The sequence below is a fragment of the Heteronotia binoei genome, chromosome 15, assembly GCF_032191835.1.
Source record: "Heteronotia binoei isolate CCM8104 ecotype False Entrance Well chromosome 15, APGP_CSIRO_Hbin_v1, whole genome shotgun sequence".
In the NCBI taxonomy this organism is placed as follows: domain Eukaryota; kingdom Metazoa; phylum Chordata; class Lepidosauria; order Squamata; family Gekkonidae; genus Heteronotia; species Heteronotia binoei.
This window is the reverse complement of record NC_083237.1, coordinates 1,431,344-1,570,619: the sequence shown is the minus strand read 5'-3', so window position 1 is coordinate 1,570,619 and position 139,276 is coordinate 1,431,344. Positions and strand designations below refer to the sequence as shown.

At 52.4% G+C, this 139,276-nt stretch overlaps 6 protein-coding genes across 7 annotated transcripts in view; 3 read left to right on the top strand and 3 right to left on the bottom strand.

Moving 5' to 3' along the window:
* FXR2 (FMR1 autosomal homolog 2) overlaps positions 1-3,522 on the bottom strand; it is a 29,709-nt gene extending 26,187 nt beyond the window's left edge. For both annotated transcript variants that reach the window (XM_060255680.1, XM_060255681.1), the window contains exon 1: positions 3,183-3,522. In XM_060255680.1, coding sequence (XP_060111663.1) covers positions 3,183-3,233 — 51 coding nt within the window. In that variant the 5' untranslated portion in view covers positions 3,234-3,522. The remainder of the gene's footprint in view (positions 1-3,182) is intronic.
* A 13,597-nt stretch (positions 3,523-17,119) lies between these two features.
* On the top strand, positions 17,120-18,120 carry LOC132584503 (C-type natriuretic peptide prohormone-like). The gene is made up of 2 exons (XM_060256395.1): positions 17,120-17,248; positions 17,839-18,120. Exons 1-2 carry the CDS (start codon positions 17,174-17,176, stop codon positions 18,118-18,120), a joined length of 357 nt encoding a protein of 118 aa, XP_060112378.1. The 5' UTR covers positions 17,120-17,173.
* A 16,250-nt stretch (positions 18,121-34,370) lies between these two features.
* Positions 34,371-88,740, bottom strand: EPHB4 (EPH receptor B4). Its single transcript, XM_060255412.1, has 16 exons — positions 88,652-88,740; positions 77,081-77,151; positions 71,323-72,004; positions 66,243-66,398; positions 65,819-66,148; positions 63,138-63,262; positions 58,940-59,096; positions 51,234-51,336; positions 50,773-50,843; positions 50,461-50,574; positions 45,068-45,315; positions 41,829-42,044; positions 40,808-40,957; positions 38,785-38,978; positions 36,215-36,370; positions 34,371-36,115 (listed from the first exon to the last, which is right to left on the bottom strand). The coding sequence occupies exons 1-16, from the start codon at positions 88,701-88,703 to the stop codon at positions 35,992-35,994; spliced, it is 2,949 nt and encodes a 982-aa protein (XP_060111395.1). The 5' UTR covers positions 88,704-88,740; the 3' UTR covers positions 34,371-35,991.
* Positions 88,741-103,209: 14,469 nt separating this feature from the next.
* Positions 103,210-108,147, top strand: PPP1R35 (protein phosphatase 1 regulatory subunit 35). The gene is made up of 5 exons (XM_060255769.1): positions 103,210-103,392; positions 103,755-103,949; positions 104,876-105,185; positions 107,454-107,584; positions 107,802-108,147. Exons 2-5 carry the CDS (start codon positions 103,761-103,763, stop codon positions 107,973-107,975), a joined length of 804 nt encoding a protein of 267 aa, XP_060111752.1. The 5' UTR covers positions 103,210-103,392; positions 103,755-103,760; the 3' UTR covers positions 107,976-108,147.
* A 771-nt stretch (positions 108,148-108,918) lies between these two features.
* On the bottom strand, positions 108,919-115,800 carry MEPCE (methylphosphate capping enzyme). The gene is made up of 4 exons (XM_060256027.1): positions 114,268-115,800; positions 111,076-111,294; positions 110,654-110,780; positions 108,919-109,787 (listed from the first exon to the last, which is right to left on the bottom strand). Exons 1-4 carry the CDS (start codon positions 115,765-115,767, stop codon positions 109,735-109,737), a joined length of 1,899 nt encoding a protein of 632 aa, XP_060112010.1. The 5' UTR covers positions 115,768-115,800; the 3' UTR covers positions 108,919-109,734.
* A 6,525-nt stretch (positions 115,801-122,325) lies between these two features.
* ZCWPW1 (zinc finger CW-type and PWWP domain containing 1) overlaps positions 122,326-139,276 on the top strand; it is a 21,086-nt gene continuing 4,135 nt past the window's right edge. Inside the window, exons 1-10 of the mRNA XM_060256404.1 lie at positions 122,326-122,359; positions 123,933-124,216; positions 125,346-125,424; positions 126,510-126,558; positions 130,964-131,118; positions 131,451-131,600; positions 133,947-134,063; positions 135,102-135,222; positions 138,395-138,470; positions 138,673-138,777. Coding sequence (XP_060112387.1) covers positions 122,335-122,359; positions 123,933-124,216; positions 125,346-125,424; positions 126,510-126,558; positions 130,964-131,118; positions 131,451-131,600; positions 133,947-134,063; positions 135,102-135,222; positions 138,395-138,470; positions 138,673-138,777 — 1,161 coding nt within the window. The 5' untranslated portion in view covers positions 122,326-122,334. The remainder of the gene's footprint in view (positions 122,360-123,932; positions 124,217-125,345; positions 125,425-126,509; positions 126,559-130,963; positions 131,119-131,450; positions 131,601-133,946; positions 134,064-135,101; positions 135,223-138,394; positions 138,471-138,672; positions 138,778-139,276) is intronic.

Here is a 139,276-nt window from a genome sequence, read left to right as displayed (position 1 = left end):
CCTCCCCAAACTTTTGTTTGGAAGGATGGGTTATAATGTCTAAGTGTCGTTTCACAGGGAAGCCATGCTGGTCTGCAGTAGATCAGCTAGATTTGAGTGCAGTGGCACCTAAGCAGACCAGCAAGGTTTTCACAGTAGAAGCTTTTGAGAGGCAAAGTGACATATCTGATGAAGGGAGCTTTGCCTCTCAAATGTTTATAGATGCTGAAAACCCACGGTGCTTCTAGACTCCAATCTAGACGTTTAAGCACAAATTATTTCATAAGAAGCCGGTGAAGAAGCCGCATGCAAAGAGGCCGAAAATACCTTGCTCTATGCAAAGAGCCAAGATTAGCCTTCAGAGGCTTCTGTCCCCTTGATTCATGGCCATCCTCATGGAAGGTACTGGCTGGTGTGACTCCATTCTGAGGTCGGAGGGCCAAAATTAGCCATCAAAAACAATACCCTGCATCCCTACCTCGAGGCTTAGGTCAGGTTACCAAATTCCCCCAAGCTTACCCAGGGAGCCGTCTGCTCTCCCTGACGCACACTTGTCTGCTACAGCAGCACAGAAGACGTTCATGAACGCAATCCCTCCGCGAACAACCCACCCAAGTTTTACGGAATTCAGAATCTTACACGCCCTTGGGATCCCTTCTGACATTTCCACTGACCCCCCCAGGTATCTGAGGCAGACGCTTTCCCACTGTTCTCTTAACTACCACCATGAACAAAGCACGTTTCATCCTGCTGTGCTGAGGGGCATTCCTAACAACGCAGAATGATCCTCCATTCCTGACCTCCTGCCAGAATGTCAAGAGTGAGGGGAGAATCCGCAGTGTCCAAAACTGTAAAATAGGAGCTGCCTAGTCAATCAGCTTTAGAGGTCCTTGTTGTCAGGAGCGCTGATGGAGACACCAAAAGTTCTCTAGGAAAACAAGGTCCTGCCACAACTAAGTGGTGGAGGAATGTGCAACCAAGTCACAGCTAACTTATGGCAATCCCTCAGGGGGGTTTCAAGGCAGGAAGTGGCTTTCCATTGCCTCCCTCTGCATAGCGACCCTGGATTTCCTGTGGTCTCCCGTCCAAATACTAACCAGGGCCAGCCTTCTTTAGCTTTCCAGATCAGGCTAGCCTGGACCACAATAAGCTCTCTGAAGGGGAAATCTGTTGTGTTCAACAGAGCAGGTAGGAAGTAACAAACTATGGAGTCGGGGTCAAGTCTCAGCTCAACTCAAGACACACTGGACAGGTCTGTGTAATCGGAGTGATTCTGGGCCAGTCATTCACCCTCCGCCTCACTTACCTCGCAGGGTCGTGATGCGAAAAGGATGGGATCACCACATCCACGTACAGTTAACTCAAACTCATCAAAGAAAGAGCGGAATATACATGTGACCATCTGTCACTTGAAAGACTCAAACACAACCTCTCAGTATTCGGCAGAAACTGCAAAATATCTGTCTTTGGGCTTCAGAAGGGCAACTCAGGCGGAAGTGTCCGGAAGACACAGGCCTCCCCAGCAGGAGTTAAAGCTGCACTAGAGAGCTAGAATGCAGAAGGAACATGTGTCTCCGCCAATCAAGGCACTAACAGATACGGTTACAAGGCTTAGCATCCTCCACTCACTTCCTTACACAATAAAGGAACACTAAACTCAATCGTGCTGAGATATATTTATCTCCACCTGCTGGGTGGGCACTGAGTAATGGAGCTCACCGCATTCTGAGGTACTTCGTTGAAGGGAGAATGCCTTACCAGGAACAGCAGGTTTCAGAATGCAAAGATGTGGGGGGAAGGGGAGATGAGGGAGGCTTCAGATTAAAAGCAACACCGTTATCTTTGGATCTGGGAAGAAGAACCTGAACTCAAACGATGAGCTTCCATCAGCACACTCAGCATCACTACCCTGCCAATTAAGCTCTAAGACGGGAATACAGGCCTAGTCCTTACAAAGGCATAGCATGACCAATGCCCCGCCCCACAGAAGCTCACTGACAGAGGGGAGGCCCAGAGCACTCTACTCCCCGCATGCAGGACATCTCAACCCACCACCAAGACCCAACCCCCATGGGAGAAGAGCTACTAAACCAGAGTGTACCCCTCCCCCCGCGCTCCCTCTTAGGGTTTAGTCATCCAGCTAACCCAGCTTCCTTCCTCTCCTGGGAACTTCACCACCTGTTTAGAGATCCAAAAGATATTATTTCGTTCACCAAGTCTTGGGATCAGCTGGAGCAGCCTCAGGAGTGAGGTCCCCACCCTCTCCACCCATGCCAGGCCTTGACAATCCCTTCCCTCTCCTCAGACCCCCCACAAGCTCCCTCCGGTCAGGCTTCCTTGAAACCCCCACCCCACCCCACCCCAATACAGCCCACAAACTACAACTGAGGCTCAGCACCACACCCAGGAACCTGCTACCCTCAACAGCACCAAAGTGCAACCCTCCCACCCGTTCGCCTGGGAACATGTCAAGTCATTCCCCGCCCAGGACCCAACACCCCTCTTCCCATGCAAAGCCACCCCCCCGAACTGTCTCCCAGTAGGGGATACCAGCCCCCTCCCCCCTCCAGCTGCTCTTCCTCCTCCCCGGGCGCCCCTGGCCAGGGCAGCCCCCTCCCCACCCAGCTTCAGCCTCCTCCTCCGGTGGGGCAGCAGCCTGACCCCCTCCCAGGCTCCTCGTCCCCCTTCCTCCTTCTCCTTGGGTGCCCCCGGCCAGGGCAGCCCCCTCCCCACCCAGCTCCAGCCTCCTCTTTCTCCTCCAGCGGGGCAGCCGCCCAACCCCCTCCCAGGGTCCTCACCCCCCCCTTCCTCCTCCTCCTTGGGTGACCCCGGCCAGGGCAGCCCCCTCCCCACCCAGCTCTCCTCCCCACCCAGCTCCAGCTTCCTTTCTCCTCCAGTGGGGCAGCCGCCCGACCCCCTCCCAGGCTCCTCGTCCCCCTTCCTCCTCCTCGGGCGCCCCCGGCCAGGGCAGCCCCCTCCCCACCCATCCCCAGCCTACTTTCTCCTCCAGCGGGGCAGCCGCCCGCCCCCTTCCCAGGCTCCTTGTGCCCCTTCCTCCTCCTTGGGTGACCCCAGCTAGGGCAGCCCCCTCCCCACCCATCTCCATCCTCCTTTCTCCTCCCGCGGGGCAGCCGCCCTCCCCCTCCCGGTCCCCCAGGCAACCCGCCGGCCCCGCCCCCGGTCGCCATGGCAACCCCGTTCACCTTGTAGAAGGCCCCGTTGGAGCCCCGCACTTCCACCGGCAGCCCCTCCATGGGCCCCGCCGCTGCCGCAGGCGACGGGGGGGCGGGGGCGACGGGGGGCGGCGGGGGCGACGGGGCGGCGGCCGCCACCGAGGGCGGGGAAGAGCCGCCGCCGCCACCGCTCCGCGCTGGGGTCTCCGCCGCCGCCGCCGGTGGGGGGATGGGGGCGGGGCGGGGCCCGGCCTCCTCCGGCTCCGCCACCGTGACCAGCCCAGCCGCGGCCTGGCGCGGCCCGGCCCACTCCGCTCGCCTGGCGCGCTGCTCCTGCCCGCCCGCCCGCCCGCCTTCCTTCCCCCACCCGCGGCCGGCGCCAGGAGACCTCCCCTCACACAGCGCGCACACCCCCCCTCACTGCCGTGCGTGCGTGCGTGCGCGCTGCGCCGGCGGAGGGGAGGGGAGGGGAGGGGCCTGCGTCTCGAGCGCGGGGCCACGCCCGCCGCCCCCTCCGCTCTCCTCCCGGCCAATAGGCGGGCGGGCTCGCGCCCAAGGCTCGGCGCGATTGGAGCTAAAGAAACAGCGCCCGCCTCCCCCGGCCCCTTCGCTTCTCGCGCTTTCTTTTCTCTCCTCCCTTCCTGACGACCAATGGGAAGAAAAATAGGGATTCCCCGTCTAGCCAATCGTAGCTCGTCTTTCTTCACCAATCCGAACCCCCCCTTTGCTTCTTCTTGTCCAATCATGACGGCGTTCTGGCTTCCTACGACCAATCCTGAGGCGACTTTGTCGACCCCCCCCCCGCGCGTAACACAGATCCTTCCCCCTAACTGCTTTGAAAGGGATATGGAACCGGAAGCCTTTTTCTTTCCCGTCTTGTGGAAAGTATTTCCGAGCTGAGCATCAAGCAAGGAAAAGTTTTATATTTATTACAGCTGCCGTGTCATAGCATTACAATATAGTTTACAGTATTGTACATATCGCAATATTGACATGCAGCCATTTGATTTGCTTTTTTCTATACGTAAGGATGTAGAAATGTAATTTGTAGAACGGCATGTTAAAATAACTATAATAACACAACTTTTTTAAAAAAATATTTCCGTAACGTCTTCGCAGCGTCTCAGGACCCTTCATCCGCTAAAGGTCGGGCGGGGACGCCTCGCTAACCTGCGCGACGGGGCCACGCCCAGCCCACCTTGATAGGGCTAGCCGAAACATTAAGCCCGCCCCCTCACTCTTGACTGGCTAAGCTTTCACGTCAATCGACAGGGCCGTTAAGGGGGTGGGAGCTTGGTCTGCTTTGAACCTCTCTTCCTTTGGCTCCGCCCACATTCCTCAGTGGGCGAGTAAGAAGCCCGCCTTCTTCGATTCGTTACTCTTCAATGTCTGTCACGAGAGCCCCGCGAGTCTGCCCCGCCCCTTTCCCTTCCCCCTTCGCCTCAATGAAGCTTCCTGGAGTCTGAGGGGAAAAGGACGTTATAACTTAATTCTGCCTGTTATTGTACCAAATAAATCAGTATATGTTCTCGACTGAAGCAGACACATTTCAGAGATGAACCTGAATTATTCTAAACCACAAACTGCGGCTATTATTATAATTAAACCAAACTAACCAGAATATTTTCCTCAGCGCTTTTGCTGGACTGAAGTAGACAGATTCCAGATTATGAGCCTAATTTTTGTCTGTACGAATTTACCTTCAGATGGCGTCTGTTACAAGAATCTAGTTTTTAAAAATCGCTGTGTGGTCAAAAGCACTGAGGTCGGAAGAACCCAAACGCTGCGTCCGCCAACATGGCAGCTGAACGGCCATTCCTGATCCATGGAATCGTAGAGCTGGAAGGGACCATAGAGGCCATCTAGTCAACCCGCTGCCCGATGAAGGAACAGCTTAGAGCATCGCTGACCAGTGTTTGCCCAGCTGCTGCTTAAAGATTGCCAATGAGGGAGCTCAACCTCTCCCTTCATAGCTGATTCCACAGTTGAACAAAACTTATTGCAAAAAGGTTTTTCCTAATATCCAGCCAGTACCTTCCTGCCCATAAGCCCATGATTGCAAGTCCTCTCCTCTGAAGAAGAAGATTTGCAGATTTATACCCCACCCTTCTCTCTGAATCAGAGACTCAGAGCGGCTTACAATCTCCTAGATCTTCTCCCCCCACAACAGACACCCTGTGAGGTGGGTGGGGCTGAGAGGGCTCTCACAGCAGCTGCCCTTTCAAGGACGACCTCTGCCAGAGCTACAGCTGACCCAAGGCCATTCCAGCAGCTGCAAGTGGAGGAGTGGGGAATCAAACCTGGTTCTCCCAGATAAGAAGAAGACTGTAGATTTATACCCCACCCTTCTCTCTGAACCAGAATCTCAGAGCAGCTTACAATCTCCTTTATCTTCTTCCCCCACAACAGACACCCTGTGAGGTGGGTGGGGCTGAGAGGGCTCTCACAGCAGCTGCCCTTTCAAGGACAACCTCTGCCAGAGCTATGGCTGACCCAAGGCCATTCCAGCAGCTGCAAGTGGAGGAGTGGGGAATCGAACCCAGTTCTCCCAGATAAGAGTCCGCACACACTTAACCACTACACCAAACTGTTCCTGCCAACAGGAACAGCTCCCTGCCCTCCTCTAAGGGACAGCCCTCCAAAGACTTCAAGAGAGCCATCATGTCCCCTCTTAACCTCCTCCAGACTCCAGGATGCTGTGTCTCTGTTGATACACCTAAAGATCTCAGGAAAGGACAAGCCAATTAAGTTGAATGGACACCCCTGCCCGCCATCTCACAGCCTTTCAGGCCTTGCATTCAGCCTGCTGCGCTATGAATCCCTGGTTTTGACAGACATTTCATCTTGTATATTGATGCTCCAGGTCCAGGGCTGGCAGATGTGGCCTTAGTGGCAGAGCCAGTAACAGCTCCAAAGGAGTGGCATTTCTCCTTTCAGTGGCCATGTCTATCAGCTGTTCGGGGGACCGGAAGGAAAGTCCAGAGAATGTTGTGGCCAAGGGCTTTCCTATGCCTTCTCTTGGGTTATCATGGGACTCAGCTGCCAGGCAATTCCTGGGCCTCTGTGACTTTAGAAGAAGGCCTTGGGTTGTGCCAGGAGGACATTGCCTGGGCAGAGCAGGGATGTCAGATGTAGAGCTCTGGACCTGCTGGAATGGCCTTGGGTCAGCCATAGCTCTGGCAGAGGTTGTCCTTGAAAGGGCAGCTGCTGTGAGAGTCCTCTCAGCCCCACCCACCTCACAGGGTGTCTGTTGTGGGGGGAGAAGATCTAGGAGATTGTAAGCCACTCTGAGTCTCTGATTCAGAGAGAAGGGTGGGGTATAAACCTGCTCTCTTACAGCCTGTGGAGAGGCCTGGTCACAGACAGAAGAGAAAAAGAAGATGATGAAGAAGAAGAAAATGATGATATTGGATCACTCCAAATCTCAGAGTCTCAAAGTGACTCACAATCTCCTTTATCTTCCTCCCTCACAACAGACACCCTGTGAGGTGGGTGGGGCTGAGAGGGCTCTCACAGCAGCTGCCCTTTCAAGGACAGCCTCTGCCAGAGCTATGGCTGACCCAAGGCCATTCCAGCAGGTGCAAGTGGAGGAGTGGGGAATCAAACCCGGTTCTCCCAGATAAGAGTCCGCACACTTCACCACTACACCAGAAGAGGACTCAAGGTGACTGTCACCCCCCCTTCACCAAATCCTGAGGCTACTGGGACCTCCTGCAAAGGAGATGGAGGGCACCCAGGCCCAGAGCTCTACATCTGACATCCCTGCTCTGCCATGGAACCTGGTGGGTGGAACCCTCCCTTTCTAACATCACTTGATGGGCACTTGGAAAGGTATTGGCAGGCTTCATTGGCACCACGCTGGGGGGTCTCTGCATTAGATATGAGAGGAATGAACATCGGAAGTTCACATTGTGGCTTCAGTGAAGTGCCAAGCTTCAATGGAAAGTGGAGTGGAGTAGTACAGATTTGGGGGGAGGGGTTGAGAGTCAGGGTCCTCCCAGAGCAGAATGGTACGTGGAAGTGTTGATAGGAATTGAGCCTCTGGATTATCTGTCTTTGGTCTGCCCTAAGGGCAGGAACGGTGGCTCAGTGGCAGAGCATCTGCTTGATAAGCAGAAGATCCCAGGTTCAATCCCTGGCATCTCCAACTAAAAAGGGTCTAAGCAGAAGATCCCAGGTTCAATCCCTGGCATCTCCAACTAAAAAGGGTCCAGGCAAGTAGGCATGAAAAACCTCAGCTTGAGACCCGGGAGAGCCGCTGCCAGTCTGAATAGACAAGACTGACTAGGATGGACCGAGGGTCTGATTCAGTAGAAGGCAGTTTCATATGTTCATATATATTCATTTGAACCTAGTTTTAAGAGGGGGACAGTGGCTGAGTGGTAGAGCATGTGCTTGGTAAGCAGAAGGTCCCGGATTCAATCCCCGGCATCTCCAACTAAAAAAGGTCCAGGCAAGTAGATATGAAAAAACTCAGCTTGAGACCCTGGAGAGCTGCTGCCAGTCTGAGCAGACAAGACTGACTTTGAGGGACCCAGGGGGGGGTCTGATTCAGTAGAAGGCAGCTTCATACGTTCAAGTTCATGGGGTGCTCCAGTTGTCTGCGGCTCAAGGCAGCGTCTGGCTGTAAGACCTCCTCCCAAAGCTGGGTCTTGGAGGCTTGTTGGCAGAGAGAGTCACGCCAATGGGCACGTGAAGATGGGTGCCTCCCTCTGACCTTCTTGTTGGCCGACAACTTGCCCCTGCATTGTTCCTTCTTACTGTAAAAACTCTTTATGGCTTTCCCCTAAACACCAGCCATAAATCAGAGGGCGTTTTAGGTAATGGGGCACGGTGCCCACAGACAAGAATGCGGCGACTTCCACGCTGTCCTCCCCACCCGCACTCTGAGATTCCTGATTTTCGAGCAACCTTTACTGAAGGCCACTACACTCATTTAGCCCTCGTGGCAGATCAAGTGTGTATTTGGGAGCAGGTGGAGGTGGGGGAGAGATGGGGACCAAACGCGCATTCAAGATGAACCAGTGCCCAGCACAAGCTGCGGATGAATGTGCCCCTCTCTCTCCAGCTTCCACCTAGGGTTACCACCCCCAGGCTGGGAAATTCCTGGATATTTGGGGGTGGAGCCTAGGGAAGGGAAGGGGATGGAGCTCAGTGGGTACATGGTCATAAAGTCCACCTTCCAATGAGGCCATTTCTTCTTGGAGATCTGTTGCGATTCCAGAAGATCTCCAGGGCCCAGCTGGAGGTTGGCAAACCTTGACAGGTCCATGCATGCCCCAGACAACAGACACTGAGCACCTGGGCAAAGAAGTGAGCCATGAACTCACCAGGGATCGGTCAGCCACTGAATCTGGGGAATCCTCCTGATTAGGCGTTCGGTGCTGTTCCTTCCTGTTGATGGGCCGTTGGCCTGATCCAACATGGCTTCTCTTATGTTCTTATGTTCCACTAAACCCCAAGATCCCTTGCTGCTGGGGGACCATCCATTCGGGATCAGCTCCCCAGAGGTTGCTTTGGGCAACCCCAAAAGAATCTCCCAGAATCCTTTGCGACGTGAAAAAAGGATTCTCCTGGGAGAGCCTACGGCTGCTTTGCTGGCCAGCCAAAAAGATGGGTGCACCAAGTGGCCCCATGGGTTGTTTCTGCAGCTGGGATGGTCTGGTGATGGAGTGGGGGGGCATCAGACCAAGCCTCTGGCTTCTGGTCTTTAAAAAAGTGTGTCTGGGAGGCCAGACAGGCGATGGGAGCTTGGGAAGGTGCTGGAAGAGACAACTTTGCAGTGTCTCAGTGTGATTCTTGGATTAAGGGCTTTTTTGTAGCAGGAACTCTTTTGCATATTAGGCCACCCCCCCTCGATGTAGCCAATCCTCCAAGAGCTTACAGTAGGCCCTGTATGAAGAGCCCTGTAAGCTCTTGGAGGATTGGCTGCATGGGGGAGGGGGTGGCCTCATATGCAAAGGAGTTCCTGCTACCAAAAGAGCCCTGAGAACTCCTCACCATTTCACCATCACAGCCAACAGTTGGGAAGGCAGGGCAGCATCCATTCCCATGAAAGAAACTTAACATAGAAATAAGGCCTCAGCTACCTATGGGAAGTTCTGACCATAGAATTCCTGGAAAATCCTAAAGCTATCCAAAAGTGACAAGGATAGCTCTAGCAATTGCCAGAAACTCTACAGTAGGGTCAGATGACCATAGAGTTTCTAGTGATTGCTTTCTCCCCAGGGCCATGGTGCCCACCCTCTTTGGCCCCCGTTTCTGACCACCACTCAGCTGAGCATTGGTGGGCAAAAGTCTGTGATTGCCTGGAGGTTTCCCGCCAGGTCTGTACGTTTCCAAGGCAGGAAACAAGGAGACCTGTTGGACCTGGGTGGGGGGAGAAGACCCTGGATGGGGGGAGAAGACAAAAATCATAGAGTTGGAAGGGACCTCCATAATCTAGTCCAACCCCCTGCTCAATGCAGGAAATTCACAACCACCTCCTCCCACTAGGCTTGCCAATCCCCAGGTCCCAGCAGGGGTTCTTCCGCTTTCCCAGGCTCCTTCCCGCTCCCAGTCAGCCGGCCGGTGGGGGGGGGAGCCCTGCCCCCAGAGGACCATGAGCCTTTTCACCTCCGGAGGCTTCAGTCTCTGATTGAAAGGCTTCCTCTTGGGATGGGGTGTCTGTGTTACTTGGAAGAAGTTGGCAGCAACTCGTGAGTAGAAAGGCCAATCCCTCACTTCAGAGTTGCCAGAAACGGGGGGGGGGGGAGGGGAACGTCTGCTGAGCACTTCATTATTCCCTATGTGGAGATCGATTCTCATAGGGTATAATGGGGAATTGATCTGGAGGTTTCGGGGACTCTGGGGAGCTGTATTTTGAGGCAGAGGCACCATATTTTCAGTACCGTATCTAGTGCTTCTCCCCAAGTACCCCTCAAGTTTCAAAGCGATTGGACCAGGGGGTCCAATTCTATGAGCCCCGAAAGAAGGTGCCCCTATCCTTCATTATTTCCTATGGAAGGAAGACATTTAAAAAGGTGTGCTGTCCCTTTAAAAGGGATGGCCAGAACTCCCTTGGAGTTCAGTGATGCTTGTCACACCCTTGTTCCTGGCTCCACCCCCAAAGTCTCCTGGCTCCACCTCCAAAGTCCCCAGATATTTCTTGAATTGGACTTGGCAACCCTACCTCCCACACACCCCAAGTGACCCCCACTCCATGCCCAGAAGATGGCAAAAATCCACCACGATCCCTGCCCAAATTGGCCTGGAGAAAAATTGGTGCCTGACCCCAAAGTGGCAAGTCTCCCATATCTCACATTGGCATCCCTGACTGTTTTCAGCACCTAAACATTCGATGCAACTGAATCGGCATTTTCAAAAGCACGTTTTCAAATGAGTCAGAAGCCTGTAATAGAACTGTTCATTGATTGCTGACAGCTGAGACTCCCACCTCAGTTTCTCAGGCTATATCCCTTCTACATCTCTGGGTTTTGGGGTTATTGGGGCTTTTTTTTTTCCCCCATGGCTGGTTTCCCCATGTTTTGGCGGAGCTCACACCTCTGTTGCTGCTGCCTCTCTTACTCCCTCGATTTTGCTCCATAATCACAACAACAATATTGTACGGTGCTGGGCCCTGATGCTCTGTGAGATCACCGGGGAATCATTTCCAACATGCAAAGGAGCCTTCTGAAGCAATGGCACGAGCCAAGCCGAACGAAGAAAGCCTTTTCTGTGGATATTCTTTGCTGCTTTGGGGTCCCCATGAATCCTGATGTCTGAGGAATAGGAGAGGATGCTGCAGAGAGAAAAGGCCTCCCCACCCCACCCTCCCCCAAAAAATCCCATGCAGGCAGAAGCCTCCTGTGACATCATCCCAGGGAGATCTGAATGCCACAGTTGGCAGGGGAGATTCCCGGCCCATGCCAGGAATGTACCCCGCTGTTGTGCCTTCAGGGCCTGTTTTGCGAAGGTCCCCATTCACTGCTGGCCACCGCTGTTACCCCATGCCAAGAGGAGAGGTAGCGGACACCCCGGGTCAAAATATTTATTTTTAGCCATCAAGGGGGAGGCAGAGGGCTGGGGGGGATTTGTACCCCCCGAGACACCCTTTTGTGGAGCCCACGTCATCCCCAGCCCTTCTTTGTCTGGCCGGCTGGCTTGGGAAGAGGGTGGAATTCTAACGAACTCAGGAGTCCTCCTTCCTGTCCAGCCCCCCCCCCCCACCTGCCTCCATAGGTCTCCCACAGCTCCAGGCCCCTGGCTGGGAAGGACCAGGACAGGAGGGAGACAGGGGGCTCTCCTACATCTGAGAGGGGAAAAGGAAAGAGTCCTCCCCACTGCCAGCCTGGGATTCCTGCCCTCTCTGGCCTAAGGGTGCCAGCCTCTCGGGTGGCCTTTTACAACTGGTCTCCAGCTGGCAGAGATCAGCTCCCCTGAAGAAAATGGCAAAATTCAAAACTGCACCGGTTGAATTATTACTCTCACACGTAAAGTGCGTAAATAAGCATTTTGTGCAATATAAAACAATACATGCAGCAAAAAGTTAGAACGCACCCCCTCTCATCGCTCCCCCAGTCCGTTTTCCTTGTCAAGGTCTTAGAGGCGTGGCCTTCTGCTGCTTTTTGCAGTCCGGACCCCGGGTGGAGTCGGGGGCGTCGTTCTGTGCAACTTCTCTTAGAGAGAACAAAGACCGTATTTCCTGGATTATTTACGGTTTCGTAGGAGTAACCCTTCGTCAGTCTTCTCTCAATGCTGCTTTTACTGGAGCCACAGTGCACTGAATTCATTTATGGATCAACGCATGTAGCAGAGATGTGTGAACGCATGCATTTGATCCATGAATGAATTCAGCGTGAGCAGAGCTTAGGACTGCAGTACTGCAGCTTTAACATTCTGCGCCACGGGGCTGTTCTGGAAATGAAGGAAAGGTCCCCTGTGCAAGCACCAGTCGTTTCTGACTCCAGGGTGACGCTGCTTTCACAACGTTTTCACGGCAGACTTTTTACGGGGTGGTTTGCCATTGCCTTCCCCAGTCTTTTACACTTTCCCCACAGCAAGCTGGGTACTCATTTGACTGACCTCGGAAGGATGGAAGGCGGAGTCAACCTCGAGCCGGCTACCTGAAAACCCAGCTTCCGCCAGGATCGAACTCAGGTCATGAGCAGAGAGTTCATACCGCAGTAGTACAGTACTGCGGCTTTACCACTCTGCGCCACAGGGCAGATCAGTTATATCTATAACCTGGAGATCAGTTGTAAATACAGGAAATACCCAGGTGCCACCTGGAGGTTGGCAACCCTAGCTGCCTGTGGCTGGGGGTGGGCGGTAGGAGCAGCCATGAAAAAGTTGGTGACCTCAGCAGAAGGCGATCAAGGCTCCCCCTCAGCGTGAAAGCTCCTCCGGCTTGAAATTGGTCTCCAGGGCTTCCGGGCTACCAAGGGCAGGAATGCCTATTTGCTCAGTGAATCCCCCCAATAAAAGAAGCAACGCAGGGGCCGGGGAGGTGATGGACAAAGGCAAGGCCACCACCGGCAGGCCTGGTCCAGCCTTCCATGCACCTCGAGGGGTTTGGGGCACCTTCACTTCATGAGCTTCCCGGGGCTCTTCCACCCCAAGCAGATCTGGTGCCCTTAACTCAGCATCCTCTAGAGAGGCCTTTGGAGAGGCTTCAGTGTGGGGGCAGCCTTGGCTGGGCTGCTCCTGATGAGACCTCCAGGCCGGGGGCTTTGGGCTTCTTCTAGGTAGGCCTGAGAGACCCCTCCCCTCTCATCTGAGAAACCACGCCTCCGGTCTTTCATTGACACCCATTCATTTTAATGGGGCTTGTGAAAGAGAACTTCCCAGGAGGGAAACCTGTCTGCCGCCTTGATTTTCACACAGTTCTAGTCTTGCAGCCACATCAACGCCAACTATTTTTCACTCCGGGAAAAGTCTCTAAGACAAAAGTGTTAAACATGTGGCCCGAGGCTGGATCAGGCCCCTGGAGGGGTCCTATCAGGTCCCCGAGCAACTGGCTGTCATCTGCTTCCTTCTCCCTCTCTCTTGCTTCCTTCTGCATCACAGATTGCTTTGCCAGGCTTCCTCAATCGCACAGGAGCTATAGAGAAAAGCCTCTATTTTCTCCATCAGCTGAGGTTCCTGCCTTGGGGAGGAAAGGCGGGGGGAGGGAGAGTTTGCCTTGCCAGGCTCTCGCGATCGCACAGCAGAGCTACTGAGCCAAGCCTCTCTGCCTTCTATTGGCTGAGGCTCCTCAGACTAAGAGTTATCAGTTATCAGAGACTGTTAAATAAACTAAATATTGCAAGAATGCTAATGTTTTAAGCATGTTTTATTTTAAGATTTAAAAAAAGCCTTTGTGCTTGTCTGTGTCCTTTATAAAGTTTGCATCTCTACTACCTGGCATTACATTTTATGACTAGGGTTGCCAATCCCCAGGTGGGGGCAGGGGATCCCCCGGTTTGGAGGCCCTCCCCGCTTCAGGGTCATTAGAAAGTGGGGGGCAGGGGATTGCTGCTGGGCACTCCATTATTCCCTATGGAGACTGATTCCCATAGGGTATAATGGAGAATTGATCTGTGGGTATCTGGGGCTCTGGAAGGACTGCTGTTTTGAGGTAGAGGCACTAAATGTTCAGCAACGCATCCAACATCTCTCCTTAAAAGACTCTCCAAGTTTCAAAAAAGTTGGACCAGGGGGTCTAATTCTGAGCCCCCAAAGAAGGTGCCTCTATCCTTCATTAGCCCCACCCACCTCACTGGGTGTCTGTTGTGGGGAAAGAAGATCTAGGAGATTGTGAGCCGCTCTGAGACTCTTGAGTGGAGGGCGGGATATAAATCCAATGTCTTCTTCTTCTTCATTATTTCCAGTGGAGGTAAAGCCTTTAAAAGGTGTGCATTCCCTTTAAAGGTGGTGGCCAGAACTCCCTTTGGAGTTCAATGATGCTTGCCACACCCTTGCTCCTGGCTCCACCCCCAAAGTCACCAGATAGTTCTTGACTCGAACCTGGCAACCCTGTGGCCCGGCCCAGCAAGGTCTCTCAATAATGTCAGATCTGGCCTTCCCCAATTTGACACCCCTGCTCTAAGAGGCCTCTGCACAAGACGGCTGGCTTCGGGTTGCCACCTTCTGCTTTAGAAACGCAGGGAGATTTGGGGGCGGAAAGCGGGGTGGGGCTTGGGAGGGAGGCAGTTCAAGGGGGGTGGGGTCCCACACAGTCCACCATCCTCCAAGGGAAGTAGGGTTGGGAAGTACCCAGAAACTTTGGGGGTGGATCTGGAGAGGGTGGGGTTTGGGGAGGGGAGGGGCCTCAGCAGGGTACAATGGCACAGAGTCCCCCCTTCCAAATAGCCCTTTTCTCCAGGGGAGCTGATCTCTGCCAGTGGTAAACACTGCAGGTCCCCAGCCCCAGCTGAAGGCTGGCAACCCAAGTCCAATTCAAGAAATATCTGGGGACTTTGGGGGTGGAGCCAGGAGACATTGGGGGTGGAGCCAGGAGACATTGGGGGTGGAGCCAGGAACAAGGGTGTGACAAGCATAATTGAACTCCAAATACCTTCCTTCCATAGAAAATAATGGATAGGGGTACCTTCTTTTGGGGCTCATAGAATTGGGCCCCCTTGTCCAATCCTTTTGAAACTTGGAGGGTATTTTGGGGAGAGGCACTGGATGTTATACTGAAAATTTGGTGACTCTATCTCAAAAAAATAGCCCTCCCAGAGTCCCAGATACTTGCGGATCAATTCTTAATTATTTCCTATGGGAATAAGTCTCTATAGGGAATAATAGCGTTCCCAGCAGACATATCCCTCCCCTCCCCCCGCTTTCTGATGACCCTGAAGCGGGGGGAGGGCCTCCAAACCGGGGGATCCCCTGCCCCCACCTGGGGATTGGGAACGCTATGGCAACCCTAAGTGGTGAAGGGATCTTTGCAGCCTGGAGATCAATTGGAACTGCAGGGGAACTCCACCCCTGGCATGGGCAGTGCAGTCGCGCTGCATCCTGGGTTCCGCAGTTTCAGAAGGAATTCTCGCATTTTTTTTCCCTTTAACACAAAAGAATAAATATATTGCATGGATTTACTGTGCAAATGTGGCCATGACACAGGCACAAAGGCAAAATAGAGGGAAGTGATTGTTCCTTGTATCATAATCTCCGTAAAGATTTATTTTGTAAGCTTTCTTTTTCCCCGGATTTGTCTATTCCACCACCCCATTGTTATTTATTGAATGATACTGAGGGGGGGGGGAGGTTAGCGAGGCTGTGGCAAAATTTTTGGCTGGCATCCTTCAATTTAAATCTGACCGTGTCTGAATGCATCTGCAAGCCCGGTTTCGTTTTGATTTTATCTCCAATGTTTAAATTTTTATATTCTGTGTATTTTTTATTTGCGACTGTTACGCCATGAAAGGTTTGGTATGGTAGAGGGAAGTGTCGAAAAAGACACAACGGCCCCTGGTGCACGGCTGACTTGGAAGACGCTGGGGCCGCTTCGTGGCTGTTGGATGGGCCACCGATTTGGGGCATCCCAAGTGATGGATCTGCAGGGTGAGGCCTCCAAACTCTTGCCTTTTAGTTGCTGGGAAAAGTTTAGAGGCCTCTAAATCACATCCCAGATGATCATCCGCAGTCCCCTAAAAGTTCAGAGCCCCAGCTGAACGTTTCCCAAAAGCAATCTTGTTTGGTGAACCGAGATGGTGTCATTCAACACTACCCTTTCAGCATTTTGGGTCAAACTGGCACCTTTTTAAGCAAGAGAGCCCAGTGTTTGACCCCCCCCCTCATGTTCTGCCCCCCTTCCCCATGGAGCCCCGGGGGGGGGGGTAGCGCCCCCTATGGGGAAAGGCCCCCAGAGCCACACACCCCTCCCCCGCCCCGCCCCCCTTCCTGAATCAAATGGCGGAGAACAGAAAGGCTGCCATCCCGGGGTGACTTTTGACCGTCTCTGGGGAAACCTCCCTGGAGAACAGAAAGAATCGGCTGGTCTTTTTCTTCCCCTGGGATGTTTCGGTGGCACCTCCGGGTTTCCCCTTGTGATGGGGTTAGGAAAGGGGGCTCTCACTGGAGGAAGGGGGAGAGGGTCCGGGGGGGGGCTATAGGGGGAAAAGGTCATTGGGGTGTGTGGGGAAATCGGGTGCTCTTAGATTAGAAGGAAAAGCCCCGTGGCGCAGAGTGGTAAAGCTGCAGTACTGCAGTCGGAGCCCTCTGCTCACGACCTGAGTTCAATTCCAGCGGAAGCTGGATTCAGGTAGCCGGCTCCAGGTTGACTCGGCCTTCCGAGGTGGGTCAAAGGAGTCCCCAGCTTGGGGGGGGGGAGTGGAGATGACTGGGGAAGGCAAGGGCGAACCACCCCGCAAAAAGTCTGCCGTGAAAACGTTGTGAAAGCAACGTCACCCCAGAGCCGGAAACGACTGGTGCTTGCACAGGGGACTCTACCTTTCCCTTTTGGATTAGAAGGAGCACATTGGCACCCAGAACTGGGGTGCAAAGCGGTGGGGGGGGGGCAGGTGGCAAAGGGAGGAATGAACTGGAACTTGAGGCGGCCAGGCAAGCTGGAGGAGGGGAGTGTCAGACCCCCTCCTGGGTCCACTGGAACCAGGACAGCCCCTGTGGAAACCTCACAGCGGCAGGACGCTTCTCCAGGAGCTTCCCCGTCTCCTCTGCTTCTTCCTCTCCACCCCGCTGCCTTGCCTTCTCTCCTTCTCCTCCTCGCAGCCAGACAAGCTGCTCAGCCCCCCACCCCACCCAGCTTTCCTTTGTCCCCCCTTTCCCGGAACGCATCCCCCAGGCAACGCTTGCCTCCAGTCTGCCTTTCACTGCGGGACAAAAGCGCCCCCCCCCCCGCCATGGACACCCTGGCCCTGTGCTCTGCCAGCAGGGGTGGCTCCCGTTGCCTGGGGAGATGGTCTGACGGGGGAAGGGGAGTCCGGCACCCTTATAAAAGTCCCAGCTGGGGCCAAGGGACAGCCAGCCGCAACCTGCCCAGCCCCTCGGACGCCCACCCCCAACTGGAACCCCCAAAGAAGCATTCTTGGACAAGGATGAAAACCTTCCTTCCCCTCCTCTTCTGGGCCCTCCTACCCCTGGTCTCCCAGAGCCCAGTTCACTCCCCCCAGGTAGGTCAAGAACCCAGGCGTCAGGAGCTGCCTCCACATTCACTGGACAGGGCACCCCTCCGTCTGTCCTGGAGAATGCCCACTGCCTGGATCTGGGCAGCTGGGGCGGGCCAGCCTGATTCCACTGCAGAGGAGCCCACCAGACACGGTGACACGCCGGGCTGCCAACTTCCAGGCGGGGCCTGGAAATCTCCCAGACTAACAGCTGATCACCAGACCACAAAGATCAGCTCCCCTGGAGAAAACGGCTGCTTCGGAGGGCGGGCTGTGTGGCATCCTACCTTCCTGAGGCCCCTCTCCTTCTAGGGTTGCCAGCCTCCAGGTGGGACCTGGGGATCCTGAGAAAAGGGATGCTTTGGAGGGCGGACTCTAGAGCACTGTGCCTCACTGCTGAGGTCCCTCCCTGCCCCCCCCCCCAAACCTCCAGGAGTTTTCCACCCTGGATGTGTCAACCCTCATCCCCTGCTGGAGGCTGCGGGGGGGCATTTCTGGCAACTCTTTGTGGGGCAGATGCTGGTGTGTTGGGAGGGGGGGGGGCTTGGTTTACAGAAGCGAGTTCCAAGTGACCCCCCCTTCTTTCCCCTTTTCAGGCCTTGCTGCAGCTCCTGGGGGAGGATCTGGCTGCTTTGCTGTCGAGCAACGAGCGGGACCCCCCTTTGGTCCCCCAGAGCTCCCTCTCCCAGCTCCTGAGCAGGCAGCCTCTCCCCCGGGAGCCCCCCAGTCCCCCCTTGGAACACCCCTGGCTCCACCTCCTCAAAGATTTTGCAAACACCCCAAAGAAGTTCCGAGGACACAGCAAGAAAATGGCCCAGCAAGGGTGCTTTGGCATCAAGCTCGACCGGATCGGGACCTTCAGCGGCCTGGGGTGCTAATGGTGAGTGCGACCCTCGGACTGCTTCCTCTCCCCCGCCCCGTGAGGCCTCGAAGGAGCTGACAGCGGCAGCCCACGGCTTCCCCCACGTTCCTTTTCTCCTGGCAACACCTTGCAAGGCAGGTGAGGCTGAGAGGCCGGCTCAAAGGCAGCAGGAAGGTGTCATGGCGGAAGCAAGATCTGAACCCGGATCTTGTTCCAGCACACTGACCTCCTGACATCACAGCGGACTGAAGGCCGTTATCCTTTCAGCCAACCTGCAGGACAAACTTTCACAATGCGGGTGGGTGGGGGAGGGGAGGGGAGGAGATGCCAAACCTTACCTTGGTACTTGGGTTGCCAACTCCCAGTTGGGATATTCCTGGAGTTTTGGGAGTTAGAACCGGGGTGGGGGGGAGCTCAGCATTTAAATATATGCCTGTACAGTACAGCAGCTGTCTTCAATGAACACAGCAGGGCCTTTGGAGGCCAATGTGAGCCAGAGTGTCAGACTAGTGTCTGGGAGACCCAGGTTCGAATTCCCACTCTGCCATGGAAGTTTGCTGAGCGACCTTGGACCAGTCACAACCTCTCATGTATGAATATATGAAGAACATCTGAAGCTGCCTTCTACTGAATCAGACCTCCCTTGGTCCATCCAAGTCAGCCTTATCTACTCAGACTGGCAGTGGCTCTCCAGGGCATCAAGCTGAGGTTTTTCACACCTATTTGCCTTTTTAGTTGGAGATGCCGGGGATTGAACCTGGGACCTCCTGCTTACCAAGCAGATGCTCTATCGCTGAGCCACCGTCCCTCCCCTAAGACGTATGAACATATGAAGCTGCCTTCTACTGAATCAGACCCTCGGTCCATCAAAGTCAGTATTGTCTATTCAGACTGGCAGCAGCTCTCCAGGGTCTCAAGCTGAGGTTTTTCACACCTATTTGCCTTTTTAGTTGGAGATGCCGGGGATTGAACCTGGGACCGTCTGCTTACCAAGCAGATGCTCTACCAATGAGCCAACGGCCCTCCCCAAATATATGAACATATGAAGCTGCCTTCTACTGAATCAGACCCTCCTTGATCCAAAACTCAGTCTTGTCTACTCAGACAGGCAGCGGCTCTCCAGGATCTCAAGCTGAGGTTTTTCACTCCTCCTTGCCTGGACCCTTTTTTAATGAAGATGCTGGGGGTTGAACCTGTACCAAGCAGAGGCTCTGCCACTGAGCCACCAGCCTTCCCCTCTCACTTTGACCTACCTCACAGGGTTGTGGTAAAGATGACATGGAGGAGAACCGCTTTGGGTCCCTGTGGGGAGAAAGGTGGGGATACAAATGAAGTAAACTGAAATACATGGAGCAGCACAGAGCAGCTGAGGGGCAGGGAAGGGGAAGGGCAGTGCTTCATGGGAACTCCCCAACCAGGAGAGGCAGCCTCCAGGTAGGGTCTGGATGCTTCCTGGAACAGTGATTGGTTCCCTGGACAGTGGGCATTATTCCCACCGTCCAGAGAGCCAGTTTGGTGTAGTGCTTAAGTGCACGGACTCTTATCTGGGAGAACCGGGTTTGATTCCCCACTCCTCCACTTGCACCTGCTGGAATGGCCTTGGGTCAGCCATAGCTCTGGCAAAGGTTGTCCTTGAAAGGGCAGCTACTGTGAGAGCCCTCTCAGCCCCACCCACCTTACAGGGTATCTATTGTGGGGGAGGAAGGGAAAGGAGATTGTGAACCACTCTGAGTCTCTGATTCAGAGAGAAGGGCGGGGTATAAATCTGCAGTCTTCTTCTTCTTTCTTCCTCCTCCCTCCTCCTCCTCCTCCTCCAGTTTGGTGTAGTGGTTTGGTGTAGTGGTTAAATGTGCAGACTCTTATCTGGGAGAACCGGGTTTGATTCCCCACTGCTCCATTTGCACCTGCTGGAATGGCCTTGGGTCAGCCAGAGCTCTGGCAGAGGTTGTCCTTGAAAGGGCAGCTGCTGTGAGAGCCCTCTCAGCCTCACCCACCTCACAGGGTGTCTGTTGTGGGGGAGGAAGGGAAAGGAGATTGTAGGCTGCTCTGAGACTCTGTCCTTGAAAGGGCAGCTGCTGTGAGAGCCCTCTCCAGCCCCACCCACCTCACAGGGTGTCTATTGTGGGGGAGGAAGGGAAAGGAGATTGTGAGCCACTCTGAGAATCTTCGGAGTGGAGGGTGGGATATAAATCCAATATCTTCATCTACCTCACAGGGTGTTTGTTGTGGGGGAGGAAGGGAAAGGAGATTGTGAGCCGCTCTGAGACTCTTCAGAGTGGAGGGCGGGATATAAATCCAATATCTTCATCTACCTCACAGGGTGTCTGTTGTGGGGGAGGAAGGGAAAGGAGATTGTGAGCCACTCTGAGACTCTTCGGAGTGGAGGGCGGGATATAAATCCAATATCTTCTTCTTCTTGCATCTCTGGGGTCTTTCGTCCATGGAAACATGTTTGGGATTGTGACTGATGGCCCTGCTTCCTCTGTTCTTCTTTCTGCAGGTTCCATGCCCATGACGAAGCCCAAGCAGGGCTGATCTGCCCCCACCTGGACAAAAGCACCACTGTGCTTGCGCTTTGCCATTCTGCCTGCCTGCCTGTCTGTCTCGTGGGGGGGGGGGCATCTCTGGTCCCTGGCCTGGCCCGGCCCCACCCACCCCTCTCCAGGCAGAGCTCCACTGCAAGAAGCCCTCCACTTTTGCGGCTGTCCCTTGTAACCAATTGAAACAGGTTTTAATTTGTAAGGAAATAAAAGATTTCTTTCCCCCACTTTCTCAGCCTGCTGCACCTCACTGGCTGCAAAAGAGTTGTGGTTTGGGAACTGCTTGCGAAAGGGGAGGCATGGACACACATGTGGCTGCCTTCTGCTGAGTCAAACCATCGGCCCCTTGAGGTCAGTCTTGTCTACTCGGACAGGCAGCAGCTCTCCAGGGTTTCAGGTCAAGGTCTTTCTCATCACCTGATTCGACCATAGCCTTCTGTATGGAGATGCCAGTGATTGAGCCTGGCACTTTCTGTATGCCAGGCAGAGGGTCTTCTGGAGAGCCAGTTTGGTGTAGTGGTTAAGTGTGCAGACTCTTATCTGGGAGAACCGGGTTTGATTCCCCACTCCTCCACTTGCAGCTGCTGGAATGGCCTCGAGTCAGCCATAGCTCTGGCAGAGGTTGTCCTTGAAAGGGCAGCTGCTGTGAGAGCCCTCTCCAGCCCCACCCACCTCACAGGGTGTCTGTTGTGGGGGAGGAAGGGAAAGGAGATTGTGAGCCGCTTTGAGACTCTTCGGAGTGGAGGGCGGGATATAAATCCAATATCTTCATCTACCTCACAGGATGTCTGTTGTGGGGGAGGAAGGGAAAGGAGATTGTGAGCCACTCTGAGACTCTTCGGAGTGGAGGGCGGGATATAAATCCAATATCTTCATCTACCTCACAGGATGTCTGTTGTGGGGGAGGAAGGGAAAGGAGATTGTGAGCCGCTTTGAGACTCTTCGGAGTGGAGGGCGGGATATAAATCCAATATCTTCTTCTTCTACTTCTTCTTCTTCTTCTATTGAGCCAGGGTCCCTCCCTAAAGGCAGGCTTGAGTCAGACCTTTGGTGCATCAAAGTCGTCTACTCTGACTGGCAGCGGCTCTCCAGGGTCTCAGGCGGAGAAAGGTCTTTCCCATCATCTGCTGCCCGCTCCTTTGAACTGGAGATGCTGGGGATTGAACCTGGAACCTTCCGCATGCCAAGCAGAGCCTCTGCCACTGAGTCCTTGGGTCCCTTCCCCTATGGCCCCTTCCAACTTGTCAAGCAAGTCCAGGCCCAAATCTGCCGCCCATCTCCAGAACACACTTGCAGCAGTAGAGTGGAGTCCATTTAAAAGAACACTTCTGTGCATATAGAGAGTGTGTTTCCTTTCCTGGCCTGGATCACAGCAACAGAGACTCAGTCAGGACCTCTTGGGCAGGTTTGTACCCCAGCTGCACTTTTAACACACCAGTTGCTGCTTAGGAAAAGACACTCTGCAGCTCTCCAGGGTTTCAGGTCAAGGTCTTTCACATCAGCTGATTCGACCATAGCCTTCTATATGGAGATGCCAGCGATTGAGCCTGGCACTTTCTGCATGCCAGGCAGAGGCACTGCCATTGGCTCTCTTTGTCCAGAGCTCAGTTCTAGTACTTAAAACAGACAACAGGGTTGCTAGCTCAGGTTTGGGAAATTCCTGGAGCTTTGGGGGGTGGGGCCTGGAAAGGGAGGGGTCTGGGGAAAGCGGGGAGCTCACCAGGGTGCATAGTGCCATAGACGCCACCCTCCGAAGCAGCTGTTTTCTGCAGTGGATGTGATCTCTGTTGTCTGGAGCGGAGATTAGCTTCAAGTGGGTAGCCATGTTGACTTGAAGCAATTGAACAAAGTTGGGAGTTCAGTGGCACCTTTACGACCAACAAAGTTTTATTCTGAGTATTAAAAAAAAAGGTGGTCCCCTGTGCAAGAACCAGTCATTTTCGACTCTGGGTTGACGTTGCATCATTATGTTTTCACGGGTGGTTTGACAGGGTGGTTTGCCATTGCCTTCCCCAGTCATCTACACTTCCCGCCCCACCCAGCAAGCTCATTTTACCAGCCTCGGAAGGATGGAAGGCTGAGTCAACCTTGAGCCGGCTACCTGAACCCAGCTTCCACCAGGCTCAAACTCAGGTCATGAGCAGAGAACTCTTTGGAGACTGCAGTACTGCAGCTTGCACACAAAAGCGGATAGCCAGAATTAAACCTTGTTGGTCTTAAAGGAGCCTGACTGCACTTCTGGAGAGCAGCTGTAATTCAGAGAGATCTCCAGGCCTCACATGGAGGTTGGCAACCCTAAATGATGGAGCGAAAGCCTTTTTGAGCCCTGGCGTAAATTAAAGCCCGGTCATCAAGGAGCATGCGATTTTCTTGGTTTGGCCACAGGGTGGCACTGTATGCCTGGCGATTTGTGGAGGAAAGCGCCTGCCATCTTTTCTTCCAGCAGGCCCAGCTTTCTTGGCACACCACTTTCTACCTCTTGTTTGTGTGCAGGAAAGCCTCGTGTGCAGGCCTCACTTGGGCAAGAGCTCACAGGAGCTGAGCTCCAGAACCTCTACATTTTATTGTGCTCTTTCTTTCTTACCTCCCCCCCCTCCCAAAAAACCCCCCAACAACACACACACTTGCGTCTGGGCTCCATTGTTCAAACCCCCTGGGGGAATTCTGCTGAACTCTTAAGATTTGACAAACTTTCTAATATTTTTTTCCCCACCAAAAAATGGGAAAATAACCAACACCTATAAAGCAGACAGATGGAATCTTCCTCATGCCACTGTAGCTACAGAGGAGAAAGTAATTTGAAAAGTGTGATGGGAGTAAGGTTTTCTTACGACAATTCTAATTCAGGAAGCGTTTTAAGGTAGATGCTGAGCTGATATAATTTAGTACACCTTCTGGAGATGTCAGAGGGTGTGGCAGATGCAAATGAGTTGTGCAAATGAGCTCTGGGACCTCATTTTCTATTAAAAGACCCCTGCTCCCGTTTGAAACACCACCCTGCCCTTCCAAAGCAAAGACAGGTGGCGTATTTCACACTCAAGGCCTTGCCTCAATTGGTGGAGACGTCCATCTGGTTTTGCAAGAGACAGCATATAAAAATGCGGGAAAAAAATTGCAGCTGCCTCTTGGTTCAGATTTGGGGGAATGGGAGGATTCTGGGTTATTCACAAAAGATCTGCTCCCCACCGCCCCACCATGAAAAAGAAACGACCATGCAAGGATTGGAAAACTCCACAGATCTGCCTTAGATCAAAACCAGCGCCTCTTCTGCGAATTTGTGTAGTTGAAGAAATCAAAAGCAGAGGTGGAGGGAGAAACACCAGTGCCCAATGAAGGAAAGACAACCAGGCCTGGGGTGGGGGGGGGGGGAAGGGGGGATAAAGAAGAGAAGAAAAAGAGAAGATTGGATTTCTACCCTGCTCTTCACCGGGAGCCTCAGAGCAGCTGTCAACTGCCTTCCCTTCCTTTCCCCACAACAGGCACCCTGTGAGGCGGGTGGAGCTGAGAGAGCTAACTGTGACTGACCCAAGGTCAACCAGCTGGCTGCATGTGGAGGAAGAGTGGGGAATCGAACCTGGTTCTCCAGATTAGAGTCCTCTGCTCATAACCACTACACCAAACTGGGCCAAACCGGGGAACACCGCAGGAATGGAGGAGGGAAGGAAGGGAGAAATGTGGCCCCACTAAATGAAGCCAGTGCAAAGATTTTTGGCACCTTAGAAGGACTTTGCCACCCTTGCTCATGCCAGTCTCACTGGACCCAGGGCAGTGGCATGCTGTGGCGCCCTGGGAGGCAGGTTGGGAGGTAAAATGGGCCCTGGAAAAGGACTTTTCTCCCCCAGGACAGAGGTGGGAGGAAGGGAAAGGTGAGCCCAGGTGAGTTACAGCAACGGACTCCAAAGTCACAGGAGGGCAGGACAACAAGAGGGCTGCTTGGGGAGCCCCTCCACCCCGGCATCACTTCAGTGACCATCAAGAGCCTGCAGGTGCTCCTGGATTCCCCCTTAGCGATGAAGGCCCAGGGAGCAAATGGACTGGTGTCCGGCTCGAGCGCTTCAGCTTGTGCCTTGCCAGCTGCACTGGCCGCAGGCTGAGTACCAGATCTGCTTCAAGGTTCCGGTTCTGACTTTTAAGGCCCTTAACAGTCTGGGATAGGGTTGCAAATCCCCAGTTTGAAAGCCCTCCCCACACTTCAGGGGTGGGGGAAATGTCCACTGAGCACTCCGTAGGACATAATGGAGAACCGATCTGTGGGTATCGGAGGCTCTGTTTTTTGAGGAAGAGGAACCAAATTTTCAGCATAGCATGTGGTAAAAAGGTAAAGGTAGTCCCCTGTGCAAGCACCAGTCATTTCTGACCCTGGGGTGACATTGCATCATAATGTTTTCATGGCAGACTTTTGATCAGGTGGTTTGCCATTGCTTTCCCCGGTCATCTACACTTTCCCTCCAGCAAGCTGGGGACTCATTTGACCCACCTCGGAAGGATGGAAGGCTGAGTCGACCTTGAGCCGGCTACCTGAACCCAGCTTCCGCCAGGATCAAACTCAGGTCCTGAGCAGAGAGCTCGGACTGCAGCACTGCAACTTTAACACTCTGCGCCATGGGGCATGTGGTGCCTCTCCTCAAAAACCCCAAGTTTCACAAACACTGGACCAGGGGGTCCAATTCTAGGAGCCCCTCATCCTCTGCTACTTCTGGTGGAAGGAAGGCATTTCATTATAATCCACAATTAGATTCAGTTCATAATAAAAACAACAGAAAATCGTGCTTCACTCCCAACCCTCCCTCCCGTGGGCGGATCCGGGACCAGACGTGGGGGAGGCTGTCATGAGAGCCGCAGGGCAGGCTGGAGACCTGGCAGGACATCTGTTTTACAAGCCCTGCAGAGTTGAGCACGGGGCCAAGGGGCATGGATGCCACCAGGCAGAGAGTTTGCGGATTTAATTGCAGCCCCTCTTATTGTGATGGCCAGAACTCTCTTTGGAGTTCAATCGGGCTTGTCACACCCTTGCTCCTGGCTCCACCCCCAAAGTCCCCAGATATTTCCTGAGTTGGGGACCAGTGGACCTCTGGGACCGCCTCTTCTGGGAAATCCCCCTAAGAGCCTTGTGCTCGGAAGATCCCAACCTGCTGGTGGTCGCTGGCTCGGGGGGGGGGGGGGGGACTCTCTCCCTGCTCACATCCACGCCCCACAGGCCCTTGCTCCGTTCTGCAGGGCGCATAAAAGGTGTTCTGCCAAGCTTATGGCCTGCCTTGCGGCTCTCATCACAGCCTCTTCCACGACTCGTTCCTGATTCTCCCGAGAGAGGGAGCAAATGCAGTCTTCTGGTGCTTTTATTGTAAACTGAAATAATGATTCGGTGTATTTTAACAAAAGTCTGTATAGTCAAAGCGATGGTATTCTCAGTAGTAATGTATTGCTGTGAGAGCTGGACCATAAGGCAGGCCGAGCGCAGAAGAATAGATGCTTTTGAGCTGTGGTGCTGGAGAAGACTCTTGAGAGTCTCTTGGACTGCAAGAAGATCCAATCAGTCAGTCCTAAGGGAAATCAACCCTGACTGTTCCCTGGAAGGTCAGATGCTGAAGCTGAAGCTCAAATCCTTTGGCCACCCAATGAGAAGGGAGCACTCCCTGGAGAAGACTCTTGAGAGTCCCTTGGACTGCAAGAAGATCCAATCAGTCAGTCCTAAGGGAAATCAACCCAGACTGTTCCCTGGAAGGTCAGATGCTGAAGCTGAAGCTCAGATACTTTGGCCACCCAATGAGAAGGGAGCACTCCCTGGAGAAGACTCTTGAGAGTCCCTTGGACTGCAAGAAGATCCAATCAGTCAGTCCTAAGGGAAATCAACCCAGACTGTTCCCTGGAAGGTCAGATGCTGAAGCTCAAATACTTTGGCCACCAAATGAGAAGGGAGCCCTCCCTGGAGAAGACGCTTGAGAGTCCCTTGGACTGCAAGAAGATCCAATCAGTCAGTCCTAAGGGAAATCAACCCAGACTGTTCCCTGGAAGGTCAGATGCTGAAGCTGAAGCTCAGATACTTTGGCCACCCAATGAGAAGGGAGCACTCCCTGGAGAAGACTCTTGAGAGTCCCTTGGACTGCAAGAAGATCCAATCAGTCAGTCCTAAGGGAAATCAACCCAGACTGTTCCCTGGAAGGTCAGATGCTGAAGCTGAAGCTCAAATACTTTGGCCACCAAATGAGAAGGGAGCACTCCTTGGAGAAGACGCTTGAGAGTCCCTTGGACTGCAAGAAGATCCAATCAGTCAGTCCTAAGGGAAATCAACTCTGACCGTTCCCTGGAAGGTCAGATGCTGAAGCTGAAGCTCAAATACTTTGGCCACCCAATGAGAAGGGAGCACTCCCTGGAGAAGACCCTGATGCTGGGAAAGACGGAAGGCCAAAGAAGAAGGGGAGGGCAAAAGATGAGACGGCTGGACAGTGTTGCTGATGTAACAAACACAAATTTGAGCAGACTTCGGAGGATGGTGGAAGGCAGGCGGGCCTGGTGTTACTTGGTCCAGGGGGTCACAAAAAGTCAGACCCGACTGTGCGACTGAACAACAAATGTTAACTTGCTGTGCACCGCCCTGAGCCCTTGGGAGGAAGGGCAGTCTATAATAAATTCTAATAATGATAGAAGAAGATATTGGATTTATATCCCGCCCTCCACTCCGAAGAGTCTCAGGACGGCTCACAATCTCCTTTCCCTTCCTCCCCCACAACAGACACCCTGTGAGGTAGATGAAGATATTGGATTTATATCCCGCCCTCCACTCCGAAGAGTCTCAGAGTGGCTTACAATCTCCTTTATCTTCCTCCCCCACAACAGACACCCTGTGAGGTGGGTGTGGCTGAGAGGACTCTCACAGCAGCTGCCCTTTCGAGGACAACCTCTGCCAGAGCTATGGCTGACCCAAGGCCATTCCAGCAGCTGCAAGTGGAGGAGTGGGGAATCCAACCTGGTTCTCCCAGATCAGAGAGCTCTGGCTGACCCAAGGCCATTCCAGCAGCTGCAAGTGGAGGAGTGGGGAATCAAACCCGGTTCTCCCAGATAAGAGAGCTCTGGCTGACCCAAGGCCATTCCAGCAGGTGCAAGTGGAGGAGTGGGGAATCAAACCCGGTTCTCCCAGATCAGAGAGCTCTGGCTGACCCAAGGCCATTCCAGCAGCTGCAAGTGGAGGAGTGGGGAATCAAACCCGGTTCTCCCAGATCAGAGAGCTATGGCTGACCCAAGGCCATTCCAGCAGGTGCAAGTGGAGGAGTGGGGAATCAAACCCGGTTCTCCCAGATAAGAGAGCTCTGGCTGACCCAAGGCCATTCCAGCAGCTGCAAGTGGAGGAGTGGGGAATCGAACCTGGTTCTCCCAGATAAGAGTCTGCACACTTCACCAAACTGGCTCTCCCTAATGATGATGACGACATGTGCCTAAAGACCTCTAGAAAGTGCAGAGCTGGCCCCAATCCACCCCCCCCCACACACCAGCAGGACCGGAGTGACATGTTTTTTTGAAGGGGGGGGGCAAAATTAAAAAATGACGCCCCCTTTTGGGCCATTCTGTCTTATGGTCCCATAGACTACAACGGGCTCCATGTCCAATTTGTCGCCCCCCCCCCTGTTGGCGCACGGGGCAAGCACCCCCTCTGCCCCCCCCCGATCGGCCCTGCCTCCTGGCCCGCGTTAACATGGGGCACGCTTTGCTGTTGAAGTGTGGCAGCAGGCCTGCGGGTGTAGGGGAGCAACGGTGCCCCTGGCACGTGAGTGACTTCCTGGGTGGCACAATGAGGGGAGGTGCCAGGGCACCACAGGGGCTCCACGCGCTGCCAGGCACCTTCAGCACCACCGCTGCTGCCCCTTTTGGGCAGGTCCAAATCACCCCCCTGCAGCGCTGCCAGGGCCACGACGCTAGTGCCAGCCCTTCATAAGGGGAAAGAAGCCACCCTGAGCTGCCGTGGCCGAGATGGAGTTGTGGTCTCCACCTTTCAGCAGTGGAAGTCATGAAGAACACAGGCTGCCTTGGCTGGCAGAGGAGGGCGGGAGACAAATATAAAATAACCAAAAATTATATTTATAGTTCTTCTTCCACTGCTAGGCCTGAAATGCTTTAAACATTCCTGGGTGCAGCAAAAGTACTATCGATTGATTGCTTTCCATCGCAGCCTCCAAATGGACCGCTGTAGTTTTGTGGGGCTGTTGAGGTGATCCGCTACAAACTGGAGCGAGGGGAAAACCCGGGTGAGGCAGGAGGAAATGCTTTGGCAAATCATCTATGGCGGAATGGCCAACGGTAGCTCTCCAGATGTTTTTTCCCTACCATCAGCCCCAGGCAGCATGGCCAATGGCTGGGGCTGATGGGAGTTGTAGGCAAAAAGCATCTGGAGAGCCACTGTTGGCCATGCTGGCTGGGGATGATGGGAGTTGTGGGCAAAAAGCATCTGGAGAGCCACTGTTGGCCATGCTGGCTGGGGATGATGGGAGTTGTGGGCAAAAAGCATCTGGAGAGCCACTGTTGGCCATGCTGGCTGGGGCTGATGGGAGTTGTGGGCAAAAAGCATCTGGAGAGCCACTGTTGGCCATGCTGGCTGGGGCTGATGGGAGTTGTGGGCAAAAAGCATCTGGAGAGCCACTGCTGGCCATGCTGGCTGGGGCTGATGGGAGTTGGAGGCAAAAAGCATCTGGAGAGCCACTGTTGGCCATGCTGGCTGGGGCTGATGGGAGTTGGAGGCAAAAAGCATCTGGAGAGCCACTGTTGGCCATGCTGGCTGGGGCTGATGGGAGTTGGAGGCAAAAAGCATCTGGAGAGCCACTGTTGGCCATGCTGGCTGGGGCTGATGGGAGTTGGAGGCAAAAAGCATCTGGAGAGCCACTGTTGGCCATGCTGGCTGGGGCTGATGGGACTTGTAGGCAAAAAGCATCTGGAGAGCCACTGTTGGCCATGCTGGCTGGGGATGATGGGAGTTGTGGGCAAAAAGCATCTGGAGAGCCACTGTTGGCCATGCTGGCTGGGGCTGATGGGAGTGGTGGGCAAAAAGCATCTGGAGAGCCACTGCTGGCCATGCTGGCTGGGGCTGATGGGAGTTGGAGGCAAAAAGCATCTGGAGAGCCACTGTTGGCCATGCTGGCTGGGGCTGATGGGAGTTGGAGGCAAAAAGCATCTGGAGAGCCACTGTTGGCCATGCTGGCTGGGGCTGATGGGAGTTGGAGGCAAAAAGCATCTGGAGAGCCACTGTTGGCCATGCTGGCTGGGGCTGATGGGACTTGTAGGCAAAAAGCATCTGGAGAGCCACTGTTGGCCATGCTGGCTGGGGCTGATGGGAGTTGTGGGCAAAAAGCATCTGGAGAGCCACTGTTGGCCATGCTGGCTGGGGCTGATGGGAGTTGTGGGCAAAAAGCATCTGGAGAGCCACTGTTGGCCATGCTGGCTGGGGCTGATGGGAGTTGTGGGCAAAAAGCATCTGGAGAGCCACTGTTGGCCATGCTGGCTGGGGCTGATGGGAGTTGTGGGCAAAAAGCATCTGGAGAGCCACTGTTGGCCATGCTGGCTGGGGCTGATGGGAGCTGTGGGCAAAAAGCATCTGGAGAGCCACTGTTGGCCATGCTGGCTGGGGCTGATGGGAGCTGTGGGCAAAAAGCATCTGGAGAGCCACTGTTGTCCATGCTGGCTGGGGATGATGGGAGTTGGAGGCAAAAAGCATCTGGAGAGCCACTGTTGGCCATGCTGGCTGGGGCTGATGGGACTTGTAGGCAAAAAGCATCTGGAGAGCCACTGTTGGCCATGCTGGCTGGGGATGATGGGAGTTGGAGGCAAAAAGCATCTGGAGAGCCACTGTTGGCCATGCTGGCTGGGGCTGATGGGAGTTGGAGGCAAAAAGCATCTGGAGAGCCACTGTTGGCCATGCTGGCTGGGGCTGATGGGAGTGGTAGGCAAAAAGCATCTGGAGAGCCACTGTTGGCCATGCTGGCTGGGGCTGATGGGAGTTGTGGGCAAAAAGCATCTGGAGAGCCACTGTTGGCCATGCTGGCTGGGGCTGATGGGAGCTGTGGGCAAAAAGCATCTGGAGAGCCACTGTTGGCCATGCTGGCTGGGGCTGATGGGAGCTGTGGGCAAAAAGCATCTGGAGAGCCACTGTTGGCCATGCTGGCTGGGGATGATGGGAGTTGTGGGCAAAAAGCATCTGGAGAGCCACTGTTGGCCATGCTGGCTGGGGCTGATGGGAGTGGTAGGCAAAAAGCATCTGGAGAGCCACTGTTGGCCATGCTGGCTGGGGCTGATGGGAGTGGTAGGCAAAAAGCATCTGGAGAGCCACTGTTGGCCATGCTGGCTGGGGATGATGGGAGTTGTGGGCAAAAAGCATCTGGAGAGCCACTGTTGGCCATGCTGGCTGGGGCTGATGGGACTTGTGGGCAAAAAGCATCTGGAGAGCCACTGTTGGCCATGCTGGCTGGGGCTGATGGGACTTGTGGGCAAAAAGCATCTGGAGAGCCACTGCTGGCCATGCTGGCTGGGGCTGATGGGAGTGGTAGGCAAAAAGCATCTGGAGAGCTACCGTTGGCCACACCTGCTCTACGGCAGCCCAAACCGCCCAGTTCCTCTTTTGAGCAGCCATCAGGATACAAGACGGAATTCACAGGGGCAGGCTGTGCAGCGTATTCTTACCACAACATTCATTAAGGAAGGCTTGAGAATACTTTTTTTTAAAAGCAACCATCAACAATTTTTAAAAAAAATTAAATTCACAGCCTGGTATTTCGGATTCACATTTGTTTGGGACTCGAATCTGTGCCCAGGCCTGCAGAGCGGGAGGAGCTGGGAGCCGAAAAGCCGGACAGTTTTTCCACGCAGGAAGAAGCTGTTTACTACTTGCTGGCTGGAAAGCAGGAACAGACTGTGGAGGGAAAGGAGCCAGGCGGGTGGACCCATCAATCCGAGGAGGGGGCCATTAACCCCATCCTCTCCCCCCCATTGTGTCTGGAGGAGGACTCTGACCTCCAACTTCCCCTCCCTGCAAAGGGCTCCTATCCCAAATGAGCTTCAGCTCAGCCAGTTTCCCTTCCAGCTTCCTGCCTGGGGTGGGGACCGACACTCCCCTCCCTTCCTTCTCTATCCCGTGGCTGTGGAGCGAAGCCAGGAATCCAGACTCCATCAGCTGCTTCCCACAAAGGCACAACCAGGAGGAGGAGCTGTGCTGGATCTCACCTCATCCCAGCATTTCGTTGCCATCCAGGGAAGAAAGGTTTAGACCCTGCCCTTCTCTCTGAATCAGTGCCTCAGAGAGGCTTACAACCTCCTATGTCAGGGGTGGCCAATGGTAGCTCTCCAGATGTTTTTTGCCTACAACTCCCATCAGCCCCGGCCAGCATGGCTGATGGCCGGGGCTGCTTGGAGTTGTAGGCAAAAAACTTCTGGAGAGCTACCATTGGCCACCTGTCCTATATCCTGTGAGACACCCTGTGAGGTGGGTGGGACTGAGAGAGCTCTTGAGGCAGCTGCCCTTTCAAGGACAACTCTGCCAGAGCTCTGGCTGACTCAAGGCCATTCCAGCAGCTGCCAGTGGAGGAGTGGGAAATCAAACCCGGTTCTCCCAGATAAGAGTCCGCACACTTAACCACTACACCCAACTGGCTCTCTTGGAACAGGGGGTGCCCTTGGGGGAGCCAGTTTGGTGTAGTGGTTAAGTGTGCAGACTCTTATCTGGGAGAACCGGGTTTGATTCCCCACTCCTCCATTTGCACCTACTGGAATGGCCTTGGGTTAGAAATAGCTATCACAGGACTTGTCCTTGAAAAGGCAGCTGCTGTGAGAGCTCTCTCAGCCCCATCCACCTCACAGGGTGTCTATTGTGGGGGTAGAAGACATAGGAGATTGTAAGCCGCTCTGAGTCTCTGATTCAGGGAGAAGGGCGGGGTATAAATCTGCAATTCTTCTTCTTCGACTGCTTCACCTGGCACCCGCTGCACTACCTCTGACCACGGAGACTTCATTTAGCTACTGGTTAACGATGGATTTGTCTAGGCCCTTTTAAAAACCACCTAAACTGAGTAAACCTCTTGTGGTCATGGACGGGCCACCTCCCTATGAACACCGTCTCCCTATGGATGCCACCCTCCAAAAAAAGATCACGTCCTGTGCCTAGGTGGGGATTCGAAACTCTACACCCTTTCCCTAACGAAGCATCCCTAATTAATTCTGCGCAAGCCCAGCACGCCCACCCAGACTAAAAACCATGTCGTCCTCCCCCTGCTCCAATAAGAGTGCCTGCCACTCACAAGGAGTTCGGTAAAGCTGGCTAAACACTGTTTCTTGGGCTGCCCTGCAATCCCACAAGGGGTGGGAAGGAAGGCAGGGAAATGGTTCTGCTGTCATGTTAAATGCTGTTCTCACGCACCAACTGTGCCTCAGCCAAAGGTTCTAACTTGGGTGGAGAGACCCCCTTTGTCGCTGGTGGACTGAGAGCTCCTGAGGCAGAGCCCCCTTCCCTGCTTTTTATACCTCTGATCAGGCAGCCCCTTTTCTCTTGCTTAAGACCCCCGTGGCGCAGAGTGGTAAAGCTGCAGTACTGCAGTCGGAACTCTCTGCTCACGACCTGAGTTCGATCCCAGTGGAAGCTGGATTCAGGTAGCCGCCTCCAGGTTGACTCAGCCTTCTATCCTTCCGAGGTCGGTCAAATGAGTACCCAGCTTGCTTGGGGGGGGGGGAGTGGAGATGACTGGGGAAGGCCAGGGCAGACCATCCCGTAAAAAGTCGGCCATGAAAACATCGTGATGTGACGTCACCCCAGAGTCGGAAACGACTGGCGCTTGCGCAGGGGACGACCTTGACCTTTCCCCCCCCTCTTGGTTATTTAAAGATCATCCGGACCTATTTGCTTTTTTGGAGGGGTCCCATTTTTTGCTCCAACCACGGAACTGAGGCAAGGGTGAGAATGCCTAGAGGGGTGATCCTTCTGCTCTTAGCTGGCTGAAATGGCCCATGACTTCCCCACCCCACCCCGCAACTACAGGCTCCACTCAGCCCACGGCTGCTAGTCCACTCTGCTATGCTTCTCTTCCAAGAGTGACTTCCTGACACCCTTTCTCTGCCAGCGCAGCCTCTTTATGTCCAATGCAAATCTTGTGTGTCCGTTTTTTAAAAAGACCACCTTTTATTAAACAAACCAAAAGGATAATTACATTTTTAAATTAGCGTTTCGTAGAGGGGAGGTAGGCTAGGCCTTTCAGAGACTTCCCCCCCTCCCAATCTGCCACGTTCACCCGGTTCTCTGCCGCTACCATCCCATTCCGTGAGAGACAGGAGGTATCCAGGGAGCAGGTCAATTATTAGGGCGGGAGTCTGCAAAAATCTCAATAAAATCCCCCTCCTCCATTCTGCTTCGGATCTGGAGGGAAGATTCCCAAAGTCTCCAGAAGAGGAACGAGTTTCCCAGGGTCTGCATCCCCCAAAGGCACCTACTGGAGGAGAACTTCTTCAGTCCCACGTCAATCCCATTTGGATCAGACAACCACAGCGTTCATTGTAAGATGCAACGAAGATTCAGAGCCCCAGGGAGAAAGTGGACCCCCCCTCTGGGACCTGGGGAAGGAACCCAGATGCTTCTGCACCTGCTCAAATAAGCAAGGTGGCAGCAGTTTCAGCACCCAAATCTCCCCCCCCCCCGCCAATCACCCAGCAAATCTCGCCCCTTCCTCTTGCTCCCCCCCATCCCAAGCCTTTCCCTAGATTTTGGTTTACAAGATACAATTTTTTAATAAAAATTAACATCACCACCTTCAATATGAAGGTTTAAAGAACGGATACAAAAGAAGCATTGCTTGGTTATGACCTCACAGGCTGGCTCTTGTGACATCATCCACCAGCGCCCTAGCTTGGTCCAGAGGCACATTGTACTGATGTCATTAAGAGCGCAACCAGCAAGCCCTTCCCCGGCTTTAACTTTTCCACGGTAGCATCCCCGTGTACCACGATAAGCATAGAGGCTTGCATCTTCACCACACGGATAGCACAATCTAGTGCCCCGGCTCCTAGCATTCTTCAAGCTCCTCTTATCTCAGAGGACCAATGCGACATCCCCCAGAATTCAAAGCTTTGCTTTTGTTCTCCTGTGATGTCATCACAATGACATCGTCGGACAGTGCAGAGTTTTCTGATTGTCAAATGGTTACATCGCTATAAGGGTTCATTCCACCTCAGTGACGAGTTTTCCCGTGCAAATCTCTCGTTTCCACGTCACAGTGCAGAGGGTTATGAGGTCACTCCTGTTCTTGATGATGTCATCACTCAGCATTTCCCACTCTTGATGATGTCATCACTCAGCTCCGCAGAAACACCTCATCACCAGGAAGTCCCACTTTCATACCAGCAACTTTGCCAAGGGCCACTTCACGCCAATGCGAACCGTTCTTTGGCATTCAGACTGTGGAGGTGGGGGGTTGATGCACTCCCCGCCTCCCCATAATTCCTTTCTCAGGCTGACCAAGGAGCCAATTTGGTTTCAAGTACGACTCCCCCACTTTGGGAAGTCTGCAGATTGTGGGCAGTGGTCCTCCCATTACCCACAGAGGATGGAAGACGGGTTCTGAAGGCCTCTGGTGATTCCCCCCCCAAAAAAATCCTCCAGGCAGGGCAGGAGGAGGCCAAGGCAAGGAAGAGTTAAAAGTCGTTTAAAAAAACAGAGCCCCAAGTCAAGAGTCTCCATTTTGGAAATCTCACAGCTAGACAGGGCAGCCACCCTGAAAAAAATGGCCTGCCAAAAACAGCAAAAGAATTTCACCCCTCATGCACAGTTCTTCGCAGACGCCATTTCCTCCAGGCGGCCATCTTGGCAAGTCCACAGGTGGAGCCGCCGCCCCGAAGACAAGAGAAGCACACCCACTTTTCACACAAGTGCATTCTGGGAAATGATGGGGGCACCTTTGGAATTTCTATCTAACTATCCTGAAGAGCCAGAGCTCAGGAGAATTCTGTCAAGGCACTGAGGGCTGGGTGGTTCATGGGCCGTGAGGGAGACCCAGCCAGAGGCAGGAGAGACAGCGAGGCAGCTGCCCCCTCGGCCGATGCTTACGAAATGTGGAGTCGCGAGCAGCATCTGTGGGGACTGGGGAGGGAAAAGAAGTCTTCCATCTTCACTGCCCCAGAGGACAAGGTATCTTCAAAAAAGGGAAAAGGAGAATTCACTGAGGCGGCAGATGCGAACTCCCCAGTGACTATCCTGTTCCAAAGGTAAAAAGAAGACAAGAAACGGGAGCGGGGCCTTGGGCACCCCCAGTCACAGAGCCCTGTTTCACCACCAGAATCCTGTTTGCCGGAGGGGCCCAGAGAGGCGGATCAGACTCAGCACTTAACCAGGGTCAGTAATGTCCCGCTTTGGTCCCAACTGACGGACCAGGCTTGCTTTGGACACGCATGTTCTGAATGCTGGACAAAATCTTCTTCTGGTGGCCGGCCAGCGTCACCCCGACTCGGAGCAGATCTCTGGGGAGGAGAAACGGGGACAGTCAGTGGCCACAGCCTCAATCCCCACTCAGCCCTCACAGCCCCCCTTCCCCAATGAATCTGTGAGCGCTCACTCACTCGGTCGAGAGCTGGCTGACCAGTTCGAAGGAGGTGAAGCCGGCCGTCGCAAAGTTCTCTTCGTAGCGGCCCATTTTGATGGCCCGGAGCCATTCGCCCACCGAGCCAAAGGAGGAGTAGTGTGGCAGGCGCTGGTCCAACAGAGGGTGAGACGGCCTAAGAGGGAGAGAAAGCGGAGTCACAGACGGCATCTTCTAGCCCTGGCAGATTTTCAAACGCAACTGGAATAGAGAAGGAGCCTTGGAGAAAGGGACTGTGAGCAGGCAGGGGGTCTGGAATGGGCCCTGTCCTCTACTCACTGTTGGAGTGCTCAAGCGACAGAGAAAAGCAGTGGGGCAGAGAGCAGGGGGAAGAGACATGGCTGCATGGTGAGAGAAGCCCATTGTGTGGGGCACCCTGCCACATAGGGGGCAGAATCAACGCACTCTGGCCTTGCCACTCCGTAGTCAGCCTCCAGTGAAGAGAAAAAATATCCCAGCCTGCCTCTGCGTGAGACTTATGGCTTGAGCACTCCTCGTGCAGAGATGTAGAAAGACAATCTCTCAAAGGAGGATGCCTGTTGAGTGTCTGCAAGAGTCTCCGCTTTATCAGGCAGCATACCAAGACCAGTAACTCATGCAGATGCAGTGCTGGGGAACTCTACTTTGGGCAGGTAATTCTTCAACTTTCATAGTCTAAGGCCCAAACTAGCCATTACATAAGAACATAAGAGAAGCCATGTTGGATCAGGCCAATGGCCCATCCAGTCCAACACTCTGTGTCACATAAGAACATAAGAGAGCCGTGTTGGATCAGGCCAATGGCCCCTCCAGTCCAACACTCTGTGTCACATAAGAATGTAAGAGAAGCCATGTTGAATCAGGCCAATGGCCCATCCAGTCCAGCACTCTGTGTCACATAAGAACATAAGAGAGCCGTGTTGGATCAGCCCAATGGCCCCTCCAGTCCAACACTCTGTGTCACATAAGAATGTAAGAGAAGCCATGTTGAATCAAGGCCAATGGCCCATCCAGTCCAGCACTCTGTGTCACATAAGAACATAAGAGAGCCGTGTTGGATCAGGCCAATGGCCCCTCCAGTCCAACACTCTGTGTCACATAAGAATGTAAGAGAAGCCATGTTGAATCAGGCCAATGGCCCGTCCAATCCAACACTCTGGGTCACAGAAGAACAGAAGAGAAGCCATGTTGGATCAGGCCAATGGCCCATCCAGTCCAACACTCTGTGTCACATAAGAACATAAGAGAAGCCATGTTGTATCAGGCCAATGGCCCATCCAGTCCAACGCTCTGTGTCACATAAGAACATAAGAGAAGCCATGTTGGATCAGGCCAAAGGCACATCCAGTCCAACCCTCCGTGTCACATAAGAACATAAGAGAAGCCATGTTGGATCAGGCCAATGGCCCCTCCAGTCCAACACTCTGTGTCACATAAGAACATAAGAGAAGCCCTGTTGGATCAGGCCAATGGCCCATCCAGTCCAACCCTCCGTGTCACATAAGAACATAAGAGAAGCCATGTTGGATCAGGCCAATGGCCCATCCAGTCCAACCCTCCGTGTCACATAAGAACATAAGAGAAGCCATGTTGGATCAGGTGAAAGGCCCATCCAGTCCTACACTCCATGTCACATAAGAACATAAGAGAAGGCCTGTTGGATCAGGCCAAAAGTCCATCCAGTCCAACACTCTGTATCACACAGTGGCCAAGATACACACACACACACACACACACACACTGTGGCTAATAGCCACTGATGGACCTCTGCTCCATATTTTTATCCAATCTCCTCTTAAAGCTGGCTATGCTTGTAGCCGCCACCACCTCCTGTGGCAGTGAATTCTACATGTTAATCACCCTTTGGGTGAAGAAGGACTTCCTTTTATCCATTTTAACCCGACTGCTCAGCAATTTCATTGAATGCCCACGAGTTCTTGTATTGTGAGAAAGGGAGAAAAGGACTTCTTTCTCTGCTTTCTCCATCCCGTGCATAATCTTGACATGTAAAGCATGATCAGCAAAGAGCAGCTGCCACCTCCTCATCATGACACAGTTCTGAAGCTCCGCAAGGGCCCCGTTTGAATCTGGAGCGCAGCATGGGGCAAGAGGCTTCAGCTTTTCCCTCCAGGCTGTTTTTGCAACCCCAAACATTCTGGGGAGGGCCTTATTTGCCCCAGGAGGGGGCTGCACATGTGCTAAATGTGACTCCCCCACAGGAGGTTTTTGGTCAGAATAATAATGCAGGGGGGGAGCTGAAGCCATTTCGCCACTGGTGCCGCGGTCCCAACCCAAACCAGGCCCCCACGGTAACTGGGAGCTACTCTCCCCATGGTGATGACGCGTGACGCGTAATGTCTCTTTTTGGCCAAAGAGAAATCTTCGGCTCTAAAGGCACTGTGGCGTACTTCCCATTTTCCTTCCAAAAGCGCAACGTGGCGCAACTGTCAAAAGCCGAGGAAAGCTGGGGCAACACAGTGGGGGCGATTCTGCGGCTGAGGCTCGGCCAGTTCAACAGGCTGCTTTGGGAGGCCGGCTGGGCCTGGCCAGGGGTTCCGTGCCCTTCCTCACCCTCCGTTGCCCCGCGAGACGATCTTCAGGCTGGCCGGGTTCCGGATCAGCTTGTCCAAGGAGCTCACGATCTGGGCAAAGCGGGGTCGGGAATTCCGGTCCTTCTGCCAGCAGTCCAGCATCAGCTGGTGCAAGGAGGTGGGGCACTCCGTGGGGGGAGGCAGCCGGTAGTCTTGCTCGATGGCGTTGATCACCTGTGGGTGGGGGACAGCGTCAGTTACTTGTGGGGGAGGCAGAGGAGAACTTCCCTGCCCTCTCCTTGCCTGGGCTTGGCCAGCTCTGAATACAGAATCCTAGAGTTGCAAGGGACCTCCAGGATCATCTAGTCCAACCCCCTGCACAATGCAGGAAACTCACGAACACCTCCCCCTACATTCACAGGATCCTCATTGCTGTCAGATGACCATCTAGCCTCTGTTGAAAAACCTCCCAGGAAGGAGAGCCCACCACCTCCCGAGGAGGAAGCCTGTTCCACTGAGGAATCGCTCTGACGGTCAGGAAGTTAGAATCATAGAATCCTAAAGTTGGAAGGGACCTCCAGGGTCATCTAGTCCAACCCCCCGCACAATGCAGGAAACTCACAAACACCTCCCCCTAAATTCACAGGATCCTCATTGCTGTCAGATGGCCCTCTAGCCTCTGTTGAAAAACCTCCAAGGAAGGAGAGCACACCACCTCCCGAGGAGGAAGCCTGTTCCACTGAGAAATGACTCTAATGGTCAGGAAGTTAGAATCATAGAATCCTAGAGTTGGAAAGGACCTCTAGGGTCATCTAGTCCAACCCCCTGCACAATGCAGGAAACTCACAAACCCCTCCCCCTAAATTCACAGGATCCACATTGCTGTCAGATGGCCATCTAGCCTCTGTTTAAAAACCTCCAAGGAAGGAGAGCCCACCACCTCCCGAGGAGGAAGCCTGTTCCACTGAGGAATCGCTCTGACGGTCAGGAAGTTAGAATCATAGAATCCTAAAGTTGGAAGGGACCTCCAGGGTCATCTAGTCCAACCCCCCGCACAATGCAGGAAACTCACAAACACCTCCCCCTAAATTCACAGGATCCTCATTGCTGTCAGATGGCCCTCTAGCCTCTGTTGAAAAACCTCCAAGGAAGGAGAGCACACCACCTCCCGAGGAGGAAGCCTGTTCCACTGAGAAATGACTCTAATGGTCAGGAAGTTAGAATCATAGAATCCTAGAGTTGGAAAGGACCTCTAGGGTCATCTAGTCCAACCCCCTGCACAATGCAGGAAACTCACAAACCCCTCCCCCTAAATTCACAGGATCCACATTGCTGTCAGATGGCCATCTAGCCTCTGTTTAAAAACCTCCAAGGAAGGAGAGCCCACCACCTCCCGAGGAGGAAGCCTGTTCCACTGAGGAATCGCTCTGACGGTCAGGAAGTTAGAATCATAGAATCCTAAAGTTGGAAGGGACCTCCAGGGTCATCTAGTCCAACCCCCCGCACAATGCAGGAAACTCACAAACACCTCCCCCTAAATTCACAGGATCCTCATTGCTGTCAGATGGCCCTCTAGCCTCTGTTTAAAAACATCCAAGGAAGGAGAGCCCGCCACCTCCCGAGGAAGCCTGTTCCACTGAGGAACTGCTCTAACGGTCATCTAGTCCAACCTCCTGCAAAATGCAGGGAACTCACAAATACCGCTCCCTAAATTCACAAGATCTTAGTTGCTGTCGGATGACCATCTAGCTTCTGCTTAAAAACCTCCAAGGAAGGAGAGCCCACCACCTCCCGACGAAGCCTGTTCCACTGATGGGCAGGGGAAGGTGGGAACAAGACTTCAGAGAAGGGGATCGGGGTGGGGGAGGGGTATGTCCCCCAGGACTCTCTCAGGCAAGAAAGACAAGAGAAATCCCTGTGAGTAGCACAGCCCACAAAGGGCCAGGGGAACGAGTCTTGAGGGGGAGGAGGTGGGAAAAAATAGCCAGAGCTCTCATCAGACAGATGTGGGTGGACTGCCCCCAGCTCAGGACCCTGCTGAAGGACCTGCAGGCGTCACTCACATCCTGATTGGACATGTCCCAGTAAGGCCTCTCTCCAAACGACATCACTTCCCACATCACGATGCCGTAGCTCCAGACGTCGCTGGCTGAGGTGAATTTGCGGAAGGCAATGGCTTCAGGGGCTGTCCATCGGATTGGGATCTTCCCGCCCTGAGGGAGAGATTGGGGGAAATCAGTCAGTCAGAGAGACGGCAAAACCACAACGCCGAGCGCTCCTTGCCCTCCTGCCCCAAGACAGCAGGGAAGTTCTCGTTTCTGCCTCATTTCATTCACTTCATTTCTATCCCACCTTTCTCCCCAATGGAGACCCAAAACAGCATCACAACAACCCTGTGAGGTAGGCTAGGAGGAGCATGTGTGACCGGCCTAAGGGACTTTTCCCGGCAGAGAGGGGATTTGAACTTGATTCCTGTCCAGCACTTTAACTGCTGCACCACGCTGGGTTCATGCTAACTCACTCAAGGATACATCCATCCTCCTCTCTCCACAGAGCTGGGATTCCCCCCCCCACACACCTTTCAGCTCACTGCTGCTCCTCCCCCGCTAGGCCTGAATCCCCCTCTTCCCGTCCCAGACCCCAATTTAATCACAAAGCCCGTCCTCTGCCCAGAGAACATGGTGGTCCTCTCTTTGATCTCTCCACCCGTCTTCCATCACGTCTGCGGGCACCTTTGGCATTCTGACCCAGCATATGGGCATGGCCACAACATAGCTGCCTCAGCTGACCTTCAGGCACACAATGAAGACCTTTGTGCGGTGTGGGCAGCTGCTGCCAAAGCAATTCGCTGTTCCTTTTTTTTTAAAAAATAAAAATCTGCACAACCAACAAAATCTCCAAAGGCCAATCGGAAGCCGTGACAAGCCAAAGCCCCACCGGACTCCCCCAAGTTTCTAAAAACTGGACACCCCAGGCCTAAACTAACTGCTGAGCTGGGCGCTTCCAAAGCTGGCAGAGCCACCGGCATGCTGGGGGGGAGAGAAGAGGAGGCCGAGCCTTTCGGCCCAGGGGGAGCCAGCCTACCAGGGTGCTGGTATAGGTGGGGTCGGACGAGTTCTCCTCCAGGAAGCGGGAGAGGCCGAAGTCCGACACTTTGCAGACCAGGTTGCTGTTGACCAGGATGTTACGGGCTGCCAAATCCCGGTGGACGTAGCTCATGTCGGAGAGGTAGCGCATCCCCGAGGCGATTCCCCGCAGCATCCCCACCAGCTGGATGGGCGTGAACTGGCCGTCGTTGGACTGCAGGCGGGGGAGAGAGAAGCCACCTTGGTAAGGCCCAAAGAGACTAGGAAGCTGGCCCACCGGCCAGCCAGCGCCAGAGCGGCTCTGAAACTCTTTGCTCCTCATTCTAAAGCAGATAACATTATAGAATCATAGAGTTGGAAGGTGCCGTACAGACCATCTAGTCCAGGGCTGTCAAACATGCATTTTGGGGGCCGAATTAGGCCCCAGGAGGGCTCCTATCAGGCCCCCAAGCGACTGGCTCTCATCTGCTTCCTTCTCCCTCTCTCTTGCTTCCTTTGGCATAACAGCTTGCTTTCAAAGGCCTGCTCAATTGCACAGGAGCTACAGAGCAAAACCTCTATTTTCCCCATTTGCTGAGGCTCCTCCCTTGGGGAGGAGTGGGGGGAGAGAGAGCTTGCTTTGCAAGGTTTGCTCAATCGCACAGGAGCTACAGAGCAAGCCTCTATTTTCCCCATTTGCTGAGGCTCCTCCCTTGGGGAGGAGTGGGGGGGAGAGAGAATGCTTGCTTTGCCAGGCTCCCAAGTGCACAGCAGAGCTACTGAGCCAAGCCCCTCTTTCTTCTATTGGCTGAGGCTCCTCCTCCTCCTGGCCCCCTGGGGAAGGAAGAAAAGAGCCAGAGCTTCCTTTGCCCAATTCCCTGGATCCCATGGGAGAGATACCAAGAAAGCACCTTTAAGAGCAATGAGTGCTAAAGTTTTGAGCATGTTTTAATTTTTTAAATATATATATTTGTGTTTGTCTGTGTTCTTTAGGTACAAAATAGGAGTCGATTGCACCTTTAAGACCAACCTAGTTTTATTCAGAACGCAAGCTTTCTTGTGCTCTTAAGCACACACTTCATCAGATGAGGAATCCAGTGCAGTGAGCAAAGCCATGCATAGCTGAGCAGAGCCACACAGAGCTGGTAGGCAGTGGCCCAGAATGCAAGATGGTACAAATATAAGATCCAATGACAGAATAGTAAAATTAACAAATTGAGCAAACCTTTGATCCGAGTAGCATGAGCATGCGAAAGCAACAAAACAGTAGTATGTCAAAGTGTGAGAGTGTCTGTCAATGACTCTATTGCTATAAACCTGGGCCAAAAGGATTCTAAACCACTGCCCACCAGATAATTTTACTATTCTGTCATTGGTTCTTAAATCTGTACCATTTTGCATTCCGGGCCACTGCCTACCAGCTCTGTGTGGCTCTGCTCACTGTGCCGGATTCCTCGTCTGATGAAGTGTGCTTAAGAGCACACGAAAGCTGACGTTCTGAATAAAAATTGGTTGGTCTTAAAGGTGCAATCGACTCCTATTTTCCTTTACCACTTCCGACCAACACGGCTGCCTACTTGGCTCTATTTAAATAGGTATACACTCAGTTGGGTGTATCCCTCAGCCCAACTCAACATGGCCCGGCCCTACGAGGTCTCCTTTATGTCAGATCCGGCCCTCATAACAAACGAGTCCCACCCCTGGCTCCATGCAGGATCAGCCTAAAGCATCTCCAACAAATAATCACGTCCCTCTCTCCTTTCCAAACATGTGATTCTGCTCCATGCAGAAGAGAAAGCTCCACCCTGGTAGGGAAAGAGTTGCAAGGGGGGGGGGGGGGAGAAAGGATTTCTCTTCCAGGATGGGAGGGGTCTGGGTGTCTCAGGGGAAGAGCCTCCGCTTGGCATGGAGAAGGTCTCAGGTCAATCCTGGCAGCATCTCCCGCTAAAGGGGTCAGGCAGAAGGGGATGGGAAGGACCTTTCTCTGCCTGAGACCCTGGGGAACTGCTGCAGGCCCGAGTGGGCAATACTGACTTTGACAGACCGAGGGTCCGACTCGGTTCAGCATCTAAACGGGAGAGGGCGGCCACCTCGCCTGGATCTATCTCGCGTTAGCACCAACTGCCCAGGATCTGACCGCTCTCAAGAAAGGAAAATACGACATGATCCTGCCTGAATAGGTGAAGGAGCACCATTGGGATTTTATCTGATTGTTTTACTGTTTTGATATGGTTTATGCTATGTTGTTAGCCACCTTGAGTCTTCGTAGAATGGGCAGGATATAAATCTAATGTCATTTAGAAGAAGAAGAATTGCAGGTTTATACCCTGCCCTTCTCTCTGAATCAGAGAGGCTCACAATCTCCTATATCTTCTCCTCCGACAACAAACACCCAGTGAGGTGGGTGGGGCTGAGAGAACTCTCACAGCAGCTGCCCTTTCAAGGACAACTCCTGCAATAGCTCTGGCTAATCCAAGGCCATTCCAGCAGGTGCAAGTGGAGGAATGGGGAATCAAACCTGGTTCTCCCAGATAAGAAGAAGACTGTAGATTTATACCCCACCCTTCTCTCGGAACCAGAATCTCAGAGCAGCTTACAATCTCCTTTATCTTCTTCCCCCACAACAGACACCCTGTGAGGTGGGTGGGGCTGAGAGGGCTCTGACAGCAGCTGCCCTTTCAAGGACAACTCCTGCAATAGCTATGGCTGACCGAAGGCCATTCCAGCAGCTGCAAGTGGAGGAGTGGGGAATCAAAGCTGGTTCTCCCAGATAAGAGAGCTCTGGCTGACCGAAGGCCATTCCAGCAGCTGCAAGTGGAGGAGTGGGGAATCAAAGCTGGTTCTCCCAGATAAGAGAGCTCTGGCTGACCCAAGGCCATTCCAGCAGGTGCAAGTGGAGGAGTGGGGAATCAAACCCGATTCTCTCAGATAAGAGTCCGCACGCTTAACCACTACACCAAACTGGCTATATTATAAATAAATGTAGGGCAGTTTCAGGTGTATTCAGGGGTGATGCAATGACATACATGGGAATTCCCAGGGAGGGAGGGAGGAATGAAAGGGGAACCAAAGAGGGCACGAAAAGGAGAAGGGGAAGATGCTGTGGAAGGGGTTTTTTGCCCACGAGCTTTGTGCTAGACGCAGCTGTTGCTATCAGAGCTTCCCAGCCACCAACTGTGGCCAAAAGAGTTCAAGCAGGCAGCCGCTCAAATCCACCTCTGCACCCCCTGCCCGTTGCCAAGCTGGGAATGTCCCTACCCGGAGGAAGGAGTCCAGGGCCCCGTTCTCCATGAACTCCGTGATGATCATGACGGGGACGCTGTTGGTGATGACGCCGTCCAGGCGGATGATGTTGGGGTGGTCGAACTGGCCCATGATGCTGGCTTCGCTGAGGAACTCACGGCGCTGCTTCTCTGTGTAGCCCCCCTTGAGCGTCTTGATGGCCACGTAGATCTCTTTCTTCCCCGGCACTTTCAGCAGGCCACGGCAGACCTCCCCAAACTCACCTGCAAGAGACAGGAGAAATATTTGGAGGGGGGGGTGAGCTTGTGAGAGCTGATACCCCACAAGGTCATATCGCCCCAAAATCCTACTGCAGACAGCTGCCCCCTGAAACACGCAGCCAAGACATCTGAGACCACCTGACTCTATACGGCACATTTTATTAGACAGCCCGTTACTTTCCCAGCACCGACCAGATCAAACCTCTCCTCTTAACCCACAACTGGGCGACGAGAAAAAGGATAGAGTTTCTGTTAAGAACATAAGAGAAGCCATGTTGGATCAGGCCAATGGCCCATCCAGTCCAACACTCTGTGTCACATAAGAACATAAGAGAAGCCACGTTGGATCAGGCCAATGGCCCATCCAGTCAAACACTCCGTGTCACATAAGAACATAAGAGAAGCCACGTTGGATCAGGCCAATGGCCCATCCAGTCAAACACTCCGTGTCACATAAGAACATAAGAGAAACCCTGTTGGATCAGGCCAATAGCCTATCCAGTCCAACTCTCTGTGTCACATAAGAACATAAGAGAAGCCATGTTGGATCAGGCCAAAGGCCCATCCAGTCCAACACTCTGTGTCACATAAGAACATAAGAGAAGCCAGGTTGGATCAGGCCAAAGGCCCATCCAGTCCAACACTCTGTGTCATATAAGAACATAAGAGAAGCCATGTTGGATCAGACCAAAGGCCCATCCAGTCCAACACTCTGTGTCACATAAGAACATAAGAGAAGCCATGTTGGATCAGGCCAATGGCCCATCCAGTCCAACACTCTGTGTCACACAGGGGCCAATATATGTGTGTTGTGTGTACACACACACACACACATATATATGTACTGTGGCTAACAGCCACTGATGGACCTCTGCTCCATATTTTTATCCAATCCCCTCTTAAAGCTGGCTATGCTTGTAGCCGCTACCACCTCCTGTGGCAGTGAATTCCACGTGTTAATCACCCTTTGGGTGAAGAAGGACTCCCTTTTATCCTCTCTAACCTGACTTCTCAGCAATTTCATGGAATGCCCACGAGTTCTTGTATTGTGAGAAAGGGAGAAAAGTTCTCATTTGTCGGCTAACAAATGTCCCTCAATTACTCAGCAGGTTGCAGCATTTCTGAGCCTAGCAGTGAACGAGAAAGAAATCAAAAACGGAGTCAGGTAGGGGAATGCCTCTCTCCACTTTTCTTAGTTACGTTTTGCATGCAACCTTGTATTCCCATGCTGGTTGGGCTTGCAAATTCCTGTGGTTTGTATGTCCCATTCTGAAGATCCTTTGGATCTTGTTTTTCTATTCGGTTATGCCAGTAAAGATGATGTCTGTCTGAGACCAGCTCACATTCCCTTAACCCTGCAGCACTTGGGGTCCTAAGAACAGGTTTGGGGGACAGCCAAGTCCCAACGCAGGGTCACTGTATCTGAGAGAGGAGCCTCTGCTGAGAGCTTAATGACTTCCAACTGACAAAGCCACCCCCTTCCAAGGAGCCCTGGGAATCACAGCTCTGCGGCAAGACGACTTCCGAGAAACTCAGCCCGAGGAGGGAAAAGCTCCCGTGGATGATAAGTCAGGACGGCCAAACCAGTTTGGAGATTTGCTGATAAGCCTCTCGCTTGGGTTATGCCCCACGGGGATGGGACAGGCTCTTCCAAAGGGAAAGTTCTCCCCCATGCCAAACAAGGCACCCAGTTCTTCTCTCGTTTTAGAAAGGGAGCAGCCCGACAGCTTCCTTTCCCTCTCTGTGGCCGTGTCATATATTTCCCGTGTCATGTATGGAGAGCAATTCATAGCCGCTTGCAAGGAATTATGGGGACCCACAACAGAGGAGAGTTCAGCAACAGGGCCCACAGGACGGGATCCTCCAGAGAAAAAGGATGGGAAAAGCTATCAGGCAAACAGGCCAAGCTACACACACGCACACAGACACACACACACACACACACACACACTCACTCACTCCTGAATTCCGTATGTTGAACATTTATCCTCCACTCTGGCCACTGGATGTGGTTCTGAACGTGTTCTGCAAAGCCATTTGTACAAACAGAACCCTGATCCCACCAGGCGGCACTCCAGGCAGCAAGCAGAACTTCGCCTTGTCAAGGTCAGCTGTTGACATATACGATCATAGAGTTGGAAGGGACCTCCGGGGTCATCTAGTCCAACCCTCTGCACAATGCAGGAAACTCACAAACCCCTCCCCCTAAATTCACAGGATCTTCATTGCTGTCAGAGGGCGTTCTAGCCTCTGTTGAAAAACACCCAAGGAAGGAGAGCCCACCACCTCCCGAGGAGGAAGCCTGTTCATAGAATCCTAGAGTTGGAAGCGACCTCCGGGGTCATCTAGTCCAACCCCCTGCACAATGCAGGAAACTCACAAACCCCTCCCCCTCAATTCACAGGATCTTCATTGCTGTCAGGTGGCCCTCTAGCCTCTCCTTAAAAACCTCCAAGGTTTTTGATATGATGCAAGGAACGAGGCCTGGAGGCTTCTCCGCTGACCTGTTGAACTAGCTGCCTACCAAATGCACAGGTGATCCTGGGTTCAATTCAAGGTACTGATCTTCACAGATAAGGGTCTACACTGCCTAGGACCCTTGTATCTGTGAGACTGCCCCTCCTCAATGCTCCACTCATCTTGGCAGGTCCTTCTGCAAAGACAACAAAAACTAACAACCGCTTGTGCACATACCTTCTCTGTGGTGGCCCCGCCTTCCACCATGGAATGGCCCACCTGAGAAGGTCAGGAAGGCTCCCATGCATCTGTCACTCCACAAACCATGTGGAACACAATTGTGCATTTTAATAAAGGAACAAGGCTGAATTATAACCGAATGATCCAGGAAGACATTATATGAACATACGAAGCTGCCTTCTACTGAATCAGACCCTCGGTCCATCAAAGTCAGTACTGTCTACTCAGACTGGCAGCGGCTCTCCAGGGTCTCAAGCGGAGGTTTTTCACGCCTGCTTGCCTGGACCCTTTTTAGTTGGATATGACTGGGATTGAACCTGGGACCTTCTGCTTCCCAAGCAGATGCTCTACCTGAACCACTGTCCCTCCATTGCAGTATAGAGAACAGGACAGCCGACTGTAATACCAACATGCACCGTCTGTGTCTGTTTGTTTTGATCTTGGTCTCTCTGCCTTCTATTTCTCCTCACATAATACCATATCTGGCTCTGTTTAATGCGTCACATTCAATGCTTTTGCTTTGTTTCAAATTTCTGCAATCATCTTATTACACGATTTCCCCGTGGCGCGGAGTGTTAACGCTGCAGTACTGCAGTCCTAAGTTCTGCTCGTGACCTGAGTTCGATCCCAGCGGAAGCTGGTTTCAGGTAGCCGGCTCGAGGTTGACTCAGCCTTCCGTCCTTCCGAGGTCGGTCAAAGGAGTCCCCAGCTTGCTGGGGGGAAAGTGTAGAGGACTGGGGAAGGCGATGGCAAACCACCCTGTAAAAAGTCTGCCATGAAAACGTTGTGAAAGCAACGTCACCCCAGAGTCGGAAACAACTGGTGCTTGCACAGGGGACCTTTCCTTTCCATCCTATTAGTTCAGGGGTTCCCGGGCACGGCCTATCAGCAACCGGGCCACGCCACCTCACACAACCTCCCCCCTGCAGTGCCTTCCTCCTCCCTTCGTTTTCACAATTTTGAGGCCTGGGAAGGGCTGGTAAAACGCCTCCTGGCCTCTATAAAGGCCAACCCCTCCACCAATCAGCTGGTCAGTGGGGGAAACCACGGTAGTGAGCAACCCTCTGAAAAAGCAGCGTTGCCTTTGCCTCCTCCCCACTTCCTTCCTGGGAGTGGGAAGGAAGTGGGGAGGAGGCAAGGGCAGTGCCGCTTTTCAGAAGGTGGCTCGGCACTGCTTCCACAGATCAGCTGATCGGCGCGTGGGGGTGTGTCGGCCTTTAAAGAGTCCGGGAGGTGCTTCACTGCCCCTTCCAATTTGGTGTAGCGGTTAAGTGTGCGGACTCTTATCTGGAAGAACCGGGTTTGATTCCCCACTCCTCCACTTGCGGCTGCTGGAATGGCCTTAGGTCAGCCAGAGCTCTGGCAGAGGTTGTCCTTGAAAGGGCAGCTGCTGTGAGAGCCCTCCAGCCCCACCCACCTCACAGGGAGTCTGTTGCGGGGAAGAAAAATAAAGGAGATTGTGAGCCGCTCTGAGACTCTTCAGAATGGACGGCGGGATATAAATCCAATATCTTCATCTACCTCACAGGGTGTCTGTGAGAGGGGGGGAGGTAAAGGAGATTGTGAGCCCCTCTGAGACTCTTCAGAGTGGAGGGCGGGATATAAATCCAATATCTTCATCTACCTCACAGGGTGTCTGTTGTGGGGGAGGAAGGGAAAGGAGATTGTGAGCCGCTCTGAGACTCTTCGGAGTGGAGGGCGGGATATAAAGCCAATATCTTCATCTACCTCACAGGGTGTCTGTTGTGGGGGAGGAAGGGAAAGGAGATTGTGAGCTGCTCTGAGACTCTTCGGAGTGGAGGGCGGGATATAAAGCCAATATCTTCATCTACCTCACAGGGTGTCTGTTGCGGGGGAGGAAGGGAAAGGAGATTGTGAGCCACTCTGAGACTCTTCGGAGTGGAGGGCGGGATATAAAGCCAATATCTTCATCTACCTCACAGGGTGTCTGTTGTGGGGGAGGAAGGGAAAGGAGATTGTGAGCCGCTCTGAGACTCTTCAAAGTGGAGGGCGGGATATAAATCCAATATCTTAATCTACCTCACAGGGTGTCTGTTGTGGGGGAGGAAGGGAAAGGAGATTGTGAGCCAATTTGAGACTTCAGAATGGAGGGCGGGATACAAATCCAATATCATCTTCTTCCTGGGCCTTAGAATTGTGAAAACAGAGAGAGGAAGAGGTGCCGGAGGGGGGGGGGGGGAGAAGGCCAAATTAAGTGCCCCCACCCTGTCCACGGTGGGCAGGCCGGCCATGGGGCCGGTCCCTGGTGCCAAAAAGGCTGGGGGGCACTGTATTAGTTGTAGGGACTTATAATATGTGACTGCCGTGAGCCTCGGTGAAATGGCAAAGCATAAATAACACCAATAAATCAACGGCTCAACACCCCTGCCCAATTTCTCGTAAGTAGCAACAGCACTGGGGACAGACAGCCTGGGAAGGATCCGCTCTTACCTGCGCCGATGACCTCCTCAATTTTGACATACGAAACATCAATTTCTTTGGCGAACTCGCGCACGGCTTCGTTGGGGTCCTCGTAGGTGAAAGGGTCAATGTAGACTTTGGTGCCTGCAGAGGGGAAGAGTGTAAAAGCCACTAAAGGCAGGAGAAGAAGACGGACAATTTGAGCCTGCTAGCCCCGAGGGACCCTCCAGCCACGTCAACGAATACTCTGCCTTCGCTGCCTCCACACATTTCCTTTGCTAGCCCCCCCTACATTCTCCAAAGTTGCTTACATCAGAGCCTCATCCAACTCCACACACTCACCGTGCCCAATCAGGTATTGCCCAGGCTTATCGGAGTATTCAGGCTCCCGTGATCCAGAGGAACCCTGGCGCCTGCAGAAAGGAAGAAAGAGGAGGACATCTAAGCCAACGGGTCTCTTTCTAGCTCCTCCCACTGCCCCCTTAGCCGCCACGCCCATGCTCTTCAGGCACACCCCACGTAGATTCCTGACTTCATCCTGACCTCCTTAGTCCCTCCCACATTCCGCAGAGCCCCTTCCCTGATCCTGCCGCCACCATTTTATCCTTCCTGCCCTCCTCCTTGCACATTTTTATCCTTTCCTCTGCTCCTCTCTTGCTTCGGATGTTCCTGGCCAACACCCAGGGCTCCACCTCTGCCATCTCAGCGCCTCCCCATTCCTTTCCCCTCCTGTGGCCCTGAGCTCAGCTACCCCTGCAGGCTAAACTTCTCCCAGACCCTCCGCTCGCGGGGCAGCATCTCACCGGAGGCAGACGACGGCCACGACGACCACTGCAAGCACCAGGAGGACCCCCAGGGCCACGGTGCCTACAATGAGGGCCAGCTGCTCCGTGGGGCTCTCCGACTCTGCAGGGGGGAGAGAAACATGCAGAGTGATGAGCAAGGATGGGGCTGCCCTCCCCCCCCACCGTGAGGACTGATGTCGAGGGCCAGAATGGGGAGGAGGCAGAAAAAGGGGCTGAGGAAGGCAACGGTTCCCTGCCTTGTTCTTCCTAAGGGATCATACGCTGAACATGAGCCAACAGTGTGATGCGGTGGCTAAAAAGGCAAATGCAATTTTGGGCTGTATCAACAGAAGTATAGTGTCCAGATCACGTGATGTGAGCGGTTCCTCAGTGAAACAGGTTTAGGGGGAGGTGTTTGTGAGTTCCCTGCATTGTGCAGGGGGTTGGACTAGATGACCGTTAGAGCGGTTCCTCCGTGGAACAGGCTTCCTCAGAAGGTGGGTGGGCTCTCCTTCCTTGGAGGCCTTTAAGCAGAGGCTAGATGGCCATCTGACAGCAATGAAGATGCTGCGAATTTAGGGGGAGGTGTTTGTGAGTTTCCTGCATTGTGCAGGAGGTTGGACTAGATGACCCTAGAAGTCCCTTCCAACTCTGTGATTCTAACTTCCTGACTGTTAGAGCAGTTCCTCAGTGGAACAGGCTTCCTCCTTGGGAGGTGGTGGGCTCTCCTTCCTTGGAGGTTTTTAAGCAGAGGCTAGATGGCCATCTGACAGCAATGAAGATCCTGTGAATTTAGGGGGAGGTGTTTGTGAGTTTCCTGCATTATGTAGGAGGTTGGACTAGATGACCCTAGAGGTCCCTTCCAACTCTGTGATTCTAACTTCCTGACTGTTAGAGCAGTTCCTCAGTGGAACAGGCTTCCTCCTTGGGAGGTGGTGGGCTCTCCTTCCTTGGAGGTTTTTAAGCAGAGGCTAGATGGCCATCTGACAGCAATGAAGATCCTGTGAATTTAGGGGGAGGGGTTTGTGAGTTTCCTGCATTGTGTAGGAGGTTGGACTAGATGACCCTAGAGGTCCCTTCCAACTCTGTGATTCTAACTTCCTGACTGTTAGAGCAGTTCCTCAGTGGAACAGGCTTCCTCGGGAGGTGGTGGGCTCTCCTTCCTTGGAGGCTTTTAAGCAGAGGCTAGATGGCCATCTGACAGCAATGAAGATCCTGTGAATTTAGGGGGATGGGGTTGTGAGTTCCCTGCCTTGTGCAGGGGGTTGGACTAGATGCCCCTGGAGGTCCCTCCCAACTCTTTGATTCTATGAAATGAAGAGAGTTTTAAAAAGCAGCCACGTTGACCTGCAGGAGGGCAGCAGATTCAAGCCCAGGAGCACCTCTGAGACCAACCAGTTGCTCAGGGCTTGAGCGGCCAAGAGTCAAAGTTCCCTTCTTCCAGGGCCTTTTTTGTAGCAGGAACTCCTTTGCATATTAGGCCACCCGCCCCTGATGTAGCTGATCCTCTAAGAGCTCGCTGGGCTCTTAGTCCAGTGCCTACTGTGAGCTCCAGGAAGATTGGCTACATCAGGGGGTGTGGCCTAATATGCAAAGGAGTTCCTGCTGCAAAGAAAAGCCCGGCCTTCGTCCTACCAGAGGGGTACAAGTTTTTGAGAGATTTTGAGAGCAAGAGCTTCCGAAGCCCTCTTGAATCTGCCAGAGGAAGCCTCGACGAGTTGATCTCTGTAATGATTTAAAGTGTGACGAGTGTGTGTTTCTTTAAATGTTTGGCAAGTGGTAGAAGAAATGTGTGTGTGTGTAAAAGAAAGGGATGAATGAGTGAGGTGACTGGGAGCGTTTGGCCAGAGTTTAAAAGTGTAAGTGTGTGTGTGTGTGTGTCTGTTTGTGTGAAGAGTGAGAGAAGGCAGAAGTCAGTCACTGTCAGTCAGCAGTGAACAGTCAGTGGTGGTCAGTCAGCCGTCCAAAAAGTCTGAAAAGCAGCAGTCTTCCAATTAGAATCCCATTTTTGTGCTGTGAAAGGCATTAAGATTCCATAGAAGAAAAGTAGAAACACTGCGAGGACCTAGCAGGAGTCAAGTGGCACCTTTAAGACCAGCCAAGTTTTATTCAGAACGGAAGATTTCGTGTGCTCTCTAAGCACACTTCATCAGACAAGGGGATCAGGGATTGTGAGCTGAAATACAAGCCGTTTGTTGATTAAGAGGGCAAACTGACTGATCACATCATCACATAAAACAGTGTGGCTTGTCCATTTGTCCGGATAGCCATAAAAGGTAATAAAATTCCCTGCCACGTGGTGTTTCTGCACATCTAGGTGAATCACAAAAGGACGTGTATATCACAGTTGTAAGTCCAGCCTATTAGCCTGGCTAGAGAGAGCCCACACCTGATACCGTCTGAGTATTTAAGTTGACAGAATTCGGAGTTAAGAAGAGGAAGATTAAACTGAGCTAAACAGGATAAAGACTAAACAAATTACATTGTGAAGAGAAAGGAAGATTTGAGAGTGAGGAGTGTTGTGAAGTGAATAAGTGTGACACCTCAGTCAGAACATAAGAGAAGCCATGTTGGATCAGGCCAATGGCCCATCCAGTCCAACACTCTGTGCCACATAAGAACATAAGAGAAGCCAAGTTGGATCAGGCCAATGGCCCATCCAGTCCAACACGGGGTCACATAAGAACATAAGAGGAGCCATGTTGGATCAGGCCAATGGCCCATCCAGTCCAACACTCTGTGTCGCACAAGAACAGAAGAGAAGCCCTGTTGGATCCGGCCAATGGCCCATCCAGTCCAACACTCTGTGTCACATAAGAACAGAAGAGAAGCCATGTTGGATCAGGCCAATGGCCCATCCAGTCCAACACTCTGTGTTACAGTGGCCAAAAAATTTATACATATATATATATATACACACACACACACACACACACACACACACTGTGGCTAATAGCCACTGATGGACCTCTGCTCCATATTTTTATCTAACCCCCTCTTGAAGCTGGCTATGCTTGTAGCCGCCACCACCTCCTGTGGCAGTGAATTCCACATGTTAATCACCACATGTTAATAGAAGATACTATTACACCCTGTTTTATTCACTGAAGCTACAAAACATCTTGAAACCAATGCAGTTCTTGCCCAAATAAAGTTTTATTTCGTTTATTGTTAACCCAGAGTTCTATTCTAATAAAATATAAGAGACTCATTCTCAGGACCACATAGTCCAGCGAAGGAGCCTTAGAGCTTGGGCCCAATACTGAGGGAAAAGTTAACTGGAATTAAATTCCTGGTGGCGGGAAATAACAAGAAAATTAAAAGACACACCACATACATCTAAGCTGCACAAATTAAAAGAGAAGTCGTGACAGTCTCTATGGTTCTCCTGGGCTCAAATCTACTTCTCTTCCAAATCGCTCTCTTCCACAACACACCTGAGCAGAGACGCTTCTGCGCTTCTTGTCTACACGCTTTCCCTCTATTCTAATGAGCCTGGTTCCTGCACTGGACAGGTCTATTTCACATATTCCTTTTAAGCGCAAAAGCGACCAACAAGCAAGGAAGAGGCCATTAAGTCCACACAGAAACCATGGACGTTTTCCACAAAGCCCCTTCTCTTTGTCAGCGGAGGGTGGATGGGGGGGAAGGGTGTTGGCAGGAAGAGACCACTTTCCCCTCCCGCTTCTTCCAACACTTTTGGAACACCATTATATATCTAGAAATGCTTTTAAAAACGCTATTTCATAATTGTTGCACATATCCGTTCATAAGCCTGAAATCTTGTCCCACTTTGAAGAAAACCATTCGTCCCTTCTTACAAATGGCTCGTTTTGCCCTGGGGTTGTTTGCAGCTTTGCCACTCACAACAAATGAGTCGAAATAAGGGGAAGCTGCCCTTTTTGGCCTGAGAGCCAAAGGAATGTACTGTCTGTCTGGGAAGACACCGACTGCCAACAAACTGGGGGGGGGGGGGGGGAGGGAGGGAGGGAGGGAAAAGAGAGGGATGAGCTCGGCCAGAAATCCTGGAATCCTGCCCAACCTCAGCGACACTCCAGCGCCTGGCCTCAATGCGAGGAACGTGCTAGAATCTGAAAGTATGCTGATGGAAAGCAGCTACCCCAGACAGTGGCTGCAGCCATGGCCAAGACCACACGAGTAGGGCTTGTGTCGCTTCCGCACTCCCTCACAGCATCCACCAAAGGGCTGGGGGAAAGGAAGCGTTTTCCATGGCCTGCCCAAAGGACTTCCTTCTCATAAGAACAGAAGAGAAGCCATGTTGGGTCAGGCCAATGGCCCATCCAGTCCAACACTCTGTGTCACATAAGAACAGAAGAGAAGCCATGTTGGATCAGGCCAATGGCTCCTCCAGTCCAACACTCTGTGTCACATAAGAACATAAGAGAAGCCATGTTGGATCAGGCCAGTGGCCCCTCCAGTCCAACACTCTGTGTAACATAAGAACATGAGAGAAGCCATGTTGGATCAGGCCAATGGCTCCTCCAGTCCAACACTCTGTGTCACAGAAGAACATAAGAGAAGCCCTGTTGGATCAGGCCAATGGCCCATCCAGTCCAAAACTCTGTGTCACATAAGAACAGAAGAGAAGCCATGTTGGGTCAGGCCAGTGGCCCCTCCGGTCCCACACTCTGTGTCACAGAAGAACATAAGAGAAGCCCTGTTGGGTCAGGCCACTGGCCCATCCAGTCCAACACTCTGTGTCACATAAGAACATAAGAGAAGCCCTGTTGGGTCAGGCCACTGGCCCATCCAGTCCAACACTCTGTGTCACATAAGAACAGAAGAGAAGCCATGTTGGATCAGGCCAATGGCTCCTCCAGGCCAACACTCTGTGTCACAGAAGAACATAAGAGAAGCCATGTTGGATCAGGCCACTGGCCCATCCAGTCCAACACTCTGTGACACATAAGAACATAAGAGAAGCCCTGTTGGATCAGGCCAATGGCCCATCCAGTCCAACACTCTGTGTCACATAAGAACATAAGAGAAGCCCTGTTGGATCAGGCCAATGGCCCATCCAGTCCAAAACTCTGTGTCACATAAGAACATAAGAGAAGCCATGTTGGGTCAGGCCAGTGGCCCATCCAATTCAACACTCTGTGTCACAGAAGAACATAAGAGAAGCCATGTTGGGTCAGGCCAATGGCCCATCCAGTCCAACACTCTGTGACACATAAGAACATAAGAGAAGCCCTGTTGGATCAGGCCAATGGCCCATCCAGTCCAACACTCTGTGTCACATAAGAACATAAGAGAAGCCATGTTGGATCAGGCCAGTGGCCCATCCAGTCCAACACTGTGTCACATAAGAACATAAGAGAAGCCCTGTTGGATCAGGCCAATGGCCCATCCAGTCCAACACTCTGTTTTTAATGTTAGTAGTTTTATTGTTGATGTTTTATATTGTTGGATTTAAATGTTTTTATAATATCACTGTATGTTTTGTAATATGCTGTTAGCCGCCCTGAGCCCGCTAAGGTGGGGAGGGCGGGATAGAAATAAAATTTATTATTATTATTATTATTATTACTAAGAACATAAGAAAATCCATGTTGGATCAGGTCAATGGCCCTTCCAGTTCAACACTCTGTGTCACATAAGAACATAAGAGAAGCCCTGTTGGATCAGGCCAAGAGCCCATCCAGTCCAACAATCTGTGTCACATAAGAACATAAGAGAAGCCACGTTGGATCAGGCCAGTGGCTCCTCCAGGCCAACACTCTGTGTCACAGAAGAACATAAGAAAAGCCATGTTGGATGAGGCCACTGGCCCCTCCAGGCCAAAACTCTGTGTCACATAAGAACATAAGAGAAGCCCTGTTGGGTCAGGCCACTGGCCCATCCAGTCCAAAACTCTGTGTCACAGAAGAACATAAGAGAAGCCCTGTTGGGTCAGGCCAATGGCCCATCCAGTCCAACACTCTGTGACACATAAGAACATAAGAGAAGCCCTGTTGGATCAGGCCAATGGCCCATCCAGTCCAACACTCTGTGTCACATAAGAACATAAGAGAAGCCATGTTGGATCAGGCCAGTGGCCCATCCAGTCCAACACTGTGTCACATAAGAACATAAGAGAAGCCCTGTTGGATCAGGCCAATGGCCCATCCAGTCCAACACTCTGTGTCACCTAAGAACATAAGAAAATCCATGTTGGATCAGGTCAATGGCCCTTCCAGTTCAACACTCTGTGTCACATAAGAACATAAGAGAAGCCCTGTTGGATCAGGCCAATGGCCCATCCAGTCCAACAATCTGTGTCACATAAGAACATAAGAGAAGCCACGTTGGATCAGGCCAGTGGCTCCTCCAGGCCAACACTCTGTGTCACAGAAGAACATAAGAAAAGCCATGTTGGATGAGGCCACTGGCCCCTCCAGGCCAAAACTCTGTGTCACATAAGAACATAAGAGAAGCCCTGTTGGGTCAGGCCACTGGCCCATCCAGTCCAAAACTCTGTGTCACATAAGAACAGAAGAGAAGCCATGTTGGATCAGGCCAATGGCTCCTCCAGGCCAACACTCTCTGTCACATAAGAACATAAGAGAAGCCATGTTGGGTCAGGCCAGTGGCCCATCCAATTCAACACTCTGTGTCACAGAAGAACATAAGAGAAGCCATGTTGGGTCAGGCCAATGGCCCATCCAGTTTAACACTCTGTGACACATAAGAACATAAGAGAAGCCCTGTTGGATCAGGCCAATGGCCCATCCAGTCCAACACTCTGTGTCACATAAGAACATAAGAGAAGCCATGTTGGATCAGGCCAGTGGCCCATCCAGTCCAACACTGTGTCACATAAGAACATAAGAGAAGCCCTGTTGGATCAGGCCAATGGCCCATCCAGTCCAACACTCTGTGTCACATAAGAACATAAGAGAAGCCACATTGGATCTGGACAGTGGCTCCTCCAGGCCAACACTCTGTGTCACAGAAGAACATAAGAAAAGCCATGTTGGATCAGGCCACTGGCCCCTCCAGGCCAACACTCTGTGTCACAGAAGAACATAAGAGAAGCCATGTTGGGTCAGGCCAATGGCCCATCCAGTCCAACACTCTGTGTCACATAAGAACATAAGAGAAGCCCTGTTGGATCAGGCCAATGGCCCATCCAGTCCAACACTCTGTGTCACATAAGAACATAAGAAAATCCATGTTGGATCAGGTCAATGGCCCTTCCAGTTCAACACTCTGTGTCACATAAGAACAGAAGAGAAGCCATGTTGGGTCAGCCCAATGGTCCATCCAGTCCAACACTCTGTGTCACATAAGAACATAAGAGAAGCCCTGTTGGATCAGGCCAATGACCCATCCAGTCTAACACTCTGTGTCACACAGTGGCTAAAAAAAACCCAGGTGCCATCAGGAGGTCCATCAGTGGGGCCAGGACACAAGAAGCCCTCCCACTGTGCCCCCTCCCAAGCACCAAGAAGACAGAGCATCCCTGCCCCAGACATAAGAACGTAAGAGAAGCCATGTTGGATCAGGTAAATGGCCCATCCAGCACAACTCTCTGTGTCAGACAGTGGCCAAAAAACTCAGGTGCCATCAGGAGGTCCATCTGTGGGGCCAGGAAACTAGAAAACCTCCCACTGTTGCCCCCCCAAGCACCCAGAATACAGAGCATCACTGCCCCAGACAGAGAGTTCCATCAATACCCTGTGGCTAATAGCCACTGATGGACCTCTGCTCCATATACTCACCGGCCCCTTGAGTCTGGAAGGCCCTCTCTGGCCCAAAACCGCCATAGCCAGCCTCGGAGCGGGCACGGACTTGAATGCCATACATGGCCCCCCGGTGCAAGCCGCTCAAAGTCACTCGGTTCTCAGAGGTCTTCACAAACATAGGGCCCCCGACACCCTAAAAGAGGAGGAAGTGGAAGGGTGACATCCTGTTTCCATTCACTGCACCAAGAAAAAACACCAAGGATCACCCACGTCCCCATTCCCTCCTCAACAGGGACCCAAATGAGCCATTTCAGGCATCTGCAAAACTGGCCTTGAACGGCAACAGCTCAGTACACCCCACCAGCAGTGTTCCCTCTAAGCTGAGTTAGAATGAGCGAGCTCACAGATTTATTTATTTTTTTGCAGATTTATACCCCGCCCTTCTCTCTGAATCAGAGACTCAAGAGTGCCTCACAATCTCCTTTATCTCCCTCCCCCACAACAGACACCTGTGAGGTGGGTGGGGCTGAGAGAGCTATCACAGCAGCTGCCCTTTCAAGGACAACCTCTGCCAGATCTCTGGCTGACCCAAGGCCATGCTAGCAGGTGCAAGTGGAAGAGTGGGGAATCAAACCCAGTTCTCCCAGATAAGAAGAATAAGACTGCAGATTTCTACCCCGCCCTTCTCTCTGAATCAGAGACTCAGAGTGGCTTAACATCGCCTATATCTTCTCCCCTCACAACAGACACCCTGTGAGGTGGGTGAGGTTGAGAGGGCTCTCACAGCAGCTGCCCTTTCAAGGACAACTCCTGCCAGAGCTACAGCTAACCCAAGGCCATTCCAGCAGGTGCAAGTGGAGGAGTGGGGAACCAAACCTGGTTCTCCCAGATAAGAGTCCGCAAACTTAACCACTACACCAAACTGGCTCTCCAGCTCACACATTTTTGTTTTAGCTCAGGAAGGATGACCCCAGAGCAAACTAATTGGTGCAGCAGCTCACAACTGTAATGCCAGTAGCTCACAATGCAGAATTTTTGTTCACAAGGCTCCACAGCTTAGAGGGAACATTGCCCACCACTACTGAGAAGGTCAGCCTTCCTCTTTAAACCTGGCAGTTTGTGGGGCTCAGGGATTGGGGGCGGGGGCTGTTTACAGAAGTCCCCCCATTGCACACGTGCAGCTTTGCTTCTGCCTCTTCTTATTCAGGTTGGGAGCCAAGCTACATCCGCAGCCACCCCTGGGAGCGCATGCGTGGCTAGATCATGCCTTTGCTGCCCAAATGGGTTCCTTCTAGTTCTGAGTTCACTACCGTGTTTAGAATTCTAGAACAAGACAAAACCCTTGCATCAACCACTCCTTTTACCACCCTCCTCAGAACTCTGTGCGAAATTGTTCTCTGCTAATCAATTAATTAATCAGGCTGAGTGGGCTGAAGCTGAATCCAGCGAAGACCGAGGTCCTTTGCGTAGGTCGCGACGGGCTGGGAGGGGAGATCTCCCTACCAGCCTTTGACGGTGCGTCACTGATTCCAGTGCGCAGGGTCAAGAGCTTGGGAGTGCTACTGGAGCCTTCCTTGACAATGGAGGCCCAGATAGCTGCCACCGCTAAATCCGCCTTCTTCCACCTTAGGAGGGCGAGGCAGTTGGCCCCCTTCCTGGAACGTAGAGACCTGGCAACTGTGATCCATGCAACGGTCACCTCGAGGCTAGACTACTGTAACGCCCTCTACATGGGGCTGCCCTTATACCGAACGCGGAAACTGCAGCTAGTGCAGAATGCAGCGGCCAGGCTGTTAGTGGGACTACCTCGGTGGGAACATGTGCAGCCTGTGCTGCGGGATCTGCACTGGCTGCCAATTGTGTACCAAGTCCGCTATAAGGTGCTGGTTATTACCTTTAAAGCCCTATATGGCCGAGGACCTGCCTACCTTAGGGACCGCCTCTCCCCATATGTTCCTCAGAGAGCACTGAGATCTAGCTCTCAAAACCTTTTAAAAGTCCCTGGACCAAGGGAGGTTAGATTGAAATCAACGAGGGAGCAAGCCTTCTCAACAATGGCTCCCCAATGGTGGAATCAACTTCCAGAAGAGGTGTGAGCCCTGCGGGACCTAAATCAGTTCCGCAGGGCTTGCAAAACTGCCCTCTTCGAGCTCGCGTTAGGATGAAACCCCAGGAAATGACAACTAGCCTTATATACACAACTGAATTGTAGCACTGAAACTGAAATTTAGAATTTATAACGGTTTAACTGCTGATTAATTTTAATTCAACTTATGAATGTAATTTATTTGTTTTAACTGTCCAATTGTTTGCAATAATATTGTATTTTACTGTAATCACGGTATATACCGTGTCGTGTTAGCTGCCCTGAGCCTGCCTTTGGCGGGGGAGGGCAGGATATAAAAATAAATTTATTATTATTATTATTATTAATTCACTGTTCTCTGTTGTGCGTGTGAAGTGCTGACAGATTCCAGCCTATTGATGGGGCCCCAGAGGGCTTTCGGGGCCAGAGAGGTTCAGAGGGGGCTTGCCTTTGCCTGCCTCTGCAGAGCAACCCTGGACTTTCTTGGTGGTCTCCCATCCAAGGACTAAATGGGGCTTAGCTTCCACGATCTGATGAGGTCGGGCTATTGTGGGCAGCTTTGAGAGTCCTAGATGGCCGAGGACCTGTCTACCTTTGGGACCGTCTCTCTCAACATGTTTCCCAGAAGGTACTTAGATCTGGGATGCAGAACTTATTGTTAATCCCCGGGCTGAGGGAGGCGAGACTGAAATCTACCAGAGAGAGAGCCTTCTCAGTTGCGGCCCCCCACTGGTGGATCCAACTTCCAGAAGAAGGAAGGGCCTTGCGGGACCCTGCTCAGTTCCGCAAGGCCTGTAAAACAGCACTATTTCGACTTGCCTTCAGCTGAATTATAGTACAAGAGGACACCCAACATCGCTGAACATATTGAAATTGAAATTAATACTAGCACCAAAACTGTTTTAAACTATTTAATTGCTATCATCAATTTAATTGTCAAAACTCCCAATGTTTATTCATTCTTTTATTGTTTTAGTCTTGACTGCTGTGAGCCGTCCGGAGTCTGCTTCGGCATTGGAGGGCGGGATAGAAATCCAAGAAAGAAATAAACAAATCGTCAATCCCAATTAATGAATCCAGAATAATTACTGTCATCACCACGCCTGGTTCCAGATCTGAAAGCTAAAGCTTGATCTACATGCCTTTTGGCCAAGGCAAAAGCACCCTGGAGGGGGGTTTTGTGTTCACGCGGCGTCTGAGCCGCTGCCTGCACAGAAGAGCCATCGTGCGCCTGCAAAATCCCACAAGGAAGTTCTGCCTCAGCCAACATCACATTTCAACCAGCTCTGTAAGAGCAGCTCTGGAACGGAGAACCCACAGAAGGCAAAGCCGAGGGCCTTTTTTGACCAAACGGAGGAGCGACAGTCACCTGGTGACATTGTAGAGCAAGGCAGGTTGACTGCGGCAGAAAGTTCCGTGGTTCAACGCCCACAGTGGCCAGGTCCACAAGATGCATCTCCTGTTTTTACCACCGTTTAAATTGGTTGTGGGTTGAATTGCTGAGTTTTTGAACATAAGAAGAGCCCTGCTGGATCAGACCAGTAGTCTGTCTAGGCCAGCAGCCTACTTCACACAAACCAGTTCCTCTCGATGGTCAACAACGGGGCATGGAGGCCAAGGCCTTCCCCCCTGATGTTGTCTCCTGGCTCTGGGATTCAGAGGCTGAGTCAGACGTTCAGCTCAGTCACCACGCCTAGTAGCCATGAATCTATCTAATTCCCCTAATAAAGCTGTTTATTTCTGTGGCCATCAAGACATCCTCTGGCAGTGAATTCCACATTTCCATCACTCTGTGGCGTTCTAATGATATGAACCCTTTTGCCCTTGCAGTGACGGTAGTCAAGACACTTTTAAATACATCAGAAACGCACCCAGTGGCTGAGTTCTGACCTCACTGCTGTATCCTGCCCTCCCCCCCCCCCCCCCGAATGTTATAGCTGCTAATGGAGAGGCACGTGAAGTCAGCTCCAGCCCGCAAACATTTCTGCCCCAGCAAACAGCTCCATCTTCAAGGTGTCCCCAGACTCCATCTTCTTTTCACAAGGACTACAAACCCCATTCTCCAACAAGTCCAGGAAAAAAGGGGAGATGAAAAGCTGCTGTGCGGTTAGCAGGAAAGGAGCGCTCTGCCTGCCCCTTTCCACTCACCTTCTCGTAATACTTGACCTCGTAGTCCAAGATGTTCCCGGTCGGAGGCTGGACAAAGGGCCAAACCAAGGTCATCCCAGTGGGCGTGACGGCTGTCGACTGGATCTCAGAAACAGGCTGGGGCACTGGAGAGAGAAGGATGGGAGCGTGAATACCCAGCCCAGGTGGGGTAAAAAGCATCCCCCAAAAGACTGAGTTCCACTCTCATGATGGGGAGGAGCTGGAAGGGGTCAGGGCTCCTCTGGAGCAGCTGGAACTGCTACTCCTTCATCCTCCAACCAAAAAGCCCCTTGGAATTTATTAAAGCCAAGGCTTTTTACTTTTTGTAGCAGGAACTCCTTTGCCTATTAGGCCACACAGCCCTGATGTAGCCAATCCTCTAAGAGCTTACAGGAGACCCTGTACTAAGAGCCCTGTAAGCTCTTGGAGGATTGGCTGACATCAGAGGGTGTGGCCTAACGCAAATGCGGGGCTTCTTTTGTAGCAGAAACTCCTTTGCCTTTTAGGCCACACAGCCCTGATGAAGCCAATCCTCTAAGAGCTTACAGGAGGCCCTGTGTAATAACAGCCCTGGAGGACTGGCTACCTCAGGGGTGTGTGGCCTAATACGCAAAGGAGTTCCTGCTACAAAAAAAGAGCCCTGATTAAAACATTTGTACCCTGCCTTTTGTGGTCTGAGGCGGCTTAGGGTCTGTTCCGATTACCAGAAAACCATCTCTTGAGGAGGGAGTTGGACACATGGCCCTACTTCTGACAGCATCTCCCCTGCCTGACTGCCGTGCTCAGAGCTCTCGGGGCCTCTCCTGGTCTCTACAACGAGAGAGCCTTCCTCTGGGAAGGGGGGATTGGGGAGAATCATAGACTAGAATCACAGAATCCTAGAGTTGGAAGGGACCTCCAAGGTCATCTAGTCCAACCCCCTGCACAATGCAGGAAACTCACAAACACCTCCCCCTACATTCACAGCATCACTGTCAGATGGCCATCTAGCCTCTGCTTAAAAACCTCCAAGGAAGGAGAGCTGGGGCAGGTGCCGCAGACATTTGCTCACAGGCAAGCCTGACTGTGGCGTCTAACAAAGCGTGCCCGCAGAGGAACACCCCGGAAGCTGCCTTCTCCTGCATCAGACCCTCAAGGTCGGTCTTGTCTGCTCAGACTGGCTGCGGCTCTCCATGGTCTGAGCTAGAGGTCTTTCCCGTCACCTCTGGCCTGGTCTGTTTCAACAGGAGATGCTGCTGGGGATTGAACCTGGGACCTTCTGTATGCCAAGCAGGCGCGCTGCCCCTGAGCCACCGGGGCCCCTTCCCAACGAGCAGCAGTTCCAGCTGCTCCAGAGGAGCCGGGATGCTCGGCCAACCTGAGTCCTTCTCAGTTATGAGAATGGAAAGCCACCGTCTTCTGAGTTATGTTTTTCTGGAGGTTTATTATCTTACTGCTCCTTAGCAGAAGGCGCCTTGTTTGCTCCCTCTCTTTCTCTTTTAAGAGAAACCCGATTTTTGATTTCTAAAGAAGAGGGATCTTGGTTCTTGGGCCTGCCCAGCAGCTGCAAGGAAGGAGAAGCTGCAGACACCTGAGCAGAGAGACAATGGTACTCAGCAAGCTCTCCCTCTTTCCTGAAATCCCAGGATTGACTGCTGGCACTGAAAACAAGACACTGGGGTGGGGGGCTCCATCCTTCTCTCACACTGCCCCCCCCAAAAAAGTACACTTCATAGAATCATAAGAGTTGGAAGGGACCTCTAGGGTCATCTAGTCCAACCCCCTGCACAATGCAGGAAACTCACAAACCCCTCCCCCTACATTCACACGATCTTCATTGCTGTCAGAAGCCCATCTAGCCTCTGTTAAAAAACCTCCAAGGAAGGAGAGCCCACCACCAACGGAGGAGGAAGCCTGTTCCACTGAGGAACCGCTTGAACGGTCAGGAAGTTCTTCCTCATGTTGAGCCAGAAACTCTTCTGATTTAATTTCAACCCATTGTATCACAGAATCCTAGAGTTAGAAGGGACCTCCAGGGTCATCTAGTCCAACCCCCTGCACCATGCAGGAAACTCACAAATCTCTCCCCTTAAATTCACAGGATCCTCATTGCTGTCAGATGGCCATCCAGCCTCTGTTGAAAAACCTCCAAGGAAGGAGAGCCCACCACCTCCCAAGGAGGAAGCCTGTTACACAGAGCCGCCCTGAGCCCGCCTTGGTGGGGTAGGGCGGGATATAAATCAAATCAAATAAATGAAATGAGGAACTGCTCTAACGGTCAGGAAGTTCTTCCTAATGTTGAGCTGGAAACTCTTTTGATTTAATTCCAACCCCTTGGTTTTGGTCCTACCTTCTGGGGCCACAGAAAACAATTCCACCCCATCCTCTATAGGACAGCCCTTCGAGGACTTGAAGATGGTGATCACATCACCTCTCAGCCGCCTCCTCTCCAGGCGAAGCATCCTGGGTTGTCTCTCCCTTTTACTTTGTTCAAACTAAGTTGCTAAAACACGTGGCCAGGCAGCCAGATCCCCAAAAGGCAACTGGCTGAGCAAGAGCTTGGCCCAGGTATGGTTGTAATCCATCGTCTTTGTTGTCCTCTGAACAGCCTCACAAGCGAGGGCGCTGGGAGCAAGCGCCTGGCCAACGTTCACCCGGCGACACGCACGGCAGAGCAGGGATCTGACCCCAGCCCAACTTACCATCCTTATTGGTGGTGATATTGATGGATTCGACTTGGGGCGGATTGTGGCTCATGTCAGAGACGCCGTTGACGGCTTGGATCTGGAAGGAGTAGGTGATGTACGGCTGAAGCCCCTCTATGGTGACGCTGCGGCCCACCAGCCCCCTGGCCCTGGGGGCGTAAACCAGACGGGAGCAAAGGCGGCAGGGCTGCCTCTCCAGGCACTCGGAGCAGACGATGTGGTAGGCCACGTCGTCGCGGCCGCCGTTCTCCAAGGGCTCGCTCCACTCCAGCACCGCCACGGAGCCGTTGATCCTGGCCTCGATGCTGCGGGGTGCAGACGGGGTGGCTGCGCAGAGGAGAGAGGAAGAGGGTTACGTTCGGGTCACATTTGCCCTCGACAGCCGCCAGACCTCCACGCTCGCTACAAAGCAGTGACTCACTCGTGCAGGGCTTCGTCGGGGGATCGTCTGGGGTCCGGAAGAACCCGATGCGGCAGGAACACTCGCTCAAGCCGGGATGCTGGGAGTTGCTGTAGGAGGGGCATGGCGAGCAAGACCCCTCGCCTTGCAAGGACTTGAAGGATCCGGCGGCGCAGGCTGCGTTGGGGTGGGGGGGGGGGGGAGAGAGAAAAACAGTGAACGTCTTGGGTGGCTGGGCACAAACACCCTTTTCTCTACAGCCAGACGTCCCTGACACAGGAGACAACAATGTCCTTGAGGGCAAAACCAGCCCTTGAATGACACATCTATAACACCCTCACTTCCACTGGCAACAGAAAGCAAACCAGGAACAAGTGGGGGGAGGGCTTAACTTCCCAGGGGAGCATATACACTCCCCCCCCCCGCCCCAGAAAAGCACCAGCGATTCCCTCCACCAAGATTTCTCCAAGCTCCAGGTTAAGGGAGGGACAGTGGCTCAGTGGTAGAGCATCTGCTTGGGAAGCAGAAGGCCCCAGGTTCAGTCCCCTGCATCTCCAACTAAAAAGGGTCCAGGCAAGTAGGCATGAAAAACCTCAGCTGGAGACCCTGGAGAGCCGCTGCCAGTCTGAGTAGACAAGACTGACTTTGAGGGACCCAGGGGGGGTCTGATTCAGTAGAAGGCAGCTTCATATATGTTCATTTGAACCTGGCTTTAAGGGAAGGAGGGTGGCTGAGTGGTAGAGCATCTGCTTGGTAAGCAGAAGGTCCCAGGTTCAATCCCCGGCATCTCCAACTAAAAGGGTCCAGGCAAATAGGTGTGAAAAACCTCAACTGGAGACCCTGGAGAGCAGGGGAGGGGCTGTGGCTCAGTGGTAGAGCATCTGCTTGGTAAGCAGAAGGTCCCAGGTTCAATCCCCGGTATCTCCAACTAAAAAGGGTCCAGGCAAGGAGGCATGAAAAACCTCAGCTGGAGACCCTGGAGAGCTGCTGCCAGTCTGAGCAGACAATACTGACTTTGAGGGACCCGGGGGGGGGTCTGATTCAGTAGAAGGCAGCAGCTTCATGTGTCCTGGGACTGTCAGATGCATGGCGCTCCTTTCCCCTCTACGAAGGAACTGGACTTGAAGAGGCCCTTCCCAGGGCACCTCCGGGCTTGGTGCTCCTTGTAAGGGAAGGGGGTGGGAAAGAGGGACGTATTTCTCTGCAGAAAGGACATGCGGAGAGATATGGAGGCAGAGCACCTGCCCCCACCCCAGCACCATCCCCAGAGGATTAACTTCTCTTTGCCCCTCCCCCTCCCGTGAAGACAGTCTCCGAGGGAAGCCGCGTTGGTCTGTAGAAGAGCCTCATTTGAATCCCTGAAGCACCTCTGAGACCAACCTGATTTTCAGGGCTTGAGCTTTCAAGGGTCTGACAAAGGGAGCATGACTCTCCAAAGCTCCTACCCCAAAAAGCCGGCTGGTCTCAAAGGTGCTGCTGGAATCGCATCTCACTGTTCCGTTTGTCCTGTGTTCACACAAACACAGACCACGGCTTCACTTGCGGGACTGCGGGGTGGTTTCTAAATGCTTTCAAAAAAGGCACGCCACAGCAAGGAAGGGGGGGCACCACAGACGCTGTCCCCTCCTGCCCCACTGTCGGCCAGCAAGGACCCCCCCCCCCCCGCCAAGCTCCCATCCCATCCTGATGGCCTTGAAGAAGAAGAAGACAACGTTGGATTTATATTCCGCCCTCCACTCAGGAGTCTCAGAGCGGCTCACAATCTCCTTTGCCTTCCCCCCCCCACAACAGACACCATGTGAGGTAGATGAAGATACTGGATTTATATCCCGCCCTCCACTCCGAAGAGTCTCAGAGCGGCTCACAATCTCCTTTCCCTTCCTCCCCCACAACAGACACCCTGTGAGGTAGATGAAGATACTGGATTTATATCCCGCCCTCCACTCCGAAGAGTCTCAGAGCGGCTCACAATCTCCTTTCCCTTCCTCCCCCACAACAGACACCCTGTGAGGTAGATGAAGATACTGGATTTATATCCCGCCCTCCACTCCGAAGAGTCTCAGAGCGGCTCACAATCTCCTTTCCCTTCCTCCCCCACAACAGACACCCAGTGAGGCGGGTGGGGCTGAGAGGGCTCTCACAGCAGCTGCCCTTTCAAGGACAACCTCTGCCAGAGCTCTGGCTGACCCAAGGCCATTCCAGCAGCTGCAAGTGGAGGAGTGGGGAATCAAACCTGGTTCTCCCAGATAAGAGTCTGCACACTTAAACACTACGCCAAACTGGGTCTCTGGTGGTGTTTAGAGATGTTCCCCCCTCACACACACACACACACACACACACACACACACACACACGGGCTGCTCGCCAACTACTCTTGACCCCCAAATATCTGGCATTCCTCTCGCTTCCAAGCCCGGAACAGCCAGCGAAGAGTTCAAAGCCCTCTGCTCCAAGCCACTGCCTGCCCAGAGGATAGACAAGGGCGAGGAAAGAGAGCAGCTGCAGGCCTCCCCCCCCCCCCCAAGCTGTACCCCAGCCTTTCGTGTGGAGTGGGGGCCTGGAGCAGGGACCTGGTGGGCAGCCCGCTGGCAGGCCTCTTGTTTACGGAAGGTTAACCCACTTCCTGGGTGCCAGAGTCTTTGTTCTCCCCCCCCCCCGCCCCAGAAGCTGGGCATCCTATCTCTCCAAACGCAGTAGCTTTGGTTCTTCCACCCAGCCGCCCCTGGAAGACAAGTTCGCTTGTGTCATGAGCCCTGACGGGGAGGAGCTGGACTCTGGGAACGTGGTGGCTTGATAGATTTCTCCCTCTAACTGTACGGAAAGGAAAGGTCACCAGTCGTTTCCGACTCCAGGGTGACGTCGCATCACGACGTTTTCACGGCAGACTTTTTTACGGGGTGGTTTGCCACTGCCTTCCCGTCATCTCCACTTTCCCCCCAGCAAGCTGGGGACTCATTTGACCGACCTCGGAAGGATGGAAGGCTGAGTCAACCTAGAGCCGGCGACCTGAACCCAGCTTCCCCTGGGATCGAACTCAGGTCGTGAGCAGAGAGTTCAGACCGCAGTACTGCAGCTTTACTCTGAGCCACGGGGCTACCTCTAACTGTACGAGGCTGCCCTTAAACCCAGGCGTTCTGGTTTCACGCCTTCATACCCCGAGAAATTGTGTTTCTCAATCCCATCTCCACCCAGAGCACGAACTCCCCCAAAGAGAACACCCAGGAATGAAGTGTCCCCCAGGCCTCCCGGAAATTTACCCTCCCGATGTCTCCTGTTTCCCTCCCAGACAGGGTTGCCATCTCTGTGTTGGGAAAGACCTGCAGATTTTGGGGAGAGTGGGGGCTGGGAGAGGGGAGGGGCTTCAGTGGGATATCAGGCAGTGGAGTCCACCTTCCAAAGCGGCCATTTTCTCCAGGGGGAACTGATCTGTCACCTGGGAATCAGTTGTAATAGTGGACCCCCTGGAGGTCATACAGTAAAGAGGATCTACAGGTGCATACAATTGCTGAAAGACAACAAAATCGACTGTGTAAAGCACACTGTTTTACAATAAAACAATTGCAACGAATTGTTAATACCGGTGTCATTATTTATAAGGCAGTTCTGTACACAGAATAAGATTTTACAGATACCCAAATACCATGTCCATAACGACCTTGCGAGCAATATCTACGTAAATGGGCTACCATGCAATGACAGCTTTAAAGGTGCCCACGTTCAAACTGTAGCAAGTCCAATGGGTAGAGATGAAAAATGGATCCAAGCTGTCTTGATAATGCGTCTATGTGAACGAGCTACAAGGCAATAATAGCTTTAAAGATGCCCACACTCAAATTGTAGCCAGCAAGTCCAACAGGGATATACATGGTATTTCAACTATACCTGTTGGACTTGCTGGCTACAATTTGAATGTGGGCACCTTTAAGGCTATTATTGCATGGTAGCCCGTTTATATAGCTATTGTTTGCAAAGCGGTTGTTATAGACCTGATATTTGGATAGCTGTAAACTCTTATTCTGTATCCAAACTGCCTTATAAATAATACCAGTGCCACCAATTCAAGTTGCAATTACTTTATTGCAATAAGAAAAACGGGGTGCATTGCACAGTTGATTTTGTAGTCTTTCACCACCGGGAGGCTGGCAACCCCCTCCCACAAGAAACTTCCAGTTTCTTAGCTACTAGGTTCGAGTCCAGCAGCGGCTTAGAAACCAAAAATGGATTTTTGTGGTATGAATTTCCGAGAGCCAAAGGTCCCTCCATCTGACTCTGAAAGGCTTGACCCCTGAACACCTTGGCCCCGCAGGGGCTACTGGACCCAAAACCACCTGTGCCGCTGCAGATCCACCCCCCTCCCTCCCTCCCCATCGGAACGACCTTCACGTCCCTCAGTGTTCCAGCACCCAATTTCAGCTCTTACGCATCACCACCCTTCCAAGAACTTCACAGCTCCTGCTGTTAGAGATCTCTAACCCAGCTTATGGCTGACCTGTCCCGAGATGCCGTTTGGCTCTCTGAGGCAAGCAACAAGATGGTGGGAATTTTCTGAAGCTTATATAGGTTCTTGCCCTGAGAACTTCACTTATCTCTGATAGATATCTCTCTTCTGGGTCAACCTGACACTTTTCTCACCAGCTGCAAGTCAGATGGGCTCTCACACTGGCTAATGTCCATCTATCTTTAGATCTGATACTGTCCGGTGAAAACTTCCGTTCTTATCTGATTCTTCCCACTTCCATTTAACAAACATCTTCCCAGCCAAATACTTTTTTTTCTACGATTATCCCCAGATAAACTCTCTTGCATTGACCTAGATTCTCTACTAACATCTAAATCTGCAAACTCTGGCATCAGACAATTTTCAAGTGCTTCAAACAGTGAAAAATGACTTAAATCTCTCATGGGTTGTTCTCATAAAGGGTCCAGTCAGAATTTTTTCCCACAAGATCTGCCTCCCAATCAAAACTAGAACCATTCCCTAAGAATCCAGGGATCCAAACCTCGAGTCGCCTCAAAGGTGCCCTGCACCAGACCCAGGAAACCCAGCGTTCTGCCCCCTCCTCCAACCCACTCCGTCTCCCCAGATCTGCTCTCTTCTCACCGCGACACTTGGTGTTTTCCTCAGAAGGCTCGTAGCCTGCGGCACAAGCGCAATCAGTGATGGTTTGCTCAGCCCATTGCCCGTCCTCCCGACAGTACATGCTGAGGGGCCTGGAGCTGGTTTTGATGGCGTTGGCCACGCACTGACCGGTGACGGGCATGACCAGCTCCCTGGGCACTGTCTCTTGGAAGACGGTGAAGTTGACGGTGATGGAGGGGCACTTCTTGTAGAAGAGGCGGACTGAGAGGAGAGCCATGCAGGCCCCTTGGTCTTGGAAAGCCAAGTAGAACCCCGCCCGGGTGAGAGGCCCGATTTTGAGGGTCTTCACGTTCACCTTCCCGGAGGCCTCCATTCCTGCCCGCTTCCTGGTGAGGTGTTCAGCCGCCACCGTGTCCACCTTGACGTACGGGTTCTCCATCCACGCGGGGAAAGTGTCCGTGGCCACGTCAGCATCTGCTTCGTAAAAGAAGACGTTGAACGTCTCCTTGCAAGAGCGAGTGACCCGAGGGATGGAGAAACACTCCACCACCGTGAAACGGAGCTCCGCGTAGACGTGGGTGGCGCCGGAACGCGGGACAAAGGTGGTCCGAAGCCAGTTGTTCTGGTTGGGGTGGTGGACGGCACACACCTCAAAGGTCCGGACGCTGTTCTGCTCCTCATCCATCCCGCTCAGCTCTTCCCACTGCCGGGGACAAAAGGGAGAGTATTTGTCATTGCTAGAGGCAGAAGGCATGGGAAGGGAGGACCTTTCTCACCACCCACCCCAACTGATGAAAAACAAGACTGGCAGAGGAGCAGATGTTCTAACAAAACAGTTACCCTGAGGCCCTGCAAGTTGAGTGTGAGGTCAAAGGGCTGTCGCAGCTGTGCCCAACCCCAAACTGATACACCAAGATATACTGCCCCTTAACATGGAAGTTCTACATAGTTATCATGGCTGCGGGGGAGGGACGGTGGCTCAGTGGTAGAGCATCTGCTTGGTAAGCAGAAGGTCCCAGGTTCAATCCCCGGCATCTCCAACTAAAAAGGGTCCAGGCAATTAGGCGTGAAGAACCTCAGCTGGAGACCCTGGAGAGCCACTGCCAGTCTGAGTAGACAAGACTGACTTTGATGGACGGAGGGGAGTCTGATTCAGTAGAAGGCAGCCTCATGTGTTCATATATGTTCATAGCCAATGCTACACCTATGTCCCACTTCTGCAAACTGCAGTTTTTTCTCCCACAGAAAGAAGACGACTGAAGATTTATACTCCGTCCTTCTCTCTGAATTAGAGACTCAGAGCGGCTCACAATCTGCTTTATCTCCTTCCCCCACAACAGACACTCTGTGAGGTCTGAGGGGCTGAGAGAGCTCTCACAGCAGCTGCCCTTTCAAGGACAACCTCTGCGAGAACTATGGCTGACCCAAGGCCATTCCAGCAGCCGCAAGTGGAGGAGTGGGGAATCAAACCCGGTTCTCCCAGATAAGAGTCCGCACACTTAACCACCACACCAAACTGGTCTCCAAGGTATATGAACCACATCCAGAAGACTAATCAAGAGCCTGAAAGGAGTTCTGCTCTTCCCTTCATGCTCCACAAAGTCTGGTTTGAATTTCTTCTGAATTTCTCTGGTTAAAACAATTTTATTTGGTAACATATGGTAACAAATTATATTTCTTGCATCATTAATAACTTCTTTTATCTATCCCATATATTACTTTCTACCCACCCCTCCCCCCGTTACTTGACCCCCGGAGTCATATACCATCTATACATCATTTTAAAACAGTTCTCTTTAATACTATGACACGTCGAAAGCTTCATAGAGTTCTTCCACAAATATTCCCAAGTTTCCATCTGTATTTCTTCATTTACATTAATTGCCCACTTAATCATTTGAGATTTCACTACTTCATCTTCCGTAGACCATTTTAAAAGTAATGTATATAATTTTGAAATTAATTTTTTCGTTGTCTCCAAGCAGAACTTTTTCCATTTCTGTTTGCTCTTTTCTTATTCCTTCAGTTTTAATGTCATTCTCCACCAAGCTCTTTATTTGTTGCATTTGAAACCAATCATATTTATTATTCAGCTCTTCAGCAGTTTTTAATTCTGTTTTGCCACTTTGTGTTTTTAATAGTTGATTATATGACAACCACTTTTCTTCACCCGTCTCCGCTGTTAATTTTATCACTTCAGCTGGCACTATCCATAACGGTTTTCTCTCATCTCCATATTTCTTATATTTCATCCATTTATTTAGCAAGCTGTTTCTTCTATAATGGTGAGAGAAAAAGCCGTCTATCTTTTCCCCCCCATAATACATATAAGCATGCCAGCCAAATTTATTTCCATGACCTTCCAATGCTAAGAGTTTTTTGTTTAACAACATTATCCATTCTTTTATCCATACTAAGCAAACTGCTTCATGATATAATTTTAAGTCTGGTAATTGAAATCAGCCTCTCTCTTTAGCATCTGTTAAAATTTTCATTTTAATTCTTGGTTTCTTCCCCGCCCACACAAACTTTTTCTTTGCCATCTATTAAATTGTTTACTGTCTTTCACAATCGGAATAGTTTGAAGCAAATACATTATTCTTGGTAGAATATTCATTTTAATTGCGACTATTCTAACCAACAGTGACAAATTAAGTTTATTCCACTTTAACATATCTTCATCCATTTTATTCCATAGCTTCTCATAATTATTTTTGAACAAATCAATATTCTTCATTGTTATCTCCACGCCCAAATATTTTACCTTGGAGGTAACGTCACAGCCCGTTAGTCTCTGCAATTCTTGTTGCTTATTTATTTGCATATTTTTACATAGAAGTTTTGATTTTTCTTTATTAATACAAAGTCCCGCCAACTCCCCATATTCTTGTATTTTGGCTAACAACAAAGGTGTGACTTGTATGGGGTTTTCATTTATAAACATTATATCATCTGCAAATGCTCTGTATTTGTAAGTAAATCCTTTTACTTTTAATGCTTCTATTTCTTTATCTTCTTGAATTTGCATCAGTAATATTTCAAGAGTCATTATAAACAACAGTGGGGAAAGGGGACAACTTTGTCTTGTACCTTTACTAACTATCATGTCTTCTGTAAGATCAGCATTTATACATAGCCTTGCACGTTGTTCAGTATATATTGCTTTTATCATTCTTATAAAGCTTTCTCCCAGCTCAATTTTCTCCATTACTGCAAACATAAAATCCCAATTTATATTATCAAATGCTTTCTCTGCGTCCGCAAAGAATAATGCTACTTCCTTTTCTGGATGTCTTTCATAATATTCTACAATATTTACAACAGTTCTGATATTGTCCCTTATTTGCCTTTTGGGAAGAAAGCCCACTTGATCTTCCTTTATAAAATTTATCAAATATTGTTTAAACCGTTCTGTCAAGATTCTTGTATATATTTTATAGTCATTATTTAATAATGAAATTGGTCTATAATTTTTTACGTTCGTAACATCTCTATCTTCCTTTGGAATCAATGAAACAACCGCTTCCTTCCACGTATTTGGTATTTTCCCTTTTGTTCTTATCATATTCATCAATTTCTGAAGTTTCGGGATTAACTCCTCTTTGAGGGCTTTAAAAAATTTAGCTGTATATCCATCTGGCCCAGGTGCTTTCCCATTTTTCATTGCATTAATTGGGAGTGCTGCTGGAATCTTCCTTGACAATGGAGACCCAGATAGCAGCCACTGCCAAATCCGCCTTCTTCCATCTTAGGCGGACGAGGCAGTTGGCCCCCTTCCTGGAACGCCGCGACCTGGCAACGGTGATCCATGCGACGGTCACCTCGAGGCTAGACTACTGTAACACCCTCTACATGGGGCTGCCCCTGTACTGAACTCGGAAACTGCAGCTAGTGCAGAATGCAGTGGCCAGACTGCTAGTGGGACTACCTCGGTGGGAACACGTGCGGCTTAGGCTGCGGGAACTGCACTGGCTGCCAATTGTCTACCGAGTTCGTTACAAGGTGCTGGTTACCACCTTTAAAGCCCTATATGGCCGAGGACCTGCCTACCTTAGGGACCGCCTCCATATGTTCCCCAGAGAGCACTGCAATCCAGCTCACAAAATCTTTTGGAAATCCCTGGGCCCAAGGAGGCCAAACTAAAAACAACTAGGGAGCAGGCCTTCTCTATAAAGGCACCCCAATGGTGGAATCAGCTACCAGAAGAGGTGGGGGCCCTACGGGATCTTAATCAGTTCCGTAGGGCTTGCAAAACCGCCCTCTTCCAACTAGCCTTTTAAGATGGACCTGGAATTATCATCAAGCCATCTTGTATATACTGCGACTGTAGCACCTTTATACTGTTTTTAGATTAATGATCTTAATGTTAACTTATATATTGTATAATTTATATTGCTTTGTTTATTGATTGTATTACTTGTTTTATTGTTATACCATGATATTTTATATCATGCCTTGTAAGCCGCCCTGAGCCTGCTTCGGCGGGGAGGGCGGGATATAAATAAAAACTTATTATTATTATTATTAATTGCTGCTTCAATTTCTATTTTTTCAATTGGATCATTCAAAACTTTTCGCATATTTTCTGCTAAGGGTGCTATTTTTATCTTTCGTAAGTACTCATCCATCTTTTCTTTCCTTATTTTAACACCTTTAAATAACTTGGCATAATACTTTAAAAAATCTCTTTTTATTCCTTCTTGATCTACCACCTCTCTTCCATCCACCACAATTTTATTAATAATTTTACTTTCTCTCTTTTTCTTCAGTTGCCAGGTCAAATATTTTCCGGGTTTGTTTGCTCCTTCAAAAGATTTCTTCGGCAATCTTTTCAGATTCCATTCCAGTTCTTTATTTAACAAATGTCTCACATTTGTTAATCTCCCTTATAATTTTCTTTTTCCCTGGCCTTTTTCTCAGTTCCCCTTCTTTTTTCTTTATTTCACTTTAAATGTCCAACATCTGTTTTTCTTTTGCCCTCTTATCTTTGTTATTCAATGTAATCAATATTCCTCTCATTACTGCTTTATAAGCATCCCAGACCGTCTGAAATTCTATATCCTCTTTATCGTTTATTTGGAAGAAAGCTTTAGTTTCATTTTCTAGAGATGTCACTATTTCTTTATTCTGTAGTAAATCATTCAATCTCCATCTTCCCAACTTCTTAGACAATTTTGTAATCCACATTACTGGGATATGGTCAGCCCCAATTTTAGGTAAAATCTCTTATTTTCTTTGTTATAAGGCCTAAGTCTTTAGTGCCCCACCACATGTCAATTCTGGGAAAAGTTTTATGTCTTGCTGAAAAAAAGGTATAGTCCAAATTTCTTCTGAATTCCTGACATGGGGGTGGGGGTGGTGAAGTATGGTGGACCTCACTTCCCCAGGAAAACACGCCCTGAAATGCAAGCTGTGGAGGGGTCACACTCCGCTCAGTATGGAAGGAGAGCATTCAGTACATGCCCAGAGACATTCTTGTCTTCATTACAAATTTTATTATCTACTGCGAATCTTTACAAAAATAGGATTTGGAAGACCTTTCTTTCCTTTTCTCTCCCCTGAAATGAGACTCATAACCTTTCCGGGGTTTCTCATCTTTTTCTTTCCCTATATAGCTAGACACTTTTTTCCTCCTGTTGTCATAAAACCGTTTTGTTTCAGCTCCTGTTTCTCCCTGCTTAAAAGTCCCACCGCCCTCCAGATGCAGCAAATGGAGGTGACAGGAGGACCGCCCCCCCACAAGAAGCAGGGTCCCCCATGGGACCAAATGACCCCTCACCTGGCCGTCCGCAGGGGGGTACGTTGTCCACCGCAAATCAGCGGTCTCCAGCTTGGTATTCATGAGGCTCTCTGAAAGACAGAAGGGAATGGGGCCGGTCAAGAGGTCAGAACAAGGAAGCAAGGCAGGGAGGGGTATCTTGGGACAGCCCCAGACTGCTCCGGAGGGGAAAAGGATGGGTGACTGGCGGTGGGGGGGGGGGGAGTTGGTCTGGGGCAGGATGCATTAACACTGAACAAAAATGCTCCCCCTCCCCCCCAAAAAAAGCTTTTAGGGTGGATTTTAAACACCATTCAGTATGGCTTAATCTAAATTTATATCCTGCATTTCACCCTAAAGGAAATCCAAAGTGGCTTACGCATCATTCCCCTCACCTTCATTTTCTCTTCACAACCCCGTGAACTGGTCTGGGTCAATCACATGCTCTAAGCCTAACTCTCCATGCCAGAGTGGGGATTCGAACCCAGGCCTTCCAGATCCTACCTGAACCATAACACCCCTGGGTTTCAAACAAAGGGAGAAGGAGAAGAGGACTGCAGATTTATACCCCACCCTTCTCTCTGAATCAAGAGACTCAGAGCAGCTTACAATCTCCTATAACTTCTCCTCCCACAACAGACACCCTGTGAGGTGGGTGGGGCTGAGAGAGCTTTCCCAAAAGCTGCCCTTTCAAGGACAACTCCTGCAAGAGCTCTGGCTGACCCAAGGCCATTCCAGCAGCTGCAAGTGGAGGAGTGGGGAATCAAACCCGGTTCTCCCAGATAAGAGTCCGCGCACTTAGCCACTACACCAAGTGTGTACTTTGTGGCTAAGTGCGTACTCTGCAGTCATCAGTGTCGAGGGAGCACATCAGGGTGGGGGTGGGTCAACCAATTCCTCCTCGCACTCCCCCAAGTCTAACTATGAAGCACTGACTTTGCCACAAAGCCGCCTTTAAAATTCTACCCATGCAGAGAAAAGTCACCAACGCCTCTTTTCATGCACGTGGAGTAATTCATTTCGATGTAAGCAAACTCCCCACTGACCAGACTTCAGAACTCCCACCTCACCGGCCAGGTGGGCCCCGCACCAATCCCTTCGCCCCACTTTCCAGCCCCCCCCCCCCACACTCTGTTTAAACTCCTGGGGGCTGGTCACCTCTACCGTGTGCAACTCTGGGATCGGAACGGGCTCCCGGAGGGTCAAAGGTGGGAGTCTGGTGGCGAAATATTTATAAAAGCCGGACTCACGTCATTTCCCCAAACAGCGGACACCGCCCTGGCCAGGAAACCAACTCCCGCAATCCCACTGATACTGCTCGGTCCATGGCACACCGGTCACATCCCTGTTTCAGGCTGCTTCCTCCCCCCCCCCCCTTTCTAGCAGCACCCCTTTTTGAAAGCAGCCCCCCCTTCCTGGCACACAGTGGCATGAGTGATACGTGAAACCACCCGTCTTCGGCTGGCGAGGTCACCGGCCAAACAAAAGGACCCTTGTTTTAACCCATCCCTCGTCCCAGGCTGGAGAACGGCAGGCTCTACTGGGTTTCAGCAAAGGATGCTGGGAGCCAGGGATTCTCCAAAGAGGCGGCCCTCCAGAGACTGGGGCCCTATGAAGTGGCTGCCACCCCATGAAAAAGGTAAAGGTAGTCCCCTGTGCAAGCACCAGTCGCTTTTGACTCTGAGGTGAGGTTGCTTTCACAACGTTTTCACGGCAGACTTTTTCCGGGGTGCTTTGCCACTGCCTTCCTCAGTCATCTACGCTTCCCCCCCCCCCAGCAAGCTGGGGACTCATTTCACCGACCTCGGAAGGATGGAAGGCTGAGTCAACCTGGAGCCGGCTACCTGAATCCAGCTTCCGCTGGGATCGAACTCAGGTCATGAGCAGAGGGCTCCAACTGCAGTACTGCAGCTTTACCACTCTGACCTACGGGGCTCTTGGAAAGGAAAGGTCCCCTGTGCAAGGACCAGTCATTTCCGACTCTGGGGTGACGTTGCTTTCACAACGTTTTCACGGCAGACTTTTTCCGGGGTGCTTTGCCATTGCCTTCCCTAGTCTTTTACACTTTCCCCCCAGCAAGCTGGGGACTCCTTTCACCGACCTCGGAAGGATGGAAGGCTGAGTCAACCTTGAGCCGGCTACCTGAACCAGCTTCCGCTGGGATCAAACTCAGGTCATGAGCAGAGCTTAGGACTGAAGTACTGCAGCTTGACTGCTCTGCACCACGGGGCTCTGCCACCCCATGGGGGGCCCACAAAAGGCCAGCCCAGCTGCTCTGCACGTCTCTTTGGCAGGCCATGCAACTGCACAGGCAGCTCGGACAAAGAGAGGCCTACTCGGCAGAAGGGGTGTTGCAAAGCCGTTTCCCGGACTTCACAAGCCAAACTGATGAGAAGTCGCTGCTGGGCACCTGCTCAGTAAAGCCCTCATGGCCTGGCTGTGGCACCCGCTTCCACCTCCCCCCAGCCAGGCTCCAGGTGGGGCCTGGGGATCTCCCAGAATTCCCAGAGACCAGTTCCCCTGGACAAAATGGTGGCTTGGGAGGGTAAACTCTACGGCAGGGGTGGCCAACGGTAGCTCTGGGGCTGATGGGAGTTGTAGGCAAAAAAAAAATCTGGAGAGCTACCATTGGCCACCCCTACTCTACGGCATTACATCCCACGGAGGCCCCACCTCCCAAATGCCTAGGAATTTCCCAACCTGGAGCTGGCAACCTCGCTAGCAGCCCCAACGCCCCCTCCTGGCTGCCCCTCTGACGGAGCAAGCCATCCCTCTGCTTAGGGGGCAGGAGAAAGACAACCCAGACAAGAAAAGGAGGCACAAAAGGCCTTTCCCCGGGGAGCAGCGGGTGTTGGGATGGTCGGGGTGGAAGGAATGATGCGGCTGCTGCTGGCTCCAGTGCCAGAGGGAGGAAAGGTGATAGGCAGAGAGCCAAGCCGGGAAAGTCATTAGAGGAAGTTTGGGAATGGTGACTTTGCCCGGCAGCCGTTTTCATCCAGCGACGCAGCCCCTTCCCACTTCTGGGGAACACCGACTCAGTCCCCCCCCCCCCAGCCTCCATTTCCAGCTGCCTGCCTGGCCGGGTCTGTTTCAGTCCCCCCCACCCATCCGCCCTCATGCACTCGGCCTCCCCTCCCCACCCCTCGACTCTCACTCATTCCTGCCTAAATCCATCCCAGATGTGGGAGGCTTCAGCTACAGAGGAGCTGGGTGTCAGAAAGGGGGTGGGATGGGCGGCTGAGGGCCCCAAGGAGGCAGCCGGCCAGAACAAGGTGTGTGTGTGGGGGGGGGGGGCAGGAGCCAGGACTCCCTTTCAGGGTTCCCAGGGAAAGGTGGGTGGGGGAGAAGAACAGGTCCGGGGGAGGGGGGGTAGGAGCCGCTCGTACTCCTCGGTCCCCTCTTGGCCTGCCCTAAATGCCCTTCCAAGGAAAGGGAAGGGAAGGTCCCCTGTGCAAGCACCAGTTTCCGACTCTGGGGCGACGCTGCTTTCACAACGTTTTCATGGCAGACTTTTTACGGGTGGTTTGCCATTGCCTTCCTCAGTCATTTATGCTTTCTCCCCAGCAAGCTGGGCACTCATTTTACCGACCTTGGAAGGATGGAAGGCTGAGTCAACCTCAAGCCAGCTACCTGAAAACCCAGCTTCTGCTGGGGATCAAACTCAGGTCGTGAGCAGAGCTTGGACTGCAGTACTGCAGCTTTACCACTCTGCGCCACAGGGCTTCAAAAAGGTAAAGGTAGACCCCTGTGCAAGCACCAATCGTTTCCGACTCTGGGGCGACGCTGCTTTCACGTTTTCACAGCAGACTTTTTACAGGGTGGTTTGCCATTGCCTTCCCCAGTCTTACACTTCCCCCCCAGCAAGCTGGGGACTCCTTTTACCGACCTAGGAAAGATGGAAGGCTGAGTCAACCTTGGGCCGGCTACCTGAATCCAGCTTCCGCCGGAATCGAACTCAAGTCGCGAGCAGAGAGTTCAGACCACAATACTGCAGTACTGCTGCTTTACCACTCTGCGCCACGGGCCCTTCTAAGGGGAGTCACAAATTGCAGCCTCCCCCCTCCCCACCCCTGCCCTAGAAGAAAGGGCCGCACCCTATACCCGGTGGAGACTTTTTAATTAAACTCAGGGCACGGTTCCCAGCACCTTGCTTCCGACCTAACTGCAAGCAGACGCGTCTTGTCTCTGCGTGCAGAGAGGGATTGGATGTCTTCAGGGCCCCAAACACTCCCTTTATAGCCCCCCCCCCCGGAAGAAGCAAGGCCACACCAGTCAGACCCCAGGGTGGTCCGGGGAGGGGTAGCCAACACCCCCCCCCCAAGAAAGGCTGTTTGGGAACTGTAGCCCAAGATTCAGAGGGCACAGCAGCCCCCAACTCTGCCTCTATTGCACCTCAAGGCACCCCAACGCCCTCCCCCAATGCATGTTGTAACACCTCCTTGCTAGGACCCTCACAGCTCCGAATGCATGCCTTCTCAGTTGTGGCCCCCAGCATGAAGAACAATGCCAGAGGAGGTCAGGAAGGCCCCACCCACCCCCAACACCCAGCATTCTAAAAACTATGCAAAGCCTCATGATTCCGGAGGGCATTTTATACAGGTAAGAAGGCTGTGCTGTTACAAAATGGATCCAGGCAGGTCACCGTTCCGGGCTGAAGCAACAGAACAGTTTGAGTCCAGCCGCCCCTTTAAGACCCACAAAGACACACATGAAAGCTTAAACCCAGAATTAAACTTCGTTGGTCTTAAAAGGGCCGCTAGACTCAAACTCGCTTCCATTTCAAAATGGTTCAGAAAGATGCTTTAACAGAAGATGGTGGCTCATATATCACTTCATGCACTATGTGCGCCCTGTGGCAAATTGTGAGAGCCAGTTTGGCGTAGTGGTTAAGTGTGCAGACTCTTATCTGGGAGAACCGGGTTTGATTCCCCACTCCTCCACTTGCTGCTGCTGGAATGGCATTGGGTTAGCCAGAGCTCAAAGGAGTTGTCCTTGAAAGGGCAGCTGCTGTAAGAGCTCTCTCAGCCCCACCCACCTAACAGGGTGTCTGTTGTGGGATGAATCATAGAGTTGTGAGGGACCTCTAGGGTCATCAAGTCCAACCCCCTGCACAATGCAGGAAACTCACAAACCCCTCCCCTTAAATTCACAGGATCTTCATTGCTTTCAGGTGGCCCTCTAGCCTCTGTTGAAAAACCTCCAAGGAAGGAGAGCCCACCACCTCCCAAGGAGGAAGCCTCTTCCACTGAGGAACCACTCTAATGGTCAGGAATCACAGAGTTGGAAGGGACTTCTAGGGTCATCTAGTCCAGCCCTCTGCACAAGGCAGGAAACTCACAAACCCCTCCCCCTAAATTCACAGGATCCTCATTGCTGTCAGATGGAGCCTCTGCTTAAAAACCTCCATCTCCTCCCGAGGAGGAAGCCTGTTCCACTGAGGAACCGCTCTAACAGTCAGGAAGTTCTTCCTAATGTTGAGCAGTTAATGTTAATGTGGGGCTGGAAAGTGCTATCCGGCTGCAGCTGACCTACGACCACCCCTCATGGGGCTTTCCAAGGCAGGAGAAGATATAGGAGGTTGTGAGCCGCTCTGAGTCTCTGATTCAGAGAGAAGGGCGGGGTATAAATCTGCAGTCGTCATATATGTGACCCTGCTGTGTAATTCCTGCCTCATTTAATCTATCCCATTCCTATATGGGCTTTGTTTCAGATTTCCACCATTGCTTACTCTGAGCTGGGTGGGACAGGCTGGCTGGGAAGCTCACCAGGGTCAGCCCTGATTGGGACTTGGAGGGGAGATGACCAAGGGAGTTCAGGGACGCTACGCAGAGGCAGGCAAGGGTGAGCCACCTCTGAACACCACCTGCCTTGAAAAGCCCCATGAGGGGTGGTCGTAGGTCAGCTGCAGCCAGACAGCACTTCCAGGCCCCACATTAAGAAGATATTGGATTTATATCCCGCCCTCCACTCCGAAGAGTCTCAGAGCGGCTCACAATCTCCTTTCCCTTCCTCCCCCACAACAGACACCCTGTGAGGTGGGTGGGGCTGAGAGGGCTCTCACAGCAGCTGCCCTTTCAAGGACAATCTCTGCCAGAGCTATGGCTGACCCAAGTCCGTTCCAGCAGGTGCAAGTGCAGGAGTGGGGAATCGAACCCGGTTCTCCCAGATAAGAATCCGCACACTTCACCACTACACCAAACTGGCTCTCTTCCACCCTCCACTCTGAATCTCAGAGCAGCTTACAATCTCCTTTATTTTTCTTCCCCACAACAGACTCCCTGTGAGGTGGGTGGGGCTGGAGAGGGCTCTCACAGCAGCTGCCCTTTCAAGGACAACCTCTGCCAGAGCTATGGCTGACCCAAGGCCATGCCAGCAGCTGCAAGTAGAGGAGCGGGGAATCAAACCCGGTTCTCCCAGATAAGAGTCCGCACACTTCACCACTATGGCTGACCCAAGGCCATTCCAGCAGGTGCAAGTGGAGGAGTGGGAAATCAAACCCGGTTCTCCCAGATAAGAGTCCGCACACTTAACCACTACACCAAACATGGCTTCTTTACTGGATGTCTCATCCCATTGCCTGCATTGACTCGCATGGTATAATCTGCTTTAAGACACCGAGGGAAAAGGTGGATGATATATAAATAAAATATCCCAGGGCTTTTTTGGTAGCAGGATCTCCTTTGCCGATTAGGCCGCACACCCTTCATGTAGCCAGTCCTCCAAGAGCTTACAGTTGGCCCTGGAAGAAGAGCCCTGTATACTCTTGGAGGACTGGCTTCATAAGAGGAGTTTGGCCTAAGAGGCAAAGGAGTTCCTGCTACAAAAAAAGCCCTGGAATATTCAAATAAAGAGAGGAAGAGATTGGATTTATACCCCACCCTTCACTCAAAGGCTCAGAGCGGCTTACAATCCCCTTCTCTTCCTCTCCCCACAACAGACGCCCTGTGAGGCAGGTAAGGCTGACAGATCTCTCAGAGAACTACTCTTGAGAGAATGGCTCTGAGAGAACTGAGGCTGATCAAAGGCCACGCCAGCAGCTGCATACGTGGAGGAGTGGGGAATCAAATCCAGTTCTCCCAGATCAGAGTCTGTGCTCTTAACCACTACACCAAACTGGCCTCCAGCGTATAACATTCGCAAAGGAAGAAGGTCTACTCTGGGACCTCGGATCTCTTTCTGCAGCTGGGGCATGAATGATCTGTCTTAATTGATTCCATGCCACAAACTTTAAGTGCCTCACTGGATCAGACCCAAATCCCCTCCCCTCGGTGCTCGCTGCAGGAGTCCACACAACCTGCAGGCACTCCGGGGTCCCCAGCCTGAGCTAGAAACCCCAGCCCTGGCCTCAAATTCCAACTCTCCCACGACGAGCTGAGCCTCCATGCTCCACCATACGACCCTGGCTGCCGATGGCAGGGAGTGCCCTCTTCCCCAGGGACCTTGCCATCTGGCAAAAAGTGGGCTCTGGACAAGCAACAGGCCGGTCCAAACAAGACGGCGGGCAAGCACAAAACGCCACAGGTGAGTTCTTCTGCCACAGACAACATCCCACAATTACCCTGTCCTGATTTAAGCGAGATTTGCAAGAATGGGCAGAACTGCAAGGGAACACAAGTGAGCCAGAAACGGTGCGTGGAAAAGCCCAGAGGACACTGGAGAGGTTGGAACAGGACCCTGAAAAACTGGACTCTTTCGGCAGGAGAGCAAGAGACAAAAGGGGCGGGGGGGGGGTCCAGCAGTTGAGGTTAATGATTAGAAACAGCACAGGGAGAATAAATAGATGTGGTTTGCTTTCTCTTGAAATCCAGGAGTCCAAGGCCAGCCACAGACACTGAGGGGCACCCAACATAAACCCAGCATGGAATCTGCAGCTAACATCAAACGCATCTCTAACACCCCAGATGATTTTAGAAAAAGGAATCAGTTTATATGGAAACTGGCCAAACCAGGGGCTCTTAGCTATGATTGACTAAATGTAGAACCGCCATGTTCAAAGGCAGTATATCTCCAGACCCTAATCAAGACAACCAATGTTCTCTCTAAGCTGCAGTCTTGTGAGCAAAAAACTCTTACTTGGTGCGTTACTGGCATTAATGAGCTACCGCATCGATTAATGTGCTCTGGGGTCATCCTTCCTGAGCTAAGACAAAAATGTGTGAGCTGGAGGCTAAAGATCTGTGAGTTGGCTCATGCAAACTCAGCTTAGAGGGAACACGGTAGGCCACCGACTGTTAAAGAGAGCAGAGGAGCACTTCTGGCCTGATCCTGCAAAGCAGCCCCAAAGATCATCCTGGGATGCTCAAAAGCAGGGTAGAAAGGAAGGAAGCGCTGTTTATTATCTCTGCCTCTCCAGTCATCCCAGCAGGGACCCAAAGCACCTGACGTCATTCTCCTCTCTGCTGTTTTATCTTCAAGAACACCCCTGTGAGGTAAGCTAGGGGGAGAGTGTGGGGCTCACCGAGCGTCACCCAGCGAGCTTCTAAGATAGTAGTCTGACACTTTAACCACCACACCCTGCTGGCTCTCAGTATCTGAGAAGCTGGTGTAGTTTCAGCCCTCACTCTCCTAGTCAGGAGATCCAGGCCTGCGACACCGGAACTCGCAACCCCTTCCCTCTCGCTTCCCTGGTTTTGTTTTGCGTCTCTCAGGCTGGGTTTACCTCTTGGTGCCAGCACCCATCCTGTGCTTGAAAACTTGCAAGCAAGTTTGCTCTGGGAAGACAAGAACCCAACGGGTGTGTTTGCAAAGGGGAGGGGGGGGGACTGGAATTCTACCTTTGATAAGAGGCACAGAAGCTCCTGGAGGAGCAAAGGGATTACGGGCCTTGGCAGATCCAAAGGAGGCAAAGAGGGAGCGTTGCCTTTGATAGCCAAGCCAGGCGCTGAGATGAAAGCCGTCTGGCCTCCCCTCCCTGCGGAAAGAGGAGCAGGCTGATCTCGATCTCGGGATCCCACAAAACTTGTAACTTAGTATGTTTTGGGCATCCAGGCAGTATTGGAACTCATAGTCCACCCTAAACTATCCCACTACAATACATCACAAGGAGCCAGAGTGCGGGGAGTTCAGAATATCAAACCAGGATATAAGAGACACAGGTTCAAATCCCCACTCTGCTACAAGAAGCTTGCTAGGTGACCTCGGCCTGTCACATTCTTGGCCTAGTTGACCCTACAGGGTTGTTGTGAGAATAAAATGGAGAACAAGGCACCAATAAAGTAAGTAAGGAAACCCTCAGGCCACAAGAGTAACACAGGGGCATTCTACTGCAATCTGTGCCAGAGGACCTTAGGTTCAAATCCTGCTTTTGGCTCTCTGTCAATAGACTACATGCTTCGAAGGCAGAAGGTCCCAGGCTGAATCTGGAGTGACATCATACCAGAAGGCCTCCCTTCTCCAGTCTGAGTAGACAATACTGATTTGGGGAGGGATGGTGGCTCAGTGGTAGAGCATGTGCTTGGTAACCAGAAGGTCCTAGGTTCAATCCCTGGCATCTCCAACTAAAAAGGGTCCAGGCAAGTAAGCATGAAAAACCTCAGCTGGAGAGCCGCTGCCAGTCTGAGTAGACAAGACTGACTTTGAGGGACCCAGGGGGGTCTGATTCAGTAGAAGGCAGCTCATACTTTCATATGTTTGGGGAGGGATGGTGGCTCAGTGGTAGAGCATCTGCTTGGTAACATGAAGATCCCAGGTTCAATCCCCAGCATCTCCAACTAAAAAGGGTCCAGGCAAATAGGCGTGAAAAACCTCCGCTTGAGACCCTGGAGAGCCGCTGCCAGTCTGAGTAGACAATACTAACTTTGATGGACCCAAGAGGGTCTGATTCAGCAGAAGGCAGCTTCATAGGTTCATATGTTCTCTCCCCCCAAGGGAAGAGACTGTAGCCTGCCAAACCAGGGTGGGGGGGGGGGCTTCCTGGCTTGTCTGCTAATACAGCATGGGCTGTAGAAAGATCCAGCAGCAAACATCTCCCCCGCCCTTCAGATCTGCCCTTTGGGGATAGAAGAGGCGTGGACAAGGACCTCCCAGGGCATTGGGGCCTGCCACCCCCCTCTCCTGCCCAAAGCCAAAACAACTGGGGGGAGGGGGCTGCCTCCAGAAGGTGTGTAGTCAGGTGGGGCCCTGAGCAGACACTGGAGTGGTCTGAAAGAAGAGTCCGTGGGGAGTGGCGGTGGCCCCCCCATCTGCAGCTTTGGAGGCAGACAGCAGAGCTCTCTTCTTGGGGGGGGGGGGGGGTTGAAGACTTGCAAGATGACCTACGTGGGGCTGGAGGGACCACAATAGAGGAATTCAATTAATGCATCACACGCTCCAGAGATCCTTCACAGCCCTGGGACAGACCTGACCCAGGAGGAGAGCACAGATTGGGGTGAGGGGGGGGGGAGGGATGGAAAGGAACTGAAGGTATTGGAAGAAAAAGTGCGGCTGCTGGGGGGGGGGCGGTCCAGCTTGACGGAAGGGGGGATTTCTTTGTGCATTTCCGAAAGGAGCCTGTGAAGTTCAGCTGCCCCCAAATTCCTTGTTTTGCTCAGCGGCAGGAGGGGGGAGAAGAGAGACCGACGGAACTTAAACACGGCCATTTCTCTGGTCCGTCTGTCCATTTAATCCCTTTTCAATGAGATTTCAGCTCCTGCCGAGGGATGAATGAACGAAAGGGGGGGGGGCAAAAGAAAGAAAAAGGGGAGGAAGAGGTGCAGGATTAAATGGGGGGAGGGATAGGCGCTGGGTGCTCCCCAGGCCTGGAGAATGTCTTCCAAAGGCTGCGTGGGGGGGGGGGAGCTGCAGAGATGGGGGGGGGCTGGTGGTGGGGAGGAGAGCCAGCTCTCTTGGGTTCTCTGAAACAGGAGTGGGACTTGGGGGGGGGGGGTGTTGGAGTTGGCTGTTCAGAGGCCCAGAGGAGGAAAAAAAGCTTTCCCCTCACAAAAGCAAAGTCTGGCTGCAGTCAGCAGAGAGAGGGGCACCAAGGTGCCTCTCTAACCACTAGCCCACACTCCTCTCCCAAGGCCTAGATTAGAACAATTCGGGCAGCAAGTCAGCCCTTCCCTTGCAAGGATCCAACTGCCCCCCCCTCCAGGCCCCTCTCTGCTGCAGAGAGCCCCCCTTTCACTGCCCCCCCCCCCAGACTTGCCTTTGGAAACAAAAACTGGCTTTTTGAAAAAGCAGAGCAGCAAGAGGAGGAGGAGGCCGGTGGGTCTCCTGGGAGGGCGGGCGAGGGGAGCCCCCAAGGAGGGGGCAGCCGGGAAAGGGGGGCGAGCAGCGGCGGAGATGAAAGAGAGGAGGAGCCGGGCAATCGTTGTCTGGGGGGGGGGGGAGGCGGGTGCAGAGGGATCGATGGCTTCTCTCCCCAGATCAATGCGGACTTGAAAGACTTCGAGGGAGCTAAAGAGGCTGCGGCGGGGAAGCAGCAGAAACTCCTGGGGGGGGGGATAGAGAAGGGGCCCCCAGCCTGAGCCCCCGCCGCGCCCCCTCCTCCTCCCGACTTCTGCAAGCGCCAAGCCAACTTCTGCTCCCCTCCCCTCCCTGGGGTCGGGGGGGGGGGCTTTCTGGCCGCGGAGTCCCGCTTCCCAGCCCCCTCCCCTGCCTGGGGGTCCTCACCTTCCACGGCTGCGGCTAGGGAAACCCAGAGGTAAAGAAGCCGCAGCTCCATAGCGCCAGGGCCGCCAGAGTTCCTCCGCGAAGGACGCGCCCCCCGCCGCAGCCAAGCGGCTACCCCCGGGCGGGAGCCGGGAAAGTAATCCGAAGGAGCAGCAGCGCCCCCCGCTCCCGGGCTCTCTCGCGCGGCGCCGTCGAGGGGCGATCCAAACCCGCGGCCCGCCGACTGCAGAGCAAGCGCTCAGGCGCCCCCCCGCCAGGCATCCATCGCGCCCCCTCCCGAGTGCGGCAGCGGCCGCGGCAAGAACTTTCTTGGCAGTCCAGCTGCACGGGGGTCTTCCTCTTGCCAGAAGGAGAAAACGAGGCGTCGCGGGGAGGGGGGGGCTCTCAAAGACCATCCGAAGCGAAGCGGGCCCCTCCGAACTGCCGTCTTGGGGGAGAGCTGTCTCGGCGGGCGGGAGCTGGCTCTTCGGCCCCTGCGCCCCGCCCGGGCCGAGTCAGGCAGCCGTCCCGGGAGCAGACAAAAGCGCCAATGTTCCCCAGCGCCGCTCGCAAACCAGAAAGTCCGGAATGGCAGCAGCAGCAGCCTCCCAGCAGACGGCGTCGGACAAAGAAGAAAGCCCCGGCGGCGGCGGCGGCGGCGAAGTGGAGCAGGGCGGCGAGGAGAGGAGAGGAGAGGAGCCGAGCAGCGCTGGGTGGGAGCCAGCAGACGGGGCGGGGGGGGGGAGGGAAGTGGATCCGGGTTAGGAATTTGGGGGAAGCGGCCCGAGTGTCACTTCGGACGGGCCGCAGCCGCTGCCGCTCTTGCAGCTGCACGCGCCGGGCAGGGTTTCGGCCGAGCCCCTCCCACCTCTGTGCAAGAAAGAATCTCAGCAAAAACTCAGCCCCTCGTTTGCACGGCCCGGGCCGGCCTCCCCTCGAACGCCCCCTCCCTGGCACACGTGCAAAAGCAGGAGCACAAAGGCAGTTATGGAGAGACGGAGCCGATGGGGAAAGGACCCCCCTTCTCCCCCCCCCCGAAAAAAAGTTCCAAAAACTTTGGGAAAGGGGGGGGGAAATGCTGCCCTCTTGCAAAAGAGTTTGCAAAAGCACCCCCCAGGAGAACGAGTTGCAACGACCACTGCTGCCCCCCCCCCCAGGACGGTTGCAACCCGCCCCAGACGGTTTTGCACGGCGAGGCCCGTGGGGGGGGGGGGCAAGTGGGAGGCGCCGCTGCCGCCCCTCCTCCTCCACCTCCTCCGGCGGGTTGCAACCTGCCCTCCCCTTGGCGGGCCCGGCTCCGCGGGGCTTCCCCGGGAGGCCTTCAGGGCAGGGAATCCGCGGCAGGCCCAACCGCCACTGCGCCGGCTGCCCCCGGAGCAAGCACGTGTGAACGCTCATCCCGGGGCTGGTCGCGGGGAAACTTTGGCCGGTAGGCTTAGCACCAGCGGCCTTCTGGGAGGCATCGGCTAAAGTCTCAGTGAACACGCCCAGGGCCCAATCCACCCAATAAAGGCTGCAGACGAACAACACGACACGTGAAACAACAGCCAGCTAACTCGTGCTGGAGAAAGAGGCGAGGGGGGGGGCTGAGTACACGCGACTTCCGGGATCTCCCTCTCCGCCTCTTCTGCTTTGGCCCCAAGCCTGACTCTATGGGGGGGCCTCAGGTGAACTGCCTCTGCGCGTGGAAGCTCTATCAGAAGCCTTCCGCTGTGCCTAGGCCTCTGCTTCCCCCCTCCCCCTGCTGCTGCGGCAGCAACTTCCCCAACCCTTTGAAAAAAAAGCTCCCCCTCCCCAGCACTTCTTGTGGCAGTGAGTTCCATCAGTTCTAGCCATGCATCTGATGGGGAAGCATCTGTTGTCTCTCAGGAGCCCCCGCCCCCTCAGATGTGGGGAGGGGGTTGCTCCATAAGGGGGGGATGAACATGCCATATATATATGAACATATGAAGCTGCCTTCTACTGAATCGGACCCTCTTGGGTCCATCAAAGTCAGTATTGTCTACTCAGACTGGCAGCAGCTCTCCAGGGTCTCAAGCTGAGGTTTTTCACGCCTACTTCCCTGGACCCTTTTTAGTTAGAGATGCCGGGGATTGAACCTGGGACCTTCTGCTTACCAGGCAGATGCTCTTCCACTGAGCCACCGCCCCTCCCTGACCAGCCCCAAAGCCCCCATTGAATGGGGCAGAGCAGTTCTGAATGCTGCTTCTCCAACCCTAAAGCTGTTCTGTCCCCACAGCCCTGCACAAAGCCGTCCGGCCTCCACATTCTTAGCCCACACCAGCGACTTGAGATAGATGCTCATGAAGATCCATGGGGGGGGGGGGTCTCAGCAGAAGGAGGCCGCTGACTGGAGAGGCTGAGTTGCAGGGCTTTTCCTGCCTGGCTCCAGCCATCCGGAATGAAACAATTGCCTGCTGCCCTTTCCGCTCGGGCAGGGCTGCCCCGGCAGGCCGGGGAAGATGAGGCCGGAAAAGCCGTCCTGGGGGGAGCGCAGGCAGAGAGTGTCTCTTCTGGGCCAGAGGGAGAGTCAAGGGATCCCCCTCACTTCATCTCTCCTCTCCCCCACCCCACCCCTTTCCACGAAGCCAGGCCTTCCAGTTCCCAGCACTGCTGGTTCTGGTGCCTGAAGCCTCTCTCCAGAGCCCCACAGCCAGGTTCCAAACTCCTTTCCCTCCTCTTGTACCCCAGGTTCTACTCACCAGCCCAGGAAACGCAGCGGGAATGAGAAAAGCTTCACCTGCTGGATTTCTGCCTGTCATGGAACAGCATTAAAGGAGCAGGACAAGTTTGAGACTCGGGGTACCTTAAAGACCAACAAAGTTTTATCCAAGACATACGCTTTTTGTGTGTATGCACACTTTCCTCAGGTAACAGTGGAAGAGAAATTACCAGTCCATGCATAGAGGCAGACTGTGAGCTAATTCACTCTCTATATGTATGGACTGGCAATTTCCATTTCCTTGTATCTGAGGAAGTGAGCGAACACAGGAAAGCTCCTACCTTGACTAACACTTTGTTGATCGTAAGAGGTGCCCCTGGACTCAAATTTGTTCTGCTGCTTCAGAGCAAGCACGGCTACACAACTGAATGGCACAGGAGGTTGGTGTCAACCAACTGGGTTGCATTTTGGAACTCAGTACCAGGACTGGCCCAATGCAAGCTGCGCTTACAGTAAGAAATGAGAGCCAGCGTGGTACAGGGGTTAGAATGTTAAGAACATAAGAGTGGTCATTGAGAGAGCCAGTCTGGTGTAGTGGTTAAATGTACGGACTCTTATCTGGGTGAACCAGGTTTGATTCCCCACTCCTCCACTTGCAGCTGCTGGAATGGCCTTGGGTTAGCCAGAGCTCTCGCAGGAGTTGTCCTTGAAAGGGCAGCTGCTGGGAGAGCTCTCTCAGCCCCACCCACCTCACAGAGTGTCTATTGTGGGGGAGGAAGGGAAAGGAGACTGTGAGCCACTCTGAGATTCAGAGAATAGGGTGGGATATAAATCTACAGTCTTCTTCTTCACTTGCAGCTGCTGGAATGGCCTTGGGTCAGTCATAGCTATCGCAGGAGTTGTCCTTGAAAGGGCAGCTTCCATGAGAGCTCTCTCAGCCCCACCCACCTCACAGGGTGTCTGTTGTGTGGGGAGAAGATATAGGAGACTGTAAGCCGCTCTGAGACTGATTCAGAGAGGGAGGGGGGTGTAAATCTGCAATTCTTCATGCTGGATCATTTCCCCTAGGAGAAACTGAGACAGAAAGGCTGGGCCACAGCCTGTGGTAGAAGGCCCACTGGCCACTGGAGTGCCATGTAACATGCCAGTTATCACATCAGGGGATCGACCTTCCTCTGTTTTGGAAGCCCTTCTGCACTCTGCACATGCTTGAAAGCCCCCTTGCTTTCAGTATTACTCCAATGAGGTTGCTTGCGGAATCAGGAGGTGAGCAAAGCCCTCTTCTTTCCTAGTTATTTAACAGCAATGAATAACGATCTCTGCTCGTTTTTCCACCCAAGCGCACCCCCCCCCCCATTCTGGGTGGAAAAAATTCCAACTGCCAGGGGAGGTCAGCAGCCAGAAAACCTGTCTCTCCCCTTCCGGGGTTATCTCCTTGGCCAGCTGCAACAATCACACGCGCCTCACCCCTCTGTAGGTCAGGCGTGGGGCAGGAAACAGAAGGGGCAAAGCTCACATGCTTTGGTGGGGGAAGAGCGGACCCACCGATGCCTGGACTCCTCACCAGCGGATCACATCTGGGGCCCTGCACATTGCCCACACATGGAGGGAATGCGCCTTTATTGCTTTGATCAAGCGGCCCTTGTCGAGCGTTGGTGCTGGGGTCCGGGGGGGGGGGGCACGGATGGGAAAGGAAACAAAGAGAGAAAGGCCTCAGCTGAAGCCACACACACACCCCAAACATGTCGCCAAAGCAAAGCTCTCCGGCTCTTGGACATGCCTGACGGATGCCCCCCCCCCCCAGGCTCTCTCCTCCCCACTGGCCTCTCCAGTCTGCAGCCTGTGGCGGAAGCTCGTGGGCATGAGCGAGGCGGCTGGACCCAGTGCAGCCATTTGGCATTCATTCATTCATGTCTCATGGAGCCCCGTGGCACAGAGTGTTAAAGCTGCAGTCCTAAACTCTGCTCACGACCTGAGTTCAATCCCAGCGGAAGCTGGATTCAGGTAGCCGCCTCCAGTTTGACTCAGCCTTCCATCCTTCTGAGGTCAGTCAAAGGAGTTCCCAGCTTGCTGGGGGAGAAGCGTAGAGGACTGGGGAAGGCAAGGGCAAACCACCCTGTAAAAAGTCTGCCGTGAAAACGTGACAGCAACGTCACCCCAGAGTCGGAAACGACTGGCGCTTGCACAGGGGACCTTTCCTTTCCTTTTCCATTTGTGTCAAGCTTCCTTCCTGAGCTTACAGCATCCTCCTCCCCTCCTCTAATCTCTCCCAACAACCCCGCGAGGTAGGCCAGGCTGAGAGCTTGTGATGGGCCCAAGGTCACCCAGCAAGCTCTCGTGGTAGAGGTGGGGATTCGAACTCGGGTCACTCAGGGTCTTAGTTTGCCACTCTACCCACTGACTTAGTTTGCCACCCTGGCTCTCACGAGAGACTCTGACGGTGGGTTCTCTTGTGCCAGGCCTAGACTATCCTCCCCTTGCAAAATGCCAGCCGTGGCCTTGGCCACCCCATTGCCCCCTGGCCCCAGAAGCGATGCCCATCCCGCTGAGGTCTGCGGACCAGCCGAGCTCCTGTGGCGCATCAGCATGCCACCCCATGCAAACCAGCCTGGGCCTTGGATCTGTGGCTTCTCATCCCCCCACCCCAACGTCCTGGGAGAGGGTCCCTGTTTCTTCGAGGGACCCTACAATGCGGAGTCTGCAAGCACCAAAGAACTGCAGGGAAAGTGCAAGGCAGAGGGGGGGAGGGGGGTGTTGCATATGTGTTTCGCATCCTCCCCCTCCCTTTTGCTCCCGCCTCTTCCACTGAAGGAATCCAACAGGTCCCGCCCGGCAGCTCCAGATACAAATTGGTTCCAGACCGAGCTGAGCAGGGAATCCGGCGGGTCTCCGGCTGGCTGGCTGGCTGGTTGGCTGCAGCGCTCTCGGGGAAACCAGCCTGTTTTGAATTATGCTGGCTCTGCTCCCCCTCCCACCCAAATTTCTCCTCTGCATCCGGACTAGGGGGTGGGATGCCAAAAGAGGGGAAAGGAGGCAAGCAGGGAAACCCCCCAGCAGGTTCTCTTGGGATCCGCGAGGGCTTGGGGTACCACTTTGGGCCTCTGCTGAGGGTCTTCTCACTGGGCCCCCAAGAGAGTCAGAGCTGGGAGGGGGTGGTGTGGAGAGAGCAACACAGAATCTGTAGGCTGCCGGCCTGGAGATAACTCTGACAGGTCTCCCCAGATGTTCCTCATCTGTTGGCCGTCTCTGTGCGTTTCTAACGTCTCCATCCACCTTCTTTTTCTGCAGCAGTCTTTAAAATCCCTGTGAGCTGGCAAATGGATTGGGGGGCACCCCCCCCCCACGCACACACATGGTGTGGAATGCTGTCAGTTGGAGACAATGAGACCCCTTCTCCCCTCCCCCCCACATGTTCCTCTGGAAGCGATGGCCCTCTGTTAGGCTCCCTTTCAGCTCCACCCTCCCAAATCTGCAGCCCCGCCTCTCCCCGCCCCCAGCCCAGGAGTGCTGGCTTTCTGCCCCTCCCTCCTTGCTTCAACCTGCTAGAAACACCCACAGCTCTCCCGGAGAACTTCTGCCTTTCGCTGGGCTCACAGACTTTTGTTCCTGCGAAGGATTCATTCATCTCTTGCCCCGTTTCCCTTATCCACACCATGTGTTTCTGCGCTGCTTTCCAAACTGGGAAAATTCTTTTATTCTCTCCTTTCTCTTGGGAGAAGAGACCCATGGCGCAGAGTGCTAAAGCTGCAGTACTGCAGTCCTAAGCTCTGCTCACGACCTGAGTTCGATCCTGGCGGAAGCTGGGTTTTCAGGTAGCTGGCTCGAGGTTGACTCAGGCTTCCATCCTTCTGAGCTGGGTAAAATGAGTCCCCAGCTTGCTGGGGGGAAGTGTCGATGACTGCGGAAGGCAATGGCAAACTGCCCCGTAAAAAGTCTGCCGTGGAAATGTTGTGAGAGCAACGTCACCCCAGAATCGGAAACGACTGGTGCTTGCACAGGGGACCTTTCCTTTTCTTCCTTTTCCAGAAGAGCCCAGTGGTGCAGAGTGTTAAAGCTGCAGTACTGCAGTCCTAAGCTCTGCTCACAACCTGAGTTCAATCCCAGCGGAAGCTGGGTTTTCAGGTAGCTGGCTCGAGGTTGACGCAGCCTTCCATCCTTCCGAGGTTGGTAAAATGAGTCCCCAGCTTGCTGGGGGGAAAGCGTAGATGACTGGGGAAGGCAATGGCAAACCACCCTGTTAAAAGTCTGCCGTGAAAACATTGTGAGAGCAACGTCACCGCAGAGTCGGAAGCGACTGGTGCTTGCACAGGGGACCGTTCCTTTCCTTTCTTTCTCTTGGGAAGCCAGGGAAGGGAGGTGAGGGAATCGCACCCGCTTCCTCCCCCTGCCATCTTTGCCAGTCCAGCAGCTGATGTCTCCCCGGCCACCAACACAGCACCACCCCCAAGACACTGCTGTGGAGCAGCACTGTGTGTTGCCCTGGCACTTAACCCCTCCTCCCAAAAAAAACCCCTGAATCGGTGCCCACTTGGCAGAGGCCCAGCTTGTCCTGTTTGGCTTGGCAGCCTCCTGAAAGGGGCGGTTTCCACCCAGCACCACCAGGGAGCTGGAAGGAGAGGGGCAAAGGTCCGGCTATCAAAGGGCCCCGTTTGGGAACCAATTAAAAAGAAACAATGGCTCACTGCTGAAAAGAGACAGTCCTGAACTTGAGCACTGCTGCTCAGCACTCACCACTTCCTGCTACAGAACAGTATTGTCTACTCAGACTGGCAGCAGCTCTTGGGAACCTACCATCCTTCCAGCTGGAGTTGGCGGGGATTGAACCGGGGACCTACCGCATCCCACTCAGAGGCTCTCCCACTGAGACCCACCCTAGCAAGCTGCCTTTTATTGAGTCAGACCCTTCTGGGTCCATCAAAGCTCAATACTCTCTACTCAGACTGGCAGCCGCACTCCAGGGTCTCAGGCAGGCAGAGAAAGGTCTTTCCCACCCCCTCCTGCCTGGCCCTTTTTAACTGGAGATGCTGCCGGGGATTGAATTTAGGGGGAGGTATTTGTGAGTTTCCTGCATTGTTCAGGGGGTTGGACTAGATGACCCTGAAGGTCGCTTCTAACTCTGATTCTATGATTCTAAGTTCTAAGGTGGCGGCAGCTACAAGCATAGCCAGCTTTAAGAGGGAATTGGATAAAAATATGGAGCAGAGGTCCATCAGTGGCTATTAGCCACAGTATATATATGTGTGTGTGTATGTGTGTGTGTGTATATACACACACACACATATATTGGCCACTGTGTGACACACAGTGTTGGACTGGATGGGCCATTGGCCTGATTCAACATGGTTTCTCTTATGTTCTTCTGTGACTCAGAGAGTTGGACTGGATGGGCCACTGGCATGATCCAACATGGCTTCTCTTATGTGACACAGAGTGCTGGACTGGATGGGCCATTGGCCTGATTCAACATGGTTTCTCTTATGTTCTTCTGTGACTCAGAGTGTTGGACTGGATGGGCCACTGGCATGATCCAACATGGCTTCTCTTATGTGACACAGAGTGCTGGACTGGATGGGCCATTGGCCTGATCCAACAGGGCTTCTCTTATGTTCTTATGTGACACAGAGTGTTGGACTGGAGGGGCCACTGGCCTGATCCAACAGGACTTCTCTTATGTTCTGAATGCCAGACAGAGGCTCTACTATTGAGCCATGGCTCCACCTGCTCTCTTCTTTAGGAGCGCTTCATGCATTCTGGGGGTTGGATCTTTATTTTTATTTAGTCAAAACACTGTTATGCTGCCTTTTCCACCCAGTCAGGGTCTCCAAAGCAGCAAACATAATTTTAAAAACATCTGAATGATTAAAAACAACATTTAAAATGACAAAATAATTCCACATAAAGTCAGAACCCGGGAGGAGGTCCAGTCACCGTTACTGGGGGGGATGGCAAACAAAACAGAAAAGCTTTCAAAAGTTTCGGTGCCAAGACAGAGAAGGCCCTTCCTCGAGCCGCTGCCTACCTAGCCGCAGGTGGCGAGGACAACCAAAGCAGGGAATCTGAAAAGCGTTGCCCTGGCATTGGCCAGGTTTGGGTTCAGATTAAGCCTGAAAAGAACAGCAGTGATCGTGAGAGATCTTTCTTCCAAGGGTGGAGGCAATAGTGCGGGTGGGATACAGTCGGGGCACTACCCCCAAGAAGGAGCTTCCATGTGGAAAGCCCCAGGTTCGATTTCTGGCCTCTCCAGCAAGGAGGAGCTCCACCAGCACTGCCCAAGGGCCCAACCTAGCGCCCGCAAGAGAAGACCCACCACCCCCCGGAGATGCTCTCCCTCCTCTGCTCTCGCCCACCCACCCACCTCGAGGTCAACAGAGCCACCCTCCGGCCTCCCCCATGGCAGCCGTGCAGAACAATAGACCATGGCAGATGAATGCCTGGCAGCCGCGGGAGGAATTTCCTGAGCAGGAGCCGGGAAGGCAGATCATCAGGCTGCAAAATAATGGATTGTGCTGACTGTCAGAAACGAGTGTTCCCCGTCACTGGCCTGGCTTCCCTTCTTTTGGCCAGGCAAGAAAGGAAGGGGGGGGGGGAGACAGAGGAGGGTTGAGGCACAGGACTCCCAGCCCTCTTGGGGGAGTCTGGCTTCTAGACAGGGGCTTGTGGAAGATCAGACCTACAACGTGATCTTCACTGCGTTTACTTCATTTTATTTACATCATTTATGCTCTACCTTTCTCCACAAGAAAGGAAAGGTCCCCTGTGCAAGCACCAGTCGTTTCCGACTCTGGGGTGACGTTGCTTTCACAACGTTTTAACGGCAGACTTTTGACGGGGTGGCTTGCCGTTGCCTTCCCTAGCCATCTACACTTTTCCCCCAGCAAGCTGGGAACTCCGTTGACCGACCTCGGAAGGATAGAAGGCTGAGTCAACCTCAGGCCGGCTACCTGAATCCAGCTTCCGCCGGAATTGAACTCAGGTTGTGAGCAGGGAGCTCAGACTGCAGTATTGCTGCTTTACCACTCTGCACCACGTGGCCGCTACCTTTCTCCACACTGGGGACCCACACTGGCTGACATTCATCTCCTCTACTTTATCCTCCTAAGCACATAAGAGAAGCCATCTTGGATCCAGCCAGTGGCCCATCCAGTTCAGCATTCTGTGTCACACAGGGGCCTACATCCAGGTGCCCTCAGGGGGTCCATCAGAAGCCCTCCCACTCCTGCCCCCCAAGCACCAAGACTGTGTTCCGGCTAGACTTCGTGGCTCATAGCCACAGTTGGACCTTTGCTCTTAAGAACGTCATGCTTGACAGCTTCGTTATGGTGCTGAATTTTATTAATACCATTACTTTCTTGGGCCAAAAACTGCAGTATCTTGTGAAATGTGCCCTTCCTGCTGATGCACTTTATTTCGTTCTATCGCTTTGGGTTCTAACGTATTGTTTAAATTGTAGGTTTTTATTGTTCACTTTTTGTTGTAATCCACCCTGAGCCCGTTATGGGAAAGGGCGGAATATAAGCCTACTAAACAAATCAATAAAAACATAAGAGAAGCCATGTTGGATCAGACTAGTGGCCCATCCACGCCAGCCCTCTGTGTCACAAAGTGGGCGAAACCCAAGGGCCATCAGGAGGTCCACCAGCAGGGCCAGAACTCCAGAAGCCCTCCCACTGTGGCCCCCCAAGCACCAAGACTACAGAGCATCACAGCCCCAGACAGAGTGTTCCAGCTAGACTTCGTGGCTCATAGCCACTGATGAACCTCTGCTCCAGATGTTTATCCAGCCCCCCTCTTGAAGCTGTCTATGCTTGTAGCCGCCGCCACTTCCTGTGGCAGGGAATTCCACATGTTTATGAATTCAGGTTTTCAGCAGAGTCGTAACTCTTCAGGCTGCCTTGTGGGAAAATCCTCAAAGCCTGCATTTTCTTCGGAATCAACCCTCCCCTTATCTTTATCGATCTGCCATCTGGCTGCCATGCTGTGCTTCTGCTAGTGAGAGACATTTCTTTCACACCAATGGCACATGAAGGCCACATGTGAAGGCTACGCTGGTTGAGGCCAAAACTCTCCCCTGGGGAAATTCTCACTCATCCAGCACCTAGCAGAAATTGAGCTGCTACCCAAATGCAGCAGTTGCACGTCCGGCGTTCTTTGTAGCTATTTTGCACAAGTGGAAGCCCAGTTCCAACGAGACGCCAGCGCTCCGGGCTCAGCCAGCTTCACGATTGGAGACCCTGAGCCCTTCATGGTTGTTACAAAACAGCTGTTGGGACAGCCTTGGAATTGGGAGGCCAAGCCACAAGACCTCACTTAAGGCACATGCGTTATATTATCCGAACAAAAAAGGAGTCAATTTCACCTTTAAGACCAACTCAGTTTTATTCAGAACGTCAGCTTTCGCGTGCCTGCACACTTCTTCAGACGAGGAATGAGGCACAGTAAGAGAGCCACATACAGCTGGTGGGGTTTGGAATGCCAAGTGGCACAAAGTAAAAAACCAAGAGCAGAATAGTAAAATTAACAAATTCAGAAAACCTTTGATCTGGGTTGAATTAGCGTGGGAAACCATCCAACGGTAACATGTCAGAATGCCTGTTAATTATTCTATTTTTAATAAACCTGGGTCAAAAAGAAGGTATTTCATTCCCAGAAGTTTTTCCTGTCCAACTAATTTACCTTTTAAGAAGAAGAATTACAGACTTATACCCCGCCCTTCTCTCCGAATCAGAGAGCGCTTTACAATCTCCCATATCTTCTCCCCCCACGACAGACACCCTGTGAGGTGGGTGGGGCTGAGAGGGCTCTCACAGCAGCTGCCCTTTCAAGGACAACCTTTTAACATGTAACATAAATATATACATCATTCTAGTTTGCCATTTATTTATGTTACTTGTTAAAAGGTAAATTAGTTGGACAGGAAAAACTTCTGGGAAAGAAATACCTTCTTTTTGACCCAGGTTTATTAGCAATAGAATAATTAACAGGCATTTTCACATTCTGACATGTTGCTGTTGTTTTATGGTTTCCCATGCTAAGGCAACCCAGATAAAAGGTTTTCTGAATTTGTTAATTTTACTATTCTGCTATTGGCTTTTAACTTTGTACCACTGGGCATTCCAAACCCCACCACCTATATGTGGTTCTGCTTACTGTACCTCATTCCTCGTCTGAAGAAGTGTGCATGCACACGAAAGCTTACGTTCTGAATAAAACTAGGTTGGTCTTAAAGGTGCAATTGACTCCTATACTTCAGACCAACACGGCTGTCTATTTGGATTTATATTATCCGGTTACTTATAATCCACCTTTCTCTCATTGAGACTCCAGGCAGATTACATGGCACAAGTCAAGTACAATCAACACGGCGGGGTATCCAATGAGCAGTATCGAGGGGTTGGAAATCTGAGCACATACACAACTCCGGCAGAGCTGAGACAAAGCATGACCGTTTAAACTTAAGACGTTCCTGAGGTGTGGAAACTACCTCCTCTGGAGCAGACATACAGTGACAGGAAGCAAAATAGCAGTTCCTGTCCTTTTTCCAATGCAACTTTCTGACCATTTTGTTACAGTACAGTCCTACTTACTTGTGCAAAGAGCCCCCTTGAATGATTCTGCTTTGCATAGATTCAGGCGGGCAGCCGTGTCGACCCGAAGCAGCAGAAGAAAGTTTGAGCCCAGTGGCACCTGTAAGACCAACAACATTTTATTCCGGGTATAAGCTTTCATGTGCATGCACAACAGCACTTATACCCAGGATAAACCTTTGTTGGTCTTAAAGGTGCCTGACTGGACTCACATTCTTTTGCATAGTCTGCAGAAAGCCTTCCTCACTTTGTCAGGGCGCAGGCCATTCATGAGGTGGGGGCCCCACCAGAGTATGCACAAGTAGGGGCTTTCCATCCCGCCACTCTCAAGGGGGCTGAGGCTCAGAACAGAACCCCTGCTCGCTTGCTCCACATCTTGGCTTCAGTCACCGGCATGACCCCAGCAGGTTCTGAGCAAGACCCCTCACCTGGTCCAAGAAGCCAGTAAGAAGCTCAGCAGACCCTTGGCTCTGGCTCCATGCGTGCTTTGGTGATGCCGGGCACCAAATCGTACCCACAAGAAGTTCAGGTATAAGCTTTGAGACCAGTCAGGCACCTTTAAGACCAACGAAGTTTAATTCTGGGTAGAAGCTTTCATGTGCCAGCACACTGCTTCAGAGACAGCGAAGCAAGATTTCCTCAACTGTTCCATGGCAGTAGAGAGAAGGTGTGGACATATGGACATATGAAGCTGCCTTATACTGAATCAGACCCTTGGTCCATCAAAGTCAGTATTGTCTACTCAGACTGGCAGCGGCTCTCCAAGGTCTCACGCTGAGGTTTTTCACACCTATTTGCCTGGACCCTTTTTTGGAGATGCCAGGGATTGAACCTGGGACCTTCTGCTTCCCAAGCAGATGCTCTACCACTGAGCCACTGTCCCTCCCCACTGTGTGAGGGGGGTTAGTTGCCAGGAAAGGCTAATTGGAGTCAAGATACAGAAATAACTGAGCAATAAGTACAGCTAAGATTGGATTAAAGGCATTGGTAAGACCTGCAAATAGCAGCAAATTAGCATGCAAATAAAAAAGTTAACAAACAGATGTGAGAGCAAAGTCTGAGCCCAGGGTAGGGTTGCCAAGTCCAGTTCAAGAAATATCTGGGGACTTTGGGGGCGGAGCCAGGAGACATTGGGTTGGAGCCAAGATCAAGGCTGTGACAAGCATAATTGACTCCAAGGGGAGTTCTGGCCATCACATTTAAAGGGACGGCACACCTTTTCAATTCCTTCCTTCCATAGGAAATAATGAAGGATAGGGGCATCTTTTTTGGGGCTCATAGAATTGGACCCCCTGGTCCAAACTTTTTGAAACTTAGGGGATATTTTGGGGAGAGGCAAATGATGCTATACTGAAAATTTGGTGCCTCTACCCCAAAAAACAGCCCCCCCAGAGCCCCAGATACCCACGGATCAATTCTCCATGATTTTCTATGGGAATAAATCTCCATAGGGAATAATAGAGTTCCCAGCAGACATTTCCCTCCCCCGCCTCCCTTTCTGACGGCCCTGAAGCGGGGGGAGGGTCTCCAAACTGGGGGATCCCCTGCCCCCACCTGGGGATTGGCAACCCTACTCCAGGGACACCTCCCAAGGACAACAAAGTTAAATTTTGGGTATAAGTTTTTGTGTGTATGCACACTTCTCCAGACACATCTGCACATCCACACAAAAGTTTATGCCCAGCATTAAACTTTCTCAGTCTTCAATGGACTCAGACTGAGTTCTGTTGCTTCAGACCAACATGGCGAGTCACCTAAAGTAGTCCTGTACGAGAGATGCCAACTTCCAGGTGGGGTCTGGAGATCTCCTGCTTTTACAACAGATCTCCTGCTGGCAGAGATCAACTCCACTGGAGAAAAGAGCTGCTTTGGAGGGTGGATTCTACGGCATTGTGCCATGCTGAGGCCCCTCCCCAAACCCCGCCCTCTCCCGGATCCACCCCCAAAGTCTCCAGGGATTTTCCAACACAGACTATTATCTTTAATGCACGAGACTCTCGGTATTTTGGCTCCAGCAACTTCATTTTGCCCGCATCATTAACGGGGATTAAGCACCTTTTAATCACTGCTCTGAGCACTACCTTTGAAACACGGGAGCCCAGAGCGGGACTCGAACCCGCAACTTCAGAGCGTGTTTCTTTCTCTTGCGCATGCGTGCATGCTTCCCTTTCCTTCGCAGAGCGCTTTGGCGCCCGCTGCCGTCAGTTCGACGATGCGCCCCCATTGGCCGGCTGTCTCTGTGGGCGGCGAGACACAGAGATTTCTAGGAAGACTAGAGCGACGCGGATCAGCCGGCAGTGAAAAGGGAAGTCCCGCCCTGGCGCAGAGTCCCACCCACGGCCGCTCTGGGCACCGACAGTCTATGGTGGAGCCCCTCTCTCGGCATCGAGATAGGGCACTTGCAGGGCCGGCGCCATGTTGGGTTGAAAGCGAGGCTGGGGGCGGGCCAGGCGGCGGATTTTCTCCCCGCAACGGCTCTTCGGTTCAGACGAGCTGCGAAGACGGATATAGGCGAGGTGCGAAGGGAGGTGTCCTCCCCCCATGGAAATGGGGCTGCGGTGGGGGAGGGGGGAAAGAGCGCGCAAATGCAGCAGGGGGGAGAAGAGGCTGCAAACTGGCCCCGGATTTGCAGGGAGAGGGCTGGAGGCAAGGGGTGGGGGGTGGAGAGCGTGCGGGGGGGGGTGGAGGGCCCAGGACTGTCTCCCCACCCGCCAGAGGCGCGGGTTGCCTGGACCGCCTCTGCTTGCAAAAACCCTCTTCTTGCAAAACTTGTAATGGGGGGCCTGGAAACCGTTTTCCACTCGCCGTGGGGGAAAGCAAAGCTGGCGGTGGCAAGAGCCCCCCCTGGCGGCGCAGCTGACCCGCGCTTCTCTTGCAGGGGGAGATGGCTGCTGGCTCCAGGGGCCGCGGGGACGAAGACAGCCTGCCCTGCCCCGCGCCCGCCCCCCTGCCTGCACCCCCGCTGCAGCCCCTCACCCCGGACCCCGACGTCCTGCTCACCCCGGACCGGGAGGGCGTTGCTGGCGGGGGAATCCTTAGGCGCCGTGGCCCAGGCAACATCCCCCGCCGGCAGGTGAGTGCAAACGGGGACGGGGGTGGGCGTGCTTGAAAACGTTAAGGGCAGGCCCTCCCCCTCATGTTCTAGAATACGGAAATGAGAGTGTATCTCTGAGCATGGGCAGAGGGCCCCAAATGCAGTATTCAGCCAGCACTGAGACTCGCAAGGCCCTCACTTCATCGGGCAGTTGGTTCCGCCAGCAGGGGGCTACGATTGAGAAGGCCCTGTCTCTGGTTGATTACTAATAAATTACTAATAGATTTTGTGATCCCGATCTGAGTACTCTCTGGGAACACATGGGGAGAGACAGTCCCTAAGGTAGGCAGGCCCTAGGCCATATAAGGCTTTAAAGGTAATAACCAGCACCTTGTAACGAATCTGGTATACTATTGGCAGCCAGTGCAGTTCTCGCAGTCCCGGCCGAATGTGCTCCCACCTGGGGAGCCCCAATAACAGCCGGGCGGCCACGGTCTGCACTAGCTGCAGCTTCCGGGTTCAGCACAAGGGCAGCCCCAGGTAGAGGGCATTGCAGTAGTCCAGCCTCGAGGTGACTGTTGCATGGATCACTGTTGCCAGGTTGCCGTGCTCCAGGAAGGGGACTAACTGCATTGCTCGCCTCAGATGGAATAACGCGGATTTAGCAGTGGCTGCTATCTGCCTCCATTGTCAAGGCAGGCTCCAGTAGCACCCCCAAGCTCTTGACCTTGTGCGCCATTGCCAGTAGCGCACCGTCAAATGGCGGTAGGGGAATTTCCCTTCCCAGACCGCCAGGACTCAAGCAAAGGACCTCTGTCTTCGCTGGATTGAGCTTCAATCTACTCAGTCTAAGCCACGGCTTGTAGTGCCAGGTCCAAATTGTCTGGGGCGCAGTCAGGAAACTCTTCTCTCCCACGGCCCCAGTCAGGAAATCTTCTCCACTGCCGACTTCTGTTCCCTCCTAGGTTCGTTTCCAGCTGGACTCCAGTTCTCCTGTGGTTGGAAGAGGGCGAGTGGAGCGGCCAGGGCAAGTGGAGGAGACGCAGGGTGCTGCCCCCAGCCTGCTGACAAGAGAGCCCCAGGGCAGCCTGGCAGAAGACGGGTGTGTGGAGCAGCTCCATCCGCTAGGCACCCCTGTGGTCCACAGCAGCCTTGCCTTGGGGGCTGAGGTGCAGACAGCCTGGGAGCAGACCTTCGATGCCCGGAAGGCTGCCCACGAACTCCTCCAGCGCTCCTTTCCCACCCGTTGCACAGTAGAAGCTCGAGTAGGTGAAGGTATGTTGGGGGGGTGGGGGGGGGACAGGCAGTAGTGGCTCACGGAGCAGGGCCTTTTGCGTGCAAAGCAACCACCCCCCACATCCCCACTGAAACCTCCCCCCCCCCCCCCCCCGGTGCTGTGCAATTTTCTTTCCCAGCTTGAGATTTTGGAAAGCGGCTGCCAGCCGAGTCAGCTATACTTGAGGCAGTGCAGAGGTCAGACTGGGGTCTGGGAAACCGAGGTTTGCATCGCTGCTGTGCAGTGGAAGCTTGTAGCAGGACTTTGGGCCAGTTGTATGGAGCACATAAGACGCTTGTGGGTCCACGTTGGAGAGAAAGGCAGGTTGTCCTGAAGTAGAATAAAACAAGCTGGGTGGATGGCTTGTCCAGATGTAGAATCGTAGAGTTGGAAGGGACCTCCAGGGTCATCTAGTCCAACCCCCTGCGCCATGCAGGAAACTCACAAACCCCTCCCCCTAAATTCACAGGATCTGCATTGCTGTCAGAGGGCCATCCAGCCTCTGCTTAAAACTCTCCAAGGAAGGAGAGCCCACCACCTCCCGAGGAGGAAGCCTGTTCCACTGAGGAACCGCTCTAATGGTCAGGAAGTTCTTCCTAATAAAATCATAGAGTTGGAAGGGACCTCCAGGGTCATCTAGTCCAACCCCCTGCGCCATGCAGGAAACTCACAAACCCCTCCCCCTAAATTCACAGGATCTGCATTGCTGTCAGATGGCCATCTAGCCTCTGTTTAAAACTCTCCAAGGAAGGAGAGCCCACCACCTCCCGAGGAGGAAGCCTGTTCCACTGAGGAACTGCTCTAATGGTCAGGAGGTTCTTCCTCATGTTGAGCTGGAAATTCTTTTGATTTAATTTCAACCCCTTGGTTCTGGTTCTGCCTTCTGGACCTACAGAAAACAATTCCACGCTTGCTGGAAGGCAGCTTCCAGAAGAACAGTGAAACTCAACAATTTTGTAGGAGGCGGCAGTGGTGAAAGGGCAGCAGGGACGCAACAGCAGAGGGAGGTCCGAGAACCTCTTCCTTCTTCCACTGACACAAACTGAGGGAGGTGAACACTGCAACCAGGTGCGAAGGTATCCTGTGTAAGATGGTGGCAGGAATAGCGAATGGACTCTTACCACCATCTCCTGCCAAGGAAAACCTGGGAGGAAACTGAAGGCAACCTTTTGTCCCTGAACTGTACAGAATAGACCTCCTTCCACCCTCATCATTGCAGTAGGATTGCCCTTCACTGATTTTGCAGTTGGGTTTTAGTGTCATTTGCTTTGGTGCCAGCAGCTGGCAAGACAGTGCCACTACTTCTGCCTGCCCTGTTCCTTCTAGAAGAGGGTCCCTACCCTTTTTGAGCCTGTGGGCACCTTTGGAATTCTGACACAGGGTGATGGGTGGAACCACAAAAAGTCAGGGAGTGAAGCTATGCGTTTGTCGTCGGTCAGTCGCACAGTCGTGTCCGACTCTTTGTGACCCCATGGACCAAGTCACGCCAGGCTCTCCTGTCTTCCACCATCCTGCTCAGATTCGTGTTTGTGACATCAGTAACGCTGTCCAGCCATCTCATCTTTTCCCATCCCCCTCTTTTGCCTTCTGTCTTTCCCGGCATCAGGGTCTTCTCCAGGGAGTGCTCCCTTCTCATTGGGTGGCCAAAGTATTTGAGCTTCAGCATCTGACCTTCCAGGGAACAGTCTGGGTTGATTTCCCTTCGGACCGACTGATGAGTTTCTTGCAGTCCAAGGGACTCTCAAGAGTCTTCTCCAGCACCACAGCTCAAAAGCATCTATTCTTCTGTGCTCAGCCAAACAAAGGTTAAGTCCAGTGGCGCCTTTAAGAGGAACAAAGTTTAATTCTGGGTATAAGCTCCATGTGCATGCACACAAAACCTATCTCCAGAATTAAACTTTGTTCCTCTTAAGGGCACCACGGGACTCATGGCGACCCACCTGCATCCACAACTCACAACTTCAGCATTTCAGGCAGAAGCTCTGTTTGCCAATTAAAATGGACACAATTATTTTTAAAATGTTTTCTTGGAGACATATCACTTCCCTTCAGCAGTAAAGACCCCTGCGTTCTGATGTCAGGAACATTTTTTCACAAATTTGCACAGCCAATCAGAAGCCCCGTTGTTCAAAATTCCCTCTAGGCCCAGCCACTTCCTAAAAAACCCTTATTGGGCGCTGGGTTGGGGGGCCTCGTCCTAGAGGTAGAGTAGGATACGCAGCTTCCACCCTCCTCATAGCATTCCCTGGCTTACTCTTACCCCACAGGCATGAACATCCCTCGGGAACAGCAGCTCTACCGAGGACTGGTCAGCCTGCAGGTGCCTGAAGAGGAATTGCTGAGCTCTGCCGTGCAGGAGAAACTGGCACTTGCTGGGCCCCGGCTGGAAGCCAGGAAGGTGAGCAGGGGAGAGCACGACTGAGGCCTAGCCCGGCTTCACCTATGATCAGTCTTCATCTTGGGGAGTAGGTGAAAGCTGCAGAGAACCTGTTACAAGAACAGTGGGATAAATTCTATAGTCTTCCCCCCCTACCCCATCTTCTCTGCTTGCTCCCTTTACATAGAGGTGCAGAACTGCCCTGCAAGAAATGCTAAACTCCCTTTGCCCTTGCTAGGAGCCGGCCTTGGAGGGCCCAGACCTGATGGCCTTCTACCACCCCGAAGAGCTGTTCACCGAGACCCCTTTCCTAGAGGTGGAGGGGCTGCCCCCCCTGGAACGGAAGCTGCGCACTCGAGATCCAACAGCCACCTTCTCGATGTACCGGAAGCTGCGCCAGTGGGACAGCTGAGGGGGGGGGGAGGCAGGAGGAGCCTGGCCTCTGTGGCAGCTCCTTCCTTTCCTGGCTGGGGGACCCAGAGACGGCCTTGTACATAGCACAGCAAGAGGGTGGCTGATTCGCAGGGGACTCCGCCACCCTCTCTGCAAACCCCATTTTGATACATAAACACCACAACCAGCAATCCTTTTGAGCTTGTGCCTCTTTCCGGCAGGGCTGTGGGGGAGCAGAACCCGGAATCTGAAGGCAGCGGCATCTCTTTCTTTCACCAGACTATCTGCCCCTGTAAGGAAGGGGGCCGAGGCTCAGGGTCAGTGCCCAGCCTCTTGAAAGGGCCAGGCGGTGGGCGACGGAGACCCTGGAGGGGGGCCTGCTGCCAGTCTGGAGCGGAGGAGACTGACAGTGGAACAGTGGCCTGGCTTGGGAGAAGGCGTGTTTTCAGGGGTGTGTTCTTTAGGGAGGGGCACAGGGTGGAGCCTCTGCTTGGCACGCAGAAGGTGCTTCAGCCCCTGGCAGCATCTTCAGTTAAAAAGGACGGGGCAGAAGGTGATGTGACAAGACAGGTCCCTGCGTGAGACTCGAGACGACATGGGATTTATATTCCGCCCTCCACTTCGGAGTCTTCGAGCAGCTCATAATCTCCTTTCCCTTCCCCCCCCCCCCCCACAATAGGCACCTTGTGAGGTGGGTGGGGCTGAGAGGGCTCTCACAACAGCTGCCCTTTCAAGGGCAACCTCTGCCAGACCTATGGCTGACCCAAGGCCATTCCAGCAGCTGCAAGTGGGGGGGGGGGGAGTGAGGAATCGAACCTGGTTCTCCCAGATAAGAGTCCGCACACTGAACCACTACACCAAGCTGGCTCGCTCTAGAGGTCCAAGCAGACAAGAGTGGCCTTGCTGGACCAAAAAGTCCTATTTGGCAGGCGGGTTTGCATATTCACACCGCAACACAAACACTTGGTAATCGGTAGGCTTTATTTATATATAGAATCAACACCTGTGTAAAGATGAAAGTCCTGGGTGAGCCCAAGTCCCCCTGGCCTCCGAGGGGAAAGGGCAAGGCGGGGGGGGGGGGGGGGTGGATGGCCTGGCTGGCCGCAGAGCTCCTTTGTTCCAGGTGGAGGGGCAGGGCACGGGAGATAGCCTCCCCCCTACTCGTGGGGCACAGTTGCCCTGCTCAGGAAGGGGGGGAGAAGCTTCAGTCTCACAGGCAAAGAACAGCACAGCCCCTCCCTCTGTGCCACAACCTGGGCTCCTCTGCTGTCCTGCCCTGCCAGGGAAAGTAGCTCCCCCCCCCCCCCACTGCTGAGGAGTTGCTCCCCTTTTTGCCCCCCCCCCCCTCCACCACAGGGAATTCCACAGCTCCTGGGGGTGTCAACTTTGCTCCTAAACAGACAAAGAGCACAATGGCTTGTGTGTCATTTGTTCCATTTTGGGTGATGAGCTCAGGATCGCCCGCTGGGAGGAAGCCAGCCAGCCCCCCCACCCCACCCCGAGGCACATCACCTGCCCGCTCCCCTCTCCCCTCCTCGCACACGTAAGGATCTCGGTGCAGCTCCAGGCAATCTCCGCTCGCTCTGTTCTGTGCTCCCTGCCAGTCGCAGGCAACCCGACTGGAGCCCCACGGGTCAGGCAGCTCCAACTGACTCCAGGGGCGCAGGCGGCCAACCTGCGCTCTCCGTCCAGCCTTGTCCGAGCAATGTCTCTGGTGGCCCAGAAAGGTGAGCGGGAGTCCAGCCGCAAACTGGCTCTCGAGCCCAGGCGCCGGTTCCTCAGGGTGCTCTCGGGGGAGCCTTGTGGAAGAGATAGATGGGCCGCTGGAATCCTGTGGGGAGAACCCAGACAAGCAGTCCGTCAGAAGGCTCTGCTCCAGCACTAGGCGGGGGAAGGAGTTCTGCACTCCATGGGCCAAGGGACTGACGCTTCAGAAGATCAACACAGGAGCCTCGCACCAACCAGAGGCTTCCATCTCGGGAGAGGAGCGTCCCCTGCCTTCCACGCAGCATGTCTGATCCTAACTACCCATAAGAACATGCTGCAAACTACCCATAAAAGCAGCATTTCTCTCCTGCAATCGTACAAAAACGGGTTCTAAGAACAAGACAGACAAAACACCTCTTCGGAGCACAGGGATATAAAAGGGTTCCTTCGAACAGCCTGGCCAGGGCTCTGAGGACCCCAGGTGGGTTTAGGCTTCTGACTCCAGAATAGAGTGGCCCTCTGTCCCCTCCTCTTTGATCCAGGGGCTGCTTCTCTCCCAGTCACAGCTGAGGGCCTTCCCTGGCTGGGGAGGCATGCTTACTGGTCCCCATTTTACCCAGTCCCAACTTTGCTCCTTTCTCTGGGTTCTAGTTCACCTCATCCTCATCCAGCCAGACCATCACAGCGTTCCAGCTGACCCAGGCAACCCCATTGAGTCAGATCTCAGAAGCTCTATAGGGCTGGCCGTGGTCAGAGCGTGGATGGGAGACCGTCGACAAAGGGCCAGGGCTTCTATGCAGCGGCAGGCCACGCCAAGCCACCTCTGAGCATCTCCTGCCTTGAAAACCCACCATGGTCGGCTGCAACTCAGTGGCCCTCGGCACACGCACAGCCTGGCTACGAATTATTGGTGGGTCGACCTTTATCACTCCAACCCTGCCCATCCACAGTCTGCAAACAGAGGCAGGAAACCTGTCCGGCCCCACTCACCTTTGGAGGTGTGCCTGGGCGTGGCCACCAATTCGTAGCTGGAAAAACCTACTTCAGGTGAAGTCAGGTATGAGGGGAACTGGTCAGGCTTCAGCTTGATGCGGTGGAAGTGCCTGCAGGTGGTTTCCTGGGGGGAGGAGGAGGGGAAGGAATAAGACGTCTGGTGGGCTGCAACTCTGACCTTCGCCTAGAGGGCAAGGTCGAAGACTCCCACCACCCTAGTTGGACACTCTCACCAGTGAGCTAAAACAAGGGCGGACGAGAGAGTCAGAGCCTGCTTCGCACCACACTCCTGGGACCAGCCAGAAACAGCACCGAGAGCTCTGCGCCCCACCCCCCAAGAAGCTGGCTCCGCCTCAAAGGCGGCTCTTCTTCGCAGGCTCAGGATCCCGGGGGGATGAGAGCAGCCGCCCGCCACTCACCGTCAGGTTCTTCCTCTTGCCGTAGGAAGCCCACGCTTGGGGCTCCAGCAGCAGGAGGCCACCAGGCCGCAGGTGGCGGTAGAGGCGCTTGAAGAGGCGCTTGAGCCCCTCGTCCCCCCAGTTGAGGTGCACCCACTTGGTGAGGCTGAGGCAGAGGATCACGTCGTACTCCGGCTTCTGGGCCTCCAGCAGTTCGTCGCGCTCCAGGACGTAGTTGCCCTGCGGAGAGAAGCAGGCCGTGTTGGCCAGGAGGGGCGGGAAGGGTCCCCAGGCACCTGCGAGGGCTTCCTCCTCTCCCTTCCCTTTCTCAAGACTCCGCTTCAGCATCCCGAGCAAGCCGGAAGCAGACTCGGCAACTGCACCCAAGGCCAGGCTGACCCCCTCGCCCCAGAAGAAAGCAGAGCAGCTGGGAAGATTCCGGCACCCAAGGCCGAGAGGGTGGGGGTGGGGGGAGGAGGCCAGCACAGCTGAAACTTCCCCTCCAGGCTTCATCACCAGCTCGGCCCTTCTCATCCTCCTCCTGGGTAGGTCTGAGCCCCGCAGTGCCCCGAGAGTCCACCTGTCCCAGGCAGAGAAGGGGGCAGAGCCAGGAAACGCCCTGGCAGCTGCTGCTCTTGGTCCCCCCTGGAAAAGGAAGGAGGGAGACGGCACACCTTGGTGGCAGCTGCCCACACTGCCGCAGGCCCAGAGCTGCGTCTGGCGCATAGGAAGCCACAGTGTTCTGCAAAGGGCAAAAGCTCACTTTGGTTCCCCTTTTCCATGCACGAGGAGGAGCAGTGCACGCAGGGGCTCTTTCTGAGTCCACTCTCTTAAGTCAAGATGGTGGCTGTGGGGGCGGGGAAGGCTTCTGCCTGGAGGTGCTCACCCTGCTCTTGCGCTCAGAGCCTCTGCCAGGAGTTGCCAAGCGCAGAGGCAAAGAACAGCCCCTCCCTCTGTGCCACAACCTGGGCTCCTCTGCTGCCTGAGACATCTGCCCTGCCCTGCACCACACTCCCCCACATAGCCAGCCCAAAGGCCACTGCCCACCTCTCCCACACCTCTCCTCCACCCTTCCGGCTTTAATCCAGCTCCAGGAACACTCCCCTCTCCCACTTTCTCCCCTCCCTGCCCCCCTAGCCAAAGAGCAATAGGTCAACTGCGCAGGCTTCTCCCCCCCACAGCCATGCTCACTCTCCAAGGCCGTTTTAAAGGGAGGTGGGGGAGGCAGATGGGATGCTGGCAGCCAGGCCTGTCCTGAGCTGTCCGGACTTGGAAGCCCCCCCTCCCCCCCTGCACCTGGCTGACTGTGCAAGAACCACCCCCCCACACACACACTGCAATACCACACAGAGGCTCAGATGACCACAGCTTATTCCTCAATCCTCCATGCCTCCTGCCCGCCCTCAGCAAGCAAAGGGCTGCTAAGCCGGGAGGGGCCCAGCCTCCATGGGTCAGTAGGGCAGGTGTGCCACTGGAAAGCAGAAGGGGGCTGGAAGAGGACCGGCTTCCCCAGGCCACAGCCCTGCAGGGTCTCGTCTGCCTTGGCCCCAAACGGCAGCCATCTTGGTACAAGCGCCTCCATCCTCACAGCCAGAGTCAGAAAATGCTGGCCCCTCCCTGAAAATGTTTCTGCTTCCTGCAAGACTGCCTGGGACCCATCTGCTCAGATGAGCTGCCAAACCCCGCCCCCCTCCCGGTCCCAGCCTATCCCAGGAAATCAGGCAGCCGCTCCCCTGGGATGGGCCATCAGTGCAGTCCAGGGGACCCAATCAGCCGACCTCCAGGCCAACAGCAGCATCTTGGAGGAAACTAATGGGGGGGGGGGGGCAGGAACTGTGGAGAGCCAAAGCTCTCTTTGCCAGAGAGGGACTTTTGACTCTCAAAAGCTGGTACCCAGAAAACCTCATTGGTCGCCAGTGGACTGGAATCTCGCCAATCAGAAAGGATCCTGGTGGGCCATTTGCTAGAAGACAACCTTGGCAAGACACAGGAAGGTGTTAACTCATCCACTCTGAGTCCCCCACCCCCCAAGGGCCTGGAGATAAAGCAGCTGCTGAGGCCCCCTCCATCTCGAGCACACTTGAAGGTGACTGTCACAGATCCTGAGCAAGAACACTGAGAAATCCAGGCTTATTCCGAAGAGACCATGGGCCTAAAAGTGGAATGGGAAAGGAGGCCTAACCTCCCTCAGTGGCACAAATTCACAACCAGTAGGAAATAGGCTATAAGGCATAAGAAAGACTCCTGCTGCAACTCCGTCCTACCCTGCTAAATCAGTGTTCACAGCAACAAGCCCAGTGGATTTTGACCCCTCTGAAGAAGGCAACGCTGCTGCAGAATCAGAGCTGGAAGGGACCTCTAGGGTCATCTAGTCCAACCCCCTGCACAATGCAGGAAACTCACAAACACCTCCCCCTAAATTCACAGGATCAGCATTGCTGTCAGATGGCCATCTAGCCTCTGTTTAAAAACCTCCAAAGAAGGAGAGCCCACCACCTCACGAGGAGGAAGCCTGTTCCACAGAGAAACCGCTCTAACAGTCAGGAAGTTCTTCCTAATGTTGAGCCATAAGCTCTTCTGATTTAATTTCGACCCACTGTATCATAGAATCCTAGAGTTGGAAGGGACCTCCAGGGCCATCTAGTCCAACCCCCTGCACCATGCAGGAAACTCACAAACACCTCCCCCTAAATTCACAGGATCTTCATTGCTGTCAGATGGCCATCTAGCCTCTGTTTAAAAACCTCCAAGGAAGGAGAGCCCACCATCTCCCAAGGAGGAAGCCTGTTCCACTGAGGAACCGCTCTAACGATCAGGAAGTTCTCCCTCATAGAATCACAGAGCTGGAAGGGACCTCCAGGGCCATCTAGTCCAACCCCATGCACAATGCAAGAAACTCAGACACCTCCCCCTAAATTCACAGGATCTTCATTGCTGTCAGATGGCCATCTAGCCTCTGTTTAAAAACCTCCAAGGAAGGAGAGCCCACCACCTCCCAAGGAGGAAGCCTGTTCCATTGAGGAATTGCTCTAACTTTCAGGAAGTCCTTCCTAATGTTGAGCCAGAAACTCTTTTGATTTAATATCAACCCATTGGTTCTGGTCCTACCTTCTGGGGCCCAGAAAACAATCCCACCCCATCCTCTCTAGGACAGCCCTTCAAGGACTTGAAGATGGTGATCAAGAAGCAGGCCTTCTTCTCTTTCTTCCTTACCTTGACGAAGATTACATTGTTGGGAAAGATGGCGGCATCCGCCCCCTCCTGAGGCACCCTGGGGGCAGCAATGGGGCCTCGGCTGGCCATGAGGGACGCAGGGAAGGTCTTCTTGGCCAGGCCAGTGCCCTCGCCCTTGGCACCACCAGCCTGCTGCTGCACCTGGATCTCCTCCGAAAGGTAGTGCCGGATGTTCTGGCGCGCTGAGTGGATGAGGGCCCCATCAATGTCCACGCCCACCATCCTGCGGGGAGCCCACTTCTTGGCCACGCTCAAAGTGAGGTGCCCCACGTTGCAACCCACGTCCAGCACCTCTTTCCCCTGGAACCATTCCGGCCTCATCACCCGCAGCCGGGAGTCCTCGCAGTCCGGGTTGCGGTAACCGTAGTACTTGCAATAGTTGCCGTACTGGAACTTGTGCTGTGCCTGCCGCCGAGGCTGCTGAGCAGAAGGGGGCGGCTGGTGCCGGCACCTGGGCGCGCTCCGTCCCCTGTCTGGACTGCTTCGGTAAGGTGCTTCGCTCGACGCCCCCGGGTGCCTCGCTCCTGCGGCCCCCTCCGACTTGCTACAAGTCCTGCGCCTCTTGCGGTGGTGGTGATGGTGGCGGCTGCCGCTGCCACCCGTGGAAGAGGCCACGGAAGCACAAGAGGGGGTGATGCCGCCAGAGGCCACCTGGCCCCGCTGCCCCTCCCCGCTCCCCGGCAGCAAGGGGGACACCACCTCGTCCCGGCAGTTGATGGCTGTGTTCAGTTCGTAAGGCTGCGGGGTGGCCCCGTTGCACGCCTTCTGGCACGACTTGCAGGAGGGGGCCGCCTTGCCCGCCTCGGCGTTGCTGGCGGCCCGCTGTGCCCCGCGGTGGCGGTGCCGCTTGCGCCCAGCTTTGGCGGGGGAGGCCAGCACCTGGGGGTCCTCTTGGGCGTTGTTGAGGCTCAAGGGGTCGGTGATGTCCTTGGGGATGAGGATCTCCACGGGGTCGCGGCCCTTGGCCGGCAGGGGCGACGACTTGGGGGTCTCGGCGTTGAGGGCCTGGTTGACCTCCTCGTCCAGGAGGCTGTTGAGGTTGAGGGGGTCGAAGATGTTGCCCCCCAGCAGGAACTCGGAGGGGAGGACCGGGTCGCACTCGGAGTTGATGCGGCGGCGGCGCTTGAAGGCCGGGTGCTTGAAGCCGCCTACGTTGCAGCTGTTGCGCCTCTTGCCGCCGCCGGGGGGCTTCTGGTGGGGCTGGAAGCCGTTGCGGGGCCGCTGGAGCTCGGCCACGCTGTCCTCCGCCTCCTCCGGCGGGGCTCCGCTGCACTGCTCCGGGGCGGCCGCCTGGTGCTGCTGCGCGCCGGGGCCCTCCCCGCCGCCGCCTCCTTCCGACGGCGCGTCCCCCAGACGGAGCCTGACCGGCAGGACCTCCTCTGCGCTGGCCCCGCCTCCTCCTCCTCTGGGCGGGGGCTTGAGGGGCGGCGGCGGGGCCGGGACGAGGAAGGTCTCCTTGTCGGTGGCCATCTCCAGCATGCCTCGCGCGCCCGGGGGCTCCGCCGCTCGCCTCACACCCGAGCTCCCGCCTCCCTCCACCCCTTCCCGGCCCCTTCTCACGCCTGCGCCGTCGGGCTCCTTCGCTCTGCGCAGGCTCGGCACTTCCCGGCGCGCAGCCGCAGAACTCGCCTCTCCCTCAGGTTCCGACGCCCATGCGCAGAAACGCTTCTCTAAACCGTCGACAGCGCCTCCGCCCCTAGCGCATGCGCGAGTCCAGCTACTGCCAGATCAACAACGCTTCGCGCCTCCTGCCTTCCCGCGATGGCACGCTTCCCCCTCGACTGGGACTTATATACGCGGTGGGCGGGACCTGAAAAAGACGCGCCTCCACCCCTCAGAAGGAGCCAATCCGATTTCAGAGTTATGGCCACCCGCGTGGAATGAAAACCAATCACGGTCTTTTCTACAGAGAGCTCTAGAAGCCACCTCCCCCTCTCCTCCTCCCGCCTCCTCCTTTCCATTTTAGCCAATAGATGAACATATTTAGAGCGACGGCAGCCAATCCAATCTCACTAATTTTCTCAAATGGGCGGGTGAGGGACCTCGTCTTCTCAGGGTAGTCTGTCAAGCGCCTGCAGCAGTGTAGTTCGGACGTCGAAATAACACAAAACACACGAAACGGGCACTATTTGCCTACCCAAATCTATTAATAAGAAGTTTTCGTAATAGGCCAGAAGCTGAAAGCCGTGGGGAAAAATATGTTTCGAAAAGACATTTTCTGCTTTTTTCCAGGCATTGATTTAGACTCCTCAAAGAACTCCAGAGAGAGGAAAAACCGTTGAGTGTTTGAAAGGGTTATAGAGACCGTTTATTAACGTGTACAGACTGGCGGGAGAGATTATAGGAAACCGCTGCATCCCCGCTTTGGTATATATGAAAATAAACACATTTAATTTTAAAAAGCCTTTCAATATACACAGTTGTCAGCGATCACGTGATGCCAAATCTCTCTCGCAACTGGCTTGTGCAAAGGCCACTGGGATTCGTAGTTTTAAAGTGCGCAATGGCTGAACTTTGCGCCTGCGCTGCAGAATTTTAGCAAGACTAGAAGAGCTCAAGCACGCATGCGTATTATATGTGTAAACAAAGCCTTGAAGGGGAGGGGGGCGGAATAAAACTACATAGTCTTAAAGTACATGGGATTTAGAGAACATCTCGGCCTTGTTCCCAAAAGCGGCGGACTCACTAGACAAAATTACTCTGCTATCTGTCTTACAAGCGACTAACTACTTTTCAAATGGCTCTGAGCATGTGCAGAGTCCAAACACTAATAGGAAGGGTGTGGACCTTCCAGCAAAGGATACCATAGCGTCCCTTGAGAAGCCCTTGCAGGTAATAACATGGCCCTTCACAGTAGCGATATTTAGCATATTTCAAAGTGTTTCAAAAGGTTTCATGGACTTTATCTTGTAATCCTCAGAAATGAGGCAGGGCAGTGTCCTTATATATCAGGTGGGAATCTGGGCCTGGAAGACCTTTCATGGGATAAGCTGGTATTGTGGAGAGGCCCGGAGAGAAAACTGCAGCTGCCCATGTTTCAAGTCTTGCCTCCCCCACAAACTCACTCAGCTGCACTCTTCAAGCCTCCATTAGCAACGTGGAGACCAACATCCTGGCAAACTATGGTGTTGCCAAAGGAGGTAATGCTCCTGAAGCCCTCTGAATACTGAACACACTTTTCAACAAGTGTTATTTCATGGATGAGAACAGACAGACCTCCTAAACTCACCTCTCCAGAACTGCCCCCCCCCCCCAGCTATCACACCTTGCTCTGCTTTGTCTTTTGCACACAGTGTTTAACTGCAATTTATAAGCTCCCCCTTACAATCTTTAATGAGCAAAGCAGCAGGTACTGCACTGTGAGGTTGCTAGGGATTCCCGCACACACAGGCATGAATGCAGGAAATCTGCTGCCATCCTCCCCTATCCGAGGTCCTTGAACTTTGGGCATCTCCTATGGGTCAGTGCTGGTGGTCTTCTACTAGTCTGGAGTAAACTTAGCCAAGTGACCAAGGCAGAACTGGCAGTCAGTCCTGCGTGGCTCTGTGTGCAGGGCCCTAACACAGTTTAAGGCTTCTCTCCCCACTGATGGCGCCTGGATTTTTAGCTGCTTCTCTTCTGTTCTTATGTGACAGAGTGTTGGACTGGATGGGCCACTGGCCTGACCCAACATGGCTTCTCTTCTGTTCTTATGTGACAGAGTGTTGGATTGGATGGGCCATTGCCCTGATCCAACATGGCTTCTCTTCTGTTCTTATGTGACCCAGAGTGTTGGACTGGATGGGCCATTGGCCTGATCCAACATGGCTTCTCTTCTGTTCTTATGTGACAGAGTGTTGGACTGGATGGGCCATTGGCCTGATCCAACATGGCTTCTCTTCTGTTCTTATGTGACACAGAGTGTTGGATTGGATAGGCCACTGGCCTGACCCAACATGGCTTCTCTTCTGTTCTTATGTGACAGAGTGTTGGACTGGATGGGCCATTGGCCTGATCCAACATGACTTCTCTTATGTTCTTAGGTGACACAGAGTGTTGGACTGGATGGGCCACTGGCCTGATCCAACAGGGCTTCTCTTATGTTCTTATGTGACAGAGTGTTGGATTGGATGGGCCACTGGCCTGACCCAACATGGATTCTCTTATGTTATTAATTTATTTACTTAATTTATTTTTTATTTATTTATATCTTCTATTTCTAGCCCTCCCTCCCCACAAGTGGGCTCCTGGGAGGCCTTTCCCCCCAGTGGAGGCCCAAAGCAGTATATTTCAGGGGTGGCCAACGGTAGTTCTCCAGATGTTTTTTGCCTACAACTCCCATCAGCCCCAGCCAGCATGGCCAATAGCTGGGGCTGAAGGGAGTTGCAGGCAAAAACATCTGGAGAGCTACCATTGGCCACCCCTGGATTTCATTCTTCTCTCTTCCGTTTTATCCTTACGACAGCTCCATGAGGGAGGCTGGGCTGAGAGGATGTGACTGTCCAGAGGCACCCAGTGAGCTTTCATGGGAGAGTGGGCATTTGAATCTGGGCCTCTGACTCTAACCATGATACCACACTGGCTGTCAGAGAATGACCACGGCGGCCATGCATTCCAGCAAACATTCGCAGAAACACACAAAAGACAAAAAGAGGGCTAGAATTTTTTTTTCAAGGATAAGATTGGTATGCATAAGAACATTAGAAAATAAGAGAAGCCGGCCTCATCCACTCCAACATTCTGTGTCACAAAGTGACCAACCGCCCCCCCCCCCCCCCAAAAAAAAACCCCAGGTGCCATCAGGAGGTCCACCAGTGGGGCCAGGACACCAGAAGCCCTCCCATTGTTGCCCCCCACCAAGCGCCAAGAATACAGAGCATCATTGCCCCAGACAGAGAGTTCCAACAATACGCTGCGACTCATAGCCACTGATGGACCTCTGCTCCAGATGCTTATCTAACTCTAACCCTCTTGAAGCTGTCTATGCTTGCAGCAGCCGCCACCACCTCCTGTGGTGTGGTGTGGCGTGAATTTCATGTGTTAGTCACCCTTTGGGTGAAGAAGGGCTTCCTTTTATCCGTTCTAACCCGACTGCTCAGCAATTTCATGGAATGCCCACGAGTTCTTGTATTGTGAGAAAGGGAGAAAAGGACTTCTTTCTCTGCCTTCTCTATCCCTTGCATCATCTTGTCAACCTTTATGCATTATGCTTCGATTCCTGACCTGGAGCGCCATTTTCCTAAGGCAAGAGAGTAATGCACAGAATGGCTTGAATGAGTAAACACTCCCATGTATGCATTCCTGGGATAATAATATCCCCGCCGCCCCCCCCCCCCCGCGGCCTTCTGTTACAGCCCAGAAAATCCTCTGCCCTAAAATTACCTGCACCGAGTAAACAACGGGTGCTCGGTAGAAGGCACCTTGCGCATGCCCAGAGGGTGCGCCTCTGAGAGGGCGGGGCTGAGGCCTGGTCAACGAAGGGAGGCGCCGCGCTCGAGTAAACACCACGGTGGGGCGGGAGCTTCAACCTGGCATCCGAGTGCGCATGTCTGTAGCACGGCTTCGCAGTCCGTCGGAGCCTCCGAGCATGCGCGATATAGACCTGTCCTGTCGTGAGTCATCCGTTCCTCTCTGGGTAGCGGCAATTGGAGAAGGTTGGGGCGCATGCGCAGCTCGACATTCCTCTTCGAGGGCGCTAGTTAGGTGAGGCGCAGAAGGGAGGGGGGGGAGTAGAGGGAGAAAAGGCGCCAAAAGTCCGAGCTGGAAATTGGCGCCCTGCTCTTTAAATCCCCTCTGCTCTTCTGAGGTACTTAAATAGAGCTCCAGTTTGGGTTTAAACAGCCAGGGAGGAAGAAATCTAACCCAGCAGCCTCTTTTTTCCTTAACCTTATAAAACAGGGGTAGCTCTCCAGACGTTTTTTGCCTACAACTCCCATCAGCCCCAGCCATTGGCCATGCTGGCTGGGGCTGATGGGAGTTGTAGGCAAAAAACCCCAAACATCTGGAGCGCTACCATTGGCCACCCCTGTCATAAAAGGTGGCTGAGGAGGCAGCATGCCTCAGTCAAGATCTTGCATTGGTGGCATAATTTGGGACAAAAAACACATTTCGTTTTCAAGCTCCGTGGGCGTGGAAGCCCTCGTGCTGCCAGCCCTGACACGCCCCACAGAGCAGAACAAGACCTGCTTAGGGTTGGCCCCCGCTTGTCCTGTAAAGGGCACTGCCGGGCAGCTTGAAAGAGAACGTCCTTCAGACATTTGGGTTTCCCCAAATACCTGGATGTTAGGAGAACCTGCTCAGCTCCACAAAGCCACCAAGACGGCGGCTGGCAAAGATGGGCGTGCTTCGGGCAGGATCCGGCCAGAACCTCACCTCAGCTTTCAACTCCCGCCATGGATTCCTGAGGCGGAAGAAGCTGTATTCACTCCCACAGTGGGGGGAAAGTCAGATTCCAGACTGCTTTCGGCGTTACTGGATCGTGCCCCTTTTCGTCCAGAGCTTCTCTGGGATCCCTTTATGATTATATTTCCTTCATTTACACCCTGCGTTAAGCACAGAGGCTCGCATTCTTCTATTTCATTTTCCCCTCACAACAACCTTGTGAGAGGCAGTTGAAGCCCAAGGTCCCCTTCCGTGCTTCCATGGTAGAGGACGGGAAAATCAGCCCAAAGCTCCGGTCCCTTTCTTTCCCAGGGCCTTGGCCGTAATGCAACTGGTGGAGCACCTGTGGAGACAAATTTGGCTTCAGTGTGCTTCACTTAGGGTTGGCTTGTGGCCATATTTTAGCAAGAAAAGCACAGTCATACCCTGACAGAATCAGATGAAACCAGCCCAAAGTGGACAGAAGAGATAGTTACATAGCCAGCCATGTTGGTTGGTCTGCCGTAGAACTAGATTTGAGCCCCGGGGCACCTTAAAGGCCAACAAGATGCTGTGTGTGTGTGGGGGGGGGGGGAATCTGCCAAAGGGAGCTTTGACTCTCAAAAGCTTATAGTCCCTAAATTTTGTTGGTCTCTGAAGTGCCACTGGACTTCCGTCTAGCTGTACATAAAAGGTAGATTTCCCCTGCCGCTTAAACACAAGGCGCTAGACCAGGGGTGGCCAAACTTGCTTATGTAAGAGCCACATAGAATAAATGTCATATGTTTGAGAGCCTCGAGACACGATTGTCAGATGTTTGAGAGCAAGCAGGAAGGAAGGCAAATAAACGGAGGAGGAGAGGTGGAAAGAAAGCGATTTTAAACTTAAATGCATTCTCCAAGCAACCAGTTGGCTTAGCTTGGAGAAGTGATTTAAAGAGACAAATGCCTTCTCCAAGCCAGCCCACCAGGTAGTGACTTTGACAGCCCCACAATATGTGTGAAAGAGCCATATGTGGCTCCTGAGCCACAGTTTGGCCACCCCTGCACTAGACTGTGGGGAGGGGGTTCCTGTGTGGATGTGTCAAAGAGGAAAAGCCCCTGTCTCTGGTGGCCACCCACATCACTTCTAAAGTTGGGGGCACATTTGGCAGGGCCGCTGCAGAAAATCTCAGTTTACAGCAAGTTCATATGGGAATATGGGGTCCTTGTTAGAAAGGAATCAGTATGTGGTAGGAAATGCCCTTGCCTATTGGTGTCTGCCTGAGGCAAAGGGATTGAAAGCAGAAATCTTCTGCTCAAAAAGGAGAATCTGAAAGCACTTTTGAGACATTCTTTCACTGGTTTAATTGTTCTGGAATAACTGTCATACTTGCTATTCCATGCTTTTGTGGCTATTCACTCAAGAGGATCTCACAGACTTTGTCTTGGTTAAATTACATAGTTGTGGTAAAACTTAGTTGGTCTTAAAGGTGCACTTTTCTACTGCTTTGTTCTATAGTTGTGGGAGATTAACCCATCTGAAGCAAGGAGAGAGGGAAAATCCAGGGGACTCTCCCTGTCTTCATCTTCACAAGGAGCATTACCATTTTGTTTCTGCAGAAACCCAGTTAAACATGTGCCTTTATTACTTGCTCTCTTTTCTCTCTTCCCTTCTTAATAAAAGAATTTGATTGGAACAAAAATCTCCAAGACATACAGTTCTGTAATGGCAAGACAGAACAATGATGAGGGTAAGATCAGTTTGTACTTTGTTTATTTATTTTAAAGGAAACATGGGGAGGGGCTGTTTCGCACTGGGGCTGCTTATCAATACAGTCCTGCAATGCACAGACCAGAGGCCACACACACAAACACACACACCCTTTAAGGGCATTTCTCAAGGAAACAAGAACGTTTTAGTTAGTTTCCAAAGATTCTAAATGGGCAGTGAAGGAATAGCTGTGCCTGTGTTCCCCTCTTTCTTTTTAAAAAGCGGGCTAGATATGCGATCACCAATGCTGGGGAGAGGCAGACCATATTTTTCAGTCTAGTTCTTGCTCTCCCAAGGCTGTAACTGAAAAATCCTTAATTCTGCTTCTTTCAAAAACAGGAGTGTGAAACTGACAAGAATAACTTACAGTGCTGTTGGGCAGAGACAGCCCACATCCTTCAGACAGAAATAAATTCTTATATTTTTCAAGCATTAATACAAATAATTTCAAAAAGTTTTTTCTGCAAGATAACTTCCTGATAAATAAATGTGGTGCCTTCCATTCCTGGTGAAATGTTACTTAATGTTACCTTAGCCCAGGGGTGGCCAAACTTGCTTAACATAAGAGCTGCTTAGAATAAATGTCAGATGTTTGAGAGCATGAAGGAAGGTGAATAGATGGGGAGGGAGGAAGAAGAGAGAGGTGGAAAGAAAGCAACTTTAAATGCAATATCCAAGCCCTCCAGCTGGCTTGGCTTGGAAAAGCGATTTAGACAAATGCCTTCTCCAATGGGACAGTAGGGGCTTTGAGAGCCAGACAAGATGTGGCTCCTAAGCCACATTTTGGCCAACCCTGCCTTAGCCACTTACAAATGCGTTGTTTGGCCCAGCTTTGATGCTACTGGGAAGTGGGGTTTTCTCACTTTCCTACAAAATCATGGTGTGTACCACCTTGGGTTGCCAACCTCCCCCAGAATTACAACTGATCTCCAGGCTACATAGTTTGGTTCCTCTGGAGGAAATGGCTGCTGCATGATGCAGGGATTAAGAGCAGTGGAATCTAGTCTGGAGACCCCACTCCTGTACATGAGGCCTGCTGGGTGACCTTGGGCTCAGTAGCCTCACCTACCTCACCTATTCTTGGTGCTTGGGTGTGGGAGGGCTTCTAGTGTCCTGGCCCCACTGGTGGACCTCCTGATGGCACCTGGTTTTTGGCCACTGTGTGACACAGATTGTTGGGCTGGGTGGACCATTGGCCTGAACCAACATGGCTTTATTTACATTTTTAAAATGTTCCTAAATATTACTATATACCATTAGAGGGGGCTAGCTGCCTTACTGTGCTATTCTAAGCAAAGCTATATACTTCTAATTCAATTGAAAGATAGATTCAGGAGGGTAGCTGTGCTGGTCTGCAGCATCAGAAGAAAGATTGAGTCCAGTGGCTCCTTTAAGATCAATGGAGATTTACTCTGGACTCAGGCTTAGAAAGGTGTGGTGCTGCTTAGCTTGGCACTGCTAGTCTGTTGTGGTAAAAGCAGGACTAATGTTTGTAGCACTCTTTTTAACTAGCGTATTCGCTAACGAGTGAATTATGTTTTCCATTATTTCAGAACTCCGGAAAGTGTCAAAGAAGTTCTTTGCTCCTCCATTAATCAAACCCAGCACTGCCTTTTCTGAAGGAGAGCTAGACCTTCCTAGGAAACAAGAAGATGGCCAAGCAAATCCTGTTCCTCTGAACCTCTCTGCAGGCGATGGAGCTGCGGCCAAACCCGTGAAAGCACATTATCCAAAGGTCAACACGGAAGATCAAGATAAGCAGAAGAGGAGCACTAAAGTAGAAATGACAGCGAAGCACAAGAAGGATCGAGACATTACCAAGAATGTAATTGGAAAGGTATATTTGGCCCCTTGAGTTTGCAGTGGCAATGGAGAATTGCATGGGGACAGCATGGAGCCTTAGCATGGGGTGATTCCCTGTTCTTTCCCCTTGCACCCTTTGTCCCCCCCCCCTCCCTCTCCTTATGCCTCTATCAGACTTTTGTGTGTTTTTTTTAGACCAGTAGTTTGTATATTTCTGCAATGTTGTAACGCTAGTGATACAGTGATGCTGCCTGTAATAAAAAAGCCTGGGAGGGGGAGCAATTGAACAACAGTACTCAGAAGAACCACTGCAGTTTGGGAGACGAGATGGAGGAGGTGGTCCTCTTGGAAGCCCAGTTCATCTTGGAAGTCACTGTCAAAGGGGACAGGGCGGGAGCTACGTAGTTGTAGTTTCTCACTGCTGAGGGAAATCTCCAGTGGCCTGTTAGAAGCTTTGCTGCTCTAAAACTTCCCCTGCTTTCTAAAAAAAATTAGTGGGCTCCAGAAAAGCTGTTGGCAGGTGCCATGGTGCCCATGGGCACCACGTTAGGGGCCTCTGAGCTAGAGGTTTACTTTTCTAAAATATGAAAGCTGGAATTTAGAGGAGCTCGTAAGTAAATTGCTATCATGATCTAGCTATTTCTTGAGGGGTAGGGACAAACCCCCCCCTCCCTGGCAGCATGGGAGGGGAAATGGCCTCACTTTCCTTGAGAAACAGTCAAACTTAAAAGTCCTCAAAATGCGGAGTTCTCATTGTCCTCCCTCTCTGAGATATTTTGTACAATGTTGTGTGTTTCTTTAAACGTTATTAAACATGGACATTATTTGTGCACATCTTACATCTGACGTTCAATAGGGCCTCTTTGGTGGATATTAAATTACAGTCATGAAAAACAAGAGCATCGCCCAGGCATGAATGAACTTAACTAGTGTGTGGAAATCACTGGAGGCTATGAGAGTTTGGTGCCATGGGAAACAATTAGATAAGACTCCTACTGGAGGAAAGGATGAGTCCTTGCACTGAAAGAGCCCTATTACGCAGTCCTTATTTTTCAGCTGTGTATTTATGTGAGCAAGAGGTGCTGGCTTGGGGTCTGTATTTACTGTCCAGTCTAGTTGATGCAGGTTTTTTGTAACTACTCTGTTTGCTCATCTTTTGGCAGGAAGACGATTGCCTCAGCGACTCAGTATTTGAAGAGATTGTTGAGAGTGTACTTAAGAAGTCTTTGGAGGAGTGCATGGGTATGCTGACAGAGAGATCTTGAGAATGGGCGAGAGTACTTCTTGAGAAAAGAAGTCCCTCACTCACGCAGTAATTCAGTTGTGGAATTCGCTATCACAAAAATGGCCTCTTTAGATGGCTTTGACAGGAGATTAATGCATCGATAGGTGAAGTCTGTCCATGGCTGTTAGCCCTGGTGGCTAAATGGAATTGCCACGATCGTAGACATTAAGAACAAAAGAGCAGCACTGCTGGATCAGACCAGTGGCTCATCTGGCCCAGTAGGGTTTTGTGCCTTGCTGATGGGATTTCTGTGGACCTCTGGTGGGCCATGGTATGAAAAATGAGTAGGTGGATCATTGTTCTGATCTAGCATAGCTGTTTTAGGTTCTTAGAAGAGTGATAAAGAAGCTGCAGTGTAACTAGGGATGGGCACAAACTGGAATATGTGGTTTGTGGCCAAACCACAAACTGAATCAAACCAGGAGGTTTGTTCCTGAACCGCGTTGTGGCCCCGCAAATCCCATTGACCTCACTTTCTTTAAATGGGGTTTGCAGAAAGCCCTCAAAAAACAACTAAGCAGGTTTTTGCAGGGAATAGAAAGCAGGTATTTAAAGGGAGTCTTAAAAAGTTCATGGACATTTGTCAGGCTTGCTCAATTGCCCAGGAGCTACAGAGCAAAGCCTGTACTTTCTCCATTGGCTGAGGCTCCTCCCTTGGGGGGGAGGGGGAGAGCTTGCTTTGTCAGGCTCTCTCAATCACACAGCAGAACTACTGAGCCAAGCCTTTCTTCCTTCTATTGACTGAGATTCCTCCACCTCCTGGTCACCTGGAGAGGGAGGTAAAGAGCCAGAGCTTCCTTTGCTCAGTTCCCTTGATCCTATGAGAGAGATACCAAGAAAGCACCTTTTAAAAAAGCACCTCTGTGTCCTTTATAAAGTTCGTATCTTCATTTTCTGGCATTGCATTTTATAACACACGTGGCCCGGCTGAACAAGGTCTCATTTATGTCAGATCCAGCCCTCATAACAACTGAGTTCAACACCCCAGTTTTAAGGCATAGATAGCAGAGCTGCTTAAAGACAGTTACTTTTTTATTTCCAGAAGACCTAAAGAAGATAGCTCCTTCAGCTGAGGAACAAGGTCTGGGAAGGTAAGTTTCTCAAACCTGTTTGTATGTGGTGGGTCTTGTGATAACATACTGAAGGCAGGGGCATTCTGCACATTCTCAGAGGCACTCTCCAGCCAGGGAAGTTACTCATTGCTGTAGTATACAAACACCATTGGTGGGTAGAGATTTTCTACGTAGGACCTGATTGAAAACCAAAGTGATACAAATAAACAAGCCTTAAGAGGAATCAGGCCAATCAGTCTGACTTCAATACCGGGAATATTGGTAGAAACCATTATCAAAGAGAATTAGTAGGCACATTGATGAACACGAGTTATTGAGGAAGACTCAGCATGGGTTCTGTAAGGGAAGATCTTACCTTACTAACCTATTAAGAGTTCTTTGAGGGAGTGAACAAACATGACTCCCAGAAAGCTTTTGATAAAGTTCCTCATCAAAGGCTCCTTAGTAAGCTTGAGAGTCATGGAGTAAAAGGACAAGTCCTCTTGTGGATCAAAAACTGGCTAATTAAGAGGAAGCAGGGAGTGAGTATAAATGGACAGTCTTTGCTGTGGAAGATGGTAAGCAGTGGGGTGCCGCAGGGCTCAGTACTGGGTCCCATGCTTTTTAACTTGTTCATTAATGATTTGGAGTTGGGAGTAAGCAGTGAAGTGGCTAAGTTTGCAGATGACATTAAATTGGGTGGTGAAAACCAGAGAGGATTATGAGGTACTTCAGAGGGATCTGTTGAGGCTGGGTGAGTGGGCGTCAACGTGGCAGATGAGGTTCAGTGTGGCCATGTGAAAAGTAATGCACATTGGGACCAAAAAGCATAGCTATAAATACAAGTTGATGGGGTGTGAACTGGCAGAGACTGACCAAGAGAGAGATCTTGGGGTCGTGGTAGATAACTCACTGAAAATGTCAAGACAGTCTGCAACTGCAATAAAAAAGGCCAACACCATGCTGGGAATTATCAGGAAGGGAATTGAAAACAAATTAGCCGGTATCATAATGCCCCTGTATAAATGGATGGTGCAGCCTCATTTGGAATACTGTGTACAATTCTGGTCACTGCACCTCGAAAAAGATATTATAGCATTGGGAAAAGTGCAGAAAAGGGCAACTAGAATAATTAAAGGGTTGGAACACTTTCCCTATGAAGAAAGGTTAAAACGCTTGGGGCTCTTTAACTTGGGGAAACGATGACTGCGGGGTGACGTGATAGAGGTTTACAAGATTATGGATGGGATAGAGAAGGTAGAGAACGAAGTCCTTTTCTCTCGTGGGCATTCAATGAAATTGCTGAGCAGTTGGGTTTGAACTGATAAAAGGAAGTATATCTTCACCCAAAGGGTGATTAACATGTGGAATTCAGTGCCACAGGAGGTGGCGGCTGCAAGCATAGCCAGCTTCAAGAGGGGAATGGATAAGCATATGGAGCAGAGTTCCATCAGTGGCTATTAGCCACAGCTTATTGTTGGAACTGTCTGTCTGGGGCAGTGATGCTCTGTATTCTTGGTGCTGGGGGGGGGCACAACAGTGGGAGGGCTTCTAGTGCCCTGGCCCCACTGATGGACCTCTTGATGGCACTTGGGGTTTTTTGCCACTTGTGACACAGAGTGTTAGACTGGATGGGCTATTGGCCTGATCCAACATGACTTCTCTTATGTTCTTATGTAAACTGGTCTTAAGTTATGGTTGACATATGTTTTGTTGATCTTTCCAGTGTGTTATGCTTCCATCTTTCACTGGTGCAGTGAACAAAGTCTTGCTGTCTTACTTGGCAGAGATGTGATGATGTTGGCTATATTTGCAATTCTGCTTAAAGAAAACTAATACATTTGTAACTACTCTCCTACCACCCAGAACACCCCACCGAAATTTCCCTGCCATGATGAAGAGAGGACGTGGCAACTCAAAATGAGACACTAGCCACATAACGCCTCACTAGCCCTTTGACTGGCCACACTGGACCAAGCGAGGCTGTCCTGGTGTCTTCCATTTCACAAAGACCTTCTCACTTCAGATCTGAAAGATGTGAACATATGAAGCTGCCTTATACCAAATCAGACTCTTGGTCCATCGAAGTCAGTATTGTCTTCTCAGACTGGCAGCGGCTCTCCAGGGTCTCAAGCTGAGGTTTTTCAGGCCTACTTGCCTGGACCCTTTTTGGAGATGCCAGGGATTGAACCTGGGACCTTCTGCTTCCCAAGCAGATGCTCTACCACTGAGCCACCGTCCATCCCCTAAAGGATGACTCCATAGTGCTGAACATATGAAGCTGCCTTCTACTGAATCAGACCCCCCCCGGGTCCATCAAAATCAGTCTTGTCTATTCAGACTGGCAGCGGCTCTCCAGGGTCTCAAGCTGAGGTTTTTCACACCTATTTGCCTGGACCCTTTTTTGGAGATGCCAGGGATTGAACCTGGGACCTTCTGCTTCCCAAGCAGATGCTCTACCACTGAGCCACCGTCCCTCCCCAAGCAAGGTGGACTGCCACAGGACGTTGTGATGTCCATGCCTGGCCAAACCACTAGTGTGGAAGTAGGCTGAAACTCCCAGACCTTTGCATGGAGCACTTGCTCTTGTGCGACGCTCTTTCTGACACCCTGTTCACTTGTCTGCTTAGAACGTTTCTAGGCTGTCTTTCCAGGAGACTTGCTCTTGCTGGCTTAGAAGTGAAACACAGTGAAAACACCACGCAGATTAAGAAATAGTTAAAAATTAACGAAGTATTAACACAGCATTAAAAAAAAAGACATCATCAAGCCTTGTTCACGGCTCATTTTCACTCAAAACATCAACCAGCACCTTTGATTTTTAGGTCTCAGTGTTATTAAATGTAGTCTGTAATCAACGTGGGGTTTTTAATTTGCACCCCAGTTTAAGTCTTGAGTTGAGAAAGTGCTTTTTTGGGGGCCTTGTGGAAGCAACTTTTGTTGTGAAAATGCCCAGAGACTCCCTCCCCAGCCGCATTACCGGAAAGGAGCCCAGCAGGCTCTGTGTGTGAATGCCCATTTTTGGCCTCTGGGTGGTGCTGCAGTACAGGCTATGCAGATGCCCAGGCTTTATCTTTGCAGGTTGCCAGCAGTTCCCAGGCCTCTGCTCACAGCTGTGTGTGTTGTCAAAGAAAAACTTCTGGGTGGCAGAGGACAGAGTAAAGAAACCGTGAACGAAGAGGAGTGTTCATTATCCCCCCCATCTACCATTTCCCTGCTCTGAACAGACCTGCCTAACCACTTCCCTGCTTGCAGGATTCAAAATGCAGGTCAAAACCCATGTTGAGCCCTGCTGCTCTTGGTGGGAAGAAGAGACCTCCCAGGCAAGTGGAAGGAAGAGGTAGTTGGGAAGAGCTACCTCCCCCTTACTATTTTTTCAAAAATGGCATTGGGGCTCTTTTGCGTGTGTTAGTGCCGTGCATAACAAACATCTCGGGCATCTCAGGCAGACTGCGGGTGCCTGCTGTGTTTCTCTCTCCTGGATTCTGGAGGTCCAAGGGGTTGTAGGATCTCATTCATTTGGGAGAGAAATGGTTGTGTTCTGGGTTTGTTTAGCTAGAAATATAAAGGTAAAGGTAGTCTCCTGTGCAAGCACCAGTCGTTTCCGACTTCGGGGTGACGTCGCATCACAACGTTTTCATAGCAGACTTTTTTACGGGGTGCTCTGCCATTGCCTTCCCCAGTCATCGACACTTCCCCAGCAAACTGGGTACTCATTTCACCGACCTCGGAAGGATGGAAGGCTGAGTTAATTTGAACCCAGCTTCCGCCAGGATTGAACTCCGGTTGTGAGCAGAGAGCATGGACTGCAGTACTGCAGCTTTACCACTCTCTACTATGGGACTCCTTAGCTAGAAATGCAGGAGACTAAATGCAAAGCCCTAGAAGCAAGAGTGGTGATTTAGTTCCACGGTACCTGCAGTGTTCTGTCATTGGGACTCCAGACATGTAGTTCGGTGCTAAAAGCTGGAGGGGAAGGGGAGAAATTATTAGGATTGGGCTTCAGCACTGGAGAAGGGCAAGTTTTACTCTTTTGTCCCTGTCCTCTCCAGGATGTTCCCCAAGCAGAAATTTGCACACATTTGTTTGTGCATGCACACACACACACACAGAGTAGGTTCAAGCTCTGGTAGAGAAAAAGATGAACACCTGTCTTGCGCCTTGTCTTTGTTCCAGCCAAGGGTACGCCCAGACGGGGTATTTCTCAGTTGTGCTCTTGGTGGGAAAGCCCTGATCCAGAAAGGACCTCCTGTGACTAATTTTTTAGGGCCAATTTATACAGTCCATATTCTAGTCACATTAGTACCACATGCCACTTGGCTCCCTTGTTCCTTCTTGAAAACATCCCCCTATTTTTCATATAAATTGCTCTGAGAAGGCCTGTTTTCTCAAGCTGCGGGGGCTGAACTGTGCCTCAGGATTGTGCTTTCCCTGTTTGTCACAGAGGAACTGTGGGAGCCTCTCCACCTATAAAAGAAGCTGTCTCTGAAAAAGCAAGTAGGGATGAAGATGTGATGCTTCTAGAAGCGGAACAGAAGGAATCTCAGCGTGAGAAGAGGAGACGCAGCAAGCTTTCTGTGAAGGACAACGGTGATAAAAGTAAGAACTCCCTGTATAACACTCTCCTTTGGAAAGAATGGGAGCTGTGAAAGAGCTCAACACCAAGGGCTGTGGAAAGAATGTGTCAAGATGAGTAGGAATGAGGGCAAGGGGAAAAGAGAGAAGTGTGGGGGGAGGGCAGCTACGTGGGGCAGAGTGACATCCACATTCTTGCCAAAGTTTGAAAACAAGTTGCTTCTGCTGACTGCTAAACAGTTCCTGGTTTCCTCTTCTAGCCACCAGCTCCAGTGTCGCCACCCCATCACTCGTCGGGTGTTTTTCTAAAGAGGCAATAACACACACAGGACTTGTTTTTCTTTGTCTCCTGGCAGATGAGAACCCAGAAGCAGACAATGGGGGGCGTAAAGAAAACCGGAAAGGAGCGCCCAAGAAAAAAGTTCAGGGCAACACCCAGATCGTTCACCAAGAGGAAAAGCAAAAGGAGGGGGAAGAGGAGGAGGCAGCCGATGAAGGAAGTTGTAGTGAGCCTCCCCATCCCTGCCAAAGGGTTTCGGAGGGGGGGTGGCAGACGAAATGGGTGGTGGTCAAAGACCTTGTTTGTTAGATGAGTCTGGGAGCACCAAAATGCCAAACAGCTGTAGCTTTGCAGATAGTTCCTAGGCACTTGGTGGAGATTAAGATAGTCTTAATTAACTACCAGAGAGAGTGAGAAAGGAAGCTGTTTGGCCTACTTAATTATAAGAGGCATGATATAAAACCTTCCCTTTCTCCTGAGGCTGCTTAAAGGCCCAGCTTTAGCCCACAGTGTGTTGCCACCACCAGTAATGTCGGTCTCTGGCAGCCTGCTCAGGAGCAGAGATTTTAAAACAGTCATGTCTCTTAAGTAACAGAGAATCCCATGTTTCTAAATCCCTGAGTCCCTTGAGAGAGCCAGTTTGGTGTAGGGGTTAAGTGTGTGGATCTTATCTGGGAGAACTGGATTCAATTCCCTGGTCCTCCACATGCACCTGCTGATGTGACCTTGAGTCAGTCACAAGCTCTCACAGAGCTGTTCCTCTCAAGAACAGTTTCTGTCAGAGCTCTCTCAGCTGTGCCTACCTTACAGGGTGCCTGTTGTGGGGAGGGGAAGGGAAAGGAGATTGTAAGCCACTCTGAGGCTCCTTTTGGCAGTGAAGGGCGGGGTTTAAATCCATATCTCTTCAACGCTGAGGAGGCATATAGGTGCACCCACAGCTGTATGGGGCACCTTACTTTGAAAATCTTTCTCGCCCAGCGCAGTCTCCTTGGAGGATAGCCTTCTCTTTTCAGACCTGAAGGTTAGAAGTACCACATCTTTGTGCAGTGGCCCTTATTTATAAGGCCCATCTATGAACCAAAGCATGCATTAGGCTCATCTGGTCACTTCACTGTGCCCTCTCACAGACTGGCTCGTTCCTTCTGTGTCCATTTTGTGGAACAGCTTACTGGAGAAGTCGGAGGGGCCTTTACTAGGGACTGACTAGATTGAAATCCAGTGGGACTTTAGAGACCCAACAAGATTTTCGGGGTGGAAGCTTCCAAGAGTCAAAGCTTCCTTTGTGAGATACGGGATGTCTCGTGTCTGTCAAAGGGTGCTTTTATTCTTGAAAGCTTCTACCCCCAAAATCTTGCTCGTCTCATAGATGCTACTGAAACCGATTCTAGGTGTTCTGCTGTTCTCCTGCAGACCAACAGGGCTACCCTCTGGAAGATTACTGGGTATTGGTGCCCAGGTGGCTCTGTGCAGTTGTGTCGGAGGTCTGAATAGGCCGTTCTATTACGTGTTGTTATCTTGTTCGTTCTATTGTCTTGTCTGCTGGCATTTTGTTAGCTCACTCTGGAGAAAGGTGAGGATACAGAGAGTGTAATAAATGAATACATGAATCCAGGTGGGCAGCAGCCGTGTTGGTCTGAAGCAGTAGAACAAAGTAGGAGTCAAGGAGCACCTTGAAGACCAGCAAGGTTTTGTTCGCTTTCGTATGCATGCATACTTCTTCAGAAGGGGATGGGGTACATGAATGCACATCTTGATTCAGAAGGGTAGAATGGACCATCTCCTAAGACAGAAGACTGCACACACCAGTCACAGACAACGAATGATGGAAAGGGCTGGGACTCAGTGGCAGAACATCTGCTTGGCATGCAGAATGTCCCAGGTTCAACACACGGCATCTTAGCTAGAAGGAACAGGTAGGAAGTCTTGTGAAAGACCTCCGTCTGAGACCCTGGAGAGCCATTGCCAATCTGAGTAGACAGTGCATACTTCAAAGTAGAATTATAGAATCAGAGTTGGAGGGGACCGCCAGTCCAACCCCCTGCACAATGCATGAAATTCACATACACCTCCCCCCTAAATTCACAGGATCGGCATTGCTGTCAGATGGCCATCGAGCCTCTGTTTAAAAACCTCCAAAGAAGGAGAGCCCACCACCTCCCGAAGAATCCTAGAGTTGGAAGGGACCTCCAGGGTCATCTAGTCCAGCCCCCTGCACAAGGCAGGAAACTCACAAACACCTCCCCCTAAATTCACAGGATCTTCATTGCTGTCAGATGGCCATCTAGCCTCTGTTTAAAAACCTCCAAAGAAGGAGAGCCCACCACCTCCCGAGGAAGCCTTTTCCACTGTGGAATCGCTCTAACTTAGGAAGTTCTTCTTAACGTTTTGTCAAAATCTCTTCCGATTTAATTTCAACCTGCTGGTTCTGGTCTGACCTGGGGCCACAGAAAACAGCTCAGCACCAAGTACCAAGGGTTTGATTCGGTGTAAGGCCGCTTCACGTGATGCCTCTTCACACCACACCAAGCACATTCCGTGAAGTTCATGGTGCTCTTTCCTGTTCTCCGCTCAGGTTGGTGTGTGGCCTGGGTCCAGTGCTCCCATCCAGCCTGTGGGAAGTGGAGGTGCCTCAGCAGTGACATAGACCCATCAGCTCTGCCTGAGAATTGGTCCTGCAGCGAGAACCCAGGTAAGGCAGAAGGCCCGGTCTTTTGCCGGGGGAGTGGTGAGGCGCTTGGCAGCTCCTGCTTCCCTCGGCCCAACAAGAGAGGTGTGCTGGTGTTACTTCTGCCTGTTGCATGCCCCAAGGAACCGCTATCTGCCTGGGTGTAAAGGATGTGACTGATAAAAGGAAAGCCAGTTTAAGCGTCAGTGTGAATTTGCATAGCCCGCACCAGGGATCCCCAGCCTTTTTGAGCCTGTGGGCACCTCTGGGATTCTGACACAAGGTGGTGGATACAGCAATGAAATGGCTGCCGCAGGAGGTGGAGCCAAGCGCTGAATGTCAGGCAGTGAGGTTCGGCATAACTTTGTTTATAGTAACTCTTCAGCGTTAGAAGCCCGGTTTGATAAAGGATGCCTTTTAATCTGCATGGCCCATCAGAAGGCCTGCTGGGCTCTAGTCTCACCTGACCCTCCCCACTATCTGGAAACACTTGGTGGGCTCCAGGAAAGGGGCTGGTGGGCACCGTAGTGACCACTGGCACCATGTTGGCACTTGCGAATGATAAAAGTAAGAGGAATTGTTTTCAGTTGCCCCAGATCAGACCAGAACCAGCGGGTTGAAATTAAATCAGAAGAGTTACCGGCTAAACATTAGGAAGACCTTCCTGACAGCTAGAGCAGTTCCTCAGTGGAACAGGCTTCCTCAGGAGGTGGTGGACTCTCCTTCCTTGGAAGTTTTTAAGAAGAGTCTCGATGGCCATCTGATTCTGTGAATTAGGCAGATCATGAGAAGAAGGTCAGGAAGGGTGTGTTTGTGGGGAGAGCTATTTGTGAAGTTTCTGTATTGTGCAGGGAGTTGGACTAGATGACCCTGAAGGTCCCTTCCAGCTCTATGATTCTGTGGTTCTAAATGTCTCCAGAATTGTGACCTATTTTCTTTTAGTCCTTTTCTCTGCCACTCCTTCAAAATAAGGACACAGACTACTTCCTAGGTGCCCACAGCCTCTTGCAAGCACAGAAACAGCTTGTGAAATCCAGTCACCTTGTCACTTCTCTGTTGCAGATCTTCGGTACAACAGCTGCAGCATCCCTGAGGAAACATGGTCAGGGTCTGAAAGTGAAGTGGTCTATGCAGTTTATATCCCCGGGTCAATTGTGTGGGCCAAACAGTATGGATACCCATGGTAGGCACCCCATCCCCAGCTAAATGTATTCATTTTAAAATAGTATGCAATTTCCCTGAATTTGGTCTGGGATCCTAAGGACACTTAGCCCCACTGAAATGAATGAGAGACATTCAAGTGCCAAAGGAGAAAGGCGTGTCAAAAGGACCTGGTGTCAGATTGCAGGAGTATTTTGTTTATTTTTATTTATGTTCTTTATAGTCTGCCTTTCTCACTTGGACTCAAGGTGGCTTATACAGAGTGAGTCAATATGATCGACATTCAATGAACAGTACAAGGGGATTGTAGAACCAATCAGAAATCTAAAAATGGAACATAAGTATTAATATGACACGTTAAGTGATGCAAAAATTACATAGCAGGCTCCTCGTTTCGGCAAGCTAAACACAATAGTCTAGACCACAGTTGCTAATGATTTATCCAAGTAACTTTGTGAATCATTTAGTTCAGTGCAACTCTGTTGCCTGTGCAGAAAAGCCCTCTTGAATAATTCAGTTCAGCATAGCTGGCAGAAAGCCCTTCAAGTGGGAATCTTTCTGACTTCCTCAGGCAGGCCATTCCATAAGGTGGGGGCCACAATGGCAGGGGGGCAAGGAACTGCAGATACCATGCAATCCTAAGGAGAGTTACACTCCTGTAAGTACATTGAGTTCAGAAGGGTGCTCTGCCAAGGATTCTGCTCTAATAGTGTTAGAAGAACATGGCTTTCTGCTAAACTGACAGGTTTTCTGTTTCAGCTGAGAGCACAAAACTGTCCACCCACATGTGTAAATGCTTAACTGAGATCCCCCATAGTGATTTTATTTTCAAAGCTCCCAGTATCTACAACTCCCAGTCCAATGGCTCCCCGCAGTCTGTTCCACCGCTTACCCTCCCTGAGAAACTTAGCCAGAATAGCCAAGCTTATTAGCACCTTTGCCAGTGCAGCAGCTGCAGGCTTTCGATGGAAAACTGGCCAAGAATGGGGCCTCTGGTCCACAGAAAGGGAAACTCCCAGTCCTTTGAATAAGCTATATGCTTCTTTGATGCCTACCATACGTCTTATATTCTTGAAAGAGTTATTTGAAGTAAGGCAATGATGTTTGTTTGTTTGGCACCTTCAGTGTGGTTGGCAGAAACAGAATGCAGGGTAAAAGGTAGAATCTAAAGTTAGATACAAAGAAGGGTTCAGGGCAGGGGAAAGGGGGAGTATGATCCCATCACAGGGATTTAAACTTAGTACCTGGGGCCATGGCACTCAACTTCCCAGTGCCATTTCTACTGTTAGAAATTCCTCCTCCCCTCCCCCCATCTGCTTTAAGCTTTAGTGGGGAAAAAGAAAATCCATATTGTGCAGCTTTTTTGTTTCTTAAAAGGATCAAAAAGGGATGGGCTGTGGCTTACAGTACAATCCTAAAGAGACTTACTCCAGTCTAAGCCCATTAAAATGAATAGGCTCAGACTGGTGTAACTCTCTTTAGGATTGCACTGTTAGTGGTAGATCAGGAATTTTAATGGTAGCTCAGCATGTGGAAGATCCCAGGCCCAATTCCTGGCATCTCCAAGTGAAAGGATCAGGCAGTAGGTGAAGTGAAAAGCCTTTCTCTCTGGAGAGCTGCTGCTAGTCTGATTCAGTATAAGGCAGCGTCATCTGTTGGTGTGCATTATTCTAGGTCTCTTGCTTTGAATGCACCGGCTTGTGCCTTCAGGGAGGGGCCACGGCTCAGTAGTAGAGCATCTGCTTGGCATGCAACGGTCCCAGGTGCAACCCCTGGCATCTTCAATTAAAGAAGACAAAACATTAGGTGATATGAAAGACCTGTACCTGAGAACTTGGAGAGTTCTGAGTAGGTCTGGTTCAGTATAAGGCAGCTTCATGTATTCATGTGACAGTTTTGATCAGGGAAATAACACAAGGAATTAAACAACAGCAACAAAACTTTTCCTATTTTTTGGGACCTGAGCCATATTTATCTCCCTGTTCCACCACTTCATACCTGCTTTCTGCAGCTCAGTGTTACGACAGAAAATCTGATCATGGATTCCTGATATCATATGTGGCTTAACCTTCTCAATCCCTCAGTGAAGAAGGCAGTTTTATGAATAGGTTATGCTCATAAGCTAAAAAGGAGAGCCAGCTTGGTGTAGTGGTTAAGTGCATGGACTTTTATCTGGCAGAACCAGGTTTGATTCCCCACTCCTCCACTTGCAGCTGCTGGAATGGCCTTGGGTTAGCCATGGCTATTGCAGAGGTTGTCCTTGAAAGGGCAGCTGCTGTGAGAGCCCTCTCAGCCCCACCCACCTCACAGGGTGTCTGTTGTGGGGGAAGGAGTTAAAGGAGATTGTAAGCTGCTCTGAGTCTCTGATTCAGAGAGAAGGGCGGGGTATAAATCTGCAATCCTTTTTCTCATAAGCTAAAAGGGCAAAGTTTTACATTTGAAGTTTTTGAATATTAAGAACATAAGAGAAGCCATTTTGGATCAGGCCCATGGCCCATCCAGTCCAACACTCTGTGTCGCGCAATGGCCCCCCCCCAAAAAAACCCAAGTGCCATCAGGAGGTTCACAAGTGGGTCTAGAAGCCCTTCCACTTTGCCCTCCCCCCCAAAGCACCAAGAATACAGAGCATCACTGCCCCAGACAGTTCCAGTAATATACTGTGGCTCATAGCCACTGATGGACCTCAGCTCCATATTTTTATCCAATCCCCTCTTGAAGCTGGCTGTGCTTGTAGCCACCACCACCTCCTGTGGCAGTGAATTCCACATGTTAATCACCCTTTGGGTGAAGAAGTACTTCCTTTTATCTGTTTTAACCTGACTGCTCAGCAATTTCATGGAATGCCCACGAGTTCTTGTATTGTGAGAAAGGGAGAAAAGGACTTCTTTCTCTACTTTCTCCATCCCTTGCATAATCTTGTAAACCTCTATCATGTCACCCTGCAGTCGACGTTTCTCCAAGCTAAAGAGCCCCAAGTGTTTTAACATTTCTTCATAGGGAAAGCGTTCCAAGCAATTAATCATCCAAACCTTTATTCCTTGATGAATGCCATCTGGAAGAATTTTCCTTTGCCAAATAGACTTCTTCTTTAAAATGATGCCCAAAGTCTCAGGGGGAAAGCCCTTACCAGACACCAGGACTGACCTGGTGCAATCATAACGGGGCCTTCTGCTCTTTCTTGTCTGTGGTTATAGGTGGCCTGGGATGATAGAAGCTGATCCTGACATTGGAGAATACTTCCTGTTTTCCTCTCGTACAGATTCCCTTCCTGTAAGCATTGTGAACATTTGTTTTGGTCAGTGGAGGATGTGTATCAACAGCTGCCTCCATCTGAGAGTAGTCATATCTCGGCTCTGGCAAAGGGTCGCCACACGTAATGGCGTTGGGCGCGGGAAAAGAATCCAAGCTGCTGCATACTGGATTAAGGTCACTCCCATCAGCCAAATGTGGTGTGTTTTATTCCCCATTGCAGTCCAAATACCACGTGACCTTTTTTGGTGACTCTGTATCCCGGGCTTGGATCCCTGCTTCTATGCTGAGGAACTTTGGTGAACCAAATGCAGAGGACAATCGTCTGGTAAAGGGGCTTTTGTTTGTGGCTGCTAATTGCAACGGAAGATGACTTAGATCAGTAGCCAGGCAACAGGAGGTTGTGGGTACTGAAAGAAGCCCAACTGACAGGTGATACCTTTTGACAGCAAACACAAAGCAGCAGAAGGCTACAAAAAATAGGTGGGGGTAGCTAAGTCATGACCTCCTGGCAGAGCTGGGAAGGGAGGGGGGGTGTCTTGAGAGCAGAGGGGTTCTAGTGATTGGAGGACTCTGTTTTGTTCAGTTCCCTTCCCCCACCCCCACCTCATCCATGCCAACCCTCTATGAACTTCATTCAGGGCACTGAGCTCCTCCTCCTTTTCTCATCTGTTGTTCCACCAGTGTTGTATTTTGCAATTAGGAAAGACTGCTGACATTACATTATGGCTACATGATTAGGGTGGCCATCAGCAGGGGATGGGGGGGGGGTAGGGTTGCCAGATCCAGGAGGACAAACTCAATGGGGTATAGTGCCACAGAGTTCA

Coding starts and splice junctions, on each gene's coding strand:
- MEPCE (XM_060256027.1), bottom strand. CDS start 115,767: ATGCTGGAGATGGCCACCGACAAGGAGACCTTCCTCGTCCCGGCCCCG. Junction 110,781..111,075: donor GCAAGAGGAAGAACCTGACG/GTGAGTGGCGGG, acceptor TCCTCCCCCCAG/GAAACCACCTGCAGGCACTT. Junction 109,788..110,653: donor GCCCAGGCACACCTCCAAAG/GTGAGTGGGGCC, acceptor TTCTCCCCACAG/GATTCCAGCGGCCCATCTAT.
- EPHB4 (XM_060255412.1), bottom strand. CDS start 88,703: ATGGAGCTGCGGCTTCTTTACCTCTGGGTTTCCCTAGCCGCAGCCGTG. Junction 42,045..45,067: donor CCCTGGACTCCTTCCTCCGG/GTAGGGACATTC, acceptor CCCCGCCTGCAG/TCCAACGACGGCCAGTTCAC. Junction 40,958..41,828: donor CCACCTATACCAGCACCCTG/GTAGGCTGGCTC, acceptor TCTCTCCCTCAG/GGCGGGAAGATCCCAATCCG.
- PPP1R35 (XM_060255769.1), top strand. CDS start 103,761: ATGGCTGCTGGCTCCAGGGGCCGCGGGGACGAAGACAGCCTGCCCTGC. Junction 103,950..104,875: donor GCAACATCCCCCGCCGGCAG/GTGAGTGCAAAC, acceptor GTTCCCTCCTAG/GTTCGTTTCCAGCTGGACTC. Junction 105,186..107,453: donor AGAAGCTCGAGTAGGTGAAG/GTATGTTGGGGG, acceptor CTTACCCCACAG/GCATGAACATCCCTCGGGAA.
- LOC132584503 (XM_060256395.1), top strand. CDS start 17,174: ATGAAAACCTTCCTTCCCCTCCTCTTCTGGGCCCTCCTACCCCTGGTC. Junction 17,249..17,838: donor GCCCAGTTCACTCCCCCCAG/GTAGGTCAAGAA, acceptor TCCCCTTTTCAG/GCCTTGCTGCAGCTCCTGGG.